Here is a 144,179-nt window from a genome sequence, read left to right on the forward strand (position 1 = left end):
CGGGGCAGCCACCGTGCTTGGAAACACCCAGGTCATTCTTTGAGGCCATTCTTCCTTTCCTTCCTTCCCTTTCTCTCTCTTTTTCGTTCTAGTCTTCATTTTTTAAAATATTTACTAGTTGTATTTTTTAGATTCCCTATATAAGTGAGATCTTTTGTCTTTCTCTGTCTTATTCACTTTGCATAATACCCTCCAAATCCATCCACACTGTTGCAAATGGCAAACTTTCATTCTCTTTTATGGCTGAGTAGCAGTTCCTTGTATATGTACACCACATCTTTATCCATTCATCTGTTGATGGACACTTAGTTGCTTCCATATCTTGGCAACTGTAAATGAAGCTGCTATGAACTTTGGGAAGCAGGTATGTATTCAAATTAGACTTCTTTTTTTTTTCCTGACATATGCCTAGGAGTGAAAGTGCTGGATCATATGATGACTCTATTTTTGGTTTTTTGAGAAACCTCCATGCTGTTTTTCACATTGGCTGTACCAATTTGCATTCCCACCAACAGTGGAGGTGGGAGGTGCATTTCTGATGCACGGGGTCAGCCAACCTGGCTCTTTCTCTAAACTGTAGCATCTCCAGAACGGGGGTCTCTGGTCTTTGACAGCTGCAGATCTTGGGGAGACCTAGGCAGTCCCCCGGCTCTATGCACATGGGGCACTCTCCTTTCCACCATCTGATTCGCATCTCCAAGATGGGACTTCTGGTGGGACTTCACCAAGGACAAGCCTTTCATTGCAGCTTTTGCTAAGGAATTTAGGACCAGATTACCAGGAAGCATCGTTTCCCAACTGGACAAATTCCAAGATGGAAAGTGTGTTTTTAAAACTCAGGAGGTAATGAGATCCTGGAAGCATTCAGGAGAGAGGATGGAGCAGTGTGGATGATGGCAAGCTGCTCTGCACCCTGTCTGTGGGAGGGGCGCAGACACCGCCTCCAGTCCGAGCCTGGCTCCTGCTCCTGTGGACCTTGACCCCCAGGGGAGTCACATGACCTTTCTGCTCCTCAGTTTCCTCATCTATGAAAGGAGGATGATTGGTTCCTATTGCATAGGTTTGATGTGGGGGCTGAACAGCAGTGTACCCAGAGCATTGGCGCCTAAGGGCTGTGTAGACAGTAGCAGAGCAAAGGGACCGGCAGGCATCAGGCCATGAAAGGTCAAAGGGGGAGGAGGCAGGCATAGGAACAAGGTAAAGGTTTTAAAAGTTACCTTTAGATTTTCAGTTCTTAAAAAGACAATTATTGTCTGTGTTGGGGAAGGTGTAGACCCTTACTGCTAGAGTGAAATACCCTTCCGGAGGACAAGCCATGAGGTCTTTGTGGGATTTGGGGCAAGGGGGTCAGCCGTTCTAGGTCTCAATTTATTGTGTGAAAAATGAGGCTAATAATAAAATTTATCTTATAGAGTTGATAAGAGGCTAAAATGGGATAATGAATAAACTGTGCTTATCATGTACATCAAAATAAATGCTAAATACAGCTGGCCCTGGTGGCTCAGACGGTAAAGCGTCTGTCTACAATGCGGGAGACCTGGGTTCGATCCCTGGGTCGGGAAGATCTGCTGCAGAAGGAAATGGCAGCCCACTCCAGTACTACTGCCTGGAAAATCCCATGGACAGAGGAGCCTGGTAGGCTACAGTCCATGGGGTCACAAAGAGTTGGACATGACTGAGTGACTTCACTTTCCTTTCCTTTCCTTTTGATCATCACCACCAAAAATTTAAATGCTCCTAGGACCTAACTCATCTCACTTATAGGAACCTCTATCAGAGAAACAATGGCATAACAATATAAATCTTTGCACAAGAGTATTCAGGACAGAATTTTTTATTTTTTCGGTAGTAGCAAAAATGTGGAAATAACAGAAATGTCTATCAACAGAGGAATGATTAATAAATTATAGGAACTGCTGCTTCAGACTTCCATGAAGCTCTTAGCAAGAATGAGGAGAGCTATAAATATTATCTAAAAAATGAGAAAATTTTAAGGGGAAAAATGAAATTGTAGGAGAATATGTGTAATTCCTTTGTACAAAGTCAAACCAAATATACTTATGTGCTAAATCACTTCACTTGTGTGTCGGTCTTTGCAACCCTATGGCCCATAGCCCACCAGACTCCTCTGTCCATGCGGTTCTCCAGGCAAGCACACTGGAGTGGGTTGCCATGCCCACCTCCAGGGGATCTTTCCAACCCAGGGATCGAATCTGCATCTCCTAAGTCTCCTGCATTGGCAGGTGGGTTCCACACTAGTGCCAGCTGGGGAGGCTGAGACAGTTACAGTCAATGGCATACCATGCAAGGTCCAGACGAAAGTGAAGGCCACTCACTGGTGTCCAGCTCTTTGCGACCCCATGGACTATATGGAATTCTCTAGGCCAGAATACTGGAGTGGGTAGCCTTTCCCTTCTCCAGGGGATCTGCTGCAATCTTCCAGCAGATTCTTTACCAGCTGAGCCATAGGAGGGAAGCCCAAGAATACTGGAGTGGGAGCCTATCCCTTCTTCAGCGGATCTTCCCCGCTCAGGAACCGAACTGCGGTCTCCTGCACCGCAGGCTGCTGCTTCATCAACTAATGTCAGGGACGCCCCCACGAGTACAGGTCAGTACCAGGCAGTTACCTCCCACCCCCACCCCCGAGGAAAGCAGGGCTGGGGCTGGGATTAGAAGGAAGGCAGCGATCGCTGTACGCCCTCCTGTGTCATCCTAGTTTGTGCTTACGAACAAGCACTATTCTGGTAGTGAAAAGAAAGAGCTTCTTAGGTCAGAGAGGTTGAGGCAGAAAACACGGCTGGAGGAGGAGGCGTGCCGGGGGAACCTGCCGGAGCGGGGATGCGGGTGGGAAAGGCTGGAGGAGGCAGCTGCGTGCCGGGAATAGAGCTCCCTGCGGGGCTCCAGGAGCCTCATCACTCCACTCACGCTGCAAGCTCTGCAGACCCACGTTCTCCAGAACCCCCGCGCCGCAGCGCTCCTGCGGACGTCTGCTGCGGGCGTCCAGCGACGGTCCGGTCCCCTTGCACCCGGGGTCAGAAGGCGCGCTCGTCCGCTCGCCGCGAAGGCAGGCGGCTGAGCGGAGGGTCTGCGGCGGGGAGCGCCCTGCCCCCCTTCGCCCTGCCGGTCCCGGGTCCCCGGCAAGTGCCTGAAAGGCTGCCGTTTCACCCGCGAGGGGTGGCCCCGGAGTCACAGTTCCCTGACAGGGTGCTGTGAGAGTAAGCGAGGTGGCGATAGGGGGAAACGGATGCTCAGCGACTGAGCCCCCCATCTGTCACAGCGGATCCTGGGGGGTCGAGTGCATTTAAACGACGACACGCCCTCACGCCCAGCTCCCTGCCGAACCGCGTGTCACTGCCGGGCATCGACCATGTCCCCGTCCCCTCGCTCCCCTCCTCCAACTCCCGCACCTCCAAAGCCATGAAAACACTTCCGTGTACTCCTCAGTCCTGAGAACAACCGGTCTCAGTCCCGGCTGCACTCAGAACCCAAGGTCTGGGGAGCCTAAAACGCCGGTTCCCAGGCCATCTCTGAACGTTGGGATGTGATCGGCTTGGATGGGGCCTGAGCAGTGGGACTTGGGAAAGGCTCTTCAGATGATGCTGCGGTGAAGGCAAGGGGAGAGACCCTGTCCTCCCCCCAGACTGGGGTGCCCTCTTAATGCACAGTTTCAAGGATGGGAGCTCCGCATGTGCTGCCTTTTGGCACCCTCTCCCCACAAACCCGCACCCCAACCACACCCCCCCCCCCCAACTCTCAGACTTGAAAGCTACTGCCCACAGCTGGTCCAGGCAGCTTTCTGTCCAAGCTTCCCCTCTTCCTCCCTCCATTTTTATTGTCAGGCTCTACTCAGCCTGGGGTTTCTTTGTTTTGCTTTCCCCGTTGTCCGGATTTTGCCTTGCAAAGGAGCTCCGGGAAGCGGGAGCAAAATCCCATCTCAGCTTCTTTTTCAGAAACGGCACCCTCTTCCTCAGGTCACCATCGCTGGACTTACAGATGTGAGTCACCCTGCTGGTGAGAAGGCTGCTGGAGGAAAACTTTCTTTCCCATTTCAGCTGTCTGCACCCACGCCGCCCAGCCGGAAAGCTGCACAGCCCCTTCTCTTGCTGCACCTGAAATGGTTCCACGGGAGGGGGGGCGGGGGGGGGGAGGGTTCCCAGCAGCGCCCCCCTCCTACCTTCTGGACCGAAATTATTATTCAGAGTTTGGCATCCTTTGGAATTTGAATAGAATCTCCATCTTCATCTCTATTTTTAGCTTTTTCTTATCAAAAGCACTGTTCTCTCCTGCTACCATCTTTCTTGGAGACTGCACATGATTAAAATACATTTTCATTATAAACGGGAATAAGACGAAAGAACTTGTTCTTGATTGCAATCACACAGGATGAAATGATTTCCTGGTCCCTGGAAACTAGCTGGGACGACTCCCCTGGACTAGCCATGCTCGCTGAGCTGCCTCGGGACACACTGTAAATTCGGGCCTGCTGGTCTGTCTTTTCTATTTGCTTTCCTGCAGAGAGATAAAAGGACAGGGGAAGGAAAGTCATGACTTCAGGCTTTCCATTTATCCATTTTAAGCTTCACAGCAAGACTGTAACGTAGGTTTTATTGTCTCCATTTTACAGATGAGAGTACTGAGGCTCAGAGAGGGGATCTGGCTGATGCTACACAGACAAAAGCAGTAAGTGGCCGAGTGAGGGTGTGGCTGCTGTTCCTCCCCTGGACAAACACTGCGGAGGGCCTGCCTGCTCTCAGGATGAAGCCGGCACTCCGTCACTGGGTACTGAAGGGCCCTCACAATCCTGAGATACTGGCGGCATTTCCCCCAAAGTTCCCTCCCTTGCACACACCACTCAGCCACACTTTCCCGAGCTTCCAGGTCTTTTCAAGGTAAGGTGAAGCCTTTCCTGCAGGAGAAGCCCCGTTTTCTCCCCGCCCCTTTTCTCCTCCCAGTGAAAAATCTGTACTCCTCTTCCCAGAATCAGCTGAGATACCATTCCTTAAAGCCCTCCTGCCTCCCAGCTCCCCTCTCCAAGCTGGCTTCAGGGCTCCTCGTCCAGGGCCAGGTGCGATGGCCCGAGGGCAGGGACAGACTCCGGCCCCCAGTGGTTCTGGGCTCAGCTCTGACTCCTCCGGTCGGGAATCAGACGCTCGGCACAATAAGCCCCAGGGGATGACTCTATTCCCGCTTGTCTCCGCATCTTCCCAGTTTCCTGTTGCCTGAGACAGCACGTCCTTCTCGTAGTTTCCTGCATCATCCTCCCGACCTGGCCTCGGAAATCCAGAGATGCGCGTTTCCAGGCCGCAGTTTGTGGCCTCGCGTCCTCTGCCGGCCGTTCTGGGGATCGGCGGGTTCCAACCGCGCGATCTTGCAGGCTATGCTGCCCCCTGGCGGCGTCTCTCGGCGCTGCGGCTCTCTCGGGTCTGGAGCGCTGAAACCACAGGTTCAGGTGGGGCTCAGAAGGCAGATTTTGTTTCCTTCATTTCCAGCCGGGAGCTGGAATCCAGGGGAGGGTGGATGGCTGGCTCGGTAATCCCAGGGCTTGGGAGCGGAGAGGCACCCTCTTCCGAGTCTGTGCTGAGGCCACTGAACGGCCCGAACTTGACATCTTTCTGATTTTATCAATAGAACCAATGTAGGAGCATTCCAGAAAGTCGGAGAAACAGAAAATTGGAAAGAAAATAATCACCCTGTAAATCCATAGACACCAACTTTTAACCACTGTGGTACATATATTTCTAATATATCTTTTTATACATATCAATGCATTTTTTATTACAAAACTGGGTCTATAACCTATAGTTGTCTTTCTTGTTTTTTAAAGTATTGAGCATGTCTTGAGTTTAGAAGCAGAAGAAAAACTGGAAAATTAGAAAATTTTACATTACTTAAATTTATGTTACTTAAAATTGCACTATCCAGAGAAAGCATTTCTTTCCAAATTACTTTATATTTGTGAAACTCAATTATTATTTCTCTTGCAAAAATCCAATTCAGAAGGAAAATTTACTCTATACTCTGGATTACCCGATAATGACATACACTTTTTTTTCCTACCTGGCAGTTTCTGTAAACATTCTCCAACCTCCCCCTCCCTTCACCTTCCTGGACCATTGCATTCATAAGGCTCCCAGGAGTAGCCAGGCCTCCTGTGAATCTGAGTGTATTCACCTGGGGGATTAATTCTTAGAAGTGAAATTGCATTAAGGAGGGTGTGTGTTTTTATAAGCTTTGATAAATACGGCCAAGCTATCTTACAGGAAAATTTGGATGCCCACCAGTGGTCCTCAGAGTGCTTGTTTCCCAGCAGGATCGCCAACAATGCTGTCAGACTTCTGGCCCTGGGGACCATTTAAATTCAGCTACACTGTGCTGAGTGTGCAGTGTGCCAGACACCAGGCACAGTGCTGTCCATTTACTTTATTTTTTATCTTCTGTCTGCGCTGCAAGGCATGTAGGATCTAAGTCCCCTGGCTAGGGATCAAACCCACGCCCTTGCATTGGAAGCACAGTCCTAACCAGAGAGGTCCCAGGGCTGTCTGTTTGTTAATTCTCATTGAATCCTCCCAATATGTCAACGAGGGAAGCAACTTCACTTTGCAGATGAGGAAACAGGGTCAGAGCGCTTAGGCTTCCGCGGTTCCTGGAGCAGAGCTGAGTCTCTAGCGTTCATCCCAACATCCGCCTGACGGTGCTCCAGTTTGAATGCGCTGTGTCATAGCACTCAGAGGGCTCGGTGGCAGTCCCCTTAGTGTCTGACTCAGCACAATAGAAAGGGCCCGAGAACATGCAGGTCTGGCAGCGCTGAGGCTGCTGGTCCAGGCACCATCCCTTGAGAATCACTGGTCGCCTTACTCTAATTAGGAACTCCATCTGGAAGCGACTTGTGGGCCTGCCTTTCACCTTGGCTCGGAGCTTATTTGAATTTGGATGCTCTGCAAACCTTGTGGGGGTGTATGTGGGAACGTGGGTACATCTTTTACAGTCCTTTGAATTCACCACATTTGGTTTGTGGTAAGTGATTTCACCTCTTCAAGACAGTTTTCCCTACCTTTTTAATGGAGATGGCGCTTACAGGAATCTCTTGGGGGGGTATTACAAGGAGTAATGTATGCTGGGAAAAAAAAAAAAAACATGCTGAAGATTGTGATTTACTGTACCAAAGCTAGTTCTCATTATGCCTGTTGATGAAAAAGCTGGGAAGCACAGTAGCAGACACTCGGGTTTGACAGGCCTGGACTGAGGGGGCAGTTTGGCCCCCACGAGATATTAGACGAATCAGCCCTCTTCTCTGAGCCTCATTCCTTCTCTTCAAGACTGGGCATATCACGGGCTCCCCAACGGTTCAACAAGCCCTCTGTGGATTGTCTTGAGTGCTCCTTCGGCGCCGGAACCTCCAGGGGCAGTGGGGTCCTCAGTGACAGCTGGGTTGGCTCAGGAACAATGGCTACAACCTGGATGGTCCCAGCCATCTTGCCTCTTGATTCCCAGGGGTAACGTTCACTTCCAGCTCTGTGCCTAGAAACCTTCAGATTCCTTGTTCTTTCCACATCCTGGGGATGACATGTGAGGACCCTTCTTCAGATTCCTGGAAAGAACCCGAATTCCAGGATGAACTGGATAATCACGGGTTGCTTGGGGCCATAGGTTTCAGGTGATGGAGCTGTGGCCGTGGACAAAGCAGAAATCGTGTGTTGATCGTGTCCCTAAGACTGTCAGCACTGAGGCTGCAAGCTTCCTTGGCGTCTGGTGAGGGGTGGGTGCACACATTCTGAGCGTCTGAAGTCGACCTGAAACTGACCGAGGGGAACGTGGGTCTCTGGGAGCAGCAGGCATGTGGCACAGAAGACCTTCCCCAGCTGCGATGTGTGTAGGAATCTTGGGGCTCCTGTTTCTGCAGACGCTGAGGCCCAAGCACTTGCGTTTCTAACAAACCTGGATGTTGCTGGGCTATGTGGACCACGCTTTGAATCTCTAGAGTTTAAGCGATCCTTGTATCACCGCTACCAAATATAACCTTTTCTTTGGCTTTCAGTGAAATTCTGAATGCATGAGAACACACAAATTCTGAAAAACTAATTTCATTAGAGCATTCCAGCTGTAGCTTCGGGTGTCAGACCTTGGCTGCCACTGTGGTTTTCAAGCGACCGGGAACAGTCTTGAGCTTGTACTATCGAAGCCCCAGCTTTCTCATCTATGTGCAGAAACTCTCCCTACCTCTGTCTCATTTAGGCAAACCCTTGTTAGGGACTTCAAAAGCATGGATTCAAGTGTCTCCCTGTGACCATTGTAATCTGCTATTTTTAGTGAGGCTGTGGGTTGTCTCTGGGGAAGTTGCTGGGATTCTGAAATCTTACCAGTATATTGATACACTGGCATTTTGAAGGCACATCCAGTGTCTTTAAACAAATCTACGATGAACAATCATCCGTTGAGTGTGCCTGGCGATATGCGAAGCGCTGTACTGGAGTTATCTTGTTTCCAACAGCTCTATGAGGCAGATCCAATTAGTCTGTCCAATCGATCCAAACCAATAAAACTGAAGGTCACAAAGAATGTCAGCAGCCTGAATACATGTATTTTACCAGTAGGTACAATCAAGATTGTACTGGCTATGTCTGACCCCTAGAATATATCTCGAGTATATCTCCATGGTTTAAGTGAGGAACAGAGCTCCAGCAGTCAAACAGGTGCAGAGACGTGACCAAGGAGAGCAGAATGCTCAGCTCTCTATCGTGTCTGTTAAAAGGCCCTCCCCAGATCCTGGGTTAGATGCACGTTTTCTCTGTGAACTATGGAAATCGCGAGTTCCATGTTAGATTCTGACGAACAATATAAAAGCGAATTGACCTCAGCATCACATACAAGGGTGTTAGCCACCAAGGCCAAAGGCAGAATCTCATTCCCCCTGTGTCAGAATGAATGTTCCTGGAATTTACACTGTGGGGCTCGTGGTGGGTGCCGGGTGCCTCTATGCTCTTCAAAAACGTGGAAAATTGGTAGCCAAAACTAGAAATGTATTACCTGATTAATATAGGAGTTACCTAGATATTAAGACGGTACCTAGATATTAAGTTTGAATGGAAGGTACCATTGACCTTAACATAAAAACTGCTTTGTCCTTTACATACAAATAAAAGAGAGGATTTATTTTCATTCTGAGTTTATTTAACATTTCATCCAGTTGAAATGAAATAATACATGGACTCCAACAGTGGCTAGACACTGTGCTAATACTGAAATAAAAGCTGCCAGTCATTCACACTTATAATTCATTATGTTACCCAAAATATTAATAACTATTTACCTTTATAAGCTTATTGCACTTCATGTCAACTTTTCTCCAGAAAAGGTATTCCTAAGAGATCAGCAAAGACTGCCAACCTTGGTTCATTTTGTTCCTTTTGATAAACCATGATTCAACTTTATAGTTCATATTTCTCTATAGAAGCATCAAAAATCAGAAGCTTCAGCAGATAACGTTTAAAAAGACACATCTCCAGGCTCGTTCCCTTTTGTCATGAGGCTCTGGTTCTCTCATCCTGGTACGTATTCAACGTTTGGTCAGTTCGTCAACCTTTCAACCAGCCATCCATTTTTAAATGAAGGTCAGGACTAATATGGAAATGCCAATGATCCGGGGCTAAGAATTCTGAGGTCAGCTGGAGGCAGGGGTGGGGGGGTGGAGGCTCCAAGGCCTTGAGTGTGAAAGTGTTAGTGGCTCAGTCGTGTCCGGCTCTTTGGGACCCCGTGCACTGCAGCCCGCCAGGCTCCTCCGTCCATGGGATTCTCCAGGCAAGAGTACTGGAGCGGGGTGCCATTGCCTTCTCCAGGGGATCTTCCTGACCCAGGGATCGATCCCAGGTCTCCCGCATTGTAGACTCTTTGCCATCTGAGCCGCTGGGGAAACCCTTCAAGTTGCCTTAGTTTCTTGTTAAAAGTGCCCTTTAAGCACCTCGGGGAGCTCTGCCTCAAATTTCTAGCTTTTACCAATTTTTAAAGAGAAGCAAAGATGGCAACAAAAGACGTCCAAGGTCAGAATGTCACGGGGAAGCTCTTTTGCTTCAAATGGCTCAAGACAGAAAGCCTGCCCGAGAAAGCTCTGGCAGCAAAGGGAGGGCCCAGAGTAGCCCAGCTTCGGGCCCGCTCACTGTTTCAGAGAAGAGAGAGGCACGGACACGAGGCACGCCATCCTGCCTTCATGAGGAAATTCAGTCTGCTCACACCGTCAGCAAAAATCAGCCCAAACTGGTTTCTACATTTGTTTCCACTTATAGGTCTCTGAATTACACATGGTACTGAGTGGTCTACACTTACTGAAATAACCACCTCACATATGCCTTTGAACCTCTATAGAATTACAGCATAATCTCTGTTACATTGAATACATTACTTGTGAGACTAGGACAGGTGATGTAAACAGTGGTCCATGGGCTGGTTATTTTCAAACACGGTGGAATGTAATATACAACATTCAAGTAAAATCCATTGAGTCACTGATTCACATACACATCATTTCTGTAGCTTTCTGAAAGCCAAAGAGATCTTATAGGACGACAAGAAAAGAGATGTAGGTAGATGAGACCTCTTGATTCTTAAAAAAAAAAAAGCCAGATTCAACCCAGTCATGTAGTGCTGGTTTTGAATAGGCTCCCAAAATTTGACATTTGTGCATTTCAGTTACTGAATTAGTTGATTTAAATGACTGACTATAAAGTCAACAAGTGCAAGGTAAGATTAATATCTTCATAAGAATATAAAACAGAATAAATTTAAAATTCAATCAAAGAAAGCGACCAGCAATAGGAACGCTTACCGATGTATCACACTTGTCTATTACTTTGACTTTCAGGAGGTATATGAAGGAGCTTTCATCCTACAAATCCAAAACATTCATCTTCTACTTCAGGTTGCCTCCTGCCCAACCTGGGCAGAAAAGCAAACTGTCCTTAATATTTACGAGTCTTTTTTTTTTTACAGTTTAGCCTCAGGGCTTTTGTGTTTTCTCAACTCATTACTCAGCTCTCCTTGATTTGAAACAAGAATGGGATAAAATTTCAGTATTTTAAACAGATTTCCTTTTCACTGACTGACAATCAGTAGACTGAACAGCTAACTCTATGCCTAGCGGTGCTCTGGGAAACTCTGGGTGTGAGTCAGGACATTGTCTTTGAAAAAACAGTGACTATAAAAGCTACAGGAAGGGTGTCTGTAAATCATATCATGATTCAAATGTAAGGGGCGGGGGCTGGCAGGCGAGGCCCCTAGACCACCCCCAGGGGCTGTGCCGTAAGTAGCAGCTGGACTCTAAAGGCTTCTATGGGTCTTTAAAAGGTTTCTGTCACCGCGAGAACCCGGCCGCCCAGGTTATTCCTCTCCAACTTGGCTACACCAGGCTCATGGCAGGCAGGCTCCTCTGAAGATGCTTCTTAACCTGCTTTATAACCCCTTGTTAAAGTACACACGCCGTAACTCAGGGTAGGTCTCTCGGATCCTGGCTTGCAGCTCAGCTTCCAAGCTTGTCACAGACATGGAACTGGGAGGAGGGAGAAAACGACAGGGTCATCCCATGGACAGTGGAAAGTCGAACCCGAGGAGAGGAAAGTGAGGACCCCCGTTCACCCCCACGACTGGTGCGAGAGTCCTGCTTGAAAAACGCTTTTCGTCCCAGGAAACTATCACTAAATAAGAAAGAGAGGCACCATCAGACCCCTTTTTGTTTCTCATCTTACTAAAAGCCTGAAAAACCACTTATGGCTGGCAAGGAGGTATGGTGATCACACTCTCAGACCCTGATGTATCGGAAAGTAATCTTGGTCCGGACACTTTCTAAGAAAAATAACATAAGTGTTCACAATTCATAAGAAAAAGACACATGCATTCAGTGGAATTTTTAGCAGTAAAAATTCACTTGCATTAATGTGCTTCTGTCCACTTTATAGTGATATATATTCTGAAACTTTTAGAAAATATGAAAATATATGAGAAAAACATCTCTTCTAGTCACACTACCGAGAAGGACCACTGGAAGTCTTTGCTTTGTGCATGTAAAAAATGTACCTGAATGGTTTATATGTGCATCTGTATTAAAGCTTATTTTTTCATTATGAATGCATACTTAATATGTAAGAGGATGAAGAAAAACTGGCCAGCAAAACTGTTGACTTTCTGTTATGGAAAGTTCATTTGCCCCTTTCCTATTTGCCCATTTCTGTTCCCCTCTAATCTTAAAAGAAACTAGTTATAGGAATGGGATCACCAGGCAATTTAACCTAACTCCTGACTTATGCTGTCCTGAATAACCTGTTCTTTTCCCAGATAGAAAGAAGAATGAAGAATTAAGCAGTTAATAAAAAACAATGACAAGCTCTCTAACCCCAACACCCACCCCTTACTCTGTCCCCTGCCAAGCAATCTGCAGGCAGATCATTCGGGCAAGACAACATCTGAAGACAGAGTAGGTGGTTCACTCAGATTCCTTCCCCTCCTCTTTTTTTCCTTTAAAAACTGTCGTGATTGACAGAGAAGAAGAAATATCATATGACTTCCTTTATATGCGGAATCTAACAAGAAATGATACAAATGAATTTGCTTAAAAAACAGGAGCAGACTCACAGACTTAGAGAACAAACCTACAGTTGCTGGGCGGGGGGAAGGATGGGGAGAAGGGATAGTTAGGGAGTTTGGGATGGACACGTACATCTATAGTGTCCCTATACTAAGGACACTCTGCTATATTTAAAATGGATAACCAACAAGGTCTTACTGTATAGCATAGGGAACTCTGCTCAACGTTATGTGGCAGCCTGGATGGGAGGGGAGCTTGGGAGAGAAGGGATACGTGTCTGTGTGTGGCCGAGTCCCTTTGCTCTTCACCGGAAACTGTCACAACGTTGTTAACTGGCTGCTGCTGCTGCTGTTGCTAAGTCGCTTCAGTCGTGTCCGACTCTGTGTGACTCCAGAGACAGCAGCCCACCAGGCTCTCCCGTCCCTGGGATTCTCCAGGCAAGAACACTGGAGTGGGTTGCCATTTCCTTCTCCAATGCATGAAAGTGAAAAGTGAAAATGAAGTCACTCAGTCGTGTCCGACTCTTCTCGACCCCATGGACTGCAGCCTACCAGGCTCCTCCGTCCATGGGACTTTCCAGGCAAGAGTACTGGAGTGGGGTGCCATTAACTGGCTACACTCCAATACAAAAATTAAAAGTTTTTTTTTTTAATAAAAGGTATTACATGAAAAAAAAAACTGTCACAACTATCTTTGGAGTTGGTCTCTGGACACGTGTTCACCTTCTCCCTGACTAAAGCATCTTTCCTTTCTACTGACACCTGTGTCTTGAATTCCTGGCTTCTGAGCTGCAAGCAGCTGAACCTGGGCTTGGTAACACTAGTAATTAGCTGCTTAAGAATTGTTCTTCACTTGAGCGGGCTTCCCTGGTGGCTCAGTCAGTAAAGAATCCATCTGTAGTGGAGATCCCTGGGTCAGGAAGATCCCCTGGGGAAGGAAACGGCAACCCACTCCACTGTTCTTTCCTGGAGAATCCCATGGACAGAGGAGCCTGGCAGACTACAGTCCATGGGGTCGCAAGATTCAAACAGGACCTAGTGACTAAACCACCACCACCATAGTTGAGATGTGGTTAACTAAGAGCTAAAAAGACAGGATATAGATTTATAGACATAATGCAAAAAAAGAAAAATTATGAATATAGAAAAAAACACAGTGGCTGTTTTTTTCTTCTCTATACGGAGATCTTGGGTAATTTTAAAATAATGTTGCTAATGGCAATGATAATGGCTATGACTTAGTGCTCAATTTTTGGGTCAGACATTATGCATTTTTAACCCTTATAAAACCTTGGAAAGTCAAGTATTATCTTAATTTTACAGATAAGGAAACTAGAGGTGCAGCTGAGATTGGAAGTCAGATCCTTCTCGACCCAAATGCCACGCTCCTAAGTCACTGAGCGCAAGGTCAAGTGCTGAACCACTGATATTCCAGTACTGCAGACTAAGGAAACAACCCTTTCTTACCTGAAGCCCTGAGATTCTGGGGTTTGCCCAATTAAACAGTGCTCTTCTTCAGGAAATTCATCTGTATCGGGCTTCACAACAGGTTCTGAAGCTCCTGCCCTCTCCAAGGGGGGCTTAACTATGGGCATCAAGGTGATAAAGGTTCCCTCTCCTTGAAATTTAAGTCCCCAGCTAATAACAGTGGGGGTCAAAGACAAGTGTAGGACCAGATAAAAGACGGATGTCTCTATCAGATAGGGGGGCATGATGAAGTCTGTTCTAGAAGAGACTATCGCGTCCCAAAGCCACTGGAAAGCCTCGAGCGTTAAAGGCCATCTGTGCGGGGCCTGTCTGTCCATGAAGGACATGACAAAGGCCGGACTGGAAGCAGAAATCACAGCAACACAGCAGAGTGCTGCCCCTCTGCACCTGGACGTTAGAAGAGAAAAGGGCTGAAGCCTCAGATTTATGCGATGCTGATTTAATGCCAGTTAATCCTGTTCTTACATCAAAGGCAGGATTCAAGGGCAACTTGTGATGAAAGATATATGCACAATAAAGCTTTTAAGGCAAAAAGGGGAAAAAAAACCTCAAGTAGGAAGAAGGAAAGCCAATATACCAACCGCCAAAGTTGAGTGCATACAGCTGCTCTCCCTGAGAGTGGAACTTAAATTCTAAGATTTCTGCCTTATAGATGCCTTTGCCAATGGACTGGACACCAGTGAATCATATTTAAATTTTTATAAGAGCAAATTTGCACCAGAGTTAACCTGGGTCTTACACAAGAATAAAGCATTTTCAAATGTAATCATAGCAGGTAGCAAAGAGCTGGGCAAAGAGAGTTTTGATATTAAATAGATGTGCACTTAATTTCTGCGCCTCTCTCTTCCTTTTAGAGACTCAGCTTCATTATCTTTTTGAGACTCAACTTTCCTCCTGGTTAAATGAACCTGTGTCTTCAACTAGTTTTTAGGGTTAAAACGCAGGGTCATTCTGAAGAGTAACAAATACATACCTTTTCTGTGGAAACAGAGCACAGCACAGAGGTGTAGCAAATACCAAGCTTTAAGAAAAATGAAAAAGACACATCAGAGCACTTTTGAAATGGTCTACTTTTCAGATTTTTTCTATTCTACTTTGATAACAATCCCCTTTCTTTTGAGTATTATACTGCCAACACAAAAATATGCACTGTTTGTGTAATTTTACTACTAAGGGCTGCCAAAATGATTTTAAAAAGGGAAAAAATTTAAAAGAGATAAAAGGAGTTTAAAAAAAAAGAATCACACAAATAGCCCCAAATGTTGCAGGTTTCTCTAAAGACGGTTTCTTTCTAGCTAATGACTGGGACCAGATGTTCTGAGATGGTCTCATTTTTCAAAATGCATGTCCCATATTAGCCCTCACTTTCATATGCTGTATATTAATCTTAAAAAAAGAAAGAATGACATTGAAGTAATTCTACTCACCAAAAGCCAACTATTCCAACTTGAACAGGTGCGCTCATCCATGGGAACCTCTGGGAAAGAAATAAACTATTTTGAATACTTTTTATACAGGCTCTCAGAGATAGTTTTCTCTGCTGGTTAATTGGAAGGAGCGTGGCCACATTACAAGATCCAGCTGGGATGCGATTAGCACGGTGTGGGGGCACCACTGCAATGGCACGTTAGTCCCGACTTCCTGCAGCCCTCGCCATCCAGCCACGATGCACATGCGAGGGTCAGGTGGCTTCTCCTATTCCTCCCTTGCGCTTAGAGTCAGAGAGATGCCTGCTTGTAAATGGGAGCTGGAGAAAATGTTATCACTTGGCTATAATTTGTCTCCTGGCTGGAGAGGAGTGTGGTTCCAAAGCCGGAAGACTTAACAAACCTGTATTCAAATCTCTGTCCTTCCAGTTCACTCCCACTGTGGGGAGAGGGAGGCAGAGTCCAACCAGCCCAAGCTCTGGTTCCTTCTCTGCAGAATGAAGATCCCAACAGCTTCCTAAGAGCATGTGCACGAAGATACTCCAGATAACATTTATCAAGCACCTAGTGCTGTGCCTGGAATGTTCAGAAACCCAAAGCCATTGCTGCCCTGCTCCCGCCCCCAACCCTGCACCTCTCCTCTCCTGGTTTTAGTAGCTGTCAGTATGGTTAAAATAATTGCTAGCATAACAAATTGTTGGCTGCTACTTTTTCGTTAATAGAAATGAATGAGTTGGCTGGTCTTTTGAAGAGTATGTATTATTAGATTTTTAGCTTTCAAAAGGGAATTTCTATAAAAGCATAATATGCAATATAAAGAGCAACGAGATATATAGATTATATAAGTAAGGCCACTGAAAGAGCTGCCACCAAGTTGCCAACTAGTTGTAATGAAATCAGCCAGAGTCAACACAAGTAGTTAATTAAAAGATCAGGATCCCAAGGGGGCTTGTGTGAGAGGCGTACCCTGCTCTCCGAGAAGGCTCCTCTGGCGAAAAGGTACATCCCGCGGGTTAAGGGAGAGAAAGGGAGAGATGTCAGCAAGCAGAGACAGGCCCACAGAGCGCGCACAGACGGGCCCCGCCCCTCAAGGGACGGCAGGAGAAGGAAAAACTGCATCGGGGCAGCCGGGTCCAGCTGACGCCGCACGCCTTTCGTAAGGAGACGGGGAATCGTCTCCCCAGCATTCCGTCTTTCCCAGTCGTGCACCATCAGACTGGGAGCACGGACGTGGCGACCGGAAGGCAAGCTAGGAGCTGAATAAGATCCTGCTGGAAGACAGACCCAGGAGAGCCCACGAGAGCAGCCTCTTCTTCTCAAGTGGGCTCTTGAACAGCCATGTGTGATCTCAGCAGCGGCTGTGCACACACCAAACAGTGACGGAGGCTCGTGCAGAGGGTTTTGTTGGAAGAGTTCTCAGTAACCGCAAGCATTCCGGATAATTCCGATCTCTCCCGCGAAGCTCAACCTGGATGTCATCCCTGCTCCCAACTCCTTTCCAGCACCCCCTCCCGCCTCATTCACCCCTACTTCCAACAGAACGCGGTCTGAGATTTTACAAGTGAGCTGAGGAGGTTTGGGTTTTCCCCTAAATAATCCCAGAACCTGAGGGAGGGACAGAGCCCAGAATTGTGCAAACAGGATATTTTAAATGAATTAAAGACAGTAATCACAAGTTTAAAAAGATACATATTCAATGAAGTAAAAGCTCAAAAAGTTAGTATGAGTCCATTCTTTCTCTTTCCAATGATCTCTGCTCTTTACTTCACACTGTAAATGAAAGACAGGAAATTGCACATACTCACCGTGCTGAAGTTCTGACATATGTATTCAGCTGTGAGGCCATCGCCACAGTCAAGGCAACTAAATACCTGTAGCGGTCATCTTGTTTTGTTTCTTGTGCCGCTGGCCTTTCCGCCATCTTTCCTAAACCCTGCTATACCCATTCCCGGGCCACCTCCGATCTACAGTCTGTCATTATATACTAGCTTACGATTTCTAGGATTTTATATACAGTACCTACTCTTTTGCACAATTATTTTGAGATTTACTCATGCTGTTGTATATACGCATGGTTCAGGGCTTTTTATTGCTGGGTTAGGTATTCCATTGTGTGAATGGCATTTGATAATCCATTTTCCTGTTTATGAACATTTGGACTGTTTCTGGTTTGGGGCTATTGCAAATAAAGCTGCTTTAAATACTTGCCTTTTATGGACATACATTTTCATTTCTTCTAGGTAAATACTTAGGAGTGAAATGGCTGGATTGCAGGGTAAGCATATGTTTAACTTAAACTGCCAAACTATTCTCCAAAGACTCTTTGGATTGCAAGGAGATCAAACCAGTCAATCTTATCTGAAATCAACCCTGAATATTCATTGGACTGATGCTGAAGCTGAAGCTCCAGTAATGTGGCCTCCTGATGAGAAGAGCCGACTCACTGGAAAAGACCCTGATGCTGGGGAAGATTGAGGGCAGGAGGAGAAGAGGGTGGCAGAAGATGAGATGGTTGGAGGGCATCACTGACTCAATGGACATGAGTTTGAGCAAGCTCCAGGAGGTAGTGAAGGACAGGGAAGCTTGGTGTGCTGCAATCCCTGGGGTTGCAAAGGGTTGGACATGACTTAGAGAATGAACAATTAAGAACAGCAAAGTGGTTGTATCCTTTTACATTCCCACCGGTAGGGAATAAGAGTTTCAGGTCCTTTAGCTACATCCTTGCCAACACTTATTATGATCAGTCTTTTTAATTTTAGCCATTCCAATAGGTGCTTAGAGGTAGCTAATGTGGTTTTTAACCTGAATTTCCCCAATGACTAAAGATACTGAGCATCTTTACATGTGATATTATTTGATATCTATGTATATTTGGTGAAATATCTGTTCAAACCTTTTGCCCTTAAAAAAAAAAACAGAGTTGTTTTCCTAAATAAGTGTATCTTTTGGATACAAGTCTTTTATCAGACACATACTTTGCATAAATTTTCTCCAGCCTGTTCCCTGTCCTTTCATTCTCTTTATAGTGTTCAAAAAACAGAATTTTAACATTTTGATGAAGCCCAATTTGCCCATTTTTTCTTTTATGGACTGCGCTTTTGGTGTTAAGTCTAAGAAATCTTTGCTTAACTCCAGATCTCAAAGATGTTCTATTTTCTCCTAGAAGTGTGACATTTGTAGACTTTTACACTTAGACCCCATGGGAGTTGATAAGTGTATGTGCATATACCTAGACCTGGCCCACATCCCAGGCAACCTGACCGTACACAGGCCTCCCACCTCTGTGCCCTTTCTGCGCTTCTGCACCACCTGTGCCCCCAGCCAGTCATCTTCAGGGGTCTCCGCTCACCTGCGGCAGCTAGGGGAGACTCCCCTATGCTCCCGCCATGCCCCACACTCTTATTCACCACGCGCTGGAACCATGTGCCCTGTGCCCTCCCCGCTACCACACCGTATGGTTCTGAAGCCCTATTTCTTTATAATGGCACCCAGCACATTGCTGGGCGTGCAACAGGCACTGACCAAAGGGCTGCTTCATCAAACGAATGAACAAATAAATGCATAGTCACACTCCACTAGCAGACAACCCTGAAAATCTACTGCGTAGACAGAGCCGTCCACCTTTATTACAGAAAATATAAACGAACAAGAACTTCAGGAATGAGGAGCTCTTATCTGACCCAATTCATATCAACTTTGTTCTCAATGAAAAGCGCCAGCAAGGTAAGGAGACCACAGGAGCTATTCTTCAAGCAAACTGTTGGGTGAAGCACCAGCTTTTAAGCAGTGCACTTCTGGTTTACTGCAAAGATTTCAGTGAGTCACCTGCCCACAGCTGATGCTTTTTGCTAGCACTCTGTTCGGAAAAAGACAGGGCGTGGGGGGAAGGATGAGTCATGCCGAGCGCTCCCCAAGCTCACCGGGTAAAAAAGCCAAGAACATTCAATTCCTTTCATGTTTGCAGAGTTTGGTCACATCCAAGGTGAAAGCCCCGAGAAGCACATCCTTGCAGGGAGGCACTTCTGGCTGCTGGAGCTGCGGGAACAGAGGGCCGACCGACCCAGGCAGACGTGGCCGCCCACACGGACATGGTGCACAGCTAAAGAAATGATCTCTGAGCCTTTGTAAAAGGGGCTCAGAAGAGCCTCCCTTTCAAAACAGTGTGTGAGAGTGCTTTGCAGATGGAAATGTATGGATACAAATATAAGCTGCCTCCACCCCTGCTTTCACAACGGCCGTACATCAATGAAGTCCTACAGTCCTTGCTACGCAGGCAAAAATGCAATATTCTGATGTAACAACCACCCTGAACGTAGGAGGGGGATGTATGTCTGAGGAGCTCAACATTTAGCCAAAGCTCTTCCAAAACACCATCCTCCAAGGAGGTCTGAATAGTTTAGCAGCAGCCAGACCCTTGACAGCTAGTGAGGCCCTTGGACGGATCCATGAGCTGCTCTGACCGCCTCCCCACCCGGCCACATGGCTTCTGATGCCAGCAGCCTCCTCCGGCCCTGTGTGAGGCCCTTCAAGGGGGAAGTGGGGCAGGCAGAGGGGAAGCAAACCAGGGAGGAAGGACAAGGGAGGGAAACACAACAATGACTCATTTTTCGTGTGGAAAACCCTAGGGCCCTGTGGGAATAGTGGCTAGCTGCTTGAGTCATTTGCTGGTTGCTTCCTGGAAGAAAACGCCAGGCTGTATCTGTAGCAGTTTCTGTCTGTCCCAGCAGGAAAATGATGCAATATGCCCAGCCCTGTCTCCTGGCCAGTGTCTGCTGCCGAGATATTAGAGTAACGGCAGCAACTTTCCCAACGACACCGAGACCCTGGGGAGTTCAAGGCCGTGCCGGTCGGGAGAAGAAAGGGCCAAGTTCACATCACTGTTTTCTCTGGTGACCGAACTTCAGCATGAGCATAGATCTGCATGCAGACTCTCTCAGAGAATTTCTGGAATCCCAAGCTCACATTAGCATCCATGTGCGCTCAATACCCACAGCCAGGAGTGAGACGCCCACTCCTGGGCGTCCCAGCAGCAGCGGCAAACGGCCAGATTCGGAGCCTCGCTGCGGAGTCGGGCTGCTGACACCCCTCTGCTAACAGGGTGCTGGGTGGTGTTGGGGAGGCCGAGAGAGAGGACTGGGAAGGCTTTTATGGTGGGGGTACCGCCACTGAAGGTGGTCTCCCAGCTGCGTTCACAGGTGCTGATTCGCGACAGCCATGTATTACTGGTGGAATGACTCACACTTGGTATTCCTCTCCTGCAAAAGTTTACTTTTATGCCAGACAACAGGATGAGGTGACTGTCTCCAGCCTTGTATCCATGTGGAAATCTGATCTTGCTTTAAAAGTCTGATTTTGCTTAAAGTCTGAAGGAGGGGGAGGTTGGATTTACTAGATTTTTTTTTTTTTGGATTCTCTATTGCCCCTGAAGTTGGCATGCCAATACCTTAAGAAATTAACAATCAGGAAAACCCAAAGGTTGCCTGGGTCAACATATGCCTTTGCAGAAGGACTGTAATCCTAACGTCTTATCAGATCAAGAGCTAGCGGTGAAGAATAGTGTATCAATTCTGTATCTGTAAAGTTAACAAGCCACCGGATGATCCACTTCCTACCAGCATCCTGGAGGATAAGGCTGACGGCCCCTCTCCAAATTCATTTGACAGGTTTTCCCCTTCAAAGCCTAAACCACTTCCCATAAGGAAAGCAGGGATAGATAGAGAAAGGAGCATCACCTTTTTTTTTCTTTAACATTATCTGAAAATCAATGAGACATCAAAGTTGATGAGTTTTAGATGTTTACATAATTTAGTAGTTTCCAGACCTAGTCACTGTTCTAGTACATCTCCTAATTCCTTGGCAGCTTTAAAGAGTTCATCTGTTTACATAATATGGTAGCTTCAAGATCTAGTCTCTGTTCCAGCACACACACTAATCCCTGAGCAGCTTTAAAGAATTCATCGTTTCTAAATTCTGCAGAGGAAAGAGACTTCAGCAAAGCCTTTCCATGAATCCTCAAGTAAGAGCTTATCAAAGTAGGTAAGGTGTCAAATGAGGGCACCTTTATAGTTTGGTCTTCACGAATAGCTTTACTGGTTAAATCAGTGAAACTGTTGTATATTTTTGTTTAATCTTACACTTAAGACTGTAGAAATCCACCAGGAGATGGATGGAGACTCAGCAGGCATGTGAGAATGCTGCTTCCTGGGGGCGGTCCAGGGGTCTGTGGATCACCTGGGATGCTCGGAGGAGAACAGCTCAATCGCTACAGAGACTGCAACACCCCATCACAGCACTCACCTAGATGTGTGAGACTGCTAGAGGAAGAAGCTCCGAGAATATAATTTGCTCATGTACCTGAAGCTCCCAGGAGAGAATGAGCGGGCTGCCGAGGAGAGGGCCCTCTTTCTTGCTCTCACACGGGGTTGGTACATCCGACATGCCAGTCAAATGAGGCACTCAAAACTATTGTTTTTTCAAAGCATACTTTTCTTGGCTTATTGTCTGAGAATGTAATTGCACTGAAAAGTATTTGGTGTCGGTCTTAATTTTCCCCTCTGGAGCCCATAGCGTGAATACACAGAAATCATTCAGAAAGCGTCAGGTCCATGAACCATGTCCTTCTTTCAAAGTCTGGTAGTGTTCCCTCATTGTGACAGTTTGCCCTGAGAAAGCTGCAGTGTTCACCACACGCCTGCTCCCCCAACCAGGAGCTGGAGCCCTTCCTCCCGAAGGAGCAACGGGGTCAGATTCCACGCACAGCAGGAGCCAGAGAAGCTGCAACCTCCGCCTCCGCCCTACCTGTTACAGGAAACTGGAAAGCTAAGGTGAGGCGTAAATACAACTGCATCTGAATCCTGGAAACCATGAGAATGCAGACAGTCCACAGAGGTTTCTCAGTTACAGTTTCATCCTGGAATATTTTCAGACCCTGAGGGGAGGCGGCTGATAGATTAATGGATTATTAGAGATGACTGCCAAAGAAAAATACATCTAGGCACTAATTCAGTATTCTGTGCAGCTGCTACTCCCAATTATTCTTTCCTTTCAGATACGACATATAGGGGCTTACAAATGAATCATTCCAAATTCATACCCTCTCTTCATTATTACTTAGCTAGGGATCTGACTGATAACTAAGATAAGCGTGTACTTGGGTTATGGCCGCTCAAGAGGAGTGGGCAGCATTCAACAAATGGAAGATTTATGAGAACTTTTTCAAATATTTCTTATTAGAAATAAAATATTTCATCAAGTGTCCAATTGCCACTGGCCTTTAAATTCTTTACTCCCTATCCACGTGGGAAATAGTCTGTATAGTCTGAAGTCTGAAGACAAATTGTACGGATTGAGACAAGGATAAACAGAACTGGGGCTTACCTTGAGAAAGGCTTTCTTTTCCAGAGTATTCATGATAAATGGAGGGATGGCTGGAAGTAAAGATAGACCCGCTTAAATCTTGGATAACGTCTATTTTCAGCTCACATTTTTTTTTCCTCAACAATTTCACGAAAGGCTTATATTACTTGCAGACTAGTTTCACACTGGCAGAGTAAAAGCAATCACAATATTCTTTAAAATATCTTAGCATTAAAAAAACCCCCACTGTTTCCATTTGTTAAAGTTTTGAAAAATAACACAATGCTCTATGCCAGCTAGAAAATTTTATGATCTTGATGAGAACTTTAACATTAAATATGCAACAATGCAAACATCAGGAACTTTCCCCTTCTGTACCAATGATACAAATGCAGGCTTTCCCAGGTGTCCATCCCTGTGGAGTACAGTATAAAAATTCCTGCCTTGAGTCACACAGACTACTTGTTAGCTGGGGTGATCCAGAAAAAGTTACCTCACTGCTCTGAGCTTTGGTTTCCTGTTTTCCTCATCTATATAATGGGATAACTGTATCAAACTAGCCAGGACGATAAGCTGCAATGATCCATGTAAAACATCAGATAGCTTAGTTCATTTACTCGTGATTCAGTGGCACCCCACTCCAGTACTCCTGCCTGGCAAATCCCATGGATGGAGGAGCCTGGTGGGCTGCAGTTCATGGGGTCGCGAAGAGTCGGAAATGACTGAGCGACTTCACTTTCACTTTTCACTTTCATGCATTGGAGAAGGAAATGGCGACCCACTCCAGTGTTCTTGCCTGGAGAATCCCAGGGACAGCGGAGCCTGGTGGGCTGCCGTCTCTGGGGTCACACAGAGTCGGACACGACTGAAGCGGCTTAGCAGACTCAACTATCCATTAGACTAAACTGTCACAGCAATTTCAATATGTCAATTACCTTTAGAGATGTTGCTGGGATAGGAAGACTGTCTCTTCTCCCGGGACTAAATAATGTTTCAGATAACCAAGCCACAGGAAACAAATCTGCTGGGATGACTGAACTCCAAAGAGGAACCTTGTATTTCAAACTGGGAAAGAGCAAAACCAAAAGCCTACCCAGGGCAGCAGCTGGAGTGGCCAGCTTGGTCTCATAAAATCTGGAGACCTGGGCTCAACAGGTACACCAGGGCAGCCTCCCCAACTCCTCGCAGGTCAGTGACAACATGCTGGTCCCTGACTCAGGGCACTCTTGGCCTACATTTCATGACTGTGGTTTCCTCAGTTCACCCACCCTACAGTGCACACCGCTGTTGCACGAGGATGTCTTTGTTAAATCACTTAACGGTGGTTAATCTGTTCAGTTCAGTTCAGTCTTTCAGTCGTGTCTGACTCTACGACCCTATGGACTGCAGCACACCAGGCTTCCCTGTACTTCACTCTATCCCGGAGCTTGCTCAAACTCATGTCCATCGAGTCAGTGATGCCATCCAATAATCTCATCCTCTGTCGTCCCCTTCTCCTCCTGCCCTCGATCTTTCCCAGCATCAGGGTCTTTTCCAATGAGTCAGCTCTTCACATCAGATAACCAAAGTATTGGAGTTTCAGCTTCGGCATCAGTTCTTCCAATGAATATTCGGGACTGATTTCCTTTAGGATGGACTGGTTGGATCTCCTTGCAGTTCAAGGGACTCTCAAGAGTCTTCTCCACACCACAGTTCAAAGCATCAATTCTTTGGTGCTCAGCTTTCTTTAGGGTCCAAATCTCACACTGATAAATGACTACTGGAAAAACCATAGCTTTGACTAGATGGACCTTTGCTGGCAAAGTAATGTCTCTGCTTTTTAATCAGATAACCAATTAGCTGGAGTGCCAGCAGTCGGAAAGGAAGAAAGTTTTCTTTAACTTTTGTTTGTTCACTCCTACTTGTGAGGAATTCTGATGAGCATTCTCAGTGACAAAAGGAATTCAAAGACAACAACCAAAAACACATCCCTGGGAAAATCTAACAGCGCTCAAGTAAGCCTGCCTCCTTTGAGAGCTTAGTAAATAGCCAAGGGCTGTGTGCCCTCAATTTAGACAAGGAAATTGAAGATACTCATTTCTGTTTTCTTTTTTCTTTAAAGAGTAACGTCCTCTTGGGCCCTCTGGTTTCTGAGAACCTTCTTGAGAGTCCTGGTCTGAGTGTAGCTGAAGAAGCTTTAGGACTACATCAGAGATTCTCAGAGGAACTAAGTCACAGCAGAGATTTTCTGCATTTCATCACGCTGAGTCCAAGTCTAATGGACAAAACTGAGTCCATCCTGGCAGCCGTTTTATTCAGAGCTGTTGGAATTAACCCAACTTGGTTTGTGTTCCAATGGTTTCCAGTTGATACAAATAAATCCTCAGTATAAATTATTCTTATTCAAGAACTGTTAGAAGTTTCTTGTCAAGATTGACTAAGACCCAATTCTTTCTCTTCAAATTCTCATCACCTGTGCTGCCAACTGCCCTGGTCCAACCGCCATCCTGACCAGTCTCCAGTCACCAGTCTTGGTTCCTCTTCAGCTGACTCTCAGCATGGCACCCAGGGTCGTGCAGTTAAAGTCTGAGTTGAGTTATTATTGCTATTCCCCTGCTCAAAACCCTGCATGGCCTTCCACCCCTGGGACTAAAGCCAGGACTAATGCCTTGCAGAGCCATCCACGCTCTGCCCACGTCAGCCTGGCTGCCCTGTCTACTGTCCCTGCCCCCTTCTCTCCCCCCACATGGCCCTGTGATGCTTCCAGCCACCAGGCATGCCTCAGCCATCTCTTGGTGTTCCATGTGCCCCAGAAGATGCACCCCCGGAACCACCCTCCCCCTTGTCTGCCCAATCTACTGCCACCAAGCAGGACCTCTGGGGTCTTCCTGGGACAGACCCCGTCCCCCACATCCTCTGCTGCAGCTCCTCTCTGAAGCACCCAGATAACAGCATCTCAGGACGATCATGAGCACGCAGCCCCCAGACTGTCCGGCGCCCAAGGACTGACGCTGTTAACCCTCTTTGTTACCTTACCATCAACCAATCAGAGAACTATGCACAAGCCAGTCACATACCCTGCGGCAGCCCCTCCCCACTGTGTGGCCTTTAAAAATGCTGTGTCTGTAAATGCTTTGGGGTTTCTGGGGGGCATGAGCCACACTGCCCTTGCACAGCCCTACAACAGATCTTCCTCTTCTCCAAACTCTGTCGTCTGGTGGTGTTCGGCCTCACTGTGCACACGGACTTGGGTTTGATAAAACTTCCACTCCGAGACCCCCACCCTCTGTATCCCCTGAGCCCTTGTAACCATCTCACAGATTACATATCTGACTTATTTGGTCAATTCTCTGCCTCCCTGACCAGAGGCCATCTCAGGGAGGGATCCTTCACGGTTGGTGCTCACTGGCACACCAACGCTTGTTCAAGCGAGACGTGCCAAGTACGTGAACAGATGCCAAGGTTCTCCTCACCCATGCCAGGGGCTGCCATCAGGATCCTGGAGACAACTACTTGCGTGATGGCTTGTTTGGCAGCGTTTGCTGACTCGCCCAGGCGGTTCCCGTTCTCATCTGTGACAGGAATGCCAACTTTGAGTTCCCTGGAGAGCAAGACACGTGCAAAGTTCATACACAGGCGGTTCATGGAACAGCTGGAAAAAGTACTTAGGCTGTGAAAGATCAAGTCCCTACTTAATCCAAAAATGCACTCCAGGGTCATTTTTGGCCCTAAGAAGCCTGATTTTTAAATGCCATGAACAGGCTTAATCCTTGTAGGACAGACACAAAAAGGAAACAACACTAGCAAATTTTGTTTTAAAAAAAAAAAAAAAAGGTAGCATTTTGAATAACAATAGGACTCAAAGGATGACTAGGTAACTTGAAGAATTTCAGGCAAGGCTTAACTGGGGCTCCTGCTGAGCAGTGGGTAGTGAAAACAAGTAGCAGCTTCCTTTTCTAGCTTGCTGGCTCCCTGGGGGCTTGCCAGCTCCCTTGGTTGGGGGCCAGCTTGTTCCTTATATGCGATGAGAGTAGGGGTGTGTCCAGGGGTCCAGCAGGACGGTGATTTAGGCATTTTGCCCAGTCCTTAGGTTGTCGTGTGCAGGGGCCTGCCCCAGCCCCCTGCTTTTGCTCCAGGCTCTTCAAAAGTGGGAGCTGGCTGTTTTGGTCTCTTTGTATCTTTTCTCCAGAATATTCCCTAACAATGAAGCCTTGCCTGAATTTCTGAAGAAAAGAAAAGGAGAGAGACACAATTCACAGCATCATTAAGTGAGCTAACTATACTGATAGGGCAGCCACAAGTACAGGCACTACTGGACATTTAACTGTGGTCACTAAAGCTATAATTATTGCTTCTCTGTTACCCTGGTTTTCGTTATCCATTCCAAAACGCTTTTTTTTCCATTCTTCCTTCTCCTTTAATTTTTGCCAGTACTAAAAAATACTTCCAAAGATATAGATTAATCTTATCTTAAACCCTAAAAGAAAATCTAGGTGGGGGAAGGACCTATTTTATAGAATAAGCTTTCTGGGCACAGACATAAGCCTGAGATCTATTTTTTTTTTAAACCTTGTATCATACAGAAATAGAAAGACTAGTCCAAATCCCATATGCTCATCAGTCCACTTTAATAATCAGCAACTCAGAGCTGACCCTGTTTTATCAATGGGCCCATCCTCACCCCATTACCAGATGACATGGAGGCAAATCTCCTATACTTTCATCTGCAAATACTAAAATAAAACAAATGGTTTTAAAGTTCCAACAAAGCAATTTATTAGAAGAGATCCTACTGTCAAGCAAAAGTCCTCTCTAGGAGGGCACATCAACCTTACCTCTGCCTCATTAATGGAATATTGATGCAATTAGCCGCAGCTACAGCAGCGAAGGGAACAAACCGTCCTACGAGCGGAGAGACACGCTGCAGAAAAGACAATTCCGAAAGCAAGATCTTAGTTTTCTACAGTACTGAATGCAAATACTTATTTCTTCTCAAAACACCACTACCAAGGCAGAGTCCTACTTGTATAGCAACGCAGGCCAAAAGTGTGCTCAATACTTGTTTCCTAGAGGTTATTTTTCTATTGCCAGCCTGGGCATCCTGGGACCAGGGGGACATCCATGATGCTTTGATGGCTGCATGTGGATGACGGAGCAGGGGTTTTGAAGTCCCAAAGTCTGGGGATTAGATGCTGACTCCTCCACCCATCAAAGGTGTGCCCCGAGGCACCCTGCCCAGCACCCAGCCGTGGTGGGCTCTGTGGGTGGTAGGGAAGCATTTAGCACTTAAGACACAGTGTCAGGTACAAACAAGTGTCTTGGCAAATGTTATTAGCGAGGATATAATTTTTTTTTAAATTTTTTTTTAAAAAAGCAAAAAACAGTTGAAGATGATGACTATAATAAGAAAGTCATCAGACTTGAACTATTTTGAGAAATAACAGAGAGACTTCGAGCCAGGTAGGTGAGAACAAATCAAGACGCTTTACTACGGAGACAAAAATCTGAATACCTTGGTTAATGCGTTGAGTCCCAGAGCTGTTGCTACAGCACCTGTTGTTGCAGAAACATAAGCTGTTCCCAGTTCACTGAAAAGAAGGAAAATCGTACATAAACCATGAGTGTATGTCAGAAAACTCAAGTCCAACATTTTGGGAAGAAATGAAGAAGATTAAGAATAGAGATTCCATAAAGCATGACACAAATGAGCTTATTGGAGGGACAGGAACACGCTCACGAGAAGAGCCTCGTGGCTGCCAAGCCGGAAGGGAGGAAGGAGCGACAGACTGCGGGTTTAGGTTTAGCGGATGCAAACCACTGTATATAGAATGGATGAACAGCAGTGTTCTCCTGCCCAGCACAGCGAACTACAGGCGACATCCTGCGGCAGACCACAATGGAAGCGACTATGAAAAAGAATGTACGTTTTAACCGAATCCCTTTGCTGCACAGTAGAAACTAACAGCATTGTAAATCAACCATACTTCAGTAAAATACATTTTAAAAAAGATTCCTCAATGATACATTCAGCTCTGCCAGTAGAGCTATTCATACAAAAAGGAAGCAGACCCATATAAAAATGGCATTCTTCACATATAACCCAACTACCACGCCGAGCAAGTGGACGTGAAGAATATGTGTGTCTGGGGGAGGGGAGAAAGGAAGCTGTGACTGGGCTGCTGCCGCTGCTAAGTCGCTTCAGTCGTGTCCAACGCTGTGCGACCCCATAGACGGCAGCCCACCAGGCTCCCCCATCCCTGGGATTCTCCAGGCAAGAACACTGGGCAGGAAGCTACAAATGTGGGGAAATGCATATTAGCTTAAATGTTTGTAGCATATGGACTTAAATAAAAAGCACCTCTCAAAATATTGCTATACATACTGAGAGTAAAAATGCAGTGCAGCCATTCTTAAAATGACTTCTTACTGTATAAAAATACTAAAAGTCTTATCCTCAAAATACAAGTAAGCCCAAGCAGTTCTCTATTATTTTTAAATAAATTTTAATTCAAGAACTGGATGAAATGAAGGTGTGATCAGCACTGCTGGGTTGCAGATTTCAATATTCTTTGTTCCCTTGGATGATAATAGAAGAATACAGATGATCAAACTCAATTCAAGAGTTAAAGCAAAACCAAAAATTCTTTGAAGTGTTATATAAGTTAGGCTTAAAGTTTTGGTTAACTAATCACTTTAGCTTGCCTGAACATTTTCTCACAGGAGGCAAAATTTTAAATCCATTCACTTTCTTTCAGGCTCCAGAGACGTCCTATTTTAAAGACAAATCAGATATAAGATCCCCTTGATTTCTGCAGAGACCCCCCCCCCCCCCACTGCTGATGCTGCTATCTGTGTAACCCACAGGGCCTGCCCCGAGCTGTCTGCTGTGTGTTCCGTGGGGGTGAAGGGGATGTGCCCTTGGGTGCGGGAGCCCTGCCTTCCTACCAGCGCCACTAACAGCGCGGATGATGTCTGAGAAGGCAGGCTGGCTGTTATCTAGGCAGAAAGGGAGGAAAAGACGCACTACTGAGATACAGGCTCCCTAAGATTCCGAACCACATACACGATTTGTACAAATACACTTTTTCACCAGGAGGGCATCACCACCGGATCGAATGGACACCAGCGGAATGCAGAGGCTGGCTAAGCCTCCAGTCTTACTTGACAGTGAGGGGGGCATCTCCACTTCTGTTGGTGTAGTTGACCACGGCATTGAAGGACTGGTTGACCCACTGCCAGAAGAGCACGGCCGGTGTGGTCCTGAAACAGAGAGGCCTGTCACACACCCGCCGCTGCGGGTCTCGCGGCACGCAGACGCCGCGGACGCGGGGCCCCGACAGCAGCCAGACTGGGGCCAGGAGTGCGCTGGGCCCAGGGCTGGACGCTCTGCGTCAGAGGCTGAGGACCAGTGGGGCTGGGCAGGTTTTCATCCTCTCTGAGTCTCAGTCTCCTCACTCATGAGCTGAGGATAGCAACGGACTGAAGCGGGCTAGGGCAGCGGTCCTGAACCTTTACAGCACCAGGGACGGTTTCACGGAAGACAAGTTTTCTACGGACTGGAGTCGGGGATGGTTTCGGGATGATTCAGGCTCATTACATTTATTGCACACTTCATTTCTATTATTACTACATTAGTTCCACCTCAGATCATCAGGAGAATGGGACCGCTGGGTTAAGGTGAGGATGGAGTTAAATCTTGGCTTAAACTTGTAAGGGAGCCCAGCAAAGAGCAGGCGCTCAATTGCTGTGATTAACGTCAGGTCCCTTCTCTTACAGAAAGAAGCTATCTGTAGGCTAAGTATTTCTCATCCCCCCTCATTCCGCGTATAAGCCTAGGTGTTTACACCTACGTACATACTTATACCTATATTATATGAATTGATTACAGAGAGACTCTGCTTAGAGGCTTTCTAAACATTCTTTCTCATTTTCTTTTGGGTCTAAGATTTAAGGAGAAATTCAACCTCCTTTTGGGCAACAAGGAGAGTTCTATTCAACCCAACGAAAAGGTAAAACCACCTCCGAGGATTGTGACTTCTATATAAAATGAAACTCCACACGAAATGACATTTATTTCAATACAACCATTCAAGTACAAAAATGTGCTTTAAGCTCCTGGAATATAAAACAAACTGTTGTTACATTGCCAGAACTTACCTGTAAAATGTCATCATACAACCTGTGATGGTCATGTTCATTGGAACTTGAGCTGACATTCTTCCTATTAAAATCATCTTTTCTCCAGTGTCAGGATGAAAAGCTGAATCATAGATGTACTTTGCTCTCCATAATTCATTTTCTGTGAGACCTGAAGGAACAATTCCTTGCCTAGGAAAACAGCAACAAACAACACAGCAATTGTTCATTCCAAGTACCTCACCAGTGCTACCTAGAACATCTGTGTCTGGATAGGGTGAAACATCGAACTATTTCATAGAGCCAGGGAAATTCCAATAACACAAAGGACAATATACAATTAAAATGAGCATTTTAAACCCACAAATCTCAAGTTATCTATAACGTCGAAAAACAAAAATGTGTTGTAAAATAGGGAACTATTCAACTTTGAAATATTCTTTGTTTTAAATGACATTTTAAAATGTACTTTGAACTCTGTAAACTCTAAGATATTTTTACCTCATTAGACTGTGGCAATCAAGAACATGAAATCATTCTTAAACCTGTATTTTGAAAACCTAGACTAGAAAGGTTCATTATATTTCCTTATCAAAGAAACAAATATTCCTTGAAAGAAATTTAGAAAAGACACAAATTCGTTAGCATAACTAAAGCCATTTGAGCTTTCCCTGATTCACAGCCACTGGTAATGCTTACTGAATACCCTTTCAGGTTTTTCTAGATCGACAGACATGATCATTTATCACCTTTTTTATCAATACTATTTTGTAAACCTTTCTCTATATCTTCATATATTCTATATCATCTATACTGGGTTGAATACTTTCCACCCAAAATATTCACATTCAAATGGAACTTCAGAATATGACCTTATTTGTAAACAGGGCTGTTAATTATGTAGTTAAGGTGAGGTCATGCTGGATTGTGGGGAAGGGGGGTCAAGTTCAATGCCTGATGCCTTTGTAAGACCAAGCGCAGCCACATAAAGAAGAGTATGTGATGAGGGAGACAGAGATTTGAGAGGCATGGCTACAAGCCTAGGGCTTCCAGACAGCTGGAAGAGATAAAGAAGGATCTGCCCTAGGGCTGTCAGAGGTAGCCCTGCAAACACCTTGATTTCAGACCATACATTTCGTTTATTTTAAGCCACTCAGCTTGTGGTAATGTGTTAAGGCAGCCATAGAAATCATACTAATCCCCGTTGCAGGACATTGTAACTGCATTTAACCTTTTTCACTGGTAAAGGATGAGGAAGTACACACCCTTATAAGTAACACTTTTCCCACATCCAAGATTTCTTAGAAAGAAATGAGTATATTCTCTGAGATAAAAACTATGTAAAATATTAAAACTAAGTATTTCATCCTTTTTCTGACTCGAGTAGGTCCCTTTGCTTACCCTCAGCAGCGGCACCATCATCATTATCTGGGTAGCCTGTTGTATTCTTTATTCAGTGTGGATGATTTGGTTCAGTTAGGTTATCTGCTGTCATGCAAATTTTTATTATTATGCACACAGGTCACGGGGTTGCAAAGAGTTGGACACGACCAAGCACGGCACAGCACGGGAACAAAAGAAGGCTCTGCCCAGAAAGGTGTGACCCATTTTAGGGTTCTAGGCATGTTCGCAGACACTTCTGGAATTTTCCTAAGTCTTTTGGTTTGTTTTGTCACTTAAAGTTTTTAATCGATTTGCAATTTACCTTAAGATACAAATATGAGAAACTGCTTACCTTCTGTTACCAGTTGGCTGGTCTTCCGTTCCAATAAGAAGATTTCAATGTTATCTTTATCATCAGTTGAGCTTTTATGAACGTTAGGCTTGCTTTCTGGACATTCCACAGTAATCCCCTCATCTTGCGGTGTCAAAGCCACTATTGTAATTGATGGGGTTTTTTTAAATTAATTTTTTATTGGAATATAGTTCATTTATGATGTGTCAGTTGCCACTGTATGACTTAATATCTCGTAGAGCACTGGTCCTTCACTCCATTCCTCTTCCGTGTTTTCAAAAGTGCCTTAGCTATTATTGTGTTAATTTTATAGGTGATCACAATTGTATTTTGACCAAAACTGTATTAATCTGGAGAGAACTGAAACCTCTGCAACATATCCAGGCCTACCATAGATTTCTCCGGTTATTCAAAGGACTTCTTTTAATGACGAGGCCCAGCGGCCTTGCACTTGCCTCATATTTATCAACCCTCTTTTTAGCCATTCTTGCGGGCATAAAGTGGTATTTGTCGTTTTTGTTTTTTACTTTAGACTTTCCAGTATATACCCCCTTCTTTTCTTCCAGTTTTGTTGAGATATAGTTAACATACAGCACTATATAAGTTTAAGATGTTCAAAATAATGACTTGACTTTCATACATCATGAAATGATCAGCATGGTAGTTTAGTGAACATTCATATCATACAGATACAAAATTAAAGAAATAGAAAAAGATACTGTTCCTTGTGATGAGAACTCAGAATGTACTCTCTGAACTGTTTTCATATATAAGGTATAGAAGTGTTAATTTTATTTATCACGTTGTATATCATATCTCAAGTACTTATCTTGTAACTGGAAGTTTGTATCTTTTGACTGCTTTTATCCACTTCCTCTCCTTTACCCCCTGCTTCTGGTAACCACAAATCTGAGCTCTTTTTCCATGAGTTTGTTTTTGCAGGATAGTTGACCTACAACACCGCGTGAGCTCCTGGTACACAGCACAGTAATTCAGTACTTCTATGCATTTCAAAATTATAAGTCTAGCTGCCATTTGCCACCTTACAAAGATATTCAAATTATAATTCTTGACATATCCCCACAATGTACATTTAATACCTGTGACTCAGTTCTTTTGAAATCAGAAAAGACCCTGATGCTGTGAAAGATTGAGGGCAGGAGGAAGAGGAGGCAAGAGAGGATGAGACGGTTGGATGGCCTCCCCAGCTCGATGGACATGAGTTTGAGCAAGCTCTGGGAGATAGTGAAGGACAGGGAGGACCAGCGTGCTGCAGTCCTTGGGGTCACAAAGAGCGGGACGCGACTAAGCGAGTGAACAAGGACGACAATTCAGTAACGGACTTTGCACCAGCTGGGAGTTAATCCCCTTCACCTCTCTCTCCTCTCCACAGCCTCCTCTCCTCTGACAACCACCTGTCTGCTCTCTGTGTCTGTGAGCTGGCCTTCGTTTTGTTCCGTTTGTTCATTTGTTTCATTTTTTAGATTCCAAAAAACTGCTGTTTTGAAGCGTCGTCTTCTCTTATTCTGCACAAGTAAAATCACATAGTATTTGTACTTCTCTGACTTGTTTCATTTAGTGTAACACACCCAAGTCCAGCTGTGTTCTCAGAAATGACAAGATTGATTTCATTCTTTTTTTTAATGGCTGAGTAATATATTTTTTACATATCTATATTTATCACAACTTCTTATCCACTCGTCTATTGATTGGTACGTAGATTGCTTCCATATCTTGGCTATCGTAAGCAATGCTGCAATAAACATAGGTGTACAGATATCTTTTTTTGGATACCCAGGAGTGGAACTGATGGACTGTATGTACTGGGTTGGTGCGAAAGTTATTATGGTTTTGCATTGCTGAATTTTGCCATTTGATACTGGAATACATTCTTAAATAAATGTGGTTATGTTATACATCATTTTAATGTGCATTCCTCGCTTTATCATTTTTTGCTATGACTTATTTAGTTCAGTTCGGTAGCTCAGTTGTGTCCGACTCTTTGTGACCCCATGGACTGCAGCACGCCAGGTTTTCCTGTCCATCACCAACTCCTGGAGCTTACTCACACTCATGTCCATCGAGTCAGTCATGCCATCCAACCAACTCATCCTCCCGCCTTCAATCTTTCCCAGCATCAGGGTCTTTTCAAATAAGTCAGTTCTTCGCATCAGGTGGCCAAAGTATTGAAGCTTCAGCTTCAACATCAGTCCTTCCAATGAATATTCAGGACTGATTTCCTTTAGGATTGACTAGTTGGATCTCCTTGTAGTCCAAGGGACTTTCAAGAGTCTTCTCCAACACCACAGTTCAAAAGCATCAATTCTTCACTGCTCAGCTTTCTTTATGGTCCAACTCTCACATCCACGCACGACTATTAGAAAAATCATAGCTTTGACTAGGCAGACCTTTGTTGGCAAAGTAATGTCTCTGCTTTTTAATATGCTGTCTCGGTTGGTTGTAACTTTTCTTCCAAGGAGCAAGCATCTTTTAATTTCATGGCTGCAGTCACCATCTGCAGTGATTTCAGAGCCCAAGAAAATAAAGTCTCTCACAATTTCCATTGTTTCCCCATCCATTTGCCATGAGGTGATGGGACCAGATGCCATGATCTTTGTTTTCTGAATGCTGAGTTTTAAGCCAACTTTTTCACTCTCTTCTTTCACTTTCATCAAGAAGCTCTTTAGTTCCTCTTCACTTTCTGCCATAGGGTGGTGTCATCTGCATATCTGAGGTTATTGATATTTCTCCTGGCAATCTTGATTCCAGCTTGTGCTTCATCTGCATAGAAGTTAAATAAGCAGGGTGACAATATACAGCCTTGACGTCCTCCTTTCCGGATCTGGAACTAGTCTGTTGTTCCATGTCCAGTTCTAACTGTTGTTTCCTGAACTGTATACAGATTTCTCAGGAGGCAGGTCAGGTGGTCTGGTATTTCCATCTCTTTAAGAATTTTCCACAGTTTGTTGTGAAATGCCTTATTACGTGCTATATATTTCATATTTTTTTAGACTGTGGAAATGACATGAAACAAAAGGCAAATTTGAGTGATTTTCAAGTTCAAAATGGGCTGTAAAGCAGCAGAGGCAATTCGCAACATCGAGAACTCATTTGGCCCAGGAATTGCTAATAAACACACAGTGCAGAGGTGCTTCAAGAAATTTTGCAAAGGAGACGAGATCCTTGAAGATGAGGAGCCCAGAGGCTGGCCATCGGAAGTGGGCAAGGACCATTGAGGGCAACCATCGAAACTGATCCTCTTACAACTACACGAGAAGCTGCTAAAGAACTCCACACTGTCCCTTCTATGGTCGTTTGGCATTTGAAACAAACTGGAAAGGTGAAAAAGCTAGGTAAGTGGGTGCCTCACACGCTGACCGCAGATCAAAAAACTGTTGTTTGGAAACATCGTCTTCTCTTATTCTACACAACAATGCACCGTTTCTCAACCAGATTGTGATGCGTGACAAGAGGATTTTATATGACAACCAGCAACAACCGGCTCAGTGGCTGGACTGAGAAGAGGCTCCGAAGCACTTCTCAAAGCCCAACTTGCACCTAATAAAAAGGCCATGGTCTCTGCTGGTGGTCTGCTGCTGGCCTGATCCACCACAGCTTTCTGAATCCCAGTGAAACCACTACATCTGAGAAGTGTGCTCAGCAAATTGATGAGATGCACCGAAAACTGTGACAGCTGCAGCCTGCACTGGTCAGCAGGATGGCCCCCGATCCTCTCTGTGACCACGCCTGACCACACTTTGCACATCAAACACATCAAAAGTTGAACGAGTTGGGCTGCAAGGTTTTGCCTCATCCACCACATTCACCTGACCTCTCACCAACCGACTACCACTTCTTCAAGCATCTTGACCCCTTTTTGCAGGGAAAATGCTTCCACAACCAGCAGGAGGCTTGGAAAACGCTTTCCCAGAGTTCATCGAATCCCCACGCATGGATTTTTAGGCTACAGGAATAAACAAAATTATTTCTCGTTGGCAAAAATGTGTTGACTGTAATGGTTCCTATTTTGATTAATAAACATGTGTTTGAGCCTAGTTATAATGATTTAAAATTCATGATCAGAAACCGCAATTATGCACCACCTTATAGTTTTAATTTTTAAAGGAATCTCCATTCTATACATTCCCACCAGCAGGACATGAGGGTTCCCTTTCCTCTATATCCTCATGGAAAGCTGTTGTTTGCTGTCTTTTTGATTCTGACAGGTGTAAAATGATACTTCATTGTTGTTTTAATCTGCATCTCCCCTGTGATGCTCTGCATCTTTCTATATGCTTGCTTGATATTTCTATATTTTCTTTGGTTGAGTGTCAGCCGTCTACTCAAATCTTTGGACCATTTAAAAACATTGGGTTTAAAAGAATTCTTTTCTCTTCTTGATGTAAGTCTCTTACGAGCTGTAAGTTTTGCAAATATTTTCTTCCAGTTTGTGAACTGCATTGCTGTTCTCTAAACAGTGTCTTCTGCTGTGTAGAGACGTAACTTTTCCCTTTCTCTTCATGCTTACAGCCTACGGAATCTTTGCCTATCCCAAAGTTATACAGATTTTATCTTGCTTTCTTCTAGAAGCTTTATAGTTTTAGCTTGTATATTTAGGGTTATCATTCATTTCAAGTTATGTTTATGGTTTTATTTAAGGATTAAACTTTTTTTAATATGAAAATCCATTTTTCCAGACTCACTCATCAAACAGAATATTCTTTCTCTACTGAATTATCTTGAGAATTCTATTTTGGGATCCCCTATTCTGTTCCACTGACCTATATACCTATCTTTATGCTATACTGTTTTGATTACTTGAGCTTGATAGTAAATCTTGAAATCAGGCATTTAATATTTTTGTTGCTACTGAAAATACTATATGTAAAATTTCAATTTCCAGTTATTAGTTGTTACTAAATAGAAACTCATGGAGAAGGCAATAGCACCCCACTCCACTACTCTTGCCTGGAAAATCCCAGGGATGGAGAAGCCTGGTAGGCTGCAGTCCATGGGGTTGCACAGAGTCAGACATGACTGAGCGACTTCACTTTCACTTTTCACTTTCACGCATTGGAGAAGGAAACGGCAACTCACTCCAGTGTTCTTGCCTGGATGGTGGAACCTGGTGGGCTGCCTTCTGTGGGGTCGCACAGAGTCAGACACAACTGAAGCGACTTAGGAGCAGCAGCAGCAGCAAATAGAAACTCAGTTGATTTCTGTATATCGATCTTCTATCTCGTGATTGAGCCAAACACGCTCTATTTGCAGTTTTGGTAGATTTTTCCTACACAGATGGTCATGCTTTCTGTGAATGAAGACAGTGTTAGCTCCTTTCCTGTCCATACATCTTTTATGTTGCTATGCCTTCTTCCCGGACTCCTAGCTACTCAGCAGAATGCTAAATGAAAGTAGTGACTGTTGAACTCTTGGCTTTGTTCTTGATCTCACGGGAAAAGTTTTCATTCTTTCATCATTAAATTTGGTGTCTGTTGTAGGGTTTTCTTAGATGTACTTTATTCCTTCCATTCCTGGTTTTGCTGAGAGTTTTATCATGAATTGATGTTGGATTCTTCTGTCTGCTTTTTCTGCATCTATTGAGATGACCATATGTTTTTCTGTCATAGTCTACTAATACAGTAATTTCCAAATGTTAAAATGAAATTGCATTGTTGTAATAAACCACATTTGGGTTCTGCTCATGTTGGGTATTATCCTTTTTATATATGGCTAGATTTAAGCTGTTAATTTTGTTGAGGATTTCTGTGTCTATGGTAATGAGGGACATCGGACTGTAATTTTTTTCTTGCAATCCCTTTGGCTTTGCTGTCAACAGTGTCATAAAATGGATGAGGAAGACTTTCCCCCTCTTCTATTTTCTGGGAGAGTTTGTGACGGAATTGGTATTGTTTCTTCCTATGAAGAAATGATTTCTTTCACCTGTCATGCTAACTGGTCTGAGAGATTTTAGCGGGAGAGTTTTATATTTATTTATTTATTCCACCTTTCTCTTTATTTTTTATTCATCTCATTTCTTCCTCATTCCTTTTTTCTCTTGCCTTCTTTTGCATTGAGTCAATTTTGGTAATTCGTATGTTCATAGAGGGTTAGATATTTTACTAACATTTCTGAAATTTTTTAGCAAAGAGCTAAATAGTAGGCTTTATTTTTGTATTTCTATTTCCCATAGGAAACTTCCCTATCCTCTTGCCATATAGTTTGAATTTTATGCGTTTATTTCATATTGATTAGATGTGCTAGAGGCTTATCTTTCTCTAGGTTTATCAAAGAACTAGTTTTTACATTTATTTTTCTATTAATTTCTGACTTTAAACAAATACGAACTTCCTTCTGTTTTCCTTGAAAAGCAGTCTATGGAGCAGTTAACAAAATGTACTCTGGAGCCAGACTGTCTGGGTTCCTATGCTGGCTCTGTCACCTAACAGTGGCAGGACTCAGAGCCAGCTAACCTTTCCTGCCTTAGTTCTTTCATCTGAAAAATGGGCACATGAATAGCATTTACTTTTGCTGTGATGCTTACATGACAGCATGTAAAGAGCTTCAGGCAGTCTCAGCCCACGGCACGTGCCATGTGGTATTGCTATTTTCTTTTTATTAGCTTGCCTTGCTCTTTAATTTCTTAAGCTGAAGTCTCAGTTCATTTGCTATCAGCCTTTAATGTTTAATCAGAGGGACACGTCAAACTCTAAACTTCCCTTCACAGTACAATTCTGGCACAATCCCCTAAGTTTTGAAATTAATTTTCTCATTATTTTTACTTTGTGATTTTACTCCTGGTTTTTCTTTTCATACAGTTAAAGGAAAGTATTGAACAATTCTGATGTGATTAGATGACTGTGTTTAATCAAGTTCTGTCTGTGTTTCTAACGGTCTTTTCTTTGTGCATTTGATGCAACATTAACTGTTTCATGAATACTGACCATGTTCACTTTCTCAATATCAATTTTTTTCTGATCTATTTGCCCTGAATTGAATTTTGTCTGGTTTTCATACAACTTCCTTTTTATTCGCAATTACCTCTGTCCTGCTTTGTAATGTTAGCCATTTTTATTACCTTCTGTTGGGTTTACATTCAAGTGGCATTGTTGGAATCTCACGAAAACTACAGATTATTGGTATTCACACTTCCTGAAGCTATACTATACATGATTCTTCTTTGACACCAACTAAAATGGCACCCCACTCCAGTACTCTTGCCTGGAGAATCCCATGGACGGAGGAGCCTGGTAGGCGGCAGTCCATGGTGTCGTGAAGAGTCCGACACGACTGGGCGACTTCACTTTCACTTTTCACTTTCATGCACTGGAGAAGAAAATGGCAACCCACTCCAGTGTTCTTGCCTGGAGAACCCCAGGGACGGGGGAGCCTGGTGGGCTGCCGTCTATGGGGTCGCACAGAGTTGGACACGACTGAAGTGACTTAGCAGCAGCAGCAACCCTTTGACATATCCTCCCCAGAAAGGTCACAGATAATTTGTCTCCTGGTGGAAGGAGAACTCTGGGGTATTAGCCATTAATTCAACAATTGGTTTTACAAATGAATACATATGTCTTATATATAATATTACATATAATACATACAAAAGCAGACGTGATTAAAGCAGCATTACCCCTAATCCCCAGTGGAGCAGGCCCAGGCAATTTATGACACAGATAATTTAAGGGCTTATATGAAAAGAGAAAATGAAGTTTGAGCGATTCTTGGAGGCAGGCGTCTTGGAGGAAGGCACCATATTTCTCCCTTGGCAACAACCTCATACAGAGATGAGTTATGCAGCTAGAAACCCTCATGCATTCCTACTGGGATGCCACATCACTGTTGAGCTTTTAAAGTAGTTTTTACTCTATTTTAGAGTCTTTGATTTTAGTAGAGGATTTTGATCCTTTTTTACATGTATTGTTATCACTGGGCTATCTGGTCTCTTTTATCTTATTTAATGCTATTTTAAAACCTTTCATGTCAGGTTTTTGGTTTTATCTTTGGTCACACTTATCACACGGTCTGTTTTTATGACTTCGGGACTTTAGAAGACCTGCTGTGTATGCTTAGTCGCTCAGTGCTGCCTGACTCTCTGCAACCCCATGGACTGCAGCCCACCAGGCTCGTCTGTCCGTGGGGATTCTCCAGGAAAGAACACTGGAGTGGGTTGCCAGGCCCTCCTCCAGGGGATCTTTTGAACCCAGGGATTGAACCCAGGTCTCCCATACTGCAGGTGGATGCTTTACTGTCTGACCACCAGGGAAGCCCAAGGCATACTAAGATTTAACTTGACCACGGTTACCATTAAGATTCTCAAAACCATTCTACAATACAGGGCATTTCTCTAATACGGTGAAGAGCCAAACCACATGCTGAGACCACCTCCTAGTTAAAATGGGCTTCCCAGGAGGCTTGGTGGTAAAGAATCTGCCTGCCAATGCAGGAGATTCGAGTTTAATTCCTGGGTTGTGAAGATCCCCTGGAGAAGGGAATGGTAACCCACTCCAGTATTCTTGCTTGGGAAATCCCATGGATAGAGGAGCCTAGTGGGCTACAGTCCATGGGATAGCAAAGAGTCGGACATGGCTATGAAACTAAGCACATATCTATTTACAATAAATATTTGGTATACTTTTAATTCCTCCTTTTTTTTGTTGTTGTTGTTGATACTACAATCTAGGGCTTTAGATTCAGATAGATACTACTTTTTTTTTTTTACAAAACATTTAAAATTTCTCTTTGCCTTTACAGTGCTTTGTAACTAGAAAGTGAAAGTCGCTCAGTCGTGTCCACCTCTTTGTGACTCAATGGGTCACCCTGTACAGTCCATGTAATTCTCCAGGCCATACTGGAGTGGGTAGCCTATCCCTTCTCCAGGGGCTCTTCCCAACCCAGGGAACAAACCCAGGTCTCCCGCATTGCAGGTGGATTCTTTACCAGCTGAGCCACAAGGGGAGCCCTTATAACTAGAAACACAACAACCATTTCTATTTTAACTATTTCAGCATTCATCACTAGTCTATATTATAGCTTCCTTATTTTTTTAAATGTAATAAAATATACATAACATAAAATTTACCACCTCAACCATGTTTAAGGGTATACTTTTAGCGTACTAAGCATATTCATGTTATTGTCCAACTCTTGCCACCATCAATGTTCAGAACTTTTTCATTGTCCCCAACTGAGACCGTATTCTTTAAACAATAACTTCTGATCCTCCCCTTCCCTAGACCCTGGCCATCACCATTCTCTTTTCTGTTTCTATGTATTTGCTACTTTAGGCACCTCATATAAGTGGAACTATGCAATAATTTGTCCTTTTATCTCTTTGAGCAGTGCCTTCAAGGTTTATCTGTGTTGAAGTATGTGTTACATTTGGGAAACTCAGCAGTGGCCACAGGACTAGAAAAGGTCAGCTTTCATTCCAGTCCCAAAGAAAGGCAATGCCAAAGAATGCTCAAACTACCACACAATCGCACTCATCTCACACGCTAGCAAAGTAATGCTTAAAATTCTCCAAGCCAGGCTTCAACAGTACATGAACCACGAACTTCCAGATGTTCAATCTGGATTTAGAAAAGGCAAAGGAACCAGAGATCAAATTGCCAACAACCATTAGATCATAAAAGCAAGAGAGTTCCAGAAAAACATCTATTTCTGCTTTATTGACTATGCCAAAGTCTTTGACTGGGTGGACCACAACAAACTGTGGAAAATTCTTAAAGAGATGGGAACACCAAACCACCTGACCTGCCTCATGAGAAACCTATATGCAGGTCAGGAAGCAACAGTTAGAACTGGACATGGAACAACAGACTGGTTCCAAATCAGGAAAGGAGTACATCAAGGCTGTATATTGTTACCCTGCTTATTTAACTTATATGCAGAGTACATCATGTGAAACTCTAGGCTGGATGAAGCACAAGCTGGAATCAAGATTGCCAGGAGAAATATCAATAACCTCAGATATGCAGATGACACCACCCTATGGCAGAAAGTGAAGAGGAACTAAAGAGCTTCTTGATGAAAGTGAAAGAGGAGAGTGAAAAAGTTGGCTTAAAACTCAACATTCAGAAAACAAAGATCATGGCATCTGGTCCCATCACTTCATGGGAAATAGATGGGGAAACAGTGCAAACTGTGACAGACTTTATTTTTTGCACTCCAAAAATAAATAAATAAATCAGATGGTGACTGCAGCCATGAAATTAAAAGACGCTTGCTCCTTGGAAGAAAAGTTATGACTAACCTAGACAGCATATTAAAAAGCAGAGACGTTACGTTGCCAACAAAGGTCTGTCTAGTCAAAGCTATGGTTTTTCCAGTAGTCATGTATGGATGTGAGAGTTGGACTATAAAGAAAGCTGAGAGCCGAAGAACTGATGCTTTTGAACTGTGGTGTTGGAGAAGACTCTTGAGAGTCCCTTGGACTGCAAGAAGATCCAACCAGTCCATTCTGAAGGAGATCAGTCCTAAATATTCATTGGAAGGACTGATGCTGAAGCTGAAGCTCCAACACTTTGGCCTCCTGATGAGAAAAGCTGACTTACTTGAAAAGACCCTGATGCTGGGACAGATTGAAGGCAGGAGGAGAAGAGGACGACAGAGGATGAGGTGGTTGGATGGCATCACCAACTCAATGGACATGAGTTTGGGTAAACTCTGGGAGTTGGTGATGGACAGGGAGGCCTGGCGTGCTGCAGTTCATGGGGTCACGAAGACTGGGACACGACTGAGCGACTGGACTGAACTGAGCCAGTGTTACGGTTCCCTTTGTTCTGAAGGCCAAATAGTACTCTACTGTGTGAACAGACTGTTTTATTTTTTCATTCATCCTTCCGTGGACACTTGCATTGCTTCTACCTTTGGCTGCTGTGGGTAATGCTAGTATAAACACCAGTATGCAAATATCTGTTTAAGACCCTGCTGCCTCTTCTTTTGGATACGTGCCCAGAAGCAGAATGGCTGGATATATGGTAATTCCATTTTGAATTGTTTGCAGAATCACTGCATACTATGGATTTCTTATTTTTGAACTCAATTTGGCTTTATTTCTTGACCTCATAAAAAGGATTGAGGAAGAGTCTATTTTTTACATTTTTTTAAGACCTTTTTTTAAATGTGAACCATTTTTTAAAGTGTTTATCAAATTTGTTACAATATTGATTCAGTTTTATCTTCTGGCTTTTTGGCTGTGAGTTCCCAGACCAGGGATCGAACAGGCACCTCTTGCATTGGAAGATGAAGTCTTTATCACTGAAAGGCCAGGGAAGTCCCCAGGAGTTTATTTTTGAGGTATATTTTTCTGTTGCCTCTCTAAACAGACGCTCTGGTGTAAAATTCCTCAGTTGCGTGCTTTCCCCAGGAAACCCAGCACATTTTTTTGCTGTCCTCACGTGCTCAGTGCATGGATGAAAAGGCTGACTTCCCTGTTATTTGTTCTTTTTTTAAATAACTTTTTTCCTGTTTTGGCTGCTTATAACATTTTAAAAAGTTTCTTTGTAGAAAAAGAAAAGGAAAAAAATTTCCATTTTGCAGGGATCTCTGCCTACAACAGGGTGAGTTTAATTTCCAGATATTTCACTACAGGAAAATTCTTTATTTACTTAATATTACTTTGTTCACATTTTTCTAATTTCTCCTTGAGAAGCATCAATGAATTATGTCTTCACGCGCCATCCTCTATTCTGTTGAAATACAATCTTTTTCACACTCTCACTTTTTCACCTGGGTCAGAAGTTGACAAGTCACGTCCTATTTTTAAATGGCTGGGAAGCTAACAATGGTTTTTCCATTTTTAAAGGGTGGCAAACACACAAAACAACACAAAAGAATGACTGTAGGGCTCGCAAAGCGAAAATATTTACATCTGGCCCTTCGCATAGGAAGTATGCGACCTTGGATTCTCACCCTTGGAGAGTGACTCAGGTTAACCCCCGGCATCTCTGTGTCTGCTTTTTCTTGGTACCACTGCGGTCCTGAGTTCTCCACCACTGGCTCCAGTGAAGGTTTTAATTTTGCTATTACCGGTTTAGGGGCTTTGCGATCTCCTTCATGGCTTCGTTTCACCTCCTCTAGCTGTCTTTACCTCTCTACCTCTCTTCTTTTCTTGGCTGTGGTTCCAGAATCACAGAACATTTCACTTGTCGGAATTCCCGAAATAACATTTCTGCTCTCTTCCGCTGCCTCTTTTCTCAGGACTTGCTCACAGGGCTCCACGACGTTCTCTGCCTAGGAAGCCCTCCTTCTGCATGGCTGCGCATGCCAGGACCTGGCCAGCTCAGTGCTCGGCAACAGTCTGCAGACTGCCCCTGGCTTCCCTGACTACCCACGTGTCAGCCAAGTATGCGCCCTGCATGCATTATCTACGGCACGCTGAGGCTTCTCATTCACACTGGTCCAATTCTCAGCTTCTGACTCTCCCTGAGAGCAGGAGTCAGAAAAGTACTGTCTGTGGCCTATATGGCTAGCTAGCTAGGAGTGTTTTCTCTATTGTTTTTTAAAGGATTGTAAAACAACCAACCAACCAAAAAAGCAAACAGCCAAGAAATCAGCAAGAACAGACAGAACATGCAGAATAAAATGGAAACCCTTTGTGGTCCACGAAGCTTCAAATATTAATATTTCTTATATGGTCATTTATCTATCAAGAAAGCTGCACGTCCATCAACAGATGACTGGATAAAGAAGATGTGATATATATATGTGTGTGTGTGTGTGTATATATATATATATAGATAGATATAGATATACATATAGTTGACTCATTGGAAAAGACTGATGCTGGGAGGGATTGGGGGCAGGAGGAGAAGGGGACAACAGAGGATGAGATGGTTGGATGGCATCAACGACTCGATGGACATGAGTTTGAGTAAACTCTGGAAGTTGGTGATGGACAGGGAGGCCTGGCATGCTGTGATTCATGGGGTCGCAAAGACTGGGATACAACTGAGTGACTGAACTGAGCTGAATTTATATATATATATATATATATATGTGGAATGCTACTTATAAAAAAGAATGAAATTTTGCCATTTGCAGCAACATGGATGGAATTGGAGGGCATTATGCTAACTAAGTGAAATATGGCAGACAGAGAAAAATGAATACCGTAATTATCGCTTATATGTGGAATTTAAAAAATACAACAAACCAGTGAATATAACAAAAAAGAATCGGGCACACAGATACAGAGAACAAACTAGTGGTTATAAGTTGGGGGGTGGCAATATATGGGTGGAAGACTGGGAGGTATAAACCACTGGGTGTAAGACAGGCTCAAGGATGTATTTCAAAACACAGCATACAGTTATTTTGTTAATAACTGTAAATTGAGTATAGCCTTTGAAAATTGAATTAGAATTTTTTAAAATGAATGAAAGTTGTGACTATTGCCCTAGAGCTCATGCCTCCTCTCTATCTCACGCCTGGCTCTTTGAAAGGACGAAATCCATCCCAAACCTACAAACCATGCCACCAGCATCCTTCCCATCTGAGCTACTATATGTGGGGTTTATTCACTGAAGCTTTATCTAAGAAGAAGTGACCAACGTACGCTAATTCCTGACAACCTGGTTTTGTAAGAGGCGGCTTCCACCTGGAGACAGAAGGATGTGGGTACAGGGGTAGCGGTATCAGAGTGGGAGGCAGGGCACCTCACAGATGGGCACTTGTGAGTTGGATGATGGTTGTCTTATATTCAGGTTATTATGAACCTTGGATATTTCTGTTAAGGGTCAGCAATGGGGTACAAAACCTGTCTTCTTATTTCTCACTTTTTTTTTTTTCTTTTGATAAAAAGGACTCAATTGCAAAAACATGTTGAAAACTCACTAAGGGAAGGGTTAGGATAAGAGGCCACCAGGACGATCTATTAACACATCACGTCAAAAAGCACTAGTGTTATGGGGAGGGAGGTGGGAGGGGGGTTCATGTTTGGGAACGCAGGTACACCCATGGTGGATTCATGTCAATGTATGGCAGAAACCAATACAGTATTGTAAAGTAAAATAAAGTAAAAAAAAAAAAAAAAAAAAGCACCAGTGTTACCTGTAATCATGGACTACCTTCCTCGCTGCCTCCAGTTGCACGTTGGTCAACAGAATGTTCCTGGGATCAGTTACAGTGAAGAAATGTTTGGCGCGTCCAATGAAAGTGCTTTGATCCCATCGAGGTTCCTTGATGTTAATGTTTGGTGGAAGTTCTCCAGACATCTTCCTGGACTGGAGAGGATCAGAAAGACAAGCTGATTTAAGATTTATAATGTTACCATACATTTGGAAACTTTGTAATTACACTAAAGAGTTACAGACACTTCACTTTACGAAAATAACTTTGTAATAAATGGACAATTTAAGTCCAAACCTAAATTTGTTGGCAAAAATTCAGTTCAGTTCAGCTCAGTTGCTCAGTTGTGTCCGACTCTTTGCGACCCCACGAATCCCAGCACGCCAGACTTCCCTGTCCATCACCAAATTCTGGAGTTCACTCAGACTCACATCCATTGAGTCAGTGACACCATCCAGCCATCTCATCCTCGGTTGTCCCCTTTTCCTCTTGCCCCCAATCCCTCCCAGCATCAGAGTCTTTTTCAATGAGTCAACTCTTCGCATGAGGTGGCCAAAGTACTGGAGTTTCAGCTTTAGCATCATTCCCTCCAAAGAAATCCCAGGGCTAATCTCCTTCAGAATGGACTGGTTGGATCTCCTTGCAGTCCAAGGGACTCTCAAGAGTCTTCTCCAACACCACAGTTCAAAAGCATCAATTCTTCGGTGCTCAGCTTTCTTCACAGTCCAACTCTCATATCCATACATGACCACTGGAAAAACCATAGCCTTGACTAGATGGACCTTAGTTGGCAAAGTAATGTCTCTGCTTTTGAATATGCTGTCTAGGTTGGTCATAAGTTTTCTTCCAAGGAATAAGCGTCTTTTAATTTCATTGCAGATCTTAGTTGATCCTAAATAAATTACAGTAGTTTCCCACACAGTTGTTTTTAAAAGGACATACTATTTCATCATACCTTACTTTTGAAAACCTATCCTTTAGAAAAAAATTAAAATATGAAAAGTCAGAAATAACATCAACAGTAATAGGCACTGAAGCTTGAAATTCTTTTTCTGGGTGAAAGAACCAATGTCAAACTACTGCTGCATTCTGGTTTACTAAATCTGTTACTCCTACAAGTAGAAGTGACTAATGCAAAAAAAAAGGGTCACATGCTAAAAATTCTACAATTAAAAAAAGATTCAGATTCATTCAGCCTTATTCAGCATAAAAACCACCAATCAAAAATGAAAAATTATGCTCTTCAATCTAACAGGGCCATAATGGGAAAAACACATTCTGCCAACCCCATGAATAGTCATAACATGGGAGCATGTAATTTTTCTCATAAAGTACTTATTTTCTGGCTAAGAACCCTTACTTTTTTCTAAAGTAACTAATTTCTTTCTCTGAGTAATATATGTTTATTGTTAGAACTGCTCTGTATTGTTGTAATACATGCTTATTGTACTATTTTGAATAATAGAAGCTTATGTTAGAAAATGAAGAATAAAGAAAATCTGCTATAATTTAGCTATTCTGAAATAACTATTGTTGCTCTTTTTGTATATTTCTTTGCAGATATTTTCTATATATGTTATCATCTAATTAAAACAAATAACAAAGTTGATCTCATACTTGGTATTTTAATATCCTGACTATTTCTTGCACTTATTTCATAAGCACTCAAAAGTTATGACCAACCTAGATAGCATATTGAAAAGCAGAGACATTACTTTGCCAACAAAGGTCCGTCTAGTCAAGGCTATGGTTTTCCCTGTGGTCATGTATGGATGTGAGAGTTGGACTATGAAGAAGGCTGAGAGCTGAAGAATTGATGCTTTTGAACTGTGGTGTTGGAGAAGACTCTTGAGAGTCCCTTGGACTGCAAGGAGATCCAATCAGTCCATTCTAAAGGAGATCAGCTCTGGGTGTTTTTTGGAAGGAATGATGCTAAAGCTGAAACTCCAGTACTTTGGCCACCTCATGCAGAGCTGACTCATTGGAAAAGACTCTGATGCTGGGAGGGATTGGGGGCAGGAGAAGAAGGAGATGACAGAGGATGAGATGGCTGGATGGCATCACCGGCTCAATGGACGTGAGTTTGAGTGAGCTCTGGGAGTTGGTGATGGACAGGGAGGCCTGGCATGCTGCAATTCATGGGGTCGCAAAGAGTCGGACACGACTGAGCGACTGAACTGAGCTGAGCTGATGGCACTAAACATTCATGTGGGGTATTCAGCAACACCTTCAAAGTTTATGTTATTTTCAGTTTTCACTATGAAAAGTAATGCTGCATCACTGTCTACTAATGTTTTCCCTCGTAGCTAATGACTTCCTTAAACTATATCTCTCTATATGATATTAGAAGGTCAAAGGATTTGATCACTATTATGGCTTAAACCACTGCTTTCTCATACTGGTTTCCTCTTCTTACGTTTCTAATATTGGTTCTTCTAGTAGCTTTCTTTTCCAGGTCATTTTTTCATTAAGTTATTTTTCAGTGCTTCACTAGATTGTAGGTGTTTTAAGATGTCAGTGCCTGTCATTTAAACTTTATTAGAATCTCAAATTAACATGTATCATGGCCCACTGGATCCAAATCAAGCACGTTAGGCCCGCGGATGCAAGGAATGTAGTGTATGTGAAACAGCTGGTCAAGGAGAGTGAGAAAGTAAAAAATCAGCCCTATTATTCTTAAAGCAGGCTGAGATGACAAACAGATAAAGTCAGCTGTGAAGTTAACGGGAAACCATATTTCTCCCAGGAGCTTCCCTGGTGGCTCAGACAGTAAAGTATCTGCCTGCAACATGGGAGACTCAGGTTTGACCCCTGGGTGGGGAAGGTCCCCTGGAGAAGGGAATGTCAACCCACTCCAGTACTCTTGCCTGGAATTTCAGGAACAGAGGAGCCTGGCGGGCTACCGTCCATGGGGTCACAAAGAGTCAGACATGAGTGAGCAACTAACACTTCCTTTCATATTTCTCTGAAACTCATAATGCAGCTAAAAGGTGTCATAACGACCCCATTTTGGGGGTGATCCTGCTTTCTTATCTCACTTGTGGATAAGAAACCCTGTTCTCCATAATTGCAGACTGTCAGAAACTTTGTTGAAAAAGCAATATTCCAAGTCTTTCTTAACTTTGCTGTTTCCACAGAAACAAGGTCATGGGGCTACTTCATAGTCCAGAGCTTCACAGCCAGCCCTGATCTGCTGCTGCTGCTAAGTCACTTCAGTCGTGTCCGAATCTGTGCGACCCCATAGACGGCAGCCCACCAGGCTCCCCTGTCCCTGAGATTCTCCAGGCAAGAACACTGGAGTGGGTTGCCATTTCCTTCTCCAAGGCATGAAAGTGAAAAGTGAAAGTGAAGTCGCTCAGTCATGTCCAACTCAGCGACCCCATGGACTGCAGCCCACCAGGCTCCTCTGTCCATGGGATTCTCCAGGCAGGAGTACTGGAGTGGGGTGCCATTGCCTTCTCCAAGCCCTGCTCGGAGTCAGTCATAATACTGCTTCATTAAGCTTCCCTAAATTCCACCATCCTCCAAGATGCTCTGAAAGACCTCTCTCTTCCTTTGTTGTTGAGACAGCCCCAGTTGCTCCACTGTCATTTCTCTCACTGAAATACATGTGATTTTATTTAACTAAGGTTTGTCCCTGCTAGTTTTTAGCCAGTTCTGAAGAGGTGGCAAGAATACACAGAAGAACTGTACAAAAAAGGTCTTCACAACCCAGATAATCATGATGGTGTGATCACTCATCTAGAGCCAGACATCCTGGAAAGTGAAGTCAAGTGGGCCTTGGAAAGCATCACTACGAACAAAGCTAGTGGAGGTGATGGAATTCCAGTTGAGTTGTTTCAAATCCTGAAAGATGATACTGTGAAAGTGCTGCCCTCAATATGCCAGCATATTTGGAAAACTCAGCAGTGGCCACAGGACTGGAAAAGGTCAGTTTTCATTCCAATCCCAAAGAAAGGCAATGCCAAAGAATGCTCAAACTACCACACAACTGCACTCATCTCATACGCTAGTAAAGTAATGCTCAAAATTCTCCAAGCCAGGCTTCAGCAATACGTGAACCGTGAACTTCCTGATGTTCAAGCTGGTTTTAGAAAAGGCAGAGGAACCAGAGATCAAATTGCCAACATCTGCTGGATCATGGAAAAAGCAAGAGAGTTCCAGAAAAACATCTATTTCTGCTTTATTGACTATTGCAAAGCCTTTGACTGTGTGGATCACAAGAAACTGTGGAAAATTCTGAAAGAGATGGGAATACCAGACCACCTGACCTGCCTCTTGAGAAATCTGTATGCAGGTCAGGAAGCAACAGTTACAACTGGACGTGGAACAACAGACTGGTTCCAAATAGGAAAAGGAGTACGTCAAGGCTGTATATTGTCACCCTGCTTATTTAACTTCTATGCAGAGTACATCATGAGAAACGCTGGACTGGAAGAAACACAAGCTGGAATTGAGATTGCTGGGAGAAATATCAATAACCTCAGATATGCAGATGACACCACCCTTGTGGCAGAAAGTAAAGAAGAACTAAAAAGTCTCTTGATGAAAATGAAAGAGGAGAGTGAAAAAGTTGGCCTAAAGCTCAACATTCAGAAAACGAAGATCATAACATCCGGTCCCATCACTTCATGGGAAATAGATGGGGAAACAGTGGAAACAGTGTCAGACTTTATTTTTTTGGGCTCCAAAATCACTGCAGATGGTGACTGCAGCCATGAAATTAAAAGACACTTACTCCTTGGAAGAAAAGTTATGACCAACCTAGATAGCATATTCAAAAGCAGAGACATTACTTTGCCAACTAAGGTCTGTCTAGTCAAGGCTATGGTTTTTCCTGTGGTCATGTATGGATGTGAGAGTTGGACTGTGAAGAAAGCTGAGCACCAAAGAATTGATGCTTTTGAACTGTGGTGTTGGAGAAGACTCTTGAGAGTCCCTTGGACTGCAAGGAGATCCAACCAGTCCTTTCTGAAGGAGATTAGCCCTGGGATTTCTTTGGAAGGAATGATGCTAAAGCTGAAACTCCAGTACTTTGGCCGCCTCATGCAAAGAGTTGACTAATTGGAAAAGACTCTGATGCTGGGAGGGATTGGGGGCAGGAGGAGAAGGGGACGACAGAGGATGAGATGGCTGGATGGCATCACGGACTCAATGGACTTGAGTCTGAGTGAACTCCGGGAGTTGGTGATGGACAGGGAGGCCTGGAGTGCTGCGATTCGTGGGGTCACAAAGAGTCGGACACGACTGAGTGACTGAACTGAACTGCTACGATAAAAGAAGTGTCTAAATTTCAAATTAGGGCACCTTTAAGTCATGCATGTCAAGTCTGGAGATACGAGGAAACACTTCAAAGAGCTGGGTCATTGTATGAAGAAATGTCTAAATTTCAAATGAGACTATATATTATCTATAAAACATATAACAGTAAAATAGAAACACCAATTCATGCCCAGGAAAATAGGTATCAGACTTGTGTGCAGGGACTTAGGGCTCTGTTGAGGGACTTTAGTGACCTCTAGGGGAGTGGAGTGCTGCACTCAATATGCCGGCAAGTTTGGAAAACTTTGCAGTGGCCACAGGATGGGAAAAGGTCAGTTTTCATTCCAATCCCAAAGAAAGGCAATGCCAAGGAATTTTCAAACTACTGCAGAATTGCACTCATCTCACACGCTAGCAAAGTAATGTTCAAAGTTCTCCAAGCCAGGCTTCAGCAGTATGTGAACCGCGAACTTCTAGATGTTCAAGCTGGATTTTAAAAAGGCAAAGGAACCAGAGACCAAATTGCCAACATCCGTTAGATCATCAAAAAAGCAAGAGAGTTCCAGAAAAACATCTATTTCTGCTTTATTGACTATGCCAAAGCCTTTGACTGTGCGGATAACAACAAACTGCGGAAAATTCTGAAAGAGACGGAAATACTAGACCATCTTACCTGGCTCCTGGAAAATCTGTATGCAGGTCAAGAAGCAACAGTTAGAACTGGACATGGAAAAAACAGAGTGGTTCCAAATAGGGAAAGGAGTACGTCAAGGCTGTATATTGTCACCCTGCTTATTTAACTTATATGCAGAATACATCATGCAAAATGCTGGGCTGTATGAAGCACAAGCTGGAATCAAGATTGCTGGGAGAAATATCAATAACCTCAGATATGCAGATGATACCATCCTTACGGCAGAAAGCAAAGAAGAACTAAAGAGCTTCTTGATGAAAGTGAAAGAGGAGAGTGAAAAAGTTGGGTTAAAACTCAACATTCAGAAAACTAAGATCATGGCATCCGGTCCCATCATTTCATGGCAAATAGTTGGGGAAACAATGGAAACATAGACAGGCTTTATTTTCTTGGGCTCCCAAATCACTGCAGATGGTGACTGCAGCCATGAAATTAAAAGACACTTGATCCTTGGAAGAAAAGCTATTATCAACTGAGAGAGCAGATTAAAAAGCAGAGACATTACATTGCCAACAAAGGTCCGTCTAGTCAAAGCTATGGTTTTTCCAGTAGTCATGTATGGATGTGAGAGTTGGACTATAAAGAAAGCTGAGCACCGAAGAATTGATGCTTTTGAACTGTGGTGTTGGAGAAGACTCTTGAAAGTCCCTTGGGCTGCAAGAGGATCCAGTCAGTCCATCCTAAAGGAAATCAGTCCCGAATATTCATTGGAAGGACTGATGCTGAAGCTGAAACTCCAATACTTTGGTTACCTGATGCAAAGAACTGACTCATTGGAAAAGACCCTGTTGCTGGGAAAGACTGAGGGCAGGAGGAGAAGGGGAGGACAGAGGATGAGATGGTTGGATGGCATCACCGACTCAATGGACATGGGTTTGAGTAGGCTCCGGGAGTTGGTGATGGACAGGGAGGCCTGGCGTGCTGCAGTCCATGGGGTCGCAAAGAGCGGGACACGCTGAGCGACTGAGCTGAACAGAGGGGAGTGGAGGGGATCCATGCTCAACCACAGCAGGTGGGCTCTCATCTGCCTTCTGCAGCTGTGTTTTACGGTGACGATCTTTTAAAGAGAGGGTTCTACTGCTTGAGGGGAAGAAAAGCAAAAAAGAAAAAAGTTGAAAATCACTATAGGAGACAATAAAATGAACATCTATGAGATAACTAATAAAGGTAGAGAAGGTCTCAAGCTGTTTTTGACTCCAAGTTCCTAAGGTAGCCCTGGAGTCCATCTGATTAGTGCTTCTTAACCTATGTGTGATGAAAGTCCTGCTTTGTTTGGTCTCACTTCCAATCCCTGTCACGAACCAACACTTCCGTAAACTAGATTAAAAATAAATTTTGAAAAAGGTTGGACACAAAAAAAGTCCCAATTTTTTATTATTGATCAGCAGATATTAATATAATAGAACTCTAACATGTTTTTATGAAAGTTTCTCAGCACTTCCAATTTCTGTACTTTTTCCAGTATGGATCTATAACATACAGTTCACACTGGCCTTGTCTGAGGATCAGAATTCGAATTTCTACTTATGCATACAGGTCACAGTTTGTTTGTATGCTTATACTGTCTATGCTGTAATAATTAAACCAGATAACCTGGTCAAACTCACTCCTATTTCTGAATGGACCATTATCAGGTATAGTTCCCATACTCTACACTGCAGCAGGTCACAGATTAAATACAGAAGAAATTCTTGCCGAGACAAGACTTACAGGTTTCTTCTTTCTTTACAGTCTAGAAAATGCTGCTGCCTTTAGTGTTCCCTGACTGGGCATCCACCACGTGATACATTCTTGGGCTAAATCAGTGAACAAAGACAAAACTTCCTGCCTTGGTGGAGCTGGTGTTGGATGGTGGGAATAGAAGGGGAGCCAGACAATAAAAACACAAAAGGTAAACCAAGTATCAAATCTCTCAGAAGGTAATAGGTGGTTTGGGGAAAAGTCAGAATAGGAACCATCATGAGGAGTGTGTTTTTAACTGGGGCAGTCAGGGCAGGCTCATGGAGAAAATAACAAGGGAGCAAGACGGGAGAGAAGAGATGAACTGAAGCATGCGGGCAGTGGGGGAACGGCATTCCGGGGAGAAGAACAGACACGCCAAAGGCCCTGAGGCAGATGTCTTCAAAGAACAGCAAGTAGGCGTGCAGCTGGGCTGGAGAGAGGAAGAGGGAGACAGGAGATGAGGGGTCTGAGAGGCATGGGGAGGGGGTTAAGTTGGAATAGGATTGTTTGTTGCCTTGTGGCCACTGTGAGGCCTCTGCATTTTACCCTGAGGGAAATGGGAGTCCCTGGTGGGTTCCAGAGTACTAAAATGATCTGACTTATAATTTAAAAGGACCTCTGTAGCTGCTGTGTGGAGAATGCAGTGGGGTGATAAGAGCAGATGGAGGAAGCGTCACTGTGAGGCTCCTGCAGGCATCCAGAAGAGGGCTGATGGTGGAGCAGGTGGCAGCAGGGAGATGTCAGGAAGCGCTGATGATCTGGATATGCTGTTGATGGAGCCAACGGGATTTCCTGATAACTTGGACAGGGGGTGGGGCAGAATAAAAAGGCATGACTCCTAAGGCAATCTGGATGGAAGAGGAGCAGATGTTAGGGAGAAAACAGCAAGGTCAGCTTTGGGTGAATGAAGTTTGTAATGCCCAGGGGCCTTCTAAGTGGAGATGTCCAGGAGGCAGCTGAAAATGAGAGTGTGGAGTTCAGAGAGGTTTTGTCTACAGATATTCATCTGGGAGCTATAAGCACAGAGACTATGGAAACTCATGCAATGGTAGAAGACCTACAGTGATGCGAATGTAAAAAGAGAAGGAATCCAAGGCCTCAGATGCTGCTGCTAAGTCACTTCAGTCGTGTCTGACTCTGTGTGACCCCACAGATGGAAGCCCACCAGGCTCCCCCACCCCTGGGATTCTCCAGGCAAGAACACTGGAGTGGGTTGCCATTTCCTTCTCCAACGCATGAAAGTGAAAAGTCAAAGTGAAGTCGTTCAGTCGTGTCCAACTCTTCGCGGACCTCATGGACTGCAGCCCACCAGGCTCCTCCGTCCATGAGATTTTCCAGGCGAGAGTACTGGAGTGGGGTGCCATTGCCTCAGATGTTAAGAGGTCGGGAAAGACTAAGTTTCAGCAAAAGAGGCTGCTACAGAGTGACAGCGGGTAGGAACTCGGCAGTGTGCTGTCCTGGAGGACAGGGGAAGTACCCAAAAGGACGATCCCCCTGGTTGCTTCCACCTTGGGCCAGTGAGGAGGTGGAGACAAGTCCCAAAGGGTCATCAGGGGAGTGAGAACACTGCAAGACGGTTATCTTGACAAATTCTAAAAATGATACGCAATGGTGGTGGCAAGCAGGGAGTGAAATCTCAGCACATTAAAGGCCCCCTCCCCGGGGCACTATTATTCCTGCAAAGCCACCAGTACAGACTGGTGGTTCCTAACCAACAGAACACACTGACCTCACCTGAAGAGCTTCTGAAAAACACTATCGGCCTTCTAGAGCCTCGGATCCAGGAGGTCTAGCACAAGGCCCGGCACGCGCTTCTGCAGGCGCTCTGAGCCTGGGCCTCCGGCTCTCCAGGCACCAGGCTGCAACTCTGCGTGAGGCTGGGAGCTGTGTGCCCCACGCCCTTCTCTGCTCCACCATGTCTTCTCACAGCCCTGAGTGGGCTGCCATGCTTCCCCATGGGTATCTGACACTGATGTCTTCTCATAAAACTGGGTGCCAAGTCATCCTTCTTCCCTATAAAGTCTAATTCTCACTGTCACTGTTTCCACTCTACACTTAACACATGTAACAGCAACAACAGCAAAAACTTAATACAGCTTTCAGAGAATTCTCGTTCTTAATGACCAACCAGCCTCTAATTTGTTAAACGTGGGGCAAACTTAAGGTCACGTTATTGAAAACATGATCTGGTTTTATAACATGGTCCTTCATAAAAGATGTTCTAACTGGATAAGAGCTAGAGAGGATCTTAAAAATGATGCCCTCCATGTGCCCATCACACAGGAAACAGAGGCACAGAGCGGGAAATGACTGCCCAGGGTGTGCCCCTGGTGCTGGCGGCAGAAGGAAGTGGGCAAAGACCCAAAGCTGGACTGGAGTCTCAGGTGCTGGTCAGCCATCCATCCTTTCTTCTCTGTTACTCTTTCAGCTATCCCCCCGCCCCTCAAATCACAGCACTTAATGTCTGCACAGAACTGGGGTCTGTAAGGCCCTTCTTTTCCCCCTTAAATAAAAACAGGTCTACTCCTACCATGAAGCTCCGAGCTATGCTAACCCTATGGTGCCTCCACAGTACACATGAGAAGAAGGCTGCTGTGGAGGCCTCACAAAGTCTCTTTTTTTTAAAGTTGAAGTATAGTTGATTTACAATGTTGCATCAGTTCCTGGTGTAGGGCAAAGTGACTCAGATATGTATCAACATACGTGTGTATCTGTATGCATTTTCTTTCTCAGGTTCTTCCCCATATAGATTCTTATAAGATACTGAGTACAGTTCCCTGCGCTGTATAGTAAGATCTTGTCGTTTATTTTAAATATAGCAGTGTATACAGAGTCCCTTCTTTACAGCAAAGGAAAAACAGACTGATAGGGAAAGGAACTCCAACAGTTTCGGAGTTTCTATTACAAGCAAGGGACAGGGCTGTGTGCTTGCCTAAGAGTTCAAGCCCCTACTGTGTGCCAGTGGAAGAATATTCTAAGCCAGTTTCCACAACACTGTGCTTTAGGCATGTTATGCTCAACTCGCAGAGGAGGAAAGTAAGATTCTCAGAAGTCACTCACAGCTATCCAGCAAGGGAAGAAGCAGGCTTATCATCAGACGCCAGGCCTAGCCTGCCAAAAGCCCAACGCTGAAAGCTCATACCACCCACTCTGTACAGACTGTGGCAGGCAGCACCACGGCCCCCCAGAGATGCCCACCCCCCAACCTCCAGACTCTGACTGTATTACTTTATGTGGCGAAGGGACTTTGGTGGTATAATCCAGTGAAAGCTCTTGAGACTGGGAAACTCCCTTGGATGATTCAGGTGGGCCTGATCACAACAAGGGTCCTTGTGAGAGAAAGAGGGAGGTAGGAGAGGAGAGTCAGAGAAGCGGATGCGACAAGGGACGAGCAGAGCTTGGTGTGAGGCAGGGTCAGGAGCCCAGCGAGCAGCATGGCCTCCGGAAGCTGCCAAGAGCAGGGACAGAGAGTCTCCCTTGGAGCCTCCAGAGACAACACAGAACCAGTCTGGGCTTCTGACCTCCACAAAGATAAGTTCATACATGGTTGTTTTAGGGTAAGATTTAGTTGTGTTAATGGTAACCCACTCCAGTATTCTTGCCTGGAGAATCCCATGGACAGAGATGCCTGGTAGGCTACAGTCCACGGGGTCGCAAAGAGTCAGACACGACTGAGACTTCACTTCACTCACTTACTTACTACATTTGTAGCAATATGCTAAGTAGCATTAGGCTACTAATACAGCACTCTTTTTACTACTTAAAAGGATGTGATTTTGTAAATAAGTTTATTTAGAAAATAACTTATGGTCACTAAAGGGGAAAGGTGGGGGTGAGGGGAGGGATAAATTAGGAATTTGTGAGTAATATCTACACATTATGTAAAACGCATCCCAGTGGCTGAGCAGTAAAGACTCTGCCTGCAGTGCAGGAGATGCAGGACACTTGGGTTCGATCCCTGGGTTGGAAAGATCTCCTGGAGGAGGGCATGCCAACCCGCTCCAGTATTCTTGCCTGGAGAATCCCATGGGCAGAGGAGCCTGGCGGGCTGCAGTCCACAGTGTCACAAAGAGGTGGACACGACTGAAGCATCTGAGCACACACACACACACACATATAAAACAGCCACACGACAAGGACCTATTGTGTATATATGTATGTATATGCATATTGTGTGTGTATATATGTGTATGTGTGTGTGTGTATACATATGTGTGTGTATACATATACTTGAATAGTTTTGCTGTATGCCTGAAACTAACACAACATTGTACATCAACTAAACTTCAGGAACAGCAAATCAATAAAACTATTTGAAAAGGATTTTAATACAACTCTGTACTGGCGTAAGACATACCAACTAAACTTGAGAGCCTGTCCCTGCCCCCACCAATTTCAAAACCATAAAGGCTACTCAGAAATGCCGTATGAACATTCTTACAAAGAAAGCTGATCTCAAACCAGATAAAATTTTAATTATTAACTAGGATTCCCATGATCTAACCGGATAAGCATTTTCTTGCACCAACCTTCAAGCGCAGGAACAGTTTATACTTTTTCCCCACTCTAAATAGAATAACCAGTTTCTATAAATAAGAGTCCAGTTTGAAAACAAAAATGAAACTTATTTCCTATTTTACACTAAAATTGTGGGACAGTGGACAAGGTGCCTCTGCCCTGGCTCACCTGTCTCCCCAGCTGTAGACCCAGGAGAAGCTCTGAGCCTTTGCCCGAAGAGCAGGGGGCCGAGGTGGGGGCTCCTGCCCCAGGAACTGCCTTGGGGGGCAAAGCACCCCCTGACCTTGACTGCTATGCGGGGGTCCCTGGGCACAGCACCTTTCCACCTGCCTCCTTGCTGAAGCTTGGCAGGCCTAGACACCTGGTCCTGCAGCATCACAGGCACCCACTGACTGCTGGGATCTGTGCTTAGGGGTCATCTGGCCCACACACTTGGTGCCAGCTCGTGGGCTGGGCCATGGGGCTGCCCGCCCAGGGCACCATCGTGGAAAGGAAGCGAAGCCCTCAGTGGTAGGGGAAGGTTTATGGTTGATGGTGCGCCTTAAGCATAAAGTCTGGTTTATGCATGAACAGCGCAGCCATAACCCTGCTTGCAGTCCCTGAACTTTCCTCCCTCTCTCCCCCTCGAGGCTGACTTTGGTCAAAGAGCAGACACTTTTCCAGAGCGTTTTTGAGCACAGCTGCTGATGTGGTTCTCAGGGTATTTCATGACAATGGATGGTGGCAACAGCAGAGCAAGTGCTTCTCCGGCAGGGATTCACTCAGAGGAGTCAGGGAGGCATTTCGCTGCACGGCCCTTGTGACGGCGCTAGGCGCCAGGAGGATGGGGGAAAGCTGTGTGTGCACCCCGAGTCACTTCAGTCATGGTGGACTCCGCGCCACCCACGGACTGCAGTCCACCAGGCCCCTCCATCCCTGGGATTCTCCGGACAAGAACACTGGAGTGGGTTGCCATGCCCTCCTCCAGATCTTCCCAACTCAGGGATCGAACCAGAGTCTCCTGCACTGCAGGCAGATTCTTTACTGACTAAGCTACGAGGGAAGCCCAGAACAAAATTAATTTGTACATTCAGAATGGACTCCCTGGAGAAGGAAATGGCAACCCCCTCCAGCATTCTTGCCCGGAAAGCCTCATGGTCAGAGGAGCCTGATAGGTTAGTCCATGGGGCCGCAGAGTCGGACACGACTGGGCGACTTAACTGTCATTGTCACCGTCTGCCAGCATGGGCTGGAGTCCTCTCCTGCACCCAGCGCTGGCTTGGCCTTGTTTTTGGGAAGACCCGATACACAGTGAATAGACTGAAAAGCAAGCACATTCTAATGACTATAGCCTAAATTTCCCCAAACGTACGTGTAGACACCTTCCCATTTAGAGCTTATTACGGGTGGACATCACCCACCTCCGCTGGAGTCTTCAACTAACTTATCAACCTTACTGATGACTTCAATATGAATGACTCGTAGGAGATGCCGGTTCGATCCCTGGGTTGGGAAGATGCCCTGGCGGGGGAAATGGCAACCCATTCCTGTATTCTTTCCTGGGAAATCTCATGGACAGAGGAGTCTGGTGGGCCACAGTCCATGGGGTTGCAAAGAGTCAGACATAACCTAGTGACTAAACCACCGTCATCCTATGACTAGCTAAGTCTGGGAGACGCTGTGTGGTAAAGAATACAAAACTTATGAGTAAACATTAATAACCAAATGCTCTTCCAATCAAGGGAAGATTTTTTTACCCTCTTTCTGGAGAAGTATAAATATTTAGATGACTCCATGACCATCCACACTAGTTGCTGACTAGGTCCTGTGAGGAAGAACCCTTGCTCAGTGTTCTGGTTCCCTGCGTGTCTATCCTGGCAACCAACCTGCAGAATGAGAACCGGACCTGAACCACTGCAGTCTGGATTAGAGCCTCGATTCTGTCACTTCCTTTCTAAGCAGGTCTCTGGGTGACTCTCTTTGCCTCTCTGAGCCTCAATTTTCCCATCCTGAAGATGGAGATGAGGGTTGGCTAACTAGAGTTAAGGATTATAAAACTGAGGTGTACAGGAGGGCTTTATAGAGCTTTAGTAACTGCGAAGGGACAGACAAATGTCGGATCGCCACTAACACGCGGTTCTCCTTGCACGGACCCTCCTGTCCTCACATGCTGAAGTCTTGTCCGTAAACACAGTGGCCGCCGGTGTGGTGGGACCAGAGGGGAACAAGAGTGCTTGGCTGCCTGAGCTTCCTGAGGATGACCAGAAACACCCGAGAAAAACACTTTTTTCCTAAGATTAGCTTCATTTCAAAATTCAAGTTACATGCCAAGAAAATGCTCAACTACTGTGGGAAAAAAAAAAAGAAGAAGAATTTACTTCACATAAAACAAATTACCAGGGAATGTGCTCTCCCAGGGACTTCGGAAAAGAACTTTAACCCTGTCTAAAGATTAACAATGATAATTATTAAACTGGAAGCTTATTGTTAGTTAAGATAACTGCATTTGAAAAAGTTGGGAAGGAATCTGGTTGCCCTTGGTTTACTTAGTTAGGGCCAGAGAGCGCGATATACCCTATCCCAGTCCCCGGAGGGGGACGTGGCTGAGAGCCCACTGTGTGCCAGACACCGGGCTTTCCACGTGTTACGAGACGGCTAAATTCTCACTTCAGCTCTCTAAGAAATTTCCCCCTATTTTGTAAAGCTACTCAGCGAAACCAAGATGGCATTTCTACCTGATTTTATACCCTGCTTGGTTTCCCTGGTGGCTTAGACGGTAAAGAATCGGCCAGCAATGCAGGAGACCCGGGCTGGATCCTTGGGCTGGGAAGATCCCCTGGAAGAAGAAGACATGGCAGCCCACTCCAGTGTTCCTGCCTGGAGAGTTCCATGGACAGAGGAGCCTGGGGGCTGCAGTCCAGGGGGCTGCAAACAGTCGGACACGACTGAGCGACTAACACTTTCTTTCACTCCGGACCCTTGTGAGGCCCAAAGTGACGTGTCTGGCAACAGCAATAACATTTATTCAAGAAGCACATTTCCTAATTTGGCTTTGAGATGGTTATTAGCACACAGCATTCCTTCTTATGGGTGTGGCCACCCCAGAGATCAGTTTATAGAACAGAAAGTTGAATCCTGTGCTGAGAAGCAGATTCTTTCAGATCGCAGCAATGACCTTCTGCTGCATACCTTCCTCTGTTTCAGGGACACGTCTGCATGAAGACATAGGGCCTGCGTAGAATCAAGAAGCCACGGGGGAATGACTGCCGTCTCTCAGTCTCCCTGCCAGCATTCCCGCCCCCCCACCTCCCAGTTCACAGGGACGATCCCATTCTTAGCTCAACTTTAAAACACACATGTGACAATATAATCTGTGTTCATATCCGATGGTCCTCAAGATCACCTTTGAGTTTCTTAATCAATTTCTTATTAGTGAAGTTCTTATCCATTAAAAAAAAAAAATTCTACTGGTTTATACTTGAGATAGTGGTATCAGCCTGTGAAAATAATAAAATACTCCCAAACCCTAGTACTTTCGACATACCAAGATTATATATACTGTCTATTTCACAAAGTAATAGTTAACCAAAAACTTAATAACTTTGAACTTTGTATGATTAAGTTAACTGAGTGTAGGTTTGATTTCTATTCTGACAATAAGTTCTCATGTTGGAGCCATCGTCAGCCTTTAAAAAAACGACTGCCTACGGATTGCTCACCTTTAACCTCAGTTCCATTCCCTATCATACTCCAATCGACCACATCTAAGCACTGCTTGCTTAGTAGGTTAGAGGCTGGTCTTCATTCCAAGGCATCAGAGAACAGAGGAGCTATATGACGGATCCGTTCCAAGGGTCACGGCTGCCCCAGCTGCCCTCTCGGCTTCCTTCTATATCCATCCACATGGGATTTCATAAAACTTCTACAGACTATTAAAAGCGTTCTAAATATCTTCCTGATTCTGAATTATAGCTACAGCTTTTTCTCTGACAACTGCAACTCAGGTATCAACACTTTCCTGAAAGTTCATGGGACTTTAAATGCTCGCACACTCAGTTGAACCCTGAATACAGACTTAGAACAATTCTATATTAGAGCTGGAGAGAAACTGATACACCCACCTCTCCAAACACCATCATTTTCCACAAACCAGACACCCACAGTCCTCAGGGGAGAAAGGAGCTGCTTGAGGTCCCAGAACCTCCTTGTGGAGCCTCATTGTCCCAGATTCCCTCTCATCTTATCTGTCTCTTATATGGCAAGTCAGTCTTACTTGGCAAGTCCAAGTTCAGCACAAGAGTGGCAAAGCTTCTTTACTCACTTGCATATCCATCTCGCACGGATTACAAGGCCTGAAACATAGAAGCAGCTCAACAAACTGGGGATGGGCACAGGAAGAGAAAAGCTAGAGGCATGCAAGGAAAAATCTAGATGATGAGACAGAAGAGAGATTACAACTTTGAGATAAGTACAAACAAAATGCCATGGGGGTTCAGAAGGCAGTGGCTCATGGAGTGATTCGGTGTCCAAGCTCTGAAGTCACCTATGCTAAGCTTTTTCATTCAGGCACTCAACAAACATTCAATGAGGGTCTACCTGGTGCAGGGAACAGATAGATGAGCAAGACAAACAGAGGCCCTGACCACAAGCAGAGAATCAAACAAGGAAGTCAACAGTCCGTTTCAACTGGTGACAAATTCTCTTATGGAAAAACCAAAGCGGTAATGTAACAGAAGATAAGTGCGGGAGGAGACAATGTCAAACACGGCAACCAAGTTTAGCGTCTTTAAGGAAGTAACATTTAAGCCGAGACTACAGAGGACCCACTGTGTGACCTTAGGCAGGATACACAACCTCTCTGAGATCCAGTTTCCTTCCTCACCTGGATTAGGAGGGCAAGGCCACGTACCCCATGGGGCTGCAGGAATGCGATGCGAAAACGCATGGACCTGGATCCCCTGCGCACACTTAGCAGACATCGTGGCCACTGTCATTCTCGGAAGGCTAGAGACCCGTGAGCTCTCAGGAGCTCAGCGCCGAGATGCAAGCTCTGGGCAGGGCCAGCACTGCGTCCGTCACCTGCCTGGCGCTTCCCTACTGGCAGGCTCCTTCCAGGGCCAGGGCCCGCTCCGCGCCGGGAGCCGGGGGCGCGGGGGTCGCGCCGCCCGCCGCCCGCCCCCCGCCCCCCGCCCCGGGCCCCGCGGCAGCCATCTTGGCGCCCTCCCCGCGGCGGGTGCGGCTCGCGGCCCCGAGGACGGCGTGGCGGGGCGCGGGCGGGCGTGGGCGCAGCACCCCTCCCGTGCCGGGCACCCGCTCCGCCGGGGCGCCACCGCAGGGCGCCACCGCAGGGCCCCGCGCGCGGCTCGCGGGAGCTCAGGCTGCCGCAGGCGGGGCGCTGCGGCGGCGGGACGGCAGGCGGGCGCCCAGGTGCAGGGACGCCCCGGCCCGGGGAGCCCGGGCGGGTTTGCGATTCCCCAGCCCGGGTGCGCGGGGGTCGCCCGGCAGCCGCCCGCGGGCGCGCGCCCCAGCGCCAGCCCGCGCCCGCCCGCCCGGCTCCCGGCGCGCGTCCCTCCCGCTGCACCCAGGCCCCCGGCTCACCGCTGCCCGCGGGCTGCAGCCCGCGCGGCTCTCAGAACCTGCTCGGCGCCGCCGCCGCCGCCGCCACCGGAAGAGCCTCTGCCGCCACGGCGGCCCCGCGCGCCGCCGCCCTGAGCGCGCCCTCGGAGCGCGGCCCCGCGCGCGGCCACGAGGCCGGGAGGCCCGGACGCGCTGTCGCGGTCTCTGCGCTCTGGGCGCAGCCTCCGCCCGATCCAGGGGCGGAACCGCGGCGCCCGCGCGTTTGCATCAGGAACGCCCAAGTCCATCCTCGCGGCGGTGCGGGGCTCTGCTCGGGCCAGTGCCTCCGTTTCCATTTTGGTTTCCAGGAGACCGCCTCCTTTACTTGATCACTTCCCGGTTCCCAGCATCTTCTTGCTCATCTTCTCATTCTGTTGGTAAAGAATGCGCCTGCAATGCAGGAGACCCCGGTTGGATTCCTGGATCCGGAAGATCCTCTGGAGAAGGGATACGCTACCCACTCCAGTATTCCTGGGCTTCCATTGTGGCTCAGCCCGCAAAAAACCCACCCGCAATGCGGGAGACCTGGGTTCAGTCCCTGGGTTGGGAAGATCCCCTGGAGAAGGGAAAGGCTACCAACTCCGCCCCCTTTACTTGATCATTTCCCAGTTACCAGCATCGTCCCAGTCATTCATTTAAGCCACTGTTTCCCAAAGTGTGGAATCTGGCACGGAGGCGACAAAGCGATTTGCCGTGGTGCCAGGCCACGACCCGATTTATGTCTTCACAAAACTCACCCCGCTGCTGTGGAGGAGGTGACGTGGAGGCAGAGAGGCCGGTAGGCACGCGACTTTCGCTAATCAGGGGAGAGATGACCGTGGCTTGGACCAAGTTGGTTATGGTGAGACTTACTGGATTCTCGGTATATTTTGGAGGCAGATGAAATCTAATAAATGGTGAATTTACATTATTTAGCGGATAGGAAGATTCCATTTTTAAAGTCGTAAATTCTCCCCTAAATCAGCCTAAAAATTGAATGCACTTCCAAACAAAATTCTGACAACTCTAGTACGTATAAGGGTGTGGCGTATAACTTGACAAGGTGACTGTAAAAATGAATATGGAAAAATAAAGAGCCAGAAATAGCCAAAGCAAGTTTGAAGAAAAAGAGCAAGGTGGAGTGACTTGTCCTGTGAACACAGAAGGTTGTGTGTTTGCGCAGGCATCAACAAATAGTGCAGCCAAATAGAGGTACCAGACATGTGAGCCCTGCACATAGAGAACCTGCTGCTAGCTGCATCCCAGGTGAGGCCAGCCAGTGTCCGGGCTTCCCAGGTGGTGCAGTTGGTAAAGAATCCGCCTGCAACGCAGCAGAGCCGGGTTCAGCTCCTGGGTGGGGAAGATCCTCTGGAGAAGGGACAGGCTACCCGCTCCAGTCTCTGGCCTGGAGAATTCCATGGACTGTGTAGTCCACGGGGTCGCAGAGTCAGACACACTGAGTGATTTTAACTTTCAGGTGAAGGGGAAGGTTAAATAGCCATTAAATGATGCTGAGGCAATTGAATCCCTGCCTTAAACCATCTATGAACGTGAGCTCCACACAGTTTAAAGACCCAAATATGAAAAGCAAAACTCCCAGAATTTTAGAAGACGGTATAGGAGGGTACCTTTATGCCCCGGAAATAAAGGGGGCATGCGTAAATAAACACAAAATAGACTTGACTATTGGCTTCCCAGGTGGTGTAGTGGTAAAGAATCCACCTGCAATGCGGGAGATGCAGGTTCGATCCCTGGATCTGGGAGATCCCCTAGGGGAGGAAATGGCAAACCAACCCAGCATGCTTGCCTGGATAATCCCATGGACAGAGAAGCCAGGCAGGCTGCAGTTCATAGGGTCTCAAAGGTCAGACACGACTGAGTGACTGAGCATACAGGCATGAATGGAATATAAAGGGAAGATTAAAAAGTTAAACCTCATTAAACAATTCATGTAGTCCATAATAAAAAGGGAAGGAGTTTGTTTACAGGCTGTCAGGAAGTGTTTTCAATACATGGATCTGACAAAGAACACATATGGAAACAATATTTTTTAAAAGATTTACAAATTAAGAGGAAGAAAGAGAAGCTATCCAATAGAAATACACACAGAAAACTACGAAACATGCTACTCATGGAGAAGGAAAAACAAATGACTCTGATATCCAAGGAAAGATATTCAACCTGGCTAGCAATTTGGTCACTCATAATTCCTAGGAACATTTAACCAGTTTCTTTTCTATACCACATATTGTGCCGAGTGTTGGGCTCAAAAAGATTTTTTTAAAATTCCTCCCTAAAATAACTTAGTGTCAAGGAGATAAATATGTAAACAAGTAGTTACAATAAATGATTATAACAGTATAAACACTGTCAGTATAATATGGGCTGTGAAAGTAGGTGCTATGAGCGCATGGGAGGGATGCTTAACTCTGCCTGCAGAATGGGGATAAGAGAGAGGTCTGGTGGATACAAAGTTTATCTGTTATCTTTCGCCACCTTGATGTTGCAACAGAAACACAAAAACCTCGAGAGTATACACTCATTAACATTTATTTTTGTTCCTGCATCTGTAGGTTGGCTGGCACTTCTGCCAATCAAAGCTGGGCTCTGCAAAACTTACTCAATTGGTGGCTCTGTGGGTGTTGGCAGGGCTTTCTCACTAGTAAAAGAGGACTGACTGGGCCCTGTTCCAAGTCTCATATTTCCAGCAATTCAAGGTTGCTTTCACTTCTACTTTATCCTGTTGGTCAAAGTAAGTCACACAACCAGCCCAGATTCTTTATCTCTTAATGGGAGAAGATGCATAGTGACTATAAATAGCTATAATAGATAGACAAGTGAAAATTGGGGGACATTGTGTTTCAAAAATTCTTTCTTGTGTGTATTTTGCCTTCTCAGCATCCCAATTTCTTTTGGGAGCTCCCAACACTTGCTTCATTTGATCCCGGTCAGATCATCAATCGTGGAATTTATCTTCTCTTGCCTACCACTGTTATGGGTATGTAACACAAGCTTGGTCAACCAGAATCTTGCCCTGAATTCATATGTAGACACTGGGGAAAAGAGCAGTCGCCTCCCTCCTCTGTCCCTCCTGGGGTTGCTAAACTGGAAGAATCTGGATTAGGGGCTGCCAGGGCTGCTGTTTTCGCCCCTTGGCAGAATGGAAACTAACTTGAAAGATGCAAAAGAGACAGTGCAGATGACATCACTGCAGGCCCTGGGCTCACTCAGTAGCGAAGCTCAACCTTCTTCCTGGGCTTCTAGTTGTAGCAGTCCATGTATCAACCCACATGCACATTTTTTTTTTTTTTAAGTCGTAAGTTCTTTTGAGTTACAGTTCTGTCTCTGCTGACTGGCAGGTGCACAGAAGTGGTGACTTTGAGCCAAATGAAACCAAATTTGAAAAATCAAAGAAAAGAAAGCAGATGACAGAAGAAGAAATAAGCTAAGGTTTAAAGAATAAAAAGTAGGTGTCCACATGTGTTCCTACCATTGTTTTACATAAACATTTTTCAGAAACAGTGTCCAGAGAAGTTAAACTAGTATTTTTCAGCTTTGATGACAAGAATGTTGACAAGGGCTTGGGAATTCTTGCTGGGCTTGCATTGGCAAAGATTGCAAAACCCTGACATTTTAATATGGACTTTGAACTGTTCAGGGCATGGCAAAACAAAACAACGCTTAAGTCAGCAAAGATAGGGAGGCATTTCTGAGCATAGTGTAAGTTCCATGAGCTGAGCAAAGATCCTGCAGAATATATCACAAGATGAGGGTTTCCTCATCGTAGAACAGGGAATTCAGTGAGACTTAATATTTAAGTGAAAACCTTAAGCTCCAGACCCTCTTAGCAAAGTTATTTGTGATGATGAGAGGAAATACATAACCATGAGTTTGTAGAGGTATGCAAAAGTTCGTGTACGTACTCCCTGCTGTTCCCCAGCACTCTCCCTGAGAGAGTTTTAGTATGCTTTCTTCCAGAATTGTCTTTTCTTTTCTGACCTAATCAAACTCTTCATCCTGAGCCTCACAGAGGGAGGGACATAGGGGTAAACAGTCATGAACTATCCACTGTGAGCTGGGCCTATAGTAGTCACTTTCACAAACATCTCCTTTAGTCCTTAGCGAAACTCTGAGAGGTTAACTACTTGTGTTAGTCAGGGTTCACTGAGAGAATAGAGCCAATAGGATATGTTTCTATCTCTACAGTTAGATAGCTACCCATTCATCCATCCTCTATCCATCTATCTGTCTAGAGAGTTTTGGTAAGGAATTTTCTCAATGATTGTGGGGGCTTGCAAGCCTGAAATTTAGAGGACAGACCAGCAGGCTGAAAACTCCCATTGATGCTTCAGTCTTGAGTAGCTGAACTTCTCTGGGAAAATCATTCCTTGCTCTTAAGGCCATCAACTGCTTAGGTGAGCCCCCCGCATTATGGAGGATAGTCTTCTTTATGCAAACTCCACTGATTGCAGATGTTAACCATATCTACAAAATACCTTCACAACAGCACCCAACTTAGTGCTTAACTGAATAACTGGGTTTCTAGCCAAACCTGGCTGATGCGTAAAACTAACCATCACATTATCCTTCCCCTGACTTTATATCTCTCCTCACTGTTGCTTCTAATGATCCATCCCCTGATCTTTTGAAATGTGAGTAAGGTCAGTTCATCCTCTGCTTTAAAATCCTCAATGGCTACCAGCTACACTTACAACTAACTTTGAACATTCCATCATGACCTGTGGACTTGCATGATCTCTCCTGTCCCATTGCTGCAGTTTCATATTAATATCACCAAATTTCCTGACTTCTGAACAGGCCAACTTATTCCCACCTCAGGCCCTTTGTATCTGCTGTTCCAGCTGCCTGGAATGCTTTCAGGTCAAATATCACGTCCTCAAAGAAGCCTTCCTTGACCCTCCCACTCCCCCTGGAGTTCATCACTCTTTCATTTCTGTTACTGCACTGTTGCTATCCAAAACCCCTGTGTTTGCTTATCTGTTGAGCGGTTTCTTCTCTGTCTCTTCCACTAGAATGTTCCATCACAAGGGCAGGGATTCTGTCCACCCGCCACTGTAGTCTCAGGTCCTCGAATGATGCCTGCTGCGGCTACCCCCCAACTCAAATCACAGCACAGCAGCACCGTGGTGAGGGCCCCGCAGCCACCACCCCTGGATGTCGGGCACTACAGCTTGCACAAGAGTCGCTCCTGCTCCTGGAATTGCTCATTGCAGCCACTGCCGGAAACGATTCTCCATGGTGCTGGGCATGTCAATCTGATCGGCTGAGCTGAGGTCATGAGCCAGTGCAACATCAAGACGTCTCTGTAGAGGCACGGTCTCTGCCTCACACTCAAACAAAGATGATGCCTCGAATCACCCAGAACGCCCCTGCAGGCTGTTTCTCAGTCAACATACTCGTTGATTTCTCCAGGGGTAACATCTTGGGACTTCCCAGACGGCTAAGTGATAAAGAATCTGCCTGCAATACAGGTGATGTGGGTTCAGTTCCTGGATCGGGAAGATCCCCTGGAAGAGGAAATGGCAACCCAGTACAGTATGGCTGCCAGGATGATCCCACGGACAGAGGGGCCTCGTAGTTTACAGTACATGGGGCCGCAGACAGTCGGACACGACTGAGCGGCTACAGGAGCACGCACAAACACTGCCTTGACTTTTGTCAACCATCTTCGACGATGTCTAGCGCTAACTTCTAATTAGTTTTATCTGTTCGGGAACTTTATCTAAATGACATCATGCAATGTGTGCGTTTTGAGCGTGTGTCTGGATTCTTTCGCTTAGCCTGTTTTTGAGATGTGTCTGTGCGGTTGGATGTAGTTAGACTCTGTTTTCTCTAGTTGCGTAGAATTCTGCTTCGTATCAATAGACCACATGTGTTGTGTCCATTTCCAAACGATGAACATTTACAATGTTTCCAGTTTTTGGTTATTATGACTAAAGCCGCCACAGTATTCAAGTATAATCTTTTTGTGGATAAAAAAGCAGGGGGGATTGTTCTGTTTTGCATCTAGTTTGCAGTGTTTGGGGCATGTGTTTTCACCTAATTTCTGCCTCTAGAGTGATTTCCAAGATCTGAAATCATATCACTCCCCACCTGAAAACTGATTCTTGCCTCCAAATAAAAGTCCAAACTCTTTAATATGGCATTCAGGACTTGTTGATACTGACCTTAACTTCCAATTAACTTTATCTCTGACCTTTTACCTTGATACAAGAATATTGATCAACTCACCGTTTCCAGAAAGTTCAATTCAGTTCAGTCTCTCAGTCATGTCTGACTCTTTGCGAGCCCATGGACTGCAGCACACCAGGCCCCTGTTCATCACAAACTCCTGGAGGTTGCTCAGACTCATGTCCATCGAGTTGGTGATGCCATCTAACCATCTCATTTTCTGTTGTCCCCCTCTCCTCCCACCGTCAATCTTTCCCAGCATCAGGGTCTTTTCCAATGAGTCAGTTCTTTGAATCAGGTGGCCAAAGTATTGGAGCTTCAGCTTCAGCATCAGTCCTTCCAATGAATATTCAGGACTAATATCCTTTAGGATGGACTGGTTGGATCTCCTTGCAGTCTGAGGGACTCTCAAGAGTCTTCTCCAGCACCAAAAGCATCAATTCTTCGGCGCTCAGCTTTATACCATTCTTTATGGTCCAACTCTCACATCCATCTGTGACTTCTGGAAAAAACATGGCTTTGACTATATGGACCTTTGTCGGTAAAATAATGTCTCTGCTTTTTAATATGCTATCTAGGTTGGTCATAGCTTTCCTTCCAAGGAGCGAGCATCTTTTAATTTGAAGCCTGCAGTCACCATCTGCAGTGATTTTGGAGCCCAAGAAAATAAAGCCTGTCTCTGTTTCCATTGTTTCCCCAGCTATTTGCCATGAAGTGATGGGACCGGATGCCACGATCTTAGTTTTTTGAGCTTTAAGCCGGCTTTTTCACTCTCCTCTTTCACTTTTATCAAGAGGCTCTTTAGTTTCTCTTCAGTTTCTGCCATAACGGTGGTGTCATCTGCATATCTGAGGTTATTGATATTTCTCCCAGCAATCTTGATTCCAGCTTGTGCCTCATCCTGTCCGGCATTTCTCATGAAGTACTCTGTAACAGGTTGTTTTCTTCCTGTTTGTTCAGATTTTGGTCTGGAATGCCTTTCCCAGAGAGTCTTGATTCCTGGACAAACTGATACACATCCCTCAAAGTCCAGCTGAAAGATACCTCCTCCAGGAAGCTGTCCTTCAGTTTGCCAGGCACTTTTTTGTACTTCCATCGGGTGTATACTTTGGTATTAGTTTTGTTAGAGCGCTTACTTCTTCACATTTCTCTGATTGTGGTCTGTCCCTTCCTCTTGTCTGCGAGCTCTGAGAGGCAGAGAAGGAGGTTCTCAGCAGTGAAATGGTGTACCTAATGATCCCTCACAGCTTCTGTGACTCCAGGTCTGCCTGATTCCAGGTTAAATGCTCTTAACACCACAAGACTTGGTAGAACGCATGCTAATCACCGTGTGCAAGGTTAATGGAGACCAGAAGCTGGAGCTCCAGGAGCCTGGGGGTCCTCATCTCGGTGAGAACAGCAGACAGTATGGAACTGGGCCAAGTGGTCTGGACAAAGCCACCAGAGAGGTTGCTATGGGAACCTGAGGGGCCGCACCTTCTGATTTGTTTCAAGAGACACCAGAAATCCACAAAAGAGGCAGAATTTCTTAATTTTTGAATGTTAGTAAGTTATTGTTTTAAATACAAAGTAAGACGAGAAAGATCTGTGGGCTGGATTCAGGCCTTTTCACACTCGTTTGCTTCTTGCACCTCCACCCACTTTTGTCATGCAAAATCTGCATCCTGGTCTTTCTTACTTTGGAAAGTTAAAAATAGGAGTGATAAGTTACCGCTTGTAGCCCAGACAGAGGTTCTCCTGGAAACCAAGTCAAATGTCCAAGGTTTCTGAGGTCCCGTTTGTTTGTTAGTTTTCTCGCTGTGTTTGTTGATATCATCTGATGAAGTGCCATTGAGGGGACCTCGGCCACTGAGGTGTTAAACACGGTCCGCCTGCCAGAAAGACACTCAGGGCCCACACAGGGCCAGGTGGCCTCAGCAGCAGACACGCAGCCCAGAGGAAGGACACACGTGTCAGGGAAGTGTTCCGGGTAGAAGCAACAGATTCAAGGGACAAGTAAGAGAAAGCAAGGTGAAGAGGCAGGCAGGAAAGGACATTCTTTGCAGGGGGAACATAGAGCCCCCACCAGGTGGTGTTGCAGTGAAAAGGGAAAAAAAGGGGAATGAGTTGTTTTCTTTTTTTCGTATTTGTTGCAGTGCAAAGGTGAAAAAGAGAAATGAGTTTTTTTAATGCGGTCACAGAGTCAGACATGACTGAGTGCCTTTTGCTTTCTCAAGGACAAAGAAGATGAAGAGCAGGCCTGAGCATTCCTAGTGATTTTTTGTTTTTTACTTTAACTGCCTGTAGCTTTTAATGTCTGTAACTAAGTTTGCTTTTCTGCCCCCTAACTTCGCAGGAGCTATACTTCGTACCTATTTTCCTGACTCTTCACTAAATGGCTTCCGAGCTGGTGCTAGTGGAAAAGAACCTGCCTGCCAATGCAGGAGACATAGAAATGCAGGTCTGAGCTTGGGTCAGGAAGATCTCTTGGAGGAGGGCATGGCAGTGCACTCCAGAGTTCTTGCCTGGATAAGACTCTCATGGACAGAGGAGCCTGGAAGGTTACGGTTCATAGGGATGCAAAGTTTCGGACGTGACTGAAGCAACTTAGCACGCACACTATGCTAAGCAATCCTGTGTCTAGCTTTTACCCTTACAACACCTTCCCCTTGTAGTTACACATCAGAAAGGAGGGCGCAGTGCCACCGACCTGCCAAACTCAATTACTGGGTTACTGACGCCAGCCTATGACTGTCTTTGACAAGATCCTAACACCTTTGCTCCTCATCACCGACTCCTGACTGCTAGCCCTCACCTTGCATAAGCCCCTAGACTCCTCATGGCGGGGGAGGTGGGCACAGTTCTTGAGATGTGAGCCTGCTGTGATTCCATCTCTGCTGGCTGAGAATTCAAGCCACCTGTGCCTTCCAAACTCTGTCTCCATAATTTTTATTTGGCTTCAGTGAACAGAGAAAGCCAAGATGTTGGCCAGCAACAATGGGTGTGGGCGGGGGAGCTGCAGTCCAAGTGGGTGACGATGGGCATGGAGTGGTGGGCTTGGCCTGGAAGGTGTAGGGGTAGGTGGAGAAGAAGTACCCAGACAGGATGGGGTCCGTGGCTAGAGGGCATGTAGGAATACTTCTCAGGAGGGGTGAGGTCAAGGCTAGAAGCACTATCGCCATGGATTCATTCCTTGGAGAGGTTAGGGAGAGGGTGGGGCCAGAGTCAGGGCCAAGGAAGGGAAACCACAGGGCCAGCAAAGCAGTATGGACAAATGGGCAGCCCGGGGCGTCTCTGGAGGCAGAGTGCAGGCAGCGGTGGGACTTCATGCTATCTGCCTCAGTGACACCAAGGACCTTTGAAAATAGTGACTTGCCCTGGCTAGAGCTTGGAGTCGCCCAGGAAGCTTTAAAAACTTGCCAATTTTATCCAGTTTTCTGGGCCACAATCCAGGCAAATTACATCAGGATCCTAAAAGGCAGGACCTGGAATCTGGATTTTTAATGCTTCAGTGTGCAGCCAGGGATGGAGGTCACGGCAGTCAAGGGGTGCTCCAAACACTGCAGAACCCACAGGATCCTCCTTCAGTTGATTCATAGGGGCCCCTCCTGTTCTTGAGGTGTGGGGGGTTGACTGCAGGGATCTTTGTGGGTTAATTGCAGAGCTGATCGGCCATTTGCCCGAAATGGGGGCTGGACTGTGGGCAGAGGGCAGACAGGCCTTCGGTTTCTGTTCCTCAAATATGCAGACAATAATCCTAAAAGCATTCTTGTTTGGGGGGAGGTATGAAAGCTCAGTGTGTCTCACACACAAAGCATCTGAAAAGCACATCATGAATTGGCTCTTTGTTTAAAAACACAGCAATGCTGAATATCACTTGGAAGCCAATGATGTCTTAAATAAGTCCTGGAGGCTAAACACAATGTTGATTACTCCAGGAAAGCTGACTCACCCCATTTGGGTTTTAAGAAACTGGTTCATTAGTCAAATTAATCTTAACATTTAGGGCAAAAATAAGGAAGAAATAAAACTTCACATTTCTTTTTGCTCTGGGTAAGGATTCTCTTTGCTCTTTCTGTAACTCATCTGAGAAGACTATGGTATCCTGTTTGCTGCTTTGGTCCAATCCATTCATCCATCCAACGTACATCAACTGAGCATCTATTCCATGCCTACCCTACACGGGTACCAGTGAGTGAGACTCCCTCCTTTGTGGGAACTTATACTCTGATGGTGGGGAAGGGGGGACAGGAAATAACCCAATACATGCAGGACTTCAGGGAGTTAAAAGTGGAATGAAGAAAACTGGCTAAGAGGGTAGAGCAAGGTAAGGATGGAAAGGGGGCTGATCTTGGAGGAGATATTCAAAGAAGGCTTCTCTGTGGAGGTGACTTGGGAACAGAGACCCAAATCAAGGAGGGAAGGGCCAGGCCTGGAACAGGGAAGAGTGTTCCAGGCAGAAGGAAAAGTCAGTGAAATAGCCTCAAGTGCTCTCCCAGAAGCAGAGGCTGAGAAAACACCTTTGAGTTCATATGTAAATTTCTGATAAGAATGATGATGAGACTGAGACTCAGGGCTCCAGCTGGCACACACGATGCCTTCGTAGAAGCCACAGAAGATGAGTCTGACTGGCAGACAAATTGTCAAAGGCGCTTCTACCTGTGATTGAAGTAGCTCCAGTTTGGCCCAGTTGTAAGCAGACCCCCTGATGGATTCTAGCTCCCCTTCACTCACTCACTTGGCCAGGGGCATCTTTGTGCAGTGCACAAACTGTACAACCGTACAGCAGACTCACTGAAGTTCAGTTAAAACAGACTCACTCAGGTCACAGGAAATTGATGAGATGGATTAGACTTTACTTTTCTGGACTTTTTAAAAAATTATTTTATTCAAGTATAGTTGATTTACAGTGTTGTGTTGATTTCAGCTGTACAGCAAAGTGATTCAGTTATACATAGATATACACTCTTTTTCATATTTTTTCCACCGTGGTTTATCACAGGATATTAAATACAGTTCTCTGTGCTGCGCAGCAGGATCTTATTGTTGTTTATCCATGCTATATATACTAGTTTTTACGTGATAGTTTTATGGGTTTGAAAATGCTCTCCAAGAAGCCTGAAATGGTTGCCATGGGATAATAGTTTGATAGATTAGCTGGTTAGCTGATTAGCTTGATCACCTCCCCCAATTCCCTTTGGCCTCCTGCCTCCCCTTCAAATGACCAAGCTGTTCTGGGCCAAATTCCTCAGCCAAGGGCAGCTACAGGGCAGACAGAATGTTCCTAGGCTCCGGCCCTCAACATCTGAGTTTTTAGCGGGATGGAGAGCAGTTGAGTGGAGACGACATGTTGGAAAGAACTAGTCCCCTTTTATTTAGTCATGGAATCCCCAGTCTCCATGTCTGTTTTCCTCCCCTCCACAGGTGACAGCTCTAAGACACTGCTCCGTGTCCTTGTAGAACATGTAGCATCGTTGTGGGTATGTGGGTTTTAAATTACAGTAATGCTATTCTGCTATAGATCTCATTTGGTCTCTTTTCCCCTTCCCACTAAATTTTCTGAATCCGTTCACAAGGTTCTGTGCATATCCTTTTAAAAAAATTATTTTATTGAAGTATAATTGATTTACAGGGTTGTGTTAATTTCTGCTGCATAGCAAAGTGATTCAGTTATACATGTTGTTGTTGCTCAGTTGCTAAGCCATGCACGACTCTTTGCAACCCCACGGCTGCAGCACGCCAGCCTTCCCTGTCCTTCACCATCTCCTGAAGTTCGCTCAAATTCATGTGCATTGAGTCGGTGATGCCATCCAACCATCTCATCCTCTGTCGTCTCCTTCCCCTCTTGCCCTCAATCTCTCCCAGCATCAGGGTCTTTTCCTGAATGAGGACTGAATGACTCGGTTCTTCACATCAAGTGGCCAAAGTTGCATATACATATTTATACACACACACACCTTCTTACATATATATACATTCTTTATGTATGTTAGATACATATGCATAAATACACATTCGTATTTTTCCATTATGGTTTCTCACAGGATATTGAATATAGCTCACTGTGCTTACAGCAGGACCTTGGCATTTATCCATTCTGCATACAATAGGTTGCATCTGCTAACCCCAAACTCCCAATCCAACCCTCCCCACCCTCTTGGCAATCACAAATCTGTTCCTTATGCCTTTACAGCAGGGAGTTTATTTTTGCTTCATGGACAATTCGTGTCATACCTTAGAATCCACGCATAAATGATATTATGCGGCATTTGTCTTCTCTTTCGGATTTATTTCACTTAGTCTGATAATTTCCAGGGCTCGCCGTGTGTGCCTATCTCTTTGTTCCTTCTAACTGTGGACACAGTTGCATGGAGCAGAGCCACCGTATTTTACCATACACTCTCCGTGATGGCCACCAGGGTGCCTTCTGCTTCTCAGCGCCATCAAGAGTTCTGTGATAAATGCCTTCTCATATGTCCAGTTACGGTCCTGTTTAATAAAGACTCTGGGCCTGTACAGAGGGAGGAGATTTCTGCACATTCAAGCACACTTAATTTAGTTATGTACTGCCAGAGAACCCTCCAGAAGGGCGGCACTATCTAAACACTCACCAGCAGTGTACAAAAAAGGCTCCTGTTCCTCACATCTCACAAAAAAATCAGCATCATTCTTCTCTCTGGTCTTTGCCAGTCTGATGGGAATAAAGCTGTATATGACTGTTGTGCTTCGTAGCTCTTTGATTATCAGTGACTTTGAGGAGCTTCTCATTTGCTTGGCACTTGCTCGATCATATTCATTGCCTGTTTTTTGTTTGTTTTTTTAAAGTCAGGTTTCCTGTCTTTGTCTCTTTGCAGTATTCCGTGTCTGTTGTAAACACTGTGGATATCTTCTCCCAACCTTCCCTCTTCTGTTAACTTGGTCTACGGTGTGTTTTGTTGAACAGAAATCTTTAAATCTGACGTAATTAAAGCCGTTTGCTTTTTACCCTATATTTTGAGCTCTTGAGTTCGGGTTTTAGCAGGTCTCCCCAGATGCTAGGTTGTAAAGATGCATTCCACTGTTTAATGCATTCGTTATGTCGTTTCAGGTTTCACATTTAAGTCTTTAGTCACTCTAGAATCGCCTTCCGTATACAGTGTGAGGTAGGGGTTCAACTTCATTTTTCTCTGAGGAATGAGCCAGATTTCACTACACTGTCTACTAAACTGTGAATAAGGGGATTTAAGGAGTGTAAAGTTCACTCCTTTCCCAGGCTGGGAATCACTCCATCAGATCAAAGGAAGAGAAGAGAAGAAGGAAAATGTTGAAAGTCCAGACATTAATGTGTTCCAAGGAGAGGGAGCCAGGCTTCCGCTTCTCTGGCAGACTTTAATCAGTCTAGGAAGAGGGGATCTTAGCTTCATAGATATTCTCATGCTCTCACATATGGAAACAGAGTTATGGAAACAGAACTGATAGATCAAAAGATTCCTGGCAGATAGAAAGGAGGGGTATGTGTATACATATATATAAATATATATATAAAGATTGACGTGTATATAAAGGTATGTGTATATGAAAATAGCAACCTCTTTAAACTAACAAAAGGTGATGGGCCCTTCTAATATGCTTTGGAACTTAGACTAAACCCCAAGAAACTGGGAAGGTAGGTGAACTTTCAATCAACTAAGATAAACTTTCAACCACCTCTGTGGAATGGGAGCTTGAGATAGGGATATAGTGGCTGAGTGAAGCTCAAATATACATCTTCGTTATTTCACTTTTTTTCTGCCATATCAATCAATATTTTATCAGAACTAAATTTGTTGCTCAGTTGCAATTATAGTTTGACTAAGAATATAGGTGTATTAGTAAAAATCAATGAATTACCTTGTATCAGTTGTCTAAGTGAAACTTGTAAAAGAATACTGTATACTTTATTATCATTTGTAAATTTTGTTCTACACATCCTTTGCCTCAGTGTATTTCTAATAAAATTGTCTTATGTATATACATTTCTCAGAGTACTGGTTGTTAAACATTTAACCTACACTTCTGGCTCAAGCCTCAATTTTCTTTAACTAAATACTCTCCCCACATGTTACCCAGGAATAAATTTTAATTACTCTAAGCTGTACTTGTTATTTCAGTTTCTTTCCTTGTTAAGGGTTGATTTCATATAGCCATGTAACCCTGTCCTGGCCAATGAAATATGAGAAGAAATATGCTGGGAGGCATATTTCATATGCCTTCATTTCCATAGTTCAAGGAAAAGTTTCCTTGAACTAAAAAGAGATTTTCTTTCACAAAGTGCTTTTTTTCTATGTCTGAATCTGTAATGACTATGTGATGTCTGGAATTATGGCAGCTATATTGTTGCCATGAGGAAAACTAGCTGAAGATAAAGCCACATTCTAAAGATGTCAGAGTGGAAAAACAGAAAGAACCTTTATCCTTGGTGCAATATTGAATAGCTGAATTATACAATCCTGGAACCATTCTTCTAGGGAACTTATACTTTGTTATCAGTTCAGTCACTCAGTTGTGTCCGACTGTTTGCGACCCCTTGAACCACAGTACGCCAGGCCTCCCTGTCCGTCACCAACTCCCAGAGTCTACCCAAACCCATGTCCATTGTGTCGGTGATGCCATCCAACCATCTCATCCTCTGTCATCCACTTCGCCTACTGCTTTCAATCTCTCCCGGCATCAGGGTCTTTTCAAATGAGTCAGCTCTCCACATCAGGTGGCCAAAGTATTGGAGTTTCAGCTTCAACATCAGTCCCTCCAATGAACACCCAGGACTGATCTCCTTTAGGATGGACTGGTTGGATCTCCTTGCAGTCCAAGAGACTCTCAAGAGTCTTCTCCAACATCACAGTTCAAAAGCATCAAGTCTTCAGAAATCAGCTTTCTTCACAGCCCAACTCTCACGTCCATACATGACCACTGGAAAAACCATAGCCTTGACAAGAAGGACCTTTGTTGGCAAAGTAATGTCTCTGCTTTTTAATATACTGCCTAGATTGGTCATAACTTTCCTTCCAAGGAGCAAGTGTCTTTTAATTTCATGGCTGCAGTCACCATCTGCAGTGATTTTGGAGCCCAGGAAAATAAAGTCTGACACTGTTTCCCCTGTTTCTTCATCTATTTGCCAAGAAGTGATGGGACTGGATGGTATGATCTTCGTTTTCTGAATGTTGAGCTTTAAGCCAACTTTTTCACTTTCCTCTTTCACTTTTATCAAGAGGCTCTTTAGTTATTCTTCACTTTCTGCCATAAGGGTGGTTCCATCTGCATATCTGAGGTTACTGATATTTCTCCCGGCCATCTTGATTCCAGCTTGTGTTTCTTCCAGTCCAGCATTTCTCATGATGTACTCTGCATATAAGTTAAATAAGCAGGGTGACAATATATAGCCTTGACGTACTGCTTTTCCTATTTGGAACCAGTCTGTTGTTCCATGTCCAGTTCTAACTGTTGCTTCCTGACCTGCATACAGATTTCTCAAGAGGCAGGTCAGGTGGTCTGGTATTCCCATCTCTTTCAGAATTTTCCACAGTTTATTGTGATCCACGCAGTCAAAGGCTTTTTTATACTTTTTTTAATACTTTGTTAAGTATAAGCTAATTAAATTAGAGTTTATCCATTGCTTGCAACAAAATATTCTCACTGATACCCTGATCATGTAAATTGTTTGTGTGCTAGTTATTAAGCAATTATCTCTCTGTATCAAGCCCAATTTTTCCATACCCTGCTTTGTCATTCTAGGACTCTGTGAACAGGGCCTTTGTTAGGGCCTGGGGAAAATGAGAGACTGAATGAGGAAAGAGGAACACATCCCTTCTTCCTTGCTTCCGATTGGCATCACCTCAGCCTGTTTCTTCATCTCAAAGGCCAAGCTTTTTCCACATGCCCAGATTCAGACTCATTGCACCTCCTCAGAGGTACTAGCGTAGACAGATGGGGTGCCCTTCCTCAGAGTTCTGGATCCAAGACCCCTCTCCTCCAAGCTCTGAGACACCAGCACCGATCAGATCAACAGCAGAGACTGGCCTGCGTGACCTCTCCTCCAGACCCCTAAGATTCATTAAACCCAGAGGCTGATTCCTACAGTGGGTACATTCTAAAGGCTTAGTGTTCCTTTCTGTCATTCCAGGGTTCTAAACCCATTCAAGCAACTCCTTAGATTAAATTCTCTCTGTTAAAATAGCTTGTGTAGTTCTTGTATTCCTGATGGAGCCCCGGGCTGATAGAATGCATTCAGTGGGCATTTGATGATTGCCTTTCAATATCTATTATCTTCTTTCTGCTGAGAGTACTCTGATTTGGAGCAGTTACTTCTACCCACTGGCGTAGCCGCCATTCGTTTCAGGTGGACTGAGCCAGGCTTCAGCTCCAGGGTGGCTGGCTCATCAGCATACCACACCCCCTTAGCTACAGCTCTTGGCTCAGGTATAGGCAGGGGTCTCCATCTGAAACACAGCAGAGCGCATCGAGGATGTTGTGATGTGAGAAAGAGGCATAAAGAAAGTGGCTGAGCTGCTGGAAGTAGGGGAGTATGTGGAGACAGATGATGAGGCTGATGAGGCAGAACATGGAGCAGAGAGAGGAAGAGAAATCCGAGCTGCGGTATGACTGCCAGCCCTCTGGGATCCAGCCTTCCCTAAGGCCAGCGCAAGCTCTGCGCTGTTCAGCTGTTCATCTAATAAACCCTCCTTTGCTTAAATAAGCTGGGCCAGATAGTCTGTTATGTGCAATCAAAAGAGTCCTCACTGACGGAATGGAAAAAACAAACCGGCACATTGAGCCCACACGCATTTGCCCTGAACTTGGTACCCTCATATAACCTGAGTTGGATAACTTTCCCTGTAATACTGTTTCTACCTCACACATGTGGAAACTGTCTCCTAGAAGCTAAGGATCACACTTGATGTCACACAGAAAGTCATTGGCAGAGCCAACTTTTTTTTTTTTTTTCCAGAAAAAGGTTCACATAGCATTTTGTGTCAAGGATAACTATTAATCAGATTTATCTGGCAACAGAACCGTCTCCACTCTCAGAGAGGTGAAAGGTTGTATATTTGAAAGGAACCAGTGTTTATAGCAAAGGGATTTTTATGTAGATTCACACAGATTCTACGTAGATGACAGTCATTGCGCTAGGAATTTTTGATGGACTTTATCGAGATATAATTGATACAAAATAAAACGTACAGTTCACTGGAAATTGTATGGCTCATAGAGTTTCAATAAATGTATAAACAATTGTGCAGTTACCACAACAATCAAAATATAGCATATTTCCATTGTCCTAAAAAATTTCTTTTGTGCTCACTGGCACTCAGACCCTCACTTTGGCAACCACTCCTCTGCTTCCTGTAACTAGATATTAGTTCAACCTCTTCTAGGATGTCGAATAAACAGAATAATATACTTGCCGTCCTTCGTGTCTGGCTTCTTGGGCTCAGCATGACTGTGGATCCGTCCACAGGGTTGCATGTTTCTGTGCTTCACCCTCCCTCCTTTTATTTTTTTGCCGAGTAGTGTTTCTTTGTATAAATATACTGCCCTTTTTAATCCAGGGAATAGGATTAAAATGCTGAGACCTGCTTCTTGGGAGGCAGGAGACACTATCTGCAGCTGTGCTGGAGTAGGGGCTTTTGCCCTTGGGAGCAGCACTGTTGCGTCCGGGGTGTCCCGAGGGTGGTGTAGTCTTACTGGTGTTTTGGGTGTGGTCCTGCTCAGATGGTTTCAGGGAGAGGTGGTCTTCTGAGCCTCCCTTTGACTCAATCCCATGGTCCTTCAGACCATCTCATCTTAGCTTCGTGCTTGTCTGCTTTTTGGTGCAGTCCTGACTTTGATACCGTGAGATGGGAGATACCTGACCTTGATACCAAGAGTGCAGAGTCAGTCTCTTCCCCTCGGTGCACGCCTTGCCCTCTCGTCACTTTACCACTGTTCCAAGCAGCATCCGTTCCAGCAGGAAGGGGGTCCTTACTGTGATGGGCTTGTAGGTCGGTTGTTGATGTTCTTGGCTGCTGCATAGTACGGGAAAATCATTTGAAGGAAATTGCCCAGGATTTGCTTGCATTGGACAGGTAGGGAGAGATGATCATACTTGTTCTCTGATTTAAATCAAATACTGAAAATGGGTGTCTTCAAACGGCCTTGAATAAAAAAATCTTTGTGAGCAGCTTTTCTGTGCTGTAGCTAAGTTCCACCTTGCAGCACTATTATTTTGCTTTTTTGAGCGATGCTAAAGTTAATTTGCTTCTAGCTGGAAAGAAATTCTGGCTCTCGCGAGGCAATTTCTAGCAGGTCTGAAAGTATCTAGACTCTCTTAACCAAAACACTGCCAGGTGTGTATTTGATTTTTAAAATATTGTTTACACACTGTGAAGGCCAAATGGTGGGTGACTCAGTTGGGAGGAATGCCCCACTAAAGTGTGCCAGAGCTTTGGGTCTAAGCTCCATTCCCCTGCTGAACGGTGCATATGCGCCCTTACAGTCTACTGTACTTAAACCAGCACCGTCCCTCTCTGAATTCTCAGCTGCAGTTGCAGAGGCCCCTCCTCCTACTTTAAACTGAAGGGCGTTTGTTGAGAGATATTAGACAGTTTGCAAACTTCCAGGGTGTTTGAAGAATCAGACTTGGGAATGCATGATCAGGAAAAAATCCCGTTGGGAGAAACAGTCAGATGAAGGATTGTCCTGGAAAACACACTGTGGTGACGGGGACTGAAAACCTCTGCCACAGGGCTCACCGCTTTGTTCTCTCATCTGCCGGGGACCCAGCTTCCCTTGCTCACGGCCACATCCGCGTCTAGGGATGCCTCCGGCAGGCTGAAGCGAGGTCACATACTTGCGTGTAGCCAGCAAAGAATTCTGGGAAATGTGGTTTTTAGCTCTTCATCTGCTACAGCCCAGACAGGCAAGCTGGGAGGGACTTTGGATGGGTGCTGGCAGTGCCTGCCGTAAGTATTAATAATCACCTGACCTTCACAGAGACCATGCCATTACCGGATGTCAGCCAGAGTCTATGTACCCTTACTCAAAATACATTGTCAAAGTATGATCTTTGAGCCTCCATTTCCTAATTTGTAAGATATGGCTAAAAATCCATCCTTAAAGGGCACGGTGCCCTGCTTGGGTCTCCCTTTAAGAAGAGTTTTGTTCCAGTGCAGGAGTGAGTACAATTAACAGCTTCTAGTTAGAGCCTTTAGATCTGACTTCATGTTCAAGCAGAGTCTGTACTCTCTTCTAGATGACAAAGCCCTGTGCAAACACGAGGGCCTGTCTACTTCGGCCCAGGGCAGGACTCCCATGATGAGAGGTCTTTGCTCTGAGGCTCCCCACCGGGTTGAGTTGGCTAAAACTTTGTCAGATTTGCATCACAGTTCTTCCTCGATCCAGTTCTGCTTTCTTCCCTTTTTATCTCCCACAGGCATTCCCTCTTTTGTATTCCTAATCTCTTCTCAGTGTCTGCTTCCCAGAGGACCCAATCGACAGGCAGGAATCTTGTGAAGAGAGCAGTAATTCATGATAGCGGTGGATGGAGTGCCTGATACACAAATTCAAAAATGAAATAGCCTCTTTCTTGGACTCCCTGATTCCTTTCCTGCTTAATAGAATGCAGGGAAATCTCTTAAACACTTGAATCTGATCACTTAGTGTCACTGCTTGGAAGCCTTCTGTGGGTTGCTATCACACATATCATGCAATCCAGCCTCCTCACTTGGCTCCCTTGTCCTTAAACTCAGCCCAGGCATCTCTCCAGCTTTCCCTTCCGTCACTTCTATCAGCTTCAGATGCGCAGACCATGCCACGTTCTTTCCCACTCTAGGGCATGTGCCCTGGCTCTCCTTTTCTGCTCTTTACCCAACAGGAACCTGCATTTGGAGCTCAGCGCAAATGTTACTTCCTCAAAGAGGTCTTCACTGACCACCCCTGGTAAGAGAGTCTAAGTCAGGATAAGGTGTCATGCTGCGCTAACAAATGAGCCCCAGGTCTCAGCAGCATCTAACAAAGGCATCCCTACAAAGGGAAGGCTGAAACTCTGATCCACCACAGCTTCTCTCTGGGACAGACTGTTCACAGTCTCTGCCTTGGACACTCCTGGACCCAGAGGAGAGAGAAGAGAGAACTGATTTTAAGGCTTCTGCTTGACAAAAACACGCATGGCTTCCAGCCACATTCTGTTGGCCAAAACAAGTCATGCGGGACACTTCTGAGTGCAACAGGGTGGGGACTCATAATGCTTCCTTAGGGAGGGCGCCATTAAGTCCCAGGGCAAGCCGAAAGTCAGTGAGCTGGGGAAGGGTAATGTTCTCCCCGGGAGCAAGTATTTGGAACAACATATTCTACCAAAAAGTTTATCCCTAATTTGCATTCTTTCTTATTTCCTCTTTTTGCTTGCTTTCATAGAAATTATTACAGCTGTAAAATGCAAATAAATCCTCATTTATCTAAAAACTGTGTGTGTGTCTAGGCAGATGTATCTGGGTATGTGTGTCTGTATGTATGTATCATGGAGGCCTGGCCCACGATAGGTTTTTGATAAATCTTTATTGAATGACTGACCACACACACGTGGGAAAATATAGAGCCCATGCTTTCCAATCACATGCAATCAGGCATGTGTGCATCCCAGCCTGCCTCTTATTAATACATGATATTACTGCACTTTCTTCATATTTAAAATAAGGCTGATGAAACTTTCACCAGACTTGGCCCATAGATGGCACTAAAAAACATGAGTTTCTTTCCCACTTTGTTACTTTACTGGCTCTCATTCTTGAAATGTGTTTTATTTTAGCACAAATGAGCATGACCATGACATTTATTATATTGCAACAGATTAAAAAAAACATTTCTATACTGGCGTTGATTCAGAAGCCTCATTCATTTGGCATGGGCTGTGTATTGTGATAATTTAACCTAAGAGGACCTTAGTGATTTCTGTCTCTTCCACTGGGTCTCATATTCTCTAATTAACCTGCTACATCTGGATTTAAAAAAACGACATCTGTTGATATCTTGACTGTTTTGTTTCACTTGATGAGTACTTCACACATTTTTTTAATGGTGATAATGAGTCCTACTCCCAAACTAACGAATGTGATTTTGGAGAATTAGCCCCAACTCTTGTTTTCGATGCAATAATTACTTCTGATATACAGACTCTCAGCCATCTTCCAGCCAACATTCAGAGATTATGATCTCTGGAGTGAAACAGGACTGGCAAGACTCTTGCGCTAACACCTTGTTCATTCGGTACCTTTGGACAACTCACTTCCCCGTCTGAGCCCCTCACTTATCTTGAGCAAAAATAGAGATGGAGCTTCCCTGGTGGCTCAGTGGTAAAGAATCTGCCTGCTAATGAAGGAGACACAGATTTAACCCCTGGGTCAGGAAGATCTCCTGGAGAAGGAAATGGCAACTCACTCCAGCATTCTTGTCTGGGAAATCCCATGTACAGAGGAGTCTGGCAGGCTACAGACCATGGGGTGTGAAAAGAGTTGGACACAACTGAGCTACTAAACAACACCAAAGTAGAGAGCATGCCTGAATAGTTTCCTCCTCCAGGCAGGGTAGGTGCTGACTGTAATGTCATGTCAAGAATTAGGACCAGAGCAAGTTGGTAACTTTTTCGGGCCCATAGACTGTGGTGCATGTCGCCTGTTGGGGATGAAGAGAAGGACGAAACCAGTACAAAACCAAGAATGCATTGTCAAAGAATTCTTCAGTTTGAAGACCCTGGACATGCAAGGTGACTGGGGATGGTGTCAGGCACAGATAAAACAGGGTGGATAAAGGATTCAGAGAATCAATTCCTAGGCAGGTTGATAAAAAGACCGGGGTCCCCAAGGAGGAGACTGCTGCTGCTAAGTCACTTCAGTCGTGTCCGACTCTGCGCAACCCCAGAGAAGGCAGCCCATCAGGCTCCCTCGTCCCTGGGATTCTCCAGGCAAGAACACTGGAGTGGGTTGCCATTTCCTCCTCCAAGGCATGAAAGTGAAAAGTGAAAGGGAAGTTGCTCAGTCGTGTCTGACTCTTTGCAACCCCAGGGACTGCAGCCTACCAGGCTCCTCTGTCCATGGGATTTTCCAGGCAAGAGTACTGGAGTGGGGTGCCATTGCCTTCTCCAGGGTCTGGAATTCTCAAGGAGGAGGAAAAGACAGACATCTTGCTTTTCTCTACATTTCTTAGTCTTGGTCACATAAAAATTTTTGTCTTTAAGTGGGAACTGATGATTACAATACAAACAACTCAGTTTAAACTCTGTACTAAGTATATAGCAACAATGTATCCTGCTTGAGGAGTTTCTCCTTCCTGAAAACCTTCTGACTAATCCTGATATCTTAGAATGTATATTAGGGGAGTGGGTCTGGTGAGTTCAGTTCAGTCACTGTCGTGTCCAACTGTTTGCGGCCCCACAGACTGCAGCATGCCAGGCCTTCCTGTCCATTACCAACTCCCAGAACTTACTCAAACTCATGTCCTTAAAGTTTGATGCCATCCAACCATATCATCCTCTGTCATCCCCTTCTCCTCCTGCCTTCAATCTTTCCCAGCATCAGGGTCTTTTCCAATGAGTCAGTTCTCAGTTCTTCACAACAGGTAGCCAAAGTATTGGAGTTTCAGCTTCAGCATCAGTCCCTCCAATGAATATTTAGGGCTGATTTCCTTTAGGATGGACTGGTTGGATCTCCTTGCAATCAAAGGGACTCTCAAGAGTCTTCTCCAACATCGCAGTTCAAAAGCATCAGTTCTTCGGCACTCAGCTTTCTTTATAGTCCAACTCTCACATCCATACATGACTACTGGAAAAACATTAGCTTTGACTAGATGGACCTTTGTTAGCAAAGTAATGTCTGCTTTTTAATACGCTGTCTAGGTTGGTCATAGCTTTTCTTCCTAGGAGCAAGCATCTTTTAATTTCATGGCTACAGTCACCATCTGCTGTGATTTTGGAGCACAAGAAAATAAAGTCTCTCACCATTTCCACTGTTTCCCCATCTATTTGCCATGAAGTGATGGGACCAGATGCCATGATCTTCGCTTTCTGAATACTGAGTTTTAAGCCAACTTTTTCACTCTCCTCTTTCACTTTCCTCATGAAGTTCTTTAGTTTTTCTTTGCTTTCTGCCGTAAGGGTGGTGTCATCTGCATATTTAAGGTTACTGATATTTCTCCTGGCAATCTTGATTCCAGCTTGTGGTTCATCCAGCCTGGCATTTCTCATGATGTACTCTGTGTATAAGTTAAATAAGCAGGGTGACAATATACACCCTCAATATACTCCTTTCCCAATTTGGAACCAGTCTGTTGTTCCATGTCCAGTTCTAACTGTTACTTCTTGACCTGCATACAGATTTCTCAGGAGGCAGGTCAGGTGGTCTGGTATTCCCATATCTTTCAGAATTTTCCAATTTGTTGTTATCCACACAGTCAAAGGCTTTGGCATAGTCAATAATGAATGATGATTAATGATGATGAAATTTGCTCAGTCGTGTCCAACTCTCTGTGACCCCATGGACTGTATAGTCCAGGGAATTCTCCAGGCCAGAATACTGGGGTGGGTAGCCTTTCCCTTCTCCAGAGGATCTTCCCAACCCAGGTCTCCTGCATTGCAGTCAGATTCTTTTTTTTTTTTTATCTTCATTTTTACTTTATTTTACTTTACAATACTGTATTGGTTTTGCCATACATTGACATGAATCCACCATGGGTGTACATGCGATCCCAAACATGAACCCCCCTCCCACCTCCCTCCCCACAACTTCCCTCTGGGTCATCCCCGTGCACCAGCCCCAAGCATGCTGTATCCTGCATTGGACATAGACTGGCGATTTGATTCTTACATGATAGTATACATGTTTCAATGCCATTCTCCCGAATCATCCCACCCTCTCCCTCTCCCTCTGAGTCCAAAAGTCCTCTATATACATCTGTGTCTTTTTTGCTGTCTTGCATACAGGGTCATCATTGCCATCTTTCTAAATTCCATATATATGTGTTAGTATACTGTATTGGTGTTTTACTTTCTGGCTTACTTCACTCTGTATAATAGGCTCCAGTTTCATCCATCTCATCAGAACTGATTCAAATGTATTCTTTTTAACGACTGAGTAATACTCCATTGTGTATATGTACCACAGCTTTCTTATCCATTCATCTGCTGATGCACATCTAGGTTGTTTCCATGACCTGGCTATTATAAACAGTGCTGCGATGAACATTGGGGTACATGTGTCTCTTTCAATTCTGGTTTCCTCGGTGTGTATGCCCAGAAGTGGGATTGCTGGGTCATATGGCAGTTCTATTTGCAATTTTTTAAGGAATCTCCACACTGTTCTCCATAGTGGCTGTACTAGTTTGCATTCCCACCAACAGTGTAGGAGGGTTCCCTTTTCTCCACACCCTCTCCAGCATTTATTGCTTGCAGATTTTTGGATCGCAGACATTCTGTGCAGTCAGATTCTTTACCAGCTGAGCCACAAGAAAAGCACAAGAATACTGGAATGGGTAGTCTATACCTTCTCCAGCGGATCTTCCTGACCCAGGAACTGAACTGGGGTTTCTCTCCTGCATTGCAGGCAGATTCTTTACCAACTGAGCTCTGAGTGAATCCGAATGAATGAAGGAGAAATATATGTTTTTCTGGAACTTTCTTGCTTTTTTGATGATCCAGCGGATGTTGGCAATTTGATCTCTGGTTCCTCTGCCTTTTCTAAATCCAGCTTGAACTTCTGGAATTTCATGGTTCACATACTGCTGAAGCCTGACTTGGAGAATTTTGAGCATTGCTTTGCTAGCATGTGAGATGAGTGCAATTGTGCAGTAGTTTGAGCATTCTTTGGCATTGCCTTTCTTTGGGATTGGAATGAAAACAGTCCTTTTCCAATCCTGTGGCCACTGCTGAGTTTTCCAAATTTGCTGGCATGTTGAGTGCAGCACCTTCACAGCATCATTTTGAGGATTTGAAGTAGCTCAACTGGAATTCCATCACCTCCATTAGCTTTGTTTGTAGTGATGCTTCCTAAGGCCCACTTGACTTTGCATTCCAGGATGTCTGGCTCTAGGTGAGTGATCACACCATCATGGTTATCTGGGTCATGAAGACTTTTTTCCTACAGTTCTGTGTATTCCTGCCACCTTTTGTTAATATCTTCTGCTTCTGTTAGGTCCACACAATTTCTGTCCTTTATTGTGCCCATCTTTGCATGAAATGTTCCCTTGGTATCTCTAATTTTCTTGAAGAGATCTCTAGTCTTTCCCATTTTATTGTTTTCCTCTATTTCTTTGCATTGATCTCTGAGGAAGGCTTGTCTCTCCTTGCTGTTCTTTGGAACTCTGCATTCAAATGGGTGTATCTTTCTTTTTCTCCTTTGCCTTTTGCATCTTTTCTTTTCTCAGCTATTTGTAAGGCCTCCTCAGACAACCATTTTGCTTTTTCACATTTCTTTTTCTTGGAGATGGTCTTGATCCCTGCCTCTTGTATCATGTCCTGAACCTCTGTCCATAGTTCATCAGGCACTCTGTCTATCAGATCTAATCCCTTGAATCTATTTCTCACTTCCACTGTATAATCATAAGGGATTTGATTTAGGTCATACCTGAATGGTCTAATGGTTTTCCCTACTTTCTTCAATTTAAGTCTGAATTTGGCGATAAGGAGTTCATGATCTGAGCCACAGTCAGCTCCCGGTCTTATTTTTGCTGACTCTATAGGGCTTCTCCATCTTTGGCTGCAAAGAATATAATCAGTCTGATTTCAGTGTTGACCATCTGGTGATGTCCATGTGTAGAGTCTTCTCTTGTGTTGTTGGAAGAGGGTGTTTGCTATGATCAGTGCATTCTCTTGGCAAAACTCTATTAGCCTTTGCCCTGCTTCATTCTGTACTCCAAGGCCAAATTTGCCTGTTACTCCAGGTATCTCCAGTCCCCTGTAATGAAAAGGATATCTCTTTTGGGTGTTAGTTCTAGAAGATCTTGAAGGTCTTCATAGAACCATTCAACTTCTTCAGTGTTACTGGTTGGTGCATTACTTGGATAACAGTGATACTGAATGGCTTGCCTTGGAAACAAACAAAGATCATTCTGTCGTTTTTGAGATTGCATCCAAGTGCTGCATTTCGGACTCTTGTTGACCATGATGGCTAATCCATTTCTTCTGAGGGATTCCTGCCCACAGTAGTAGGTATAATGGTCATCTGAGTGAAATTCACCCATTCCAGTCCATTTTAGTTCGCTGATTCCTAGAATGTCAGTGTTCACTCTTGCCATCTCCTGTTTGACACTTCCAATTTCCAGGTTCATATGCAGTATTGCTCTTTATAGCATCAGATTTTACTTCCATTATCAGTCACATCCACAGCTGGGTGTTGTTTTTGCTTTGGCTCCATCCCTTCAGTCTTTCTGGAGTTACTTCTCCACTGATCTCCAGTAGCATATTGGGCACCTACTGACCTGGGGAGTTCCCCTTTCAGTATCCTATCATTTTGCCTTTTCATACTGTTCATGGGGTTCTCAAGGCAAGAATACTGAAGTGGTTTGCCACACCCATCTCCAGTGGACCACATTCTGTCAGACCTCTCCATCATGACCTGCCTGTCTTGGGTGGCCCTATATGGCTTGGCTCACAGTTTCATTGAGCTTGGTAAGACTTTTCTGTTGTGAAGTTCTAATCCTGTTACCTTAAAATGTAAAGTATGGGAGTGGGTCTGGTAAAATTTTTACAACCTTGAGACATCCCTTTAATTTATCGTAATAACTCTCTTGCTAACACTAGTCGGGGAGGGGGCACTCTCCGCCCCCTTCTGATGTCTATGTCAGAAGCTTTGTCTGTCCCTTTTCACTGTAATAAAACTTCTGCCACACAACAGCCCTGGGTGATCAAGCCTGATCCCTGGTCCCAAAGCTAAATCTTCATCTTCAGAGATCATGAATCCGACATCGTTCAGCGTAAGCTATCAGGATGTTCATAAAATGGCGGATAGTCTTTGTCCCATAGAATAAATAGCAATGCTACCTCACAGGCAAATAGCTGCGGCTGTCTTTTGTAGAATGTCAGCATTTCAGTCAACATCCATCGGCTGAAGGAAACCTATCCCCAATACCTTTGGCCAAAAGAGATCCTGATAGGATAAAGGGAGTTCACAGGCTGGAAAAGAGGGCTGGTCCATCAGGAGGTCTAGGGACGCACCGGGGGCTTCAACAGCAGGAGCCCACAGAGCACCCTCTGGCGCTGACACCTGATGACTCAGTTCTGACCTCCTGTTCTCTTTATTGTGGTGAAATGTTCCCTGATGGCTCAGTGGTAAAGAATCTGTCTGCAGTGCAGGAGATGCAGGAGACTCGGGTTCGATCCCTGGGTCGGGAAGATCCTCTGGTGAAGGAGACGGCAACCCACTCCAGGATTCTTGCCTGAAAAATCCCATGGACAGAGGAGTCTGGCATGTAGTCCATGGGGTCGCAAAGAGTCAGACACGGCTGAGTGAGAGTACATAACATAAAATGTACCATTTCAAGGATCTTTAACTGCGCATTTCGGTGGCATTAAGCACATTCGCAGTGTTGAGCCATCATCACCACCATCCATCTCCAGAACTTCTGCCTCTTCCTCACCTGAAACTCTGTCCCCATGAAACAGTGGCTTCCCAATCACATGGTAACTCTGTTGTTAACTTTTTGAGGAACTGCCACAATATTTTCCATGCTGGCTGCACCACCATTTTTATTCCCGTCAGCAATGCAGTGCACAAATGATCCCATTTCTCTATATCCTTGCTAACCGTGGATATTTTTGATACTACTAGTATCTTATTGTGATTTTTATTTGCATTTCCCTAAATATTAGTGACGAACATGTCTTCCTTTACTTATTGGCCATTTGGAAATATTCTTCAGAGTAATGTCTAATTAAGTCTTTTTTCTATTTTAAAGTTTGAGTTGTAAGAGCTCCTTGTGGATTCTGGATATTAATTCCTTATAAACATGGTCTGTGAATAGTTTCTTCTATGCTGTGGGTTACCTTCATAATCCGTCAACAGTCCTTCAATGCACACATGTGTTTGCTTTTGATGTAGTCAAATGTATCTACTTTTTTTCTGTTGCCTGTGTCTTTGGCATCTGTTGCCAATCCAGTGTCATGAAGGTCTCACTCTATATTTTGTTCTAAGAGTTTTATAGTTTCAGCTCTTCTTTTTAGTTTTTTTTTGATTCAGGTGGAGTTAATTTTTCTATATGGTACTAGGTGAGGGTCCAACTTTATCCTTCTGCATGTAGGTATCCAGATAGCCGAACAAAATTCACTGAAAAGACAGCTCTGATCACTTTTTGTTCCTCTGCATCTCTAATTCAAACTTCAGATGCCTGAGAAGAGTCTGAACATGGTCGTATATGTCATATGTTGGTCCTGTGAGGTCAGGGGAGTTGAGTGTCATGATAGGCAGGGTAGGAAAGTGCTAAGTGAACAAAAAATAAAGGTGTCACTATACCCAGAGACAGAGTCCTAATCATAAGCATTCATTGTCCGAAGGAAAGGAGACATTCAGATTTGTCCAATTATTTACCTTCGCAACAAAGAGACAGGGAGAAGAGATAGGTTGAGGCTTCTCTTTCTGCTAAAGAAAAATGGCAGTTTATGGACCTTCCAGGAATAACAGATACCAATTTGAATAAGGTGTCTGACGATGGCAAATCACTATGAAAATCCTTGACAGATTAAAAGAACATTTAACAGGAAAGACTCCAAGTCCAGGTACCTTCAGAGAGATCTTTATGGACAGCTGAGGCCCCTTGCTGTTTTCTAAACAGAGAAATGAGCTTTATTCTTTTTAAATGTTTTTTGCCTTCAACCGTATCTAAAACTTCCACCCACCGTCAAAAGACTGTACAGTTTAAGATTTAATCTCCCAGTGAAACCACACCAGCTTCTTTGTTTGTTGTTGCTGTTCCTTTGCTTGTAATTAGGAGGGTTTCCTTTGCAAAGCTGAAAATAACAGTGCTTTCGCTAGAATCAAATTGAATGGGGTGATGCCTACAGAAATCTCAGAGCCAATATAATACATAAGGAAGTATTACATTTTAAAGAAAGGGACAGGTAACATATAATACTTGCTGCCATAGCCAGGAGTGTCAGGTGGGAACATGGGAGGAGCAATGAAAGGTTCTGCTCATCCCATTTCACAAGGTGTCTGTGAAGACTAGAGACACATAACCTATGACTTAACAACTCAGGAAGGCATATGCTGGGACGATGATTGGGAAGCGGATTGCACTAACCAAATGAGAGATATTGAGACCTGGAATAGAATAGTAGTTTTGGAAAGAAAGAAAAGGGAGTCTCCATGAATCTCGGGAGAATAAAAAGGAGGGTACGATTTTAAAGGTAGGAAGACGCGAGTAAAGACCTCAGGTAATGTGTCGAGTCCCATTGTTGCACCTGGGGGAGTCGAGATGTTTTTCACCAAGAGAAGAATCACAGGAGAGGCAGCACAGAGGAAGATGGGGACACAGTTACGATGGCCTGGTGGAGATTCTGAGTAAGCAGTGGTGACGCAGTCGTTCCGGAGAAGTAGGGGCTAGAAACTGAAGCCACACAGCTCGTGGGTGGTGCGGGGAGGAAGCCTTTCCACAAGGATCCCAGGATTCTGTCTGCAAGGGTGTTGACCATGCTCCTGCATATTCCCTATCTCTTCCAAACTGGAGCCACTGAGACATGTGGGGGCTCCTGCCTCTAGTTTCTCTCTTCCATGAACACAAGTCCTGCTGGTTATTCTTGAGATCCAACCCCAAGCCTCTAAATCAAAGCATATTGACCTTAAAATTGCATGGGTTTCCAAAGCAGGGGTGGGCCCTCTTCTTCATATTTCTTCCACTCTTCCAACTTCCTCTTTCCTCAACCCCCACCCCTTCTCCCATTGCCATCGCATCACATATACTGCGTTTTCTTTCTCAAACATACCTTTCCCTCGCTTCATCTGGATTATTTCCTTTCTTTCTTTTAAGAGCAGATCAAGTGTTGCATCCTCTGGGGAATCTCCCCTGGTCCCTCTACGTACCTTCCTGAAGCTGGAAAAGTTGCTTCGACTCTTTGGTGTGTGTGCGCTTGCTCAGTTGTGTCCAGCTCTTTGCAGCTCCATGGACTGTAGCCCACCAGACTCTTTTGTCCACGGAATTTTCCAGACAAGAATACTGGAGTGGGTTGCCATTTCATACTCGTGAATTCTTTTGTGAATTGAGGGATGCTCTCTGGGGTCCTCCAATCATGCATTGTCTCATAGGCCCAAAAGACAAATTAGCATCTTTTGAGTCTTCACAGAGCATTGATTTACAAAAGCCTGCTTCAGCCTTTTCTCTGCAAAGCCTCTCCCTTGGGCTTTGTATTTTCTGTAAATGGCCTAAAGAAGACTCTTTAAAGTGACTTAAATAGATTCTATATTTACATAGTATAAACAACTTTTCTGAATGAGCCCATCTTTTAGCTTAGCTTAGGTTATGATTTTGTCAGTAAGAGCATTCTTTCTTTCAACAAAGTAGAAACTCGGGGCAATTTGTTATAAGATGCTATGCATGATTTAGCGCAGGAATACAAATGCTCTGAGGACAGGGGTGTTTCCTTTGTATGGTGCTGTGGCCCCAGCATCTAGAAAAGCACCTGGCCGATAACAGGTACTCAACAAATATTTACAGAATGCATGATGGCATTTGTTGCCATTCCACTTCTGCTCAGAGAATTGACTCTGTCCACAACCCCAGAAGGCCAGATTGGGCCAAACCGACTACGAGTGTCTCTCAAAACTGAGGGATTTAGTTGGGGGAAGACGGAAAACGCTGGAGCCATAATATAGGTGGGCCAGGGTTAGATCTGGTGCTGTGGCAGCCCAGAGCCATGGGCCAGGAGCAGTTTGGAGGTGCAAAGAAAACCAGAAGAAAATCAGCATTGTACTCATCTTTGTTTCCAATCCCAATTTCCTTTGTTGGCTTAGATTCCTTTGCCTTTTTCAGACTTAAAATTTTAAAAGCTGAGATTTCTATTTCCAGACAGGAGTAATAGAGACTGGATAGATCCTCCTATCTGAAACAGCAATAAAATGGGCAGAATGTATGAAACAATGATTTTCAAGATATGGATACCATACAACAAAGGATGGTGATCCTTCCGAGATGGGAACCAAATGAGGTGAGACTTACAGCTGTCCCAGCTTACTGACTCAAGAGAATTTCCAGGTCATGGTGAGGGGAAGGGTAGCCAGGTGGAGTGTGGTGGACTCCAAGAACTGAGGAGACACCACTGAAAGTCCAGGGACATCAAGGCAGCTGGAGGTCACAGAATAAAGTACTGCAAAGAGAGACCTGGAGAGACAGACAGACAGACAGACAGGGACCTCCAGAGGCCTTCAGCATCCCTTAGAGTATTCGCAGGAAACTCATCAGTACAGTAAGTCCCCTACATGTGAACCATCAAGTAGCAAACTTTCGAAAATGTGAATGCGTGTTTGCATGTCCAATCATGTAAGGCATGAATGAAATTGCAGCTTGCCCTCCATCTCCTACTGCTGACAGTCCTTCAGTTTTTCTATCTCCCACCTCCCCTCCCTCCTCCAGTCAGTAGCTCTTCTTGCTTGTTCACCTGATGCCAGCCCTTGTATGCCAGCTGTTTAACCACGTTGTTGCTCAGTCATGTCTGACTCTTTGCAACCTCATGGACTACAGCACGCTGGGCCTCCCTGACCCTCACCATCTCCCAAAGTTTGCCCAAGTTCATGTCCATTGAATCAGTGATGCCATCCAGCCGTCTCATCCTCTGACACCCTTTTTTCCTTCTGCCCTCAATCTTTCCCAGCATCAGGGACTTTTCCAGTGAGCCCTCTGTACACATCAGATGACCAAAATACTGGAGCTTCAGCTTCAGCATCAGTCCTTCCAATGAGTATTCAGGGTTGATTTCCCTGAAGATTGACTGGTTTGATCTTGCTGTCCAAGGGACTCTCAGGAGTCTTTTCCAGCACTACAGTTCAAAAGCATCAATTCTTCAGTGCTCTGTTTTCTTTACACTCCAGCTCTCACAACTGTACGTGATCACTGGGAAAACCATAGCCTTGACGATACAGACCTTTGTCAGCAGAGTAATGCCTCTGCTTTTCAACACACTTTGTAGGTTTGTCATCGCTTTCCTGCCAAGAAGCAACTGTCTTCTGATTTCATGTCTGCAGCCACCATCCACAGTGATTTTAGAGCTCAAGAAGAGGGAATCTGTCACTACTTCCACCCTTCCCCCTTCTATTTGCCATGAAGTAATGGGGCCGAATGCCATGATCTTTTTTTTTTTTTTTAATATTTAGTTTTAAGCTGGCTCTTTCACTCTCCTCCTTCACCCTCATGAAGAGGCTGTTTCTGCCATCAGAGTGGTATCATCTGCATATCTAAGGTTGTTGATATTTCTCTGCCTATCTTGATTTAAGCTTGTAACTCATCCAGCTCAGCATTTCTCATGATGTGCTCAGCCTATAGGTTAAACCAACAGGGCTGCAACAGACTGCTCAATTCTTTCTCAATTTTGAACAAATCAGCTGTTCCATAAGAGTTCTAATTGTTGCTTCTTGACCCTCATACAGGTTTCTCAGGAAATAGGTCAGATGGTCCAGTATTCCCATCTTTTTAAGAGCTTTCCATAGTTTTTTTATGATCCACACAGTCAAAGGCTTTAGCACAGTCGATGAAAGAGAGGTAGATGTTTTTCTGGAATTCCCTTGCTTTCTTTATGATCCAGTGAATGTTGGCAACTTGATCTCTGGTTCCTCTTCTTTTTCTAAACCCAGCTTGGACATACTTTTCACGGTTCTGTACCATAAGATTAAAAATGTTTTCTTGTGTATTATTTTTGTGTGAAGTATTACAAACCTTTTCCAGTATGGTACTGTACCTAGGCTAAATTTGTTGGACTTACGAGCAAATTGGACTTACCAGCAAGCTCTCAAAATGGAACTTGTTTGTATGTAGAGAATTTACTGTATATGATGTGAGGATATGGGAGTGTGGAGATTATATTATAGGGAACTCACACAGGACCAGGAACAGGGCTTGTTGCCACCATAATTCATACGGCACTGGAGAGAGCACACAGAGGAATCTTGCCCCAGTTAAGGAAACAATTACTCCCAAACTAAACACTGCTCTCGTTCAACCTAAACAGACCACCACAAAAGCAATACCTGAAAGGATCACACTGTTTTTAAGAAATTTAAATGTGTTCTAAAAACAAAGTTCAAGAATATTTGTAGGAATATAGAAAGATCCAGTACCCCAAAGATAAAATTCACAGTGTATGGAATCCAGTCAAAAGTTGCTAGGCATGAAAAGAACTGGAAAAGCGAAACTCATAATAAGAAGTAAAAGCAATCAATTGAACTGATGCAGAGATTGGAATTAGTGAAGAGGAACGGTAAAACAGCTATTATAAATATATGTCATACATTCAGACTGTTAAGTAGAGACATAGGAGATGTAAAAAAGACACAAAAAGAACTTCTAGAGAAGAAAGCTGCAAATGATGAGATGGAAAATTCATTGTATGGGATTAAGAACAGATTAGACAGTGAAAAAGAAATATCTTAGTGAACTCAAGAACATAGCAACAGAAAATATTCAAAATGAAAATGCAGAGCAAAGAGAGTAAATAAAATAGAAAAAGCATCAGTGAGTCCCAGGCCAACCCCAAGCAGTCTAACACACATATAATAGAAGAACCTGAAAACAAGAGGAGACAGATAAAAATTTTGAAAAATTAATGGCCAAAATTTTCCAAAGTTGACAAAAACTATAAACCCACACATCTTTAAGTTGATCAAAATCAATAATAATGGGAAAAAAAATCTTGAAAGTAGCCAGGGGAAGAAAGATGTGTTCCGTACGGAAGGACAAAGGTGAAGCTGACGTCAGATTTCTCACTGAAAACACTGCGAGTAAACCAACAGTGGACCAACCTTTAAAGCACAAAAAGGGAAAACCTGTCAGCCCAGAATCCTCTCCCTAGCAAAACATCTTTCAGAAATGAAGGCAAAAGAAAGACTTTTCAGGGATACAGAAGTTGAAAGCATCAGTCCCAGAAGATCTGTGCAGCAAGAAAAGCTACAGTTCATCCTTCAGTCAGAAAGATGACACCAGGTGAAGCTATGGCTCTAGTTTCAGAAGGATGAAGAGTATCGGAAGAGGCACATACGTTACTATACAGCAAAGATATAATCGTTCTTTCCTATTAAAATATCTTTATAAGATGACTGACTATTTAAAATTTATTTTATTGGAGTATAGTTGATTTACAATGTTGTGTTAATTTCTGCTGTACAGCAAAGGGATTCAGTTATACGTGTGGATGTACATTCTTTTCCACTATAGTTTATCACTTCTGCTGCTGCTAAGTCACTTCAGTCGTGTCCGACTCTGTGCGACCCATAGACGGCAGCCCACCAGGCTCCCCCGTCCCTGGGATTCTCTAGGCAAGAACACTGGACTGGGTTTCCATCTCCTTCTCCAATGCATGAAAGTGAAAAGTGAAAGTGAAGTTGCTCAGTTGTGTCCAACTCTTCACGACCCCATGGACTGCAGCCCACCAGGTTCCTCCGTCCATGGGATTCTCCAGGCAAGAGTGCTGGAGTGGTAGTTTATCACAGGATACTAATATAGTTCCCAGTGCCATACAGTGAAATGTCACTGTTTACCCATTCTCTATGTAACAGTTTGTTTTTGCTAACCCTGAACTCCAGTCCCCACCTCCTAACCCTCCTGGCAACAAGTCGGTTCTCTTGTCTGTGAGTCTGTCTCTGTTGCATAGATAAGGTCGTTTGTGTCGTACTTTACATTCCACGTAAAATGATGTCATGTGATGTTTGTCTTTCTCTGACTTACTTAACTTAGTGTGATAATCTCCAGGTCCACCCATGTTGCTGCAAACGGTATTATTTTATTCTTTTTCATGACTAAGTAGTGTCCTTTGGGTATTTATATATCACATCTTCTTTATCCATTCATCTGTCAGTGGACATTTAGGTTGGTTCCATGTCTTGGATATTGTAAACAGTGCTGCAGATAACTGACTATTTAAAGAAAAATTATAATGATGTATTCTGGGATTTATATCATTATGGAAGTAAAATTTATGACAAAACAACATAAGATCAAAAGGAAAGACATAGAAAAATACTATTGTAAATTTCTTCATTATACAAAAAATGGTACATTTCACTTGAAGACAGTCTATGAAAAAGATGTATAAGACATAACATGTCTGACATAGATCTATAAAATATCATACATATGTCTGATAGAAGATGTATATAGGTGTACTGCAGTGCTACTGTGGGTCTATTTCCAGACCACCACAATTACGTGAATATCACAAATAGAATGTGTCACACAAATTTTTTGATTTCCCAGTACATACACAGTTATGTTTACACTGTACTGTAGTCTAACAAGTGTGCAATAGCATTATATCTTAAGAAGCACTGTACATACCTTAAGAAAATACTTGATTGCTAAAAAATGGTAAGCATCACCTGACCTTTCAGCAAGTTGTAGTAGTAACACCAAAGCTCACTGATCACTGTAACAAATATAAATTAATGGAAAGCTTTGACATGTTACAAGAATTACCGAAACGTGACACAAACACCCAAAGGGATCAAGCACTGTGGGAGAAAGGGCGCTGGCAGACTGGCTCAGAGTTGCCACAGACCCTCAACTTGTTAAACACACAGTATCTGTGAAATGCAGTAGAACCGGGTATGTCTGTATCTATATCTTATGCACCGTCTCGTGTATATGATGCGAACCCTGAAGCATGAAAATAGCGCGAAAATAGCAGAACAAAGGATTATAGACAGTAAGGTAGTGAAGGGGATAAAAAAAAATCATAAAAACTACTCAGGTAAACCTACAGAAGTCAGAAAACAAAGAGCAAAGGCAACCAAGCACAGACACCACAACACACACACACGTTATGCACGATAGACTACCTCTCAGCCTCTAGCCAAAGTGACATTTGTGGATTTAAAAGTTTTAATAGTGTCGATTTTTGCATCATATAAGAAGCTATAGGAGAAGAAAATTCAACATGGGATCAGGAATTTTCAGAGAAGTTATATTTATGATCTAAAACAAGCATTTATCTCTTCTCACTAACATTAGAAGCAATCACTTTGGGGTAAATTAAATTAGCTTTAATATCCTAAAGCCTCCCAAATATTTCATTTGTTATACTTGACAGATCAGTTGTTTTATTTGGTCTTGTATGAGCTTAAGCTCCCCTGTATTCATTTACTTTTACAAATGCCAAATAAAAATTTATTGAAAAGCAACATTTTAACTTCCCTCTCCCTGCAGTGCATAAATCATGGTAGAGCTTAAAAGACATGCCAATTTGGGAAACAAAGGTGCTTTTGTGCTTGGGTTTACATTCCCAGCACGATCTAATGCTAATACCTGCTTGCATTTATATTCGGTTCCTGATGTTTGTGGGGGAGATTTTTATAGAACAAAACGGAAGGTTTTGTTTCGCCTTGGCTTCCGGAGAGAAAACATGGGGAGAAAAACCCAAACCTGATCCCTGTGTTGGAAGATCCTCCCAAGAGAAGGGAATGGCTACCCACTCCAATATTCTTGCCTGGAGAATTCCATGGACAGAGGAGACGGGCGGGCTACAGTCCACGGGGTCACAAGAGTCAGACACGACTGAGCAACTAACACTTTCACTTTTTAGCCAACCTGTAAGTTCCCCTGAAATTCACACTCTCTGCAAAGGTGAAAAAACCCTGAGATTTAAGTTACACTTTACTTTTTCCTGTTCCATTAGCAATGACGTTCAAAAATCAACAACTTAAGTTTGCCAGAAAGAGACCTCAGGAGTCTGTCTTGGAATCGTAAGAAATTGTCCAACTCTTTTGCTTTTCGGGTGACAGGAAACATAATTATCCTGTTAGGTATTCACAGAATCTTCCCTCCTCTAGCTGCATTCCTGAGCGTTTTCGGTGTGTGTGTGGGGGGTATGTTATGGGTAAGGAGAAAATTGGAGGTTCAGACAGTAAGAATTTACTCATAGAAGGTATACTTCTCAAGCTGTACAATACGTTGATTTGATAACCTAGACATTTCAGGTGAATGAGTTGAGAGAAAAAGACACAGGTCAGTGTGGGATCGCTTGGAAAGAATGTAGAGAAATTTTCTAGCAAAGAAAAGAAAGCTTTTTGTGTGTGTGTGGTTGTTGTTGAGAAGCTGCTGAGCTTGAGAGAAAGAGGATATGAAGTGTGATGTGAGAGTCATTTCCCTCCAACGGAGGTTTTGGTTCATATTTAAATTTCATTTCAAATACTTTTCAGCTGTTGAACTGTTGTTTCATTCAATGCGACGCCACTAGAGATCAGACTGGTTGCCACTGGGCTCGGATCTAAAGAGCAGTGGGAAGTGCCAGGGTTATTGACTCTGGGAGGACTTGGATGCTGGAGGTGTTTCTCAGGGGAATTACTGGAAATTCACACCTCACACTGGCCTTGTCCGGACCTCCAGGCCCTGTTACTATTATCCTGTAGTGTGTTCTCATGGAGTTTCTTCCCAGATGAAAAATCCCGGGTCAACGCCTTCCTCCAGTTCAATCCGGTTCGTGCATGCTCAGTCACTACAATATGCCTTTTATTCTCCAGAAAAAGATTCCCCGCTTCCTGCCTTTAGGGTTATTGCTGAATTTTCCCTACCTATGTGTTTCTGGGTAATTGCAGCGGAAACACTCCAGGGTGGGTGGGTAGAATGTGGGGAGTTAAATGTTCAGGGTGACATGGCTATCTTGAACCAGAAGCATATCCTTTCACTTGTTAGGAAAAGGGAGAGAAAGATTCGATAAAGCCAGGAAGTTTGGGGAAAGACTACTTTAAGGAAAATGGTCTGGAAGTATTATGCTAAGCATGGCTTTAAGACTCTGCAAGCTTGTGGTTCTTTGGGCAGGTTTGTGGCAAACCTTGTGTCTGTGACGGTGACTCGAGCCCCATGGTGTCACTGTGTGGGGACAGTAAGGGTGAGGATGGGGGGACAGTAAGGGTGAGGACGGGAGAACAGCTGGGGATGGGAGCGAAGGAGGGTCTGCTGTCTGTAACACGGTTCTTTTGTTGAAAACCAAGGTGCAGCTTGTACTGGCTAATTGGATGGAATTATTATTTAGAGTCAGGGTTTTTACCAAGAAAATTGTGGCTTTCAATGTGGTGCGAGGTTCTCAAGGAAATAAGACTATAGGTTTTCTAATGAGCCCCCAGGGGTTCCTACAAGGAAAAGGGGACTGACTGGGTCCTAGGCTCCCTGCCAAGCCCTCAACAAATATCATCTCCTTGAATACTTAGAACAAACCTGTTATGCCGTCACTGTTTTATAGAGGAAGAAAGCAAGCTTGGAGAGGGGAGAGGGCACATGTGACCAGCGGTGGCAAGGTAGGGACTGGAAGCCAGGCAGTCTGACATGGAAACTACTCACTATCTTCCCTACTCTTAGGAAGGCACAGCAAGGCACTGCGATGTCGCCATTTACATAAAGGTAATTTCTACCTTTTAGTTGTGAAGTCTGTTTCCTGAGATTTTGCCCAGGACAGCAGGGGAGGGGCTCAGAGGCAGTCATCTCCAGGCTCCCTTGCTTCCATCCTGCTGCTGCTGCTGCTGCTAAGTCACCTCAGTCGTGTCTGACTCTGTGAGACCCCATAGACGGCAGCCCACCAGGCTCCCCCGTCCCTGGGATTCTCCAGGCAAGAACACTGGAGTGGGGTTGCCATTTCCTTCTCCAATGCATGAAAGTGAAAAGTAAAAGTGAAGTTGCTCAGTCATGCCCGACTCTTAGCGACCCCATGGACTGCAGCCTACCAGGCTCCTCTGTCCATGGGATTTTCCAGGCAAGAGGACTGGAGTGGGGTGCCACTGCCTTCTCCGGCTTCATCCTGCCCTTTCCTTAAATAAGCTTTGTGGGTAATTATGTAGTTCGTGGACTCCCAGACTAGACTCAGAGTTCCCAGAAGGCAGTGATGTGTAGGTGAAAATAAGGCGCAGGTGGGAGTCAGGCAGCTGGCACACCCTCAGCAACCCTGTAACTTTGGGTACATTTTTGAACCTGATTTTCCACTTGGGAAGAATGGAGATGAGGAAGTTTATGAGGAGGGATTTTTCTAAGGGGTGGGCGACATATGGCGTGTGTCTGGGACCCAGAGTCTGTTCAGCAAATGCCAGATCTCTCTGGTTGACTCTTTGGGAGAAGAGCTTGCATCTTGCTCACCCTGTTGCTCTTGGTACATGCAGTGAGCGCTCTGGAAAATATTGTACATTGGCTCAGGGAATGAAGTGCCAGCAAAAGAAAACTGTCACCCTTGTCAATTTTTAGGGATTTAAGCAGAGGACTCCACCCCCTTTCCCAGGTTCTGGCAGGCATGGTCGAGGGAGAGTGGGTCCAGGCGCGGTCCCACGCGGATGCTGGAGCCCACAGCGGCGAGGTTGGGGTCTGAGAGGGCGCAGTCGGGGCGCTGGAAGCCAAAACGGCCGGCAGAGGGCGCCCCGGGCCCGCTGAAAGCGTGGCGCGGGGCTCGCGGCGCTCGCCGGGCGCCGGGCACAGGCTGCAGTCCGGCGCTGACCACAGCCGTGGACGCGCGCGCTACCCGAGCCGGGCGCCAGGTGAGCGCCCTCGGGGCGCAGCCGAGCGCACCCGCCCAGGCGCGCTGCTGCGCGGAGCCCTCCCGGCGAGCGGTGAGTACAGGCGCTCGCGGGGCACGTTTCATCCCAGTTGAGGGGCCCTTGGAGGCAGCGCCTGTTGGGGCTGTTCTGGAGGTTGATGTGCGTGGAAGAGTGAGCCTGGCCTCAGCTTGCGTTTGGTCTTGAGAAGGGCGTGGGGTTGACCCCGAGCAGGCGCTGGATGGCGCGCGGAGCTTTGCTTCCTGGAGACTCGGGCTTGCTTGAGGTTTTCACCTTGGGGTCTTTTCTCGCGGGCCCCTGTCCGGGTGCCGTCCCGGGTTCCGGGGACCCGGGGTTTGGCGGGGTAACCCGCGACGGGCAAGCACTCAGGGGGGCTCCCCCCACCCCTTTCGCCCGCGACACCAGCCGGGCGACCCACGTGCGGCTGTCGCCTGCAACTCTTGCCTGTCAAGCGAGGCCCGCCTCCGGGGCAGGGGAGGGGACGCGGGGGCGGGGTGGGCTGAGCCCCGAGGGAACCCGGCCGGCCCGGGCGCCCTCCGGTACAAGCTCGGCTCTCTCTGCGTCGTGTGCCCACGGGCTCCCGGGAGGAAGCGGGCAGTTCTGCGGGAAGGCGCAGGGCTCATCCCCGAGGGGCCCGAGGTCGCTGGAGGGGTGCCCGGGCGCTCGGCTCCGGGAGGAAGGTAGCTGCCCAGGGGAGTAGTACTGGGGGTGGCCTCTCTCCGAGAGCCTGGAAGCCCTTTTCCGGGGTCTCGTCCGCTTTGAACCGCCTCCAGCCACTCGAGGCAGTGCAGGGCAACGCCAGCTTTCTGTGGACCTGGCCCGGGATCCTTTGCCCAAACCTGCTCCTGCGATTTTTGCGCGTCGGTCGCGGAACCCAAGCTGCGCGCGCAGGGCAGGACTCAGACGCGCCTCCTGGGTGCCCGGACGCTGCGTCGCCTCCGAAGACTGCTCTCCGAGCTCAGGAGCTCCCGGGGGGCTTAGAGAGAGAAAATCCCAAGGCAAGGTAGGTGGCTCAGAGGGAGCTGGATTGGGCTTGACAGTGAAGATGCGATCTGCTCCTGTCGGCAAACGACCTTTGCTTTCTCTTTGCTTTCTAGGGCTTTAGGGGAGCTGCTGCGGAGCCCGGGGCTTGGAGGAGCGGGGCATGTATTTTAAGCTGCGCCTCAGAGGGGAGACTTTGCTGGCACCACCAGAGAGGCCACAGACCCGGAATGTGACGACAATTGACTAGCTCGGTAGAGGCCTGAGAGTCTCTGGCTTGACAGCTTAGAATATGCTAAAAAAACAGGGCTTTCCAGGAGGCACTGAAGGGTCAACTTGTTCCCGCGACAGTGACCTGGAGCAAGGAAGACAGAAGACAGTTGTAGAGAGCAAGAGAGACCTTCCAAGGGGCTGACTCGGACTGCCAAGGGCAGGCTCCTGCCATTCGGCTGTTGCAGCCGTCTGGTGGAATGCTGGTGAGGTCCTCCACCCCGGAGAGCAAGTGGGGCTGGGCAAGGGACTGTGTGGCCCCTGAGGACTCCTGCAGGTCTGACCGATCCCCAATCGCTGCTTAGGAACTTGGGGGTGTCCGAGCCCCTCTCTGTGCTCGTCTTCAGGAAGATGAGGACTCTCAACACGTCTGCCATGGAAGGCACCGGGCTGGTGGCGGAGAGAGACTTCTCCTTCCGCATTCTCACAGCCTGTTTCCTGTCTCTGCTCATCCTGTCCACCCTCCTGGGGAACACGCTGGTCTGTGCCGCCGTGATCAGGTTCCGCCACCTGCGATCCAAGGTGACTAACTTCTTCGTCATCTCCTTGGCTGTATCGGATCTCTTGGTGGCCGTCTTGGTCATGCCCTGGAAAGCGGTGGCCGAGATCGCTGGCTTCTGGCCCTTCGGGTCCTTCTGTAACATCTGGGTGGCCTTTGACATCATGTGCTCCACCGCATCCATCCTCAATCTCTGTGTGATCAGTGTGGACAGGTATTGGGCCATCTCTAGCCCCTTCCGGTATGAGAGGAAGATGACCCCCAAGGCAGCCTTCATTCTGATCAGTGTGGCATGGACATTGTCGGTTCTTATCTCCTTCATCCCCGTGCAGCTCAGCTGGCACAAGGCAAAACCCACAGGTCCCTCCGAGGGGAATGCCACTTCCCCGGGCAAGACCATCAACAACTGTGACTCCAGCCTGAGCAGGACATATGCCATTTCATCCTCTCTAATAAGCTTTTACATCCCTGTGGCCATCATGATTGTCACCTACACCAGGATCTACAGGATCGCCCAGAAACAAATACGGCGCATCGCAGCCTTGGAGAGGGCAGCGGTCCATGCCAAGAGCTGCCAGGCCGCTACAGGTAACGGAAACCCCATGGAGTGTTCTCAACCAGAGAGCTCCTTTAAGATGTCCTTCAAAAGAGAGACTAAAGTTCTGAAGACTCTGTCGGTGATCATGGGGGTGTTTGTGTGTTGCTGGCTCCCTTTCTTCGTCTTGAACTGCATGGTGCCCTTCTGTGGGTCTGGAGAGACGAAGCCCTTCTGCATCGATTCCATCACCTTTGACGTGTTTGTGTGGTTTGGGTGGGCTAATTCCTCCTTGAACCCCATCATTTATGCCTTTAATGCTGATTTTCGGAAGGCATTTTCCACCCTCTTAGGATGCTACAGGCTTTGCCCGACGACGAATAATGCCATAGAGACGGTTAGCATCAATAACAATGGAGCTGTGGTGTTTTCCAGCCATCACGAGCCTCGGGGTTCCATCTCCAAGGACTGCAATGTGGTGTACCTGATCCCGCATGCTGTGGGCTCCTCTGAGGGCCTGAAGAAGGAAGAGGCAGGTGGAATAGCCAAGCCCTTGGAGAAGCTGTCCCCAGCCCTGTCTGTCATTTTGGACTATGACACTGATGTCTCTCTTGAGAAGATCCAGCCCATCACGCAGAATGGGCAGCACCCGACCTGAGCTCTGAGACGAATCCTAGCAGTCATGCTCGTCCCAAAAGCTACAGGAGTTTTCTCTGAGGCTTGCAGTGAGGAAACTAAGGTGTGCTGAGACTCCTGAGATGTTGGGCGAGCTCTCCTCTGCTGCTTCCCCTCAACACACAACTATCTACATTTTAATCTACGTTGCAGTGTGTTTTCTGTGTTGTTCATAGTGAATCAAGAGGGACACAGGTGAAGCGAATGTTCATAAGGGACCTGTCTTTGGCTCCAAAGTTATTTTTAGAAACTGATTCTTATCTTAGGACTTAAAAATAGGGCAAAGAATCAACAATGAACAGCTTCGCTTTAAAATTAAAGCTTTCCAGGAAGGAAATGAGAAGGGTTGAGTTTGCTGTGTACAAACAGGTGCTAACACTGGTCCAAGCAAAGTTTTCAGATTGTAAAGGTAGGTGCATGCCTTTATAAATTATTCCTAAAAAAGAAAAAATTGAGCCTTACAGTAGGAATGGGATTTTTTCCCCCAGAATTGATGCTTAGTTGATATTGGTTTTATTTATTTATTGTATTATATGGATATTTTTAATTTATTATATTAAATCTATATTTATCATATTTAATAGAATGAGTTATCTGAGATCTTAAAATAGCATTTTTGTTCATTTGACTAGCACTTTATAAGCCAATGAAACAAACACACAGACTCTCTGAGAGCCTAAATGCTCATTTGTAACTTTCAGAAACACAGCAAAGACAAACAGAAAATGAAGCTGTGATTATTCCTTAAAAGTTATTGGCACAGCTAAATAGGAGATGAGAATTGACAAATGCTGTGATAGCTTTATTCTCCTGAAAGGATTTTGAAAGATTTAAAAAAGCATAGCCACTCTTGTGTTCAAAATTTTTTACGTGACAAAGACTTTCCCAGCAGAATGATTTGCGGTTCTGTAAATACCTGAAATAAAAGTCAGCTGAAGAAGAATCCGACTTGAAATTTATATTAGGTGGCAATAAAAAGTATATGCCACTTTGTATTTATGTAAAATAATTGGCCCTCTTTGTCTTTCCTCATTTCCTGTGTCAGATAGCTGTTCTGAACCAGATAAATGACTGTCCTGGTTAGAGATGTGCTGTGAAGACAGAGAGTTTCCTTAACTTGCGTGTCACAACAGTCTTGCCCAGGGGCAAAGGTCAAGTCCTTCATCTCCATCTTACCAGCCAAGCTGCTCAGTGGGGCTACTTTTGGAAATGCTTTAATCCGAACTTAGAGTTGATTTCTTTTAAAAAGTCTAAATGTTAATGGTGTAAATCTAGCAGATAGTGCCTCATTATCATCCTTGAGTAAGACACTTCTGTTGGCGGCAAAAACAGGAGACCCTTTCTCCTTTCGTGTTAAGCACCCTAAAGCCATCAGCATCTCTTTGGACAAATGCTAGCCCTTTCTCCGTGCTTTGGCATCAAGTTCCTGTGTTATCACCTGGATTGTAAAAAGTATTCTGAGTCTCTGTTGCCAGATACTAATTCATGTGGGGCATTTCAAGAGAATTTTTGGAAATGTTTACAAAGTATTCTTGTGGATAAGTAATCTACTTAACATTCAGATGTAGTGGGTAACAAGAAAGATATCTACTGAAAACTATCTCCTGCATCAGGTCTGTGTTATTTATGCATTGTGAATGTTTTCTTAATTTTATTGCCTGTATGCTTTCTTACATATAATAAAATTATTTTGTGAACTCAAAGCCACCCTGAATGTTGCATTTGTGCTGCACTAGTTAAATGAGTTTTAAAAACTAGAATATTTCAGATCTACACGTAAGGAAACTTGGGCACTTTCAAGGATATGTTACTTTTCTTTTTCTTTTTAGTGGTAATCTCCTCTTACGTGTGGCCTGTGTTGCCTTTGAATACTTAAACAGAAAGTTGATTTGGGCTATAAACTTTTCCTTCTGTCTCAAAAACATTCTCCCTCTGCCCCCCACCAAAAAAAAAAAAACCTCCTTCTTTGCTCAAGGAATTACTCTCCTTTTCATTTCACAGATTTAAAAGACTTTTAAAATCTCCACTTTTACTTTCTAAGAGTCTAGAGATTTTAAATAACATAAAAATTACAGAAAAGACTGTGGCTTGTTCTGTGTGGTCGTGGACCCGTGGCTTAATGGCAACCACCGTATGAATAGTGTTTGTTTTAAGAGTAAAATATAATAAGAGTTTCTTTCTGGAGGAAATATACAGACTGTGATACTGGAAGTCTTACATAGAACTTCCATTGATCCTGCTAAACCTGCTTAGATTATGTGCTAACCTGGCTTTTTTTTTTTCCCTCTTAATCCCAGAGGAAAATGATTGAACAGCAGGTGATGTAAAAATTAAGGGTTAAGTTTATAATTTGAACATCGCACAACAGATGGTGTCTTTTTAAATTCCATATTTGCCTTTCCTGGGCTTTGGCAGATAATGAACACATCTAGAGTAAACTCGTTTAAAGCATGATGCCTTTTCATTCTGCTTCTTAACTTTCTGCACGTCTTGACTCTTTGCAGATTAATTTTGCTGTTTCGTAATTGGTAGTCCAGCAACATGAGCTGTGATGCCCAGGGTGGTTTTTGTCCAGCCGATGACACACGGCACAAAACCTTTCACTGTGTATTTCATTGGCAGAATGGAAGATAAAGACTATCAAATAATTATAAAATTTAGGACACTGTGGATGAGGCTGTACTTTGGGTTTCTGGCGTGTGGGATGAATCGAGGGCATCTTATGAAATGTTCATTTGACCGACAAAATATTTCAGATAATTTAATTTACAACCATTAAAGCAAATTTAAAATATGACATTTTATTTCATTTAACTATCCTAATGAGCCTTCATAATACTAGGTACATGTAACACACTTTAGCAAGACAGAGACAGTTTAAAGAGGTATTGTTTTTCCTTTCCATCTAAGAAGATGCCTTTCCTGTTCAGATAAATACAGAGCTTTTATTGGCGATAGAATACCAAGAAGTCTTAAGGAAGGGACACTGAGCCCTGGGCTCCAGTTGGTAGATTTGAAGTTTATGCAGGAAAGTTGTTGATTTTCTTGGGATCCAAGCAAGTCATGGTCTCTGAGCCTCAATTGTCCTGATCCATTAAATGGGAAGAACAAAACGTCTGCATTAACTTCTTCAGTGGAGGAGGTCATCCAAGTAGCAAACCCGATACGCAGTCCAATCTCAAGGACTTCTTGAACTCTGCACTCTCTGGGGGGCTCCATCATGGTTTCCCCCAGGCCTGCACCCGCCGCATTTCAGCTTGATTCTTCTACTGGCCAGGAGCCAGTCCACATGTGGGGGCCTGGAACGCAAAAAGCCCAGGCTTTGGTTTGGATAGACGTGGGTTCACAGTGCAGCTACCACTTTCAAGCTGTGAGAGTAAGCAAAGGACTGTGCCTCTCTGAGCGTACGTGAGCATTTGTGAAATGGAATTAAACACACAGATTCTTGTGAGGGTTGAAATGATGCTCATGTTTTATAAGGGTCCTGAGGTCTGAAATCTTAGGCTCACCGCATCTTTGTAGGACCTCTGCTTGGAAGGGGTTGATGACAGTATTTATTGCATTACTAATAAATGGAGCTGCTATGCATTTGAATTTTTGCATGTTTGCTAAAGCAAATGGAATACCTTTCAGAGTGCATGTGGTTTGGGATTCTCCCAAACACCATTCTCTTTTGCTGTGGTTATCTGGTATTGCTGAAGCAAGTAGCTTTTTATATCAGCATGGTTAAGACAATTGCCTTAATTTTTTTCCATTAGATATCTACTAAATAAATCTGTCCCTGGTGTTTTAGTTTATGAAATCTACTTAACCCTGCACAGTTTGCTTCAAGAATGATGACTTAATGGCTGGCCAGCTCTGGGCTGTTAAAACTGGGACGTATCTGGTTACTGTGGTCATTTGAAGGAACTAACCCCGTGGATCATAAGAGTGTAGCATTATGTAGATTAGACGCACCTCTGTGGATTTCTTTGAGATTTCCTGGATATACACATGACATAATCAACCTGTCTATTGTTCTGGAGGATTGAGGGGATGGCAAGCATTACTGTACCGAGAAATCTGCTAAGACCTTGTTACCAGGCCAATCTAGCCATGTTGCCTTCTGTCATGCTAAGTAACCACCATGTGATGCACAGAATTTAAAAAAGCAGCATTTAGACTTGAGTCTGTTACATCATTCAAGATTTGGGAGTTGTAATTTAAATAGTATTAGAAGCTCAAAGAGTAATCTCTGGTTTAAAAGGGTTTAACTTTTTAATCACTAGGAGAAAATGGACAGAACCAGTTAAAATTTTTCTCATGCTCATAGAATATATATTCTACCAGCTCTCAAACCAGGTGAATGTTTTCAGTCATTGAGGAGGATCTTCCCTGAGCTATGTCCATAGAAATGAGGCCGTCTAGCAGCTATGCCAGCAAAGTGGCAGGGGCTAGTGAGAGCTAGAAGGACTGAATTGTAGGGCAGAGTTTTTAATTTCGCTAAGTAATTTTTAAAAGATTAGTAGTTTGGATAAACTACCTTATAACCCTTGAAAGTAAGTTTTCTCATCTCTACAATATGTGGGTTGGTGATTTCTAAGATTTTTTTCTGGCTTGACGATATCAGATCTGTTACCGGTAAAATAGGAATATGATAGATTTTCCAAGTCTGTTCTCTGTGCTGCTAGAAAGTTAACAAAGTGATAATTTCAAAATGCCAATATTAGCTCATGCCCTTCTTAACATTCTTCAGTGACTCCCAGTTACTTTCAGGGAAAACAGACACACCCTGGCGGTCTCTGCCACTACCCCACGAGTACTATCTCTACGGATGTTCGGAACTTCTTACAGCTTGTGGAGTGTACAAAGTCCTTTCTTGTCTTTACACTTTCCACCCGGTGCCCTCTGCCTGGAACACCCGTCCCTGTTTCCTTTCTTTGCCTGCTCCTACTTATCTTTTAAGATTCAATAGGGCATAATTCGGAGAAGGCAATGGCACCCCACTCCAGTACTCTTGCCTGGAAAGTCCCACGGACGGAGGAGCCTGGTGGGCTGCAGTCCATGGGGTCGCACAGAGTCGGGCACGACTGAAGCGACTTAGCAGCAGCAGCAGGGCATAATTAAGGCTTCCTTGGTGGCCCAGAGGTAAAGAATCTGCCTGCTAATGCAGGAGATGTGGGCTTTATTCTTGGGTTGAGAAGATCCCCTGGAGAAGGAAATGGCAACCCCACTCCAGTGTTCTTGCCTGGGAAATTCCATGGACAGAGGAGCCTGGTGGGCTACAGTCCATGGGGTCGCAAAGGAGACACGACTTAGCGACTAAACAACAGGACTTAATTGCAGAAGGCCTTCTTTCTTCCTTCGTCTATTCTCCCTTTTATTTCTTTTGAAGAGTTTACCATATTGTAATGAAATAATCTCCTTACTTCTCTCTTCCTCTAGGTTATGTGTCTCTTGAGAGCAAAACCCGCCTTCTTTTGTTTCCCTTTCTCCATATATTCCTATGAAGAAGGAAATGGCAACCCACTCTAGTATTCTTGCCTGGAGAATCCCATGGACAGAGAAGCCTGGTGGGCTATAGTTCATAGGGTCACAAAGAGTCGGACACGACTGAAGCGACTTAGCATGCATGTATTCTTTCGTCCAGCACAGTGCTTGTCTGATAGGAATTGCTCGTTAACCTCTGTTGAATAAATGAAAGCATGAGCAAGTCAAAACAGGGGATGCTGGAACCGCAGTTTCAGTTACGTTTATTTCTGCAGTGCTTGGTGTATGTGTGCAGGTCTGCAAGGCTTGCTCTAGCATGTTTGGGTAGAACCCCCGTGAGATCTCAGAGGCCTACAGTTCCCTGAGGTCTGACTGGTTGTATAGAGGTCATTGCATACACTGTCCACTGTCCCTCCATTTCTTTCTTTTTTTTTTTTTTCTTTCTAATTTGGCTGTGATGGGTCTTAGTTGCAGCATAAGGGATCAAATTCCCTGACCAGGGATCGAACCTGGGCCCCCTGCATTGGGAGCATGGAGTCTTAACCACTGGGCCACCAGGAAAGACCCCTCATTCTTATGTGTGCTAATGTATATAATCAGTGACGTTTACAATCAATAAAGTTTGTGAGCACTTTCTGTGATTCAAGCCATGTGTTTGCTGCTGCTACTGCTGCTAAGTCGCTTCAGTCCTGTCCAACTCTGTGCAACCCCGTAGACAGCAGCCCACCAGGCTCCCCTGTCCCTGGGATTCTCCAGGCAAGAACACTGGAGTGGGTTGCCATGTCCTTTTCCAATGCATAAAAGTGAAAAGTGAAAGTGAAGTCGCTCATTCCTGTCCAACTCTTAGCCACCCCATAGACTGCAGCCTACTAGGCTCCTCCATCCATGGGATTTTCCAGGCAAGAGTACTGAAGTGGGATGCCATTGCCGTTTCTGGTGTTTGATGCTGGAAATAATCAGATAGCATCCCAGTGTTTGAGGAGCTTGAAGTAGAGATACGTATGTAAATAACCCATCACCAAAGAATGTTTTAAAAATAAGATATAAGAAGAAGGAAAATGATGATGCCAATAGCAGGCGATGCCAGGTGAATGCCAGTAGGACCATTCTACTGAGCCCCCCTGGCATCGTACCATGTGCATCGTTTTATTATCTGATTCCACCTTCACACTTATCCTACGGATGAAAGTAATGAAGTTTCAGAAAGGACCTGTGCTGTGTCCTGGGTCATAGAGCTAGTAAATGATGTGGCTAGTAAATGAGGTTTAAATCTAGAGCTGTCAGACTTTAAAGCTTATTCTTTTGATCAGGAACCCATTCTGTTTACCAGGAACCAGGCCTAACCAAACGAGTTACTTGTTAAGTGGGCTTCCACACCACCTCACATACTGGTGGATTAAAAAATACTTTTTATTATCATTCACATTTTCAATCATGTACAAAAAATAGAGAGGATTGTATATAAACGCTGAGTACCCATCTTCTTACCCAGATTAGAACATGAGCAAGACTAAGGTTGGTGGTCTGAAGCCAGTAGCAAGGGGTCTCTGTCTTTAGATAAAGCACAAGGCTGAAGTCAAGAGGACCTTTCAATTTTAACACCATCACCCTGTGACGTTCAAAGATAACAGAATGAGGAGATGGCCTATTCAAAGGTCAAAGTGCTCCGCATTTGGCCGTCAGTTGGATCAGGGCACCCTTATGTAGTTTGGTTCAGCAAACATTCATCTATGCCTGGCTGGTCCTTGGCGCTGCTTTGGGAGGGAAGTGGCGGCAGGGGCATGAGAGAACAGGGCGGGGTGGGAAAAATGCTCGGCGAGGGAGGCAGCGCTGCTGGGAGGGCATTGGGACGGGGCAGATTTGGAAAGGACGTGGCATTGGAGCTGGGCTAGAGGGATGGACGGGGCTTGGGCAGCAACAGGCAGGGAGTGAGAACGGCTGAGGCTGGAACTCCAGGACCTGCAAAACGTAGGTCTGAGACGTTAGCACTGTGTGGTCCTCTAGATACAGGACTTGGAGTAGAGATGAATTGAAACTCACTAGAAAATTTGATCCAAATGAGGTCCCTTAGGCTGCCAAAGTAGTTGCTTTGGGACTCTCTCCATGTTCTGAGGGGACTTTCAGCACATCTGAGTGAGTAGCCAGATCGTCAGGTGAAAGTGGCTTGTCCCTCCCCACCTCATACCCTCCCTGCAGCCTTGCTCACTTATTGTGTGTTAGTCATGCAATTGTGTCCAACTTTGAGACCCCACAGACTGTAGCTCACCAGGCTCCTCTGTGCATGGGATTCTCCAGGCAAAAGTACTGGAGTGGGTTGTCATTCCCTTCTCCAGGGGATCTTCCCAACCCAGGGATCGAACCCTGGTCTCCCACACTGCCGGCAGATTCTTTACCGTCTGAGCCATCTGCTCTTAAATAGACTCTGCTGACACCACTTTTCTCTCTTCCTACCTGGGAGTCCCTTCCTCCTGTCTTCATCTGTTTGAGCCTCATCTCGGGTGTCAGCCTCCTCGGAGCCTCTTTGTGGCCCTTCCTCCCCTAGGCTGGCAGCCCGCTGCAGGGATTGCCTCCTGTAGGTGCTGTCTGTGTCCCCTGTCTCTCAGGGGAACTCCTGGAGGCACAGAATGGATCCTTTTCTACACTCTCTTTCCAGTGCCCAGCATAGCCTGGCACACAGACGTACCCAAGTGGGTATATTTTTAAATGAATGGTTCAGTTCAGTTCAGTTGCTCAGTCGTGTAGGACTCTTTGCGACCCCATGGACTGCAGCACTCCAGGCTTCCCTGTCTATCACCAGCTCCCGGAGTTTACTCAAACTCATGTCCATTGAGTCGGTGATGCTATCCAACCATCTCACCCTCTGTCGTCCCCTTCTCCTCCCACCTTCAGTCTTTCCCAGCTTCAGAGTCTTTTCCAATGAATCAGTTCTTCGCATCAGGTGGCCAAAGTATTGGAGTTTCAGCTTCAGCATCAGTCCTTCCAATGAATATTCAGGACTGATTTCCTTTAGGGTGGACTGGTTGGATCTCCTTGCTGTCCAAGGGTGAATTAATCATTTTATGAAAATGAATGGCTGCTTACACACATACCTTAATTTTCACCGTGGGGTTGACTCTGCTGAGGTTGCAAAGGCTGATCTCTGCTAAGTTCAGTTTCTCCAGTAATGATACAATCACAGGAAAGTAATTGGAAGGGGATTTAAATGGCAAACTAGGGCTGTCTCTCCTATCGCTGGTGAGTGATCAACCCCTTCACACGGGAGAGAGAGGAAATGTCAACCAAATGTCACCAGTCCATTTTGAGATTATCTAGCCGCATGCATGCTATTTTGAGGCCGAGTTTTTAGGTCAGATGTATTTAGCATTATAAACATGTTGACTGTAATTAAGATAATGTCCAACCCCATTTGTAAGATGCTGGTTTAACACACTCTGCTGTTGGCTGCTAAACTGGGGGGAAAGGAGGGCTCTCTATTCTAATTCTGCCCAAAGAGCTGCTGGTTTTTCCTTGTTTGATGGTGGGGTTGCCATAAAACAGCGTGTTCCTGACTGTTTTAAGGGAGGATTAAAGGTGGTCCACTCTGAGAGGGAATTCAGGGCAAGAAGGCAACAGTCTGTTTAAATAGCCTTGTCGTAATACTTCAAGGCAAAAATAAGTTGTCATGCCATTTTTAGACAGCATCCACGGCACCTGTGTTGAAATTAAAGCTTATTTGCTTCTTATGGGATCATGTAACTTAGAACGTCATGCTTGGATGTGGCGAGGTCAAAGAATAGCCGCAGAACCTCTAGGTTAGGGAAGGGAAATAGCCACTCTCCTTCCCTGCCCACAGGAATGTAACTGACATGACATTGAAGGGAAATTTGATGGTAACAGCCAGCTTTAAATGGTGCATACAGTTTGACCCAGCAATTCCACTTCTAGGAATCTGGCTTGGGTACATCCTCATCTCTGTTTTCAGAGATGCCTGTGTAAAGGCTGCAGCCTTGCTTTAAAAGCCAGCTAAGTGAAACAAGTAACTCAAGTGTAGGAGGTCCATGGGAGGTGGTAGTGAAAAACAAAGGTGGAACCATGTGCATTATTATGAAAAGATATTCATGAAGTGAAAAGGCAAGTTAAAAAATCAATATGGACCATATGATCCCTTTTGTTTAAAACAGTTTAAGGAGTATATATTTACATTAAAAAAAAAAAGATGTAGAAAAATGCCTACCTACCTGGAAACAGCAGTGTCTCTGGGGAGAGCAAGGGGGAGGAGGCTTTCACTCTTTCCTTTTTTATGTTTCGTGGTTTTTACAAGAAGCTTGGGCTTATGTATATCACATATATAAGTAAAATATTTTTTTTAAAATGCATGTTGAACCAGGGGTGGGGAAAGTAGAATTTTAGCTGCAGCCGCTGGGCCTGTCCTTGGAAGAAGGAGCCGCCACTGACTACTGTCTGTGCTCACGTCCCGCTGATGGTCAGTCGAAGCCTGGTCTGGCTGAGGCCGGCAGGTCAGTGGGTCTGCCTTCCACAGAGCCCCTCTCCTTCCCTCAGGGCAGGCCCTTCCTCCACCCTATAGGGGTCTTAGTTTCCCACAACAAGGGTCCTTCCAGAGTCCATGCTTGAAATACTTTTGTTGACCAAAAGCATGCCATTTAGAGAATCATAGCCTGTGTGGCCTTTTGATGTCTCAAGCACTTTCTCTGTTCAGCTTTTGAGAAATGATAAAAAGTACTCATGGTAGGGTCCTTGGGGACCTCAGGGTTGGGGGGTCACTGGTGAGTGCCTCTCTGAAGTTCTCTTTTCAAGAAACAACTCCCTCTCGGGGATCTGGACTATTTTAAGATCTTTATGAATCCTACATACTCTTACTTGCTACCAAGGGAACTCTTTCAGATATGTATGTCCCAATGCACATCATATCAAACATATTAGAATGCTCTCACATCCTCCTTAAATATAGTTTTATTGCTACAAAAATAGATTTTTAAAAGCCTTGAGATTGCCTGTAGTTTCAATTTTGCAGTTATTTGGTCATAATTTGGAACTCATGCACTATCCCCCTCTGGCCTCAAACATTTTGGGGTGTTTTTGAAAAGCTGAGCCCTAGGGACTTCTACTCTGTCCACTCTGAACAAGCTGCAATCAGAATTTTCAAGTTTTGAGAGCAGAAATGCTATGTCTATTCGGCACAACAAGAGAGGAGGCTGCCGTTTGCTCTGTTGAGATCTCTCTTGTTCTCTAGCTGGGTGGTTACTGCTTAAATGTTTAAGGGCCTCTGCTACGACAGTGATACCAAGCACTTGGGATTATTTCGAAACTGAAAAACACCCTAGCATTTATTCTTAGGTTTAACCTTTTGGGAAGTTTTCAAATTCTATTTTTTCTCATCATTGACATAGATATTAAATGTTTTAGTGATATCTTTATGTTAAATGATCCCACAGGCTCATGTTAGATGTTCCCAGAGAATAGATCTGAAGGTTTCAGGTGGTAAATGCACAGTGTGAGGATAAAAGCCTTGAGAGCTGGACTGAAGGAAAAGACAGGCTTCCATATTTGATCTTCCCTTCTAAAAGGAAGAAGAAATTTGAGTGAAAAGGCTCGGATCCTACAACCTGTAGGAAATTAGAACCTAGAGTCGAGGCAGAAGCAATGCTGATGCCCTATACTGGTCAGGGAGAGTGGCTGAAGTTCCCATGAAGCTTGAGGTTGTTAAATTAGGACATTAAGTTAATTCGGACACGACTTGGATAGGAAAGGGTCTTTGGGGATCGATCAAGGATCAGTTTGTGTGAATGGGTGATTGCTCTGGGAGGGATGAAAGTCATATGACATGACTTCCACTCAGCTTCCCTCTGGCTTCACAGTAAAGAGTAATGAGGAGAAGGTAGTTAGCATTATTTCTCTGGGTTTTCACCTTGACAGTTGTTAAACTACAGATGTGTATTTGACAGGGATTCCACATTTAATAGAGGAGAGAGGGGTGAAGGAGGGAGGGGAGATGGAGGAGGAGGGGAGAGCTGGAAGTTCATCCAGAAATTAAGTGTTGGTATCTCACTGTTTTAAAACAAAAGTTTCACTTTAGAAGAGTTTTAGATGTATAGAGAAATTATAAAGATAGAACAGAGTTCTTATATCCCTGCACCCAGTTCCCTCTACCTATTACATTGATATGGTCACAATGAGCTATGGTTGCTGCTGCTAAGTCGCTTCAGTCGTGTCTGACTCTGTGTGACCCCATAGACGGCAGCCCACCAGGCTCCCCCATCCCTGGGATTCTCCAGGCAAGAACACTGGAGTGGGTTGCCATTTCCTTCTCCAATGCATGAAAGTGAAAAGTGAAAGTGAAGTCGCTCAGTCCTGTCCGACTCTTAGCGACCCCATGGACTGCAGCCCACAGGCTCCTCCATCCATGGGATTTTCCAGGCAAGAGTACTGGAGTGGGGTGCCATTGCCTTCTCCGAATGAACTGTGGTTAATGAATGCATACTGGTGTAGTCTTACTTACTAGGAAAGTGATAAAAACCTAGACAGTGCACTGAAAGCAGAGACATTACTCTGCCGACAAAGGTCTGTATTATCAAGGCTGTGGTCTTCCCAGTGGTCACGTGTGGATGTGAGAGCTGGACTGTAAAGACGGCAGAACACAAAAGAATTGAAGCTTTTGAACTGTGGTGTTGGAGAAGACTCTTGAGAGTTCCTTGGACTGCAAGGAGATCCCACCAGTTCATCCTAAAGGAGATCAGTCCTGGGTGTTCATTGGAAGGACTGATGCTGAAGCTGAAACTCCAATACTTTGTTCACCTCATATAAAGAGCTGACTCATTGGAAAAGACCCTGATGCTGGGAGGGATTGGGGGCAGGAGGAGAAGGGGACGACCGAAGATGAGATGGCTGGATGGCATCACTGACTGATGGATGTGAGTTTGAGTGAACTCCAGGAGTTGGTGATGGACAGGGAGGCCTGGGGTGTTGCAATTCATGGGGTCACAAAGAGTCGGACATGACTGAGCGACTGAACTGAACTGAACTATGGGACTTTGGGTGGAAGACTGCAGAGGGAAAGTGCCATTTTTTTCACAACATATCAAGGGTATATACCACCAACGTGACTTTACCACGCTGAACACCTGGCTGAAGCAGGGGTGTTGGTGCTCTCTACTTCCAAGTTCACCTTTCCCCTCTCTCACTCTGCACTCTGTGAGGAATGTCATCAGGTGCAAACTGCACCTGAGGAGGGGAGACATCTACATTGCTTGTTGCAGTTCTTCTGTACGGGAAACATGTCCATTCCCCCATGCTTGTTTGTTCATTTGTTTGTTTATCTCAGTATGGCTCAGTTCAGTTCAGTTCAGTTGCTCAGTCCTATCCAACTCTTTGCAACCCCATGGACTGCAGCACACCGGCCTCCCTGTCCATCACCAACTCCTGGAGCTTGCTCAAACTCATGTCCATCCAACCATCTCATCCTCTGTCATCCCCTTCTCCTCCTGCCTTCAATCTTTCCCAGCATCAGGGTCTTTTCTAATGAGTCAGTTCTTCCATTCAGGTGGCCAAAGTACTGGAGCTTTAGCTTCAGCATCAGTCCTTCCAATGAGTATTCAGGATTGATTTCCTTTAGGATAGACTGGTTGGCTTTCCTTGCAGTCCAATGGACTCTCAAGAGTCTTCTTCAACACTACAGTTCAAAAGCATCAGTTCTTCAGCGCTCAGCTTTCTTTATGGTCTAACTCTCACATCCATACATGACTACTGGAAAAACCATAGCTTTGACTAAGACCTTTGTTGGCAGAGTAGTGTCTCTGCTTTTTAACATGCTGTCTAGGTTTGTCAGAGCTTTTCTTCCAAGGAGCAAGTGTCTTTTAATTTCATGACTGCATTCACCATCTGCAGTGATTTTGGAGCCCAAGAAAATAAAATCTGTCACTGTTTCCATTGTTACCCCATCTATTTGCCATGAAATGTTGGGAATGGATGTCATGATCTTAGTTTTTTGAATGTTGAGTTTTAAACCAGCTTTTTTGCTCTCCTCTTTCACTTTTATCAAGAGGCTCTTTAGTTCATCTTCACTTTCTGCCGTAAGGCTGGTGTCATCTGCATATCTGAGGTTATTGATATTTCTCCCAGCAATCTTGATTCCAGCTTGTGCTTCTTCCAGCCCAGCATTTATCATGATGTACTCTGCATATAAATTAAATAAGCAGGGTGACATTATACAGCCTTGATGTACTCCTTTCCCAACTTGGAACCAATCTGTTGTTTTAACTGTTGCTTCTTGACCTACATACAGATTTCTCAGGAGGCAGGTAAGGTGTCTGGCAAATATGATGTTAGCTGGAGGATTTTTGAAAATATTCATTATCAAGTGGAGAAAGTTCATCTCTATTCCTAGTTTGTTAAGTGTTTTTTTTCCTCTTTCTTTTTTTAAAAAAATTAATTTATTTTAATTGGAGCATAATTACTTTACAATATTGTGATGGTTTTTGCTATACATCAACATGGATTGACCACAGGTATATATGTGTCCCCCCTCATCCTGAACCTTCCTTCCATCTCCCTCCCCACCCCATCCCTCTGGGTTGTCCCAGAGCACTGACTTTGGGTGCCCTGCTTCATGCATCAAACTTGCACTGGTCATCTATTTTACATATGGTCATATATGTTTCAATGCTGTTCCCTCAAAGCATGCCCCCCTTGCCTTCTTCCACTGAGTCCAAAAGTCTGTTCTACATCTGTGTCTCCTCTGCTGCCCTGCATGTAGAACTGTCAGCACCGTCTTTCTAAATTCCATATATATGTGCGTTAATATACAGTGGTGGCTCAGAGGTTAAAGCGTCTGCCCGCAATGCAGGAGACCTGGGTTCGATCCATGGGTCAGGAAGATCCCCTGGAGAAGGAAATGGCAACCCACTCCACTATTCTTGCCTGGAGAATCCCATGGACGGAGGAGCCGGGTGGGCTACAGTCCACGGGGTCGCAAAGAGCTGGACACGACTTCACTTTCACTTTTCATACACACAATATAAAAGTCATTCACTTTCAAGCTTTAAAGCCATGAAAGGCATCTAGATGTTATTAACTGTTTTTTTTTTTACTGTGTTAACTGAAGTGATTTTTCTTCTTTAGCCTGTTAATGTGGGAGATTACACTGATTTTTTAATATTGAACCAGGGTTTCCCTGGTGGACAGTAAAGAATCCACCTGCAATGCAGGAGACATGGGTTTGATCCCTGAGTTGGGAAGATCCTCTAGAAGAAGGCATGGCATCCCACTCTAGTATTTTTGCCTGGAGAATCCCTGTGGACAGAGGAGCCTGGCAGGCTACAGTCCATGGGGGTCACAAAGAGTGAAACACGACTGAGTGACTAAGCACGTACATCCTGGAATGAATCCCACATGGCCAGAGTGTATAATTATTTCTGTGTAAAGTATTGGATTTGATTTGCTGATACTTGTTGAGCATTTTCATTCTTATGTCCATGAGAGATGTTGGTCTCAAGTTTTCCTTTACTTGCTGTTGTTCAGTCACTCAGTTGTATCTGAATCTTTGCAACATCATGGACTGCTGTACACTAGGCTTCCTGTCCTTCACCATCTCCTGAAGCTTGTTCAAACTCATGTCCATTGAGCCAGTGATGCCATCCAACCATCTTGTCCTCTGTCGACCCCTTCTCCTCCTGCCTTCTATCTTTCCCAGCATCAGGGTCTTTTCCAGTGAGTCATCTCTTCACATCAGGTGGCCAAAGTATTGGAGCTTCAGCTTCAGCATCAGTCTTTCCAATGAATATTCAGGGTTGATTTCCTTTAGGATTGACTGGTTTATTCCAGGGGACTCTCAAGAGTCTTCTCCAACACCATAGTTTAAAAGCATCAATTCTTTGGCACTCAGCCTTCTTTATGGTCCAACTCTCACACCTATATGTGACTACTGGAAAACGCATAGCTTTGACTAGATGGACTTTTGTTGGCATAATAATGTCTCTGCTTTTTTATATGCTGTCTAAGTTTGTGATAGCTTTTCTTCCAAGGAGCAAGTGCCTTTTAATTTCATGGCTGAAGTCACCATCTGCAGTGAAAAGGCCTCTCATGTATTTTGATAATTGTATTTTCATTTTCATTTAGCTCAAAATATTTTTAACTGTGCCTTTCATCTTTGACCATTGCGTTGTTTAGAAATGTGCTATTTAAATACAAATATTCGGAAGTTCTCTTTCTGTGATTGATTTCTAGTTTAATTCCATTGTGGCCTGAGAACATGTTTTGTATGTTTCTATGCTTTAACATTTAAAAAAGTTGTGTGCTGTGGCTCAGAATGTAGCCTATATTGGTGAATGTTCCATGTGAGCTTGCAAATGTGAATTCTGCTCTTGTCTGATGAAGTAATCTGTGCACTCTATACAGAAAAACTGGCTCAGTGGCAAAGACCAGAACCAAGTGCGTCTGCTTAGATGCAGTAAGTTCATGTTCTATTGCCCCTTGGAGATTCCTCTTAGGTTATTTGCAAATGTCTCAATAAGCTTATGAATTAAGGTATCAGAGATGAGCAAACTGAAGCTTACAAGCGTAAAATCACTTGGCTCTTTCTGCTCTTAAACCTTATGTCTCAGTCTGACAGCAACATTACTGCTCTTTCTACCAAATATCAAGGCACTAAGTTGCTCTGGTTCTAGGATGATTGATTAATTAGTGTTTTATGGAGGAGGAGCTAGACCTCGTTTTCAATCTAGCTGAAGTAATCAGTGTAGGAGGTAGCAAGACTTAGGTGAAAAGAAAAGTCATCTTTAACATGAACAAAAGAAATGTAGGAGGAACTAGGCAAGAATGGATTAGTAATAGGGTATGGGCCAAAGAACGTGACATTTGAAGTCAAGGGCAATTAGAAGATAAGTTTTAGTTTCAAAGAAAATTAAGTAGTTTGAGGAAGAGGGCAGAGAGCTCAGGTTGATTGGTGCTTCTCAGTTAGGCACTTCTGCGTCCATGTCCTCACTGAATACACAGAACAAATCTATGAAATGTCTCCACAGCTAGTAGAATCCCCTCCTCCCTGACCCGCTCTGGCCCACTGCATAATGGTGCTTCCTAGGAAAGAAGAGAAGGAGCCCAGAAAATAAGGTGGTGGAAATTTGGAAAGGAATATAGGGTGATGTCTGGGTATCCCAGATGGAGGGGGACGTTCTGACTGCCGATCATTTGGGGGCAGGAAGTGGGTGGGTCCTGGAACTGGGGGCAGGAGGGGCTTCCTCTCAACTAGGCAGGAGTGTGTGTGGAGGCCAGGCCAGGGTTCTGGTGGCAGGAACCAGAATCCTAACCCTGAGCCCAACCTTTGGCCTTGTTGAGGTACCATTGCGGTCTCTGCTCTGACCCACCTATCTCTTTGTATAAACCTTCCAAGGATTTATGGGAGGACTAGTTCTAGGCAGAGCTGAATTCTTCCTAACAGAGACTCCCTGGGTCATGGCTAATTCAAAGAAGTATGCAAATACGTGATGTGTATTGAGAGAAAGGAGTTGTCAAGGAGCTTCACTCTGGAAGGCAGAGGTTTGATGCAGCAGCCATAGCTGAGTGAAATGCTTGTGATCGGGGGATTTTTTTTATCCCCCAAAGCCCCTTGACCTCCTTATTCAACCTCTGGAAAAATAGTACAGTACCAGCAGCAGGGATGCGCTTCCCAGGTAGAGATGGCTTTGATGTTATGAACCCTCAGAGATACATTAGTGGGGCCCCATCAGTCACAAGAGCTAGAGAGCCCAAGTCACCTTGGCCAGCTGTTGAGCCAAACAGGGATATTTGTGTTCTGACCTTTTGATGCTGTTTAAACAGACCTGCCTCCTGAGATTGAATCCACACCGTGCAGGTCCAAGGATCACCCTGGGAGAGAAGAAAGACATTCCCTGATAGGTAGAAAAGCAGGTTAGGGTTGTTTCACTTGAATATTAAGAAAAATATATATCTCAAGCTAGAGAGGTTGGATGTATCAGCTATACAAATAACTAGTCAATTTGCTTTGTGTGTGGATCACAAGATGTCTTGTTGAGGGGTTGGGGTAAGCATAGAGGGTAAAGAGAAAATGTATTTTGGATACCAAAGATGAAGAATGTGTATTTGTGTTAAGATCTGTCAGAGAACCCTTTTATGTCCCTCTGGCACCTGGTACTGCATTCAGTCTGCGATCTACTGCGGTACTATTCTGAAGGTTTTGGCAGCTTCACCAGGAAGAGGCAAAGAGAATGATCTCTGTAAATATTTGCCAATGGGTGAGTGAATGGGTGAATAAACGGCTACAGGGGTGGGTGGGTGGAAATGTGGGTAAGTGGATAGATGGGTGGGGGGGTGAGTGGATAGCGAAAGAGTGAGTGGCTAGAATGACGGATGGAGCAGCGTCACTGGGATTTCTGAGACTCAGTGTCAGTCGCGTAATGGATCGTGACTGGGCGATCGTGACTGGGCTATCGTGTGTCTGGTGGCCAGCAGGTTGTCGATACTGTCCTATGTTAATGGGCATGTCTGAGCTTCTAATGTGGGGCATTAATGTGGGGTGTTGTTCAACCACACTGTGAGTCTTGAAGACAACTGTGGGCGCAGAGCCCGCCAGCCGGAAGTGAATGTGGCCGGGCTATATTCGCCTTTTCCTGCACATTCCCAGCCACTCTGAGTTGTCGCTTCTTTACCTTCCAGAAGAGGATGAGAGCGTCAATCTCACAGGATGGGTGTGAGGATTCAACAAGACCATACTAATATTCCTGGGTGATTGATGCTTATAAAAAGACCTCTTACTGCGTGCCAGGAACTGCTTTTAGTCCTCAGCATATACCAACTCACAGCAATCCAATGAGGTAGGGACTATTACAGCTCTCACGTTAAAGAGGAGAGACTGAGGCAGAGAGGCTGAGAGATGTGAACAAGGCCTTCAGCTAATAAGGCAGATCTGGACTTCAAATCTGGACAGGCTGGTTTTAGGGCACGTGCGTTAGCCCTTTGCTCTGCATCCTTCTGAACGCATAGCGTGCTGAGCAGAGCCCTTGGGTGGTGGGTCCGTAAAGGGGTAATTCCTTCCCTCTTGGTTCACTAGTTGCTCTGAGATGGTGATGGTGGCCTGTTCCCTGTGGCCAGAGCTGACAGCTAGGAAGACAGCTAGTGAGCTCGGTCTTGGCCGGGCATGCAAGGCCTCTTTTGTTTTTATGCTTTTAGCCTGATTCTTAAAATGTGAAAGACATAGATGTCAGGATCCTTAAGAATAAAATCAATATTCCTTACCTCAGTCCAGGCCTTGTTAAGGAAAAGAAACACTTCTCTTTTCAAATGCATTTGAAGACAGTTTTGTGAACTGCTTTGCAATTTTGGTGCTCAGGCACTTTAGAACAAAGTAATAAGAAAATTGCTCTTTTAAAAGCATTCCTCGGGCAATGTTCACCGTTATGATTATTATGACTATTGTTATTTTCTGTGTGTGTATGGGAGAGACACACAGGGTGGTGATCAACTTTAGATTCTTTTCCACTATAATTTAAGCTGATATGTTATCATGAGAAGATCAGTGTAACCTACACACAGTCTCCCTGGTGGCTCAGTTGGTAGGAGGCTGCCTGCAGTGCAGAAGACCTGGGTTCGATCCCTGGGTTGGGAAGATCCCCTGGAGAAGGGAATGGCAACCTACTCCAGTATTCTTGCCTGGAGAATCTCATGGACAGAGAAGCCTGGCAGGCTACAGTCCATGGGGTCACAAGAGTTGGAGACGACTGAGAGGCTAAACCGCATGAGAAGATTGCTCAGTCAATGAGAATCAGAAAATAGGAAATGTATGTTAATATATGCAGTGTGTTTCGTTAGGACTATTGTATGGGGAGGCTGGGTGCAAATCTTAACTTCCACTCCTTGTCGTGTGACCCTAGGTTAGTCATTGTTTCTCTACAAGCCTCAGCCAAAAATTGAAATGGTTTTGTGGAGAGTTGCTGTGATGATCGAGTAAGAGAATGTTAGGAATTATGTTCCTGTAAATCTGAAAGACTAGATAAATGTAAGGCAGAACACTCATTTGTGGAAGGCATGGTGTCCAGAAAGCAAGCAGAGCTGGTGTAAGTCTCTTCTCATACGCTTTGTTACTAATCCTTGGTTATCTCATCTTTAAAAGTGGGGTAGTAATACTCACATAACATGATTTTCTTTTTAGAATTCAATAAGATTAATGTACATAAAATGTTTGGCATAGTATCTGGTACACGGTAACTGCTCAACAGTGTTAGCAATTATAATTGATTATGACCCGTGGCTTCAGAAGTGATGCCACAAAGGACAGGACATGAAAAAGGAAGAAATGATTCAAACCAGTGATTGCTCAATTGAGCGTTCTTTATATCTCCTGTATGTGTGTGTTTACATTTGTTTGGGTACTTTAGCATGTTTAATGATGCATTTCCATGGTAAGAATCGGATGAATCACAGAATTAACTTAGTCTTTGAAAGCAGCATAAATGTTTCGCCCTCTGGAGGCCATGCCCTGGTCTCAGCTCGCTCTGGCCGGATTCTCTGCTGTCCAGTTACTCTGAGTGTCTGCTGGGTAGCTCAGCATGTCTCCTAGAGCGTGGCGGTCCCTCTTGGTCAGAGGAACATGACTCCCGTGTGATGGGGAACTTTCCTAACTTGGATGTGCTGCCAACACCTACAGTTTTCATGGGCTGTACATCCCGTGCAGAATGCGGGGCTCACAGGGGGATCTAGGAGGAGCACCTTGCCCTCCTCTTGCTAGTCCTCAAGGGGCAGTCCCATGACTGCTCCTCCGGCTCTCTCCAGGAGGCCTGCACACCTTTCTCCTAGCCTGCTTAACTCCAGTCTCGTTGTGGTTTGTCATCCTCCCATCCCTGTCCCATCCACGGTTTGCACACCCCTAGCTGATAACATTGTTTCCCTGATGAAAACCTTTTACTAGCAGAGTGGAGACTAGGCTGCTTTGCACAATGGACAGACTTTTCCTGAGCTGGCCTTGACTTGACTCTTTAGCTCCTGCTTCCGTCTGCCCCGCTGGGCACACATTTATTTATATAGCCTACTAGACCATGTGCAACTCATGAGCAAAACCTGTCTAATCCTCTGTACCTCTTGTAACTGGCATATAGATGGTGCCCAATAAATTTTTTTTTTTCTTTTAACAGACAGTTTAAATGTTTAAAAATTTGACTCTGGATCAGGGAGCTCTGCCTTTGACTCTTGGACTCTCCATTTTATTGATCTGAAATGCACGTCAAGTAGATAAGATAGCTAAGTCTTAGTTTCACCCTCCATATGCTAGAGGCAGTGGTGCTTACCAATAGGGTTATTTTGAGGATGGCAAAAGGCCTGGTGTACAGTAAGAACTTACAAGATGATAGCTTTTGTTATTATTAAATCTTTGTTGAACACAAACCATAGCATGGTTTATGGAAAAGAAGACTCATGAAAGGGACGCTAATAGTCTTTTGATTCCAGAAACCAGCAGGGACACATGCCGGAAGACGGTTTCATCTGAGAGTTTATGCTGACGATGGTGATGGCGATTGTTGGGGACCTTTGACATCTGAGAGTGTGGTAGGGGGTCTTCAGTTGCAAGGAACTGAAAACCTAACCCAACTGGGCTTAGCTAGTATTTTTTCTTTTTAAATTAACTTTTTAAAGTTAAATCGTAGTTACTTTGCAATGTTTTGTAACTTTCTACTGTACAGCAAAATGCATCCTCCCTTTTGGACTTCTTCCCATCAGGTCCCCACCGTGCATTAAGTCAGGGTTCCTGTGCTACACAGTAGGTTCTCACTAGTCATTTTACCCAGAGTATCAGTATGTATAGGTGTCAATCCCAATCTCCCAATTCTACCCCCCGCCAGTGTTCATAGCAGCACTGTTTACACCAGCCAGGACATAGAAGTAACCTAAATGTCTGATAACTTTTTGAAAACGTTAATTGCTTATATTACTAGAAAGCAACAAGGTGGGGTGAGCTTCAGTGTTGATTTGATTGAACTGCTCAATGATGTATCAAAGGTCCAGGGTCTGTTTATCTATGTCATACCAGCCGTATCCTAAGGCCATCTTCTTTGTTGGTATATCTTGTTTGTCAGAACCTTCTGGAACATGATGACAATATTCAGAGAGAGGAAGAGGGTTGCTTCTGGAAACTCTCTTAGATGGTGGAAACCTTGCTTTCCTGAAATGATTACGCTCTTCTTGGCCCTGAATGAACCGCATATCCGTCAGTGAACCACTGGATGGTGTTCAGGCAGTGAGGCTGTGCTGACTGCTTCGCCTTGAGTCACCTGCTCCATCCTCAGAACCAAGGCACATGCTTTGTAGTGACGGGGTAAGGAAATCTGAGTATTGAGAAAGGGGACAGGGTGCTAGGAAAGAAACTGTTTTCTGAGCTTCTGAAAGAATCAGCAGCTCTCATGGCAGACATACCAGTTTCAGAGAATGGGAGGCATATCTCCATATCTTTATTGCCTCATGTCAGCACCTAAGAGGTGTTTTCAAAAGTGCTTTTCTGTATCCTTCTTTTGACAACCACTAATAATACAGCCCCCCTCCCTGCAAAATACATGAAAGACATTTCTCATTTTTTGTTGTGTCTTCTATTTGCACTACTGTCTTTTAATTTTGAGTCTTGGTTCTCTTATGATGTTTATTATCCAAATAACTCTCTGAGGTGTTACTAGGTTGTCTCTATAAATAAGAAAACAAACTGAGCTCAGGGAGGTTGATGTAAGTTTTTCAAATTCACAAACAAAATTAACAGCAGAGCCAGGATTTGACCCAGATCTGTCTGGTTGCAAAGTTCATGTTCTTTCCAAGACTCCATGCTACCTTTTTACTCTAGAAACAAGGCAGAGACTTCCATTTGAAAATAAATTTGCCAACTTGATATTCTTTGCATCTCCTCCTGAGCACCATCCAAAGCGATAAGGAGGATAGAAAACAAAATCCCAACTCTTTTTTCAGTGAAAATAGGAGACAGACTGAAAAATATTATGTAGGAGCTGTCAAGAGCACACAGTAGTTGTGAGAGAAGTCAACAAAAGCAGAGACTAGAACTCAGTAATGTATTTGACCCCCCCCCCAAAAAAAAGACAAAAACAAACCTTGATTCTGGGAGAACTATTCTAGAGGAGAATAGTCCTTTGATTGAAAATGAGGATGAGGACATAGGATAACCCGAGAGGCAGATATCCCCAAACTTGGTTAGATTTAGAGAAATGAGGGGCTGAAAGCATCAGTCACTTTCGGAAAGGTCAAACCATTCTTAACGACAACATTTGAAAGAGTATAGGGCTAATAAATACTACAAAAATACAAGAAAGGACATAGAAAATAGAAACGAGAAGAGTAAGCAAAGTGAAATGTAAGTTTAAAAATTAGCTACAGAGAACTTGTTCAGTTGCTAATTCGTGTCTGACTCTCTGTGACCCCGTGGACTGCAGTACGTCAGGCTTCCCTGTCCTTCACTATTCCCTGGACTTTGCTCAAACTCATATCCATTGAGTCGGATGGTGATGCCATCCAACCACCTCATCCTCTGTTGCCTCCTTCTCCTCCTGCCCTCAGTCTTTCCCAGCATCAGGGTCTCTTTCAGTGAGTTGGCTCTTCATGCCAAGTGACCAAAGTACTGGAGCTTCAGCATTAGTCCTTCCAATGAATATTCAGGACTGGTTTCCTTTAGGATTGACTGGTTTGGTCTCCTTGCATTCCAAGAGACTCTCAAGAATCTTCTCCAACACCGCAGTTTAAAAGAATCAATTCTTTAGTGCTCAACCTTCTTTTTGGTCCAACTCTTACATCTGTACATGACTCCTGGAAAAACCATAGCTTTGACTAGATGGACCTTTGTTGGCAAAGTGATGCCTCTACTTTTTAATATGCTGTCTAGGATTGTCATCGCTTTTCTTCCGAGGAGCAAGCATCTTTTCCTAGAGGACACTAAGGCTCCTGCCAATGCAGGAGACATGAGTTTGATCCCCGGTCCAGGAAGATCCCACATACTTTGGAGCAACTAAGACCATGCGCCACAACTATTGAGCTTATGCTCTAGAGCTTGGGAACTGCAACTATTGACCCATGAACTGCAGCTACCACAACCTGTGCTCTGGAACCTGCGCTCCACAACAAAAGAGGCCACCACAAGGAGAAACCCGCGCACTGCAGTGAAGACCCAGCACAGCCATAAATAAATAAATAAATAAATTAAAGTCAAAAAGAGTACAAATATGGAAAAGGATATTAATGAAAACTTGATGATAGGGAGCTAATAGATAAATAAAAAATTAATGGCTAAGAGTATCACGTACAATTAAAAGTTTAAAGGGAGTCACTAGAATAAAGTACAGACCCTTCTAAATATTAAAAGAACTAAATGAAGCAAAGAAAACTGGTCACAAAGCACAGAAAGCACAATAATATGGTAGAACTTGGACCAGAGTATTAGTCATATGGTCAGATGTAAAAGGGCTAATCTCACTGTGGTAGGAAGAACACTGCTCCTCCTCCAGGCCCCCAGAGATGTTTGCATCTTAGTCCCTGGAACCTGTGATCAAGTTATATTACATGGCAAGGGTTGTGGACGGACTTAAGGTTGCTGATCGGTTAACTTTAAGATTATTTTAATTAATCTGAATTGTCTGGGTGTGCCTGATACAGTCACAGGTGTTCTTTAAAGAGGGAGCGGGAAACCTGACTATAATGAGAAGTGGTGGAATTTGAAGAGGACTCAGTCTCCCAGTTTGGTTTAGAGTATGGGGAAGGTGCCATAAACCAAGGGGTGTGCATTAGTTTCTCATTGCCACTGTAACAAATTATCGCAAGTTTGGCAGCCCAAAACAACACAAATTTATTGTCTTATAATTCTCGGGATCAGAAGTCGAAAATGGGTCCCACTGGACTAAAAGCAAGGTGCTGACCTGGCTGCATTTCTCCTGGGAGTTCCAGGAGAGAATTCTTTCCTTGCTTCCTCCAGGTTCCAGAGGGGGCCTGCACTCCTGGTCTCAAAGAGTCGGACATGACTGAGCGACCAAGCAAGCAAGGGGAAGGGCTGATGGGAGAAACTGGGAGACAGAGATCGACACGTATACACTACAGATACTGTGTACAAAATAGGCAACTAATGGAACGTACTGACTAGCACAGGGAACCCTCCTTAATGCGCTGTGCTGGCCTGAATGGAAAAGACGTCCGAAGGGGAGAGGAGATGTATATGTATATATGCATGGCGAGTCATTCTGTTGTGCAGTAGAAACTAACAACATTGTAGAGCCACTCTTCTCCAGTAAAAATTAATTTAAAAAACAAATAAAACCAAAAGCAAATTCTTGGAAATACATACGTATATATATACATATACATACATACACACATATGTAAATATATATTTATTTATAATATATTATATATTTAAATGTATATTTTATATTATATTATTACACATAGTTATAATTATAACTATAATTATACATATATAATATATTTATATATAAAATATATATTATATATAATAAATTATATATATATAATGAAGGAGTGCAGCCCACCTCTGGAATGAAAGAATTCTCTCCTGGAACTCCCAGAAGAAATGCGGCAAGGTCAGCACTTTGCTTTTAGTCCAGTGGGACCCATTTTAGACTTCTGATCTCAAGAATTATAAGACAACAAATTTGTGTATGTATGTATGTATATTATTTTTATATATTGTATGTATATATAATATAATATATTATATTATACTGTATATTAGATATATATAACTATATATAAATATAATATATAAAATTATATATATAATATAATATAATAATACAATATATAATAAATAATAAAATATATAATATAATATAGTATATTATATAATTATATAATATAATTTATAGAATATAATATAGTATATAAAAACTATATATTATTATAACTAATTATAAATATTATATATTATATTATTATATAATCTTATATTGTAATTATATAATATTATATATAAAATATATTATAATATACAATATATACAGTATATTATAATATTATATAGTACACTGTTATATAACATTATATATATATAAATATACATACATTTATATATATATATAAACACTAGCCATTTAACCAAGCAAAATAAAAAGAAACTTCAAATATGCAAAGTTAGAAATGGCAAGGGGGAAACACTGTCAAATGGAAATCTAAAAAATGAGATGACTTCCTACAACTCCCTGAAAATAAACTTTAAAATCTAGATGAAATAAGTAAGACAGCTTTCTAGGAAAATGTAATTTATCAAGCCTGACCTTAGAGGAGATTAAAGTTTAAACATATCAATTATAAAGAAAGTCTTGAAAGAGCTATCATCTCCTCCATGAAAAAAAAATGCTATATAGTTTCTAGGGGAATTTTAACCAAACTATTAAAATGCAGCTATTCCTTACAGCAGAGAGTCTGGCAGCTACACACTAAGCAAATGGTCAAAGTGAACATCATTTGTAGCAGGACAAACATATGTGTGTCTCCTGATACAATGCACTAAGAAAAATATGACCTCATTTTTTGTGTTATTTCTGACAAAAGAATCATAACTTGAATGTAATCATGAAGAAATACCAGAAAGCTCAAGTTGAGGGACATGGCACCAAATAAATAACCCATACTCTTTGAAAATATGAAGATTTTTAAAGACAGAGACTAAAGATTAAAGGAGGCTGGAGAGATGTGAGAAACTCCATGCGATGCCCGACTAGGCTACTAGAAAGACAAAAATATGAGAAACGTTTTTGGGAAAATTGATAAAATTTAATAAAGGCCTATAGATTAGATGATGATGGTATTATATCAATGTTAATTTACTGATTTTGACAGTTGTCTTGTGGTTATACAAGAATACGTCTTTGTGTTCAGAAAATACACAACAAGTTTTTAGGGTTAAAGGGATATAACTTATTCTTAACTGGCTCAGAAAAAATTATATATAAATTTAGGGACCCTGAGGTTTGGTAAATTTGCCCATTTAAAAACATATCTTTTCTGTAAATCTGTAATTCTTCAAAACAAAATGTTAAATAACTGATAATTTCATGATATTTAAACTAACCTAGAACAAAGGAAAAGAAACATGATATTCTTCTTTTTTAAAATAGTGGCATTAATACTGTTAAAGCCTGATAAAGATTGAGAAGAAAAGAAAATTGGAAGACCACAGTTACTTGTGAATATCAGGACAAAATTCTAAATAACCCATGAGAGACTAGTGCAGTGTGAAAAGCAAAACACTCAGACTCTCACACATTAGAAGGCCAAGTATTATTTCAGGAAATTAATGATGATTTTACATTGGGAAACTGGTTAACAATGTAAAGAGAAAAATCACCAGATTACCTCTATGACTGTTGAAAAAGCATTTATACAACTCAGTGCTTATTAATAAAATAGAAACCAATTGATTCTTCATTAACATGACGAAGTATATTTCTCTCAGCTCCAGAGCCAGTGTTATGCCCAGTGGGGAAACACTCCTAGCATTCCAACTAAAGTGAAAGACGGTTACTCATTCCTTGTAGGTTGTTACACACTAGATGATTTCCATGTAAGGTTTCATTTAAGTCTCCATCTTGTTTAACTTCTCTGTAATTTCCTTTATTCTACTTCATTTGAGCTTAATTTTATCCTCTTTTTCCAACTTCTTGTGATGAATTCTTAGATTATTCATTTTCAAAATTTCTTATCTCTAAATGTAAATCCCTTATGATTATACAGTGGAAGTGAGAAATAGATTTAAGGGTCTAGATCTGATAGATAGAGTGCCTGTTGAACTATGGAATGAGATTCGTGACATTGTACAGGAAACAGGGATCAAGACCATCCTCATGGAAAAGAAATGCAAAAAAGCAAAACGGCAGTCTGGGGAGGCCTTACAAATAGCTGTGAAAAGAAGAGAAGTGAAAAGCAAAGGAGAAAAGGAAAGATATAAGCATCTGAATGCAGAGATCCAAAGAATAGCAAGAAGAGATAAGAAAGCCTTCTTCAGCGATCAATGTAAAGAAATAGAGGAAAACAACAGAATGGGAAAGACTAGAGATCTCTTCAAGAAAATTAGAGGTACCGAGGGAACATTTCATGCAAAGATGGGCTCAACAAAGGACAGAAATGGTATGGACCTAACAGAAGCAGAAGATATTAAGAAGAGGTGGCAAGAATACACAGAAGAACTGTACAAAAGAGATCTTCACGACCCAGATAATCATCATGATGTGATCACTAATCTAGAGCCAGACATCTTGGAATGTGAAGTCAAGTGGGCCTTAGAAAGCATCACTACAAACAAAGCTAGTGGAGGTGATGGAATTCCAGTTGAGCTGTTTCAAATCCTGAAAGATGATGCTGTGAAAGTGCTGCACTCAATATGCCAGCAAATTTGGAAAACTCAGCAGTGGCCACAGGATTGGAAAAGGTCAGTTTTCATTCTAATCCCAAAGAAAGGCAATGCCAAAGAATGCTCAAACTACCGCACAATTGCACTCATCTCACACGCTAGTAAAGTAATGCTCAAAATTCTCCAAGCCAGGCTTCAGCAATACGTGAACCATGAACTCCCTGATGTTCAGGCTGGTTTTAGAAAAGGCAGAGGAACCAGAAATCAAATTGCCAACATCCGCTGGATCATGGAAAAAGCAAGAGAGTTCCAAAAAAACATCTATTTCTGCTTTATTGACTATGCCAAAGCCTTTGACTGTGTGGCTCACAATAAACTGTGGAATATTCTGAGAGAGATGGGAATACCAGACCACCTGACCAGCCTCTTGAGAAATCTGTATGCAGGTCAGGAAGCAACAGTTAGAACTGGACATGGAACAACAGACTGGTTCCAAATAGGAAAAGGAGTACGTCAAGGCTGTATATTGTCACCCTGCTTATTTAACTTATATGCAGAGTCCATCATGAGAAACGCTGGACGGGAAGAAACACAAGCTGGAATCAAGATTGCTGGGAGAAATATCAATCACCTCAGATATGCAGATGACACCACCCTTATGGCAGGAAGTGAAGAGGAGCTAAAAAGCCTCTTGATGAAAGTGAAAGAGGAGAGTGAAAAAGTTGGCTTAAAGTTCAACATTCAGAAAACGAAGATCATGGCATCTGGTCCCATCACTTCATGGGAAATAGATGGGGAAACAGTAGAAACAGTGTCAGACTTTATTTTTTTGGGCTCCAAAATCACTGCAGATGGTGATTGCTGCCATGAAATTAAAAGACACTTACTCCTTGGAAGAAAAGTTATGACCAACCTAGATAGTATATTCAAAAGCAGAGACATTACTTTGCTGGCTAAGATCTGTCTAGTCAAGGCTATGGTTTTTTCTGTGGTCATGTATGGATGTGAGAGTTGGACTGTGAAGAAGGCTGAGCGCCGAAGAATTGATGCTTTTGAACTGTGGTGTTGGAGAAGACTCTTGAGAGTCCCTTGGACTGCAAGGAGATCCAACCAGTCCATTCTGAAGGAGATCAGCCCTGGGATTTCTTTGGAAGGAATGATGCTAAAGCTGAAGCTCCAGTACTTTGGCCACCTCATGCGAAGAGTTGACTCCTTGGAAAAGATCCTGATGCTGGGAGGGATTGGGGGCAGGAGGAGAGGGGCATGACCCAGGATGAGATGGCTGGATGGCATCACGGACTCGATGGACGTGAGTCTGAGTGAACTCCGGGAGATGGTGATGGACAGGGAGGCCTGGCGTGATGCAATTCATGGGGTCGCAAAGAGTCAAACACGACTGAGCGACTGAACCAAACTGAACGGATAGTGTATATATATATTTCCTTCTAGGCACAGTTTTAGCTGTGGCCCACAACCATGTAATATTTTCCTTAATGTTTAGCTCAAGGTGTTTTATTATTTCTGTGTTTTATTTCTTCATTGACCAATGGTTGTTAAGAAACATGTTGCTTAAACTCCAAATGTTTTATGGTTAAAAATATTTTGGTAATTGGTAACCAAATTAATCCCTTCATAGTCAGGGGACATATCAGTATAATTTCAGTCCTTGGAGTTTGTGGGCATTTGCTTCATGACCCAGCAACATGGCTAGTTTTTTTAAATCCATATGCACTTAAAATGTATTTTTCGATGGGTGGATGCAGTGTTCTATATATGTAATTGGATTGGCTTTGTTAATTTTTGGTTGTTGCTTGTTCTATCAGTTACTGAGAGAGAGGTGTTTGGTAATTTAAACAGGTAATCGGTCGTTTAAAACAAGATTATACAAACATATCTTAAGCATTTTATTTTTCTTTATAGAATGCCAGTCTACGTGTAGTTGTTAATCTTTATAGATGTGGAGCAAAGGTCTTTCCTTCAAAGTTTTGTGCCATCTTGTCTTTGGCAAGATGCTTAAGCCCAGGTACTTTCATAGGCCCATTTGTTCCATGAGGAATTCACTCACCCCAGCCTTGCAAAGTGGCGAGATTACAGGCTCTCCACCCAACTGACTCTCTCCAGTTAGACTCTCTCGTGCTCAGGTTCCGTTCAGTTCAGTCACTCAGTTGTGTCTGACTCTTTGTGACCCCATGAATTGCAGCATGCAAGGCCTCCCTGTCCATCACCATCTCCTGGAGTTCACTCAGACTCACGTCCATCACGTCAGTGATGCCATCCAGCCATCTCATCTTCGGTCGTCCCCTTCTCCTCCTGCCCACAGTCCCTCCCAGCATCAGAGTCTTCTCCAATGAGTCAACTCTTCGCATGAGGTGGCCAAATTACTGGAGTTTCAGCTTTAGCATCAGTCTTTCCAAAGAAATCCCAGGGTTGATCTCCTTCAGAATGGACTGGTTGGATCTCCTTGCAGTCCAAGGGACTCTCAAGAGTCTTCTCCAACACCACAGTTCAAAAGCATCAATTCTTCGGCGCTCAACCTTCTTCACAGTCCAACTCTCACATCCATACATGACCACAGAAAAAACCATAGCCTTGACTAGACAGATCTTAGCCAGCAAAGTAATGTCTCTGCTTTTGAATATACTATCTAGGTTGGTCATAACTTTTCTTCCAAGGAGTAAGCATCTTTTAATTTCATGGCTGCAGTCACCATCTGCAGTGATTTTGGAGCCCCAAAAAATAAAGTCTGACACTGGTTCCACTGTTTCCCCATCTATTTTCCATGAAGTGATGGGACCGGATGCTATGATCTTCGTTTTCTGAATGTTGAGCTTTAAGCCAACTTTTTCACTCTCCTCTTTCACTTTCATCAAGAGGCTTTTTAGCTTCTCTTCACTTTCTGCCATAAGGGTGGTGTAATCTGCATATCTGAGGTTATTGATGTTTCTCTCGGCAATCTTGATTCCAGCTTGTGTTTCTTCCAGCCCAGCGTTTCTCATGATGGACTCTGCATATAAGTTAAATAAGCAGGGTGATATACAGCCTTGACGTACTCCTTTTCCTATTTGGAACCTGTCTGTTGCTCCAAGTCCAGTTCTTTTTTTTTTTTTTTTTAGTTTTTTATTTTTTTAATTTTAAAATCTTTAATTCTTACATGCATTCCCAAACATGAACTCCCCTCCCACCTCCCTCCCCATAACATCTCTCTGGGTCATCCCCATGCACCAGCCCCAAGCATGCTGTATCCTGCGTCAGACATAGACTGGCGATTCAATTCTTACATGATAGTATACATGTTAGATTGCCATTCTCCCAAATCATCCCACCCTCTCCCTCTGAGTCCAAAAGTCTGCTATACACATCTGTGTCTTTTTTCCTGTCTTGCATACAGGGTCGTCATTGCCATCTTTCTAAATTCCATGTATATGTGTTAGTATACTGTATTGGTGTTTTTCTTTCTGGCTTACTTCACTCTGTATAATCGGCTCCAGTTTCATCCATCTCATCAGAACTGATTCAAATGAATTCTTTTTAACGGCTGAGTAATACTCCATGTGTATATGTACCACAGCTTTCTTATCCATTCATCTGCTGATGGACATCTAGGTTGTTTCCATGTCCTGGCTATTATAAACAGTGCTGCGATGAACATTGGGGTACATGTGTCTCTTTCAATTCTGGTTTCCTCGGTGTGTATGCCCAGCAGTGGGATTGCTGGGTCATACGGTAGTTCTATTTGCAATTTTTTAAGGAATCTCCACACTGTTCTCCATAGTGGCTGTACTAGTTTGCATTCCCACCAACAGTGTAGGAGGGTTCCCTTTTCTCCACACCCTCTCCAGCATTTATTGCTTGCAGATTTTTGGATCACAGCCATTCTGACTGGTGTGAAGTGGTACCTCATTGTGGTTTTGATTTGCATTTCTCTAATAATGAGTGATGTTGAGCATCTTTTCATGTGTTTGTTAGCCATCTGTATGTCTTCTTTGGAGAAATGTCTATTTAGTTCTTTGGCCCATTTTTTGATTGGGTCGTTTATTTTTCTGGAATTGAGCTGCATAAGTTGCTTGTATACTTTTGAGATTAGTTGTTTGTCAGTTGCTTCATTTGCTATTATTTTCTCCCATTCAGAAGGCTGTCTTTTTACCTTGCTTATATTTTCCTTTGTTGTACAGAAGCTTTTAATTTTAATTAGATCCCATTTGTTTATTTTTTCTTTTATTTCCAGAATTCTGGGAGGTGGATCAGAGAGGATCCTGCTGTGATTTATGTCTGAGAGTGTTTTGCCTATGTTCTCCTCTAGGAGTTTTATAGTTTCTGGTCTTACATTTAGATCTTTAATCCATTTTGAGTTTATTTTTGTGTGCGGTGTTAGAAAGTGATCTAGTTTCATTCTTTTACAAGTGGTTGACCAGTTTTCCCAGCACCACTTGTTAAAGAGATTGTCTTTACTCCATTGTATATTCTTGCCTCCTTTGTCAAAGATAAGGTGTCCATATGTGTGTGGATTTATCTCTGGGCTTTCTATTTTGTTCCATTGATCTATATGTCTGTCTTTGTGCCAGTACCATACTGTCTTGATGACTGTGGCTTTGTAGTAGAGCCTGAAGTCAGGTAAGTTGATTCCTCCAGTTCTATTCTTATTTCTCAAGATTGCTTTGGCAATTCGAGGTTTTTTGTATTTCCATACAAATCTTGAAATTATTTGTTCTAGTTCTGTGAAAAATATGGCTGGTAGCTTGATAGGGATTGCATTGAATTTGTAAATTGCTTTGGGTAGTATACTCATTTTCACTATATTGATTCTTCCGATCCATGAACATGGTATATTTCTCCATCTATTAGTGTCCTCTTTGATTTCTTTCATCAGTGTTTTATAGTTTTCTATATATAGGTCTTTAGTTTCTTTCTTTTTTCTTTTCTTTTCTTTTTTTTCTTTAGTTTCTTTAGGTAGATATATTCCTAAGTATTTTATTCTTTTCGTTGCAATGGTGAATGTAATTGTTTCCTTAATTTCTTTTTTTTTTTTAATTTTAGTTTTTTATTTTTTAAATTTTAAAATCTTTAATTCTTACATGCATTCCCAAACATGAACCCCCCTCCCACCTCCCTCCCCATAACATCTTTCTGGGTCATCCCCATGCACCAGCCCCAAGCATGCTGCATCCTGCGTCAGACATAGACTGGCGATTCAATTCACATGATAGTATACATGTTAGAATGTCATTCTCCCAAATCATCCCACCCTCTCCCTCTCCCTCTGAGTCCAAAAGTCCGTTATACACATCTGTGTCTCTTTCCCTGTCTTGCATACAGGGTCGTCATTGCCATTTTCCTAAATTCCATATATATGTGTTAGTATACTGTATTGGTGTTTTTCTTTCTGGCTTACTTCACTCTGTATAATCAGCTCCAGTTTCATCCATCTCATCAGAACTGATTCAAATGAATTCTTTTTAACGGCTGAGTAATACTCCATTGTGTATATGTACCACAGCTTTCTTATCCATTCATCTGCTGATGGACATCTAGGTTGTTTCCATGTCCTGGCTATTATAAACAGTGCTGCGATGAACATTGGGGTACATGTGTCTCTTTCAATTCTGGTTTCCTCGGTGTGTATGCCCAGAAGTGGGATTGCTGGGTCATAAGGTAGTTCTATTTGCAATTTTTTAAGGAATCTCCACACTGTTCTCCATAGTGGCTGTACTAGTTTGCATTCCCACCAACAGTGTAGGAGGGTTCCCTTTTCTCCACACCCTCTCCAGCATTTATTGCTTGCAGATTTTTGGATCACAGCCATTCTGACTGGTGTGAAGTGGTACCTCATTGTGGTTTTGATTTGCATTTCTCTAATAATGAGTGATGTTGAGCATCTTTTCATGTGTTTGTTAGCCATCCGTATGTCTTCTTTGGAGAAATGTCTATTTAGTTCTTTGGCCCATTTTTTGATTGGGTCGTTTATTTTTCTGGAATTGAGCTGCATAAGTTGCTTGTATATTTTTGAGATTAGTTGTTTGTCAGTTGCTTCATTTGCTATTATTTTCTCCCATTCAGAAGGCTGTCTTTTCACCTTGCTTATATTTTCCTTTGTTGTGCAGAAGCTTTTAATTTTAATTAGATCCCATTTGTTTATTTTTGCTTTTATTTCCAGAATTCTGGGAGGTGGATCAGAGAGGATCCTGCTGTGATTTATGTCTGAGAGTGTTTTGCCTATGTTCTCCTCTAGGAGTTTTATAGTTTCTGGTCTTACATTTAGATCTTTAATCCATTTTGAGTTTATTTTTGTGTGCGGTGTTAGAAAGTGATCTAGTTTCATTCTTTTACAAGTGGTTGACCAGTTTTCCCAGCACCACTTGTTAAAGAGATTGTCTTTACTCCATTGTATATTCTTGCCTCCTTTGTCAAAGATAAGGTGTCCATATGTGTGTGGATTTATCTCTGGGCTTTCTATTTTGTTCCATTGATCTATATGTCTGTCTTTGTGCCAGTACCATACTGTCTTGATGACTGTGGCTTTGTAGTAGAGCCTGAAGTCAGGCAAGTTGATTCCTCCAGTTCCATTCTTCTTTCTCAAGATTGCTTTGGCTATTCGAGGCTTTTTGTATTTCCATACAAATCTTGAAATTATTTGTTCTAGTTCTGTGAAAAATGTGGCTGGTAGCTTGATAGGGATTGCATTGAATTTGTAAATTGCTTTGGGTAGTATACTCATTTTCACTATATTGATTCTTCCAATCCATGAACATGGTATATTTCTCCATCTATTAGTGTCCTCTTTGATTTCTTTCATCAGTGTTTTATAGTTTTCTATATATAGGTCTTTAGTTTCTTTAGGTAGATATATTCCTAAGTATTTTATTCTTTTCGTTGCAATGGTGAATGGAATTGTTTCCTTAATTTCTTTTTCTACTTTCTCATTATTCGTGTATAGGAATGCAAGGGATTTCTGTGTGTTGATTTTATATCCTGCAACTTTACTATATTCATTGATTAGCTCTAGTAATTTTCTGGTGGAGTCTTTAGGGTTTTCTATGTAGAGGATCATGTCATCTGCAAACAGTGAGAGTTTTACTTCTTCTTTTCCAATTTGGATTCCTTTTATTTCTTTTTCTGCTCTGATTGCTGTGGCCAAAACTTCCAGAACTATGTTGAATAGTAGCGGTGAAAGTGGACACCCTTGTCTTGTTCCTGACTTTAGGGGAAATGCTTTCAGTTTTTCACCATTGAGGATAATGTTTGCTGTGGGTTTACATGCTGCTATTCATGGGTCATGAAGAGTTGGACACGACTGACTGACAGAACTGAACTGACATATATAGCTTTTATTATGTTGAGGTATGTTCCTTCCATTCCTGCTTTCTGGAGAGTTTTTATCATAAATGGATGTTGAATTTTGTCAAAGGCTTTCTCTGCATCTATTGAGATAATCATATGGCTTTTATTTTTCAATTTGTTAATGTGGTGAATTACATTGATTGATTTGAGGATATTGAAGAATCCTTGCATCCCTGGGATAAAGCCCACTTGGTCATGGTGTATGATCTTTTTAATGTGTTGTTGGATTCTGATTGCTAGAATTTTGTTGAGGATTTTTGCATCTATGTTCATCAGTGATATTGGCCTGTAGTTTTCTTTTTTTGTGACATCTTTGTCAGGTTTTGGTATTAGGGTGATGGTGGCCTCATAGAATGAGTTTGGAAGTTTACCTTCCTCTGCAATTTTCTGGAAGAGTTTGAGTAGGATAGGTGTCAGCTCTTCTCGACATTTTTGGTAGAATTCAGCTGTGAAGCCGTCTGGACCTGGGCTTTTGTTTGCTGGAAGATTTCTGATTACAGTTTCAATTTCCGTGCTTGTGATGGGTCTGTTAAGATTTTCTATTTCTTCCTGGTTCAGTTTTGGAAAATTGTACTTTTCTAAGAATTTGTCCATTTCTTCCACGTTGTCCATTTTATTGGCATACAACTGCTGATAGTAGTCTCTTATGATCCTTTATATTTCTGTGTTGTCTGTTGTGATCTCTCCATTTTCATTTCTAATTTTATTGATTTGATTTTTCTCTCGTTGCTTCTTGATGAGTCTGGCTAATGGTTTGTCGATTTTATTTATCCTTTCAAAGAACCAGCTTTTGGCTTTGTTGATTTTTGCTATGGTCTCTTTTGTTTCTTTTGCATTTATTTCTGCCCTAATTTTTAAGATTTCTTTCCTGCTACTAACTCTGGGGTTCTCCAATTCTTCCTTTTCTAGTTGCTTTAGTTGTAGAGTTAGGTTATTTATTTGACTTTTTTTCTTGTTTCTTGAGGTATGCCTGTATTGCTATGAACTTTCCTCTTAGCACTGCTTTTATAGTGTCCCACAGGTTTTGGGTTGTTGTGTTTTCATTTTCATTAGTTTCTATGCATATTTTGATTTCTTTTTTGATTTCTTCTGTGATTTGTTGGTTATTCAGAAGTGTGTTGTTCAACCTCCATATGTTGGCATTTTTAATAGTTTTTCTCCTGTAATTGAGATCTAATCTTAATGCATTATGGTCAGAAAAGATGCTTGGAATGATTTCGATATTTTTGAATTTATCAAGTTTAGATTTATGGCCCAGGATCTATCCTGGAGAAGATTCCATGAGCACTTGAAAAAAAGGTGAAATTCATTGTTTTGGGGTGAAATGTCCTATAGATATCAACTAGGTCTAACTGATCTAATGCATCATTTAAAGTTTGCGTTTCTTTGTTAATTTTCTGTTTAGTTGATCTGTCCATAGGTGTGAGTGGGGTATTAAAGTCTCCCACTATTATTGTGTTATTGTTGATTTCCCCTTTCATACTTGTTAGCATTTGTCTTACATATTGCGGTGCTCCTATATTGGGTGCATATATATTTATAATTGTTATATCTTCTTCTTGGATTGATCCTTTGATCATTATGTAGTGGCCTTCTTTGTCTCTTTTCACAGCCCTTGTTTTAAAGTCTATTTTATCGGATATGAGTATTGCCACTCCTGCTTTCTTTTGGTC

The 144,179-nt window shown here is 44.0% G+C and overlaps 2 protein-coding genes across 8 annotated transcripts; one reads left to right on the forward strand and one right to left on the reverse strand.

The window, feature by feature from the left end:
• Positions 1-9,146: 9,146 nt before the first annotated feature.
• On the reverse strand, positions 9,147-65,086 carry SFXN1 (sideroflexin 1). Of its 7 annotated transcripts, none has more exons than XM_069595323.1 (12): positions 64,532-65,086; positions 46,741-46,913; positions 30,975-31,145; positions 29,979-30,077; positions 28,330-28,405; positions 27,653-27,738; positions 26,291-26,418; positions 22,860-22,909; positions 16,449-16,470; positions 15,483-15,532; positions 15,029-15,076; positions 9,147-11,536 (listed from the first exon to the last, which is right to left on the reverse strand). In XM_069595323.1, exons 2-12 carry the CDS (start codon positions 46,902-46,904, stop codon positions 11,507-11,509), a joined length of 924 nt encoding a protein of 307 aa, XP_069451424.1. In that variant the 5' UTR covers positions 46,905-46,913; positions 64,532-65,086; the 3' UTR covers positions 9,147-11,506. The 7 variants fall into 7 exon arrangements, with proteins under 7 accessions (XP_069451424.1, XP_069451422.1, XP_069451423.1 ...); XM_069595321.1 differs by lacking the exon at positions 64,532-65,086 and adding an exon at positions 63,816-64,069; XM_069595322.1 differs by lacking the exon at positions 16,449-16,470.
• A 39,260-nt stretch (positions 65,087-104,346) lies between these two features.
• On the forward strand, positions 104,347-107,808 carry DRD1 (dopamine receptor D1). Its single transcript, XM_069597555.1, has 2 exons — positions 104,347-104,451; positions 105,495-107,808. Exon 2 carries the CDS (start codon positions 106,000-106,002, stop codon positions 107,338-107,340), a length of 1,341 nt encoding a protein of 446 aa, XP_069453656.1. The 5' UTR covers positions 104,347-104,451; positions 105,495-105,999; the 3' UTR covers positions 107,341-107,808.
• The last annotated feature ends 36,371 nt before the right edge of the window (positions 107,809-144,179 follow it).

This window comes from Ovis canadensis, chromosome 7 (assembly GCF_042477335.2).
Source record: "Ovis canadensis isolate MfBH-ARS-UI-01 breed Bighorn chromosome 7, ARS-UI_OviCan_v2, whole genome shotgun sequence".
Lineage (NCBI taxonomy): Eukaryota > Metazoa > Chordata > Mammalia > Artiodactyla > Bovidae > Ovis > Ovis canadensis.

Bases quoted from the DNA above. Each gene is read 5' to 3' on its own strand.
- SFXN1 (XM_069595319.1), bottom strand. From the start codon at position 63,878: ATGCGTTTTCGCATCGCATTCCTGCAGCCCCATGGGGTACGTGGCCTT. The intron at 46,914-63,815 runs GTGAGGAAGGAA...GATCCTCTCCAG, and splicing joins GCCTTGCCCTCCTAATCCAG to TCCAGGAAGATGTCTGGAGA. The intron at 11,537-15,028 runs GTATGTATTTGT...CCCTCCTCCCAG, and splicing joins GCTCTGTTTCCACAGAAAAG to TTCCATGTCTGTGACAAGCT.
- DRD1 (XM_069597555.1), top strand. From the start codon at position 106,000: ATGAGGACTCTCAACACGTCTGCCATGGAAGGCACCGGGCTGGTGGCG.